General features: G+C 40.4%; 7 protein-coding genes and 1 non-coding gene across 11 annotated transcripts; 4 read left to right on the plus strand and 4 right to left on the minus strand.

Annotated features, from left to right (window-relative positions):
- The first annotated feature begins 21,502 nt into the window (after positions 1 to 21,502).
- On the plus strand, positions 21,503 to 26,508 carry fitm1l (fat storage inducing transmembrane protein 1, like). Its single transcript, XM_074689494.1, has 2 exons — positions 21,503 to 21,681; positions 25,830 to 26,508. Exons 1-2 carry the CDS (start codon positions 21,503 to 21,505, stop codon positions 26,506 to 26,508), a joined length of 858 nt encoding a protein of 285 aa, XP_074545595.1.
- Positions 26,509 to 29,453: 2,945 nt separating this feature from the next.
- trnau1apb (tRNA selenocysteine 1 associated protein 1b) lies at positions 29,454 to 41,918 on the minus strand. Of its 3 annotated transcripts, none has more exons than XM_074689428.1 (9): positions 41,723 to 41,918; positions 40,616 to 40,713; positions 38,896 to 38,995; positions 38,016 to 38,068; positions 37,767 to 37,895; positions 37,190 to 37,306; positions 33,921 to 34,224; positions 30,625 to 30,667; positions 29,454 to 30,429 (listed from the first exon to the last, which is right to left on the minus strand). In XM_074689428.1, exons 1-9 carry the CDS (start codon positions 41,756 to 41,758, stop codon positions 30,293 to 30,295), a joined length of 1,017 nt encoding a protein of 338 aa, XP_074545529.1. In that variant the 5' UTR covers positions 41,759 to 41,918; the 3' UTR covers positions 29,454 to 30,292. The 3 variants fall into 3 exon arrangements, with proteins under 3 accessions (XP_074545529.1, XP_074545528.1, XP_074545531.1); XM_074689427.1 differs by having other exon boundaries at positions 30,625 to 30,670; XM_074689430.1 differs by lacking the exon at positions 41,723 to 41,918 and adding an exon at positions 38,192 to 38,261 and having other exon boundaries at positions 30,625 to 30,670; positions 37,190 to 37,491; positions 40,616 to 40,633.
- Positions 41,919 to 43,614: 1,696 nt separating this feature from the next.
- Positions 43,615 to 43,686, minus strand: trnaq-cug (transfer RNA glutamine (anticodon CUG)). Its single transcript has one exon. It is a non-coding gene; the product is annotated as a tRNA-Gln (tRNA).
- Positions 43,687 to 43,964: 278 nt separating this feature from the next.
- ankrd45 (ankyrin repeat domain 45) lies at positions 43,965 to 48,118 on the plus strand. 2 transcript variants are annotated; one of them, XM_074689212.1, is made up of 5 exons: positions 43,965 to 44,234; positions 44,880 to 45,047; positions 45,137 to 45,222; positions 47,056 to 47,194; positions 47,375 to 48,118. In XM_074689212.1, the coding sequence occupies exons 1-5, from the start codon at positions 44,015 to 44,017 to the stop codon at positions 47,416 to 47,418; spliced, it is 657 nt and encodes a 218-aa protein (XP_074545313.1). In that variant the 5' UTR covers positions 43,965 to 44,014; the 3' UTR covers positions 47,419 to 48,118. The 2 variants fall into 2 exon arrangements, with proteins under 2 accessions (XP_074545313.1, XP_074545314.1); XM_074689213.1 differs by having other exon boundaries at positions 45,167 to 45,222.
- A 1,104-nt stretch (positions 48,119 to 49,222) lies between these two features.
- On the minus strand, positions 49,223 to 66,810 carry bpnt2 (3'(2'), 5'-bisphosphate nucleotidase 2). The gene is made up of 8 exons (XM_074689263.1): positions 66,140 to 66,810; positions 64,527 to 64,599; positions 61,665 to 61,811; positions 60,300 to 60,456; positions 57,105 to 57,200; positions 56,654 to 56,815; positions 53,501 to 53,635; positions 49,223 to 51,624 (listed from the first exon to the last, which is right to left on the minus strand). Exons 1-8 carry the CDS (start codon positions 66,280 to 66,282, stop codon positions 51,482 to 51,484), a joined length of 1,056 nt encoding a protein of 351 aa, XP_074545364.1. The 5' UTR covers positions 66,283 to 66,810; the 3' UTR covers positions 49,223 to 51,481.
- A 950-nt stretch (positions 66,811 to 67,760) lies between these two features.
- On the minus strand, positions 67,761 to 87,043 carry dars2 (aspartyl-tRNA synthetase 2, mitochondrial). Its single transcript, XM_074689619.1, has 17 exons — positions 86,932 to 87,043; positions 86,560 to 86,847; positions 86,177 to 86,276; positions 83,654 to 83,720; positions 83,428 to 83,529; positions 80,650 to 80,745; positions 78,532 to 78,655; positions 78,348 to 78,394; positions 78,037 to 78,213; positions 76,104 to 76,283; positions 75,883 to 75,990; positions 75,682 to 75,744; positions 73,119 to 73,274; positions 72,813 to 73,031; positions 72,609 to 72,719; positions 72,436 to 72,511; positions 67,761 to 68,478 (listed from the first exon to the last, which is right to left on the minus strand). Exons 2-17 carry the CDS (start codon positions 86,732 to 86,734, stop codon positions 68,282 to 68,284), a joined length of 1,998 nt encoding a protein of 665 aa, XP_074545720.1. The 5' UTR covers positions 86,735 to 86,847; positions 86,932 to 87,043; the 3' UTR covers positions 67,761 to 68,281.
- A 1,729-nt stretch (positions 87,044 to 88,772) lies between these two features.
- On the plus strand, positions 88,773 to 98,468 carry cryz (crystallin, zeta (quinone reductase)). Its single transcript, XM_074689015.1, has 8 exons — positions 88,773 to 88,930; positions 90,711 to 90,863; positions 91,144 to 91,307; positions 91,392 to 91,443; positions 91,614 to 91,763; positions 92,043 to 92,144; positions 97,738 to 97,833; positions 97,973 to 98,468. The coding sequence occupies exons 1-8, from the start codon at positions 88,823 to 88,825 to the stop codon at positions 98,132 to 98,134; spliced, it is 987 nt and encodes a 328-aa protein (XP_074545116.1). The 5' UTR covers positions 88,773 to 88,822; the 3' UTR covers positions 98,135 to 98,468.
- A 3,619-nt stretch (positions 98,469 to 102,087) lies between these two features.
- On the plus strand, positions 102,088 to 111,426 carry lrrc53 (leucine rich repeat containing 53). Its single transcript, XM_074689578.1, has 8 exons — positions 102,088 to 102,158; positions 102,272 to 102,400; positions 104,483 to 104,581; positions 104,660 to 104,835; positions 105,063 to 105,226; positions 106,870 to 107,059; positions 107,990 to 108,182; positions 109,436 to 111,426. The coding sequence occupies exons 1-8, from the start codon at positions 102,152 to 102,154 to the stop codon at positions 111,424 to 111,426; spliced, it is 2,949 nt and encodes a 982-aa protein (XP_074545679.1). The 5' UTR covers positions 102,088 to 102,151.
- The last annotated feature ends 1,667 nt before the right edge of the window (positions 111,427 to 113,093 follow it).

The raw sequence follows: 113,093 nt of genomic DNA on the forward strand, positions 1-113,093 counted from the left end.
GCTCCCATGATGTTTGGCTGCCCTCTCCGCTCACAACCAAATAATGTGATTTTTCGGGAGCAGTGCCAGCATAGCAGGCCTCTGACTCACAGGAGCACAGCCTCTCTATCTCGAATTCTTCCACACTTTTGCCTGTCATCTCTTGGACTTAATTCTTTTTCCAGATGAGGGCTGGTTGTGGACAGAAACCAGGTGCTATTTATTCCCCGTCAAGAGAGTTGGTGTGAATCATGAAAGATATGAATAGCTACCTGCCTCAAATATAAAAGTATGTGTCAATAGATCATAAATAAAGTTCACATCATCATTAATGAACCTGTTCATCTTTCTGCAGTAACAGAATAATACAAAAGAATTTAAACACCTGTATTACCTGCACATTCACCAGACCCTGAGTTATCGGTGCATGGAAGCAGGCAGGACTTGGACTTGAGTCCAGGACTCAGACCTGATTCCATTTCCAGTCCTGGTTTCAGAAATAATGACTCAAGTTGGACTGGAGCATTACTTCATTAGATTCAGAAGATGTTTATGTTCGTGTCAGCATGTGTATTAACCTTTGTATACGTTTAGCAAGCAGCAACGTCCAGTCTAAAAATATGAAGCTGATGTAGAATTGCTAAAAACTGCTGTTGAGCAATTCAGCAGCCAGCCTCAATATGCAGAAAGACCAAAACCACAGACACACCAAGCCAAAACAGCTGTTTGAGGGCATGGCAGGTTTAACTGACAGGTGGCCGTCCCGTAACCGTCTGCAGAGAGGTTGGAGACCTGCCTCTTTACCTTATCCTAACTGAACAAATCAAGGTAGTGTCAGTATTCCTGCGAATAACAGGCTTCAGAAACAAATGGGTGATATCATAAGGACTATGTTAAACTGTGTGATAAAATCTATGTTTGTTCACAGGAAGTTTCACAGTAACTACAAGCCAGAGCAGTGCAGCATGTGAGAATCTAATGTTAAATGTTATTTTAGAGTCAGGTTAACACCATAGACTGTATATAGAGTGAACAGCGTGGCTCCCCCATTTATCATTGTAGCAGTTTGGAGCCAGATTCTGCGCAGTAGAGACGATGAGGGATTCTGGGAGAATCTGAGTGGAGCTGGGTGACAAAAATAATAATAATATTTTTTCTTTCAAGAGTCTAATCTCTTCTTGACTCTACCTCCCGACATATTTTACAATCCCCGAAAAAAATACACGAGAACAGCAGCTGTCAATCATTGTTAAACGTTAAATAAAGCCTTGTTTTTAACCTCGTATAACTAATGAAAACGAAAGTTTTTCGGAAAAAAAAAACTTGGATACAAGACAGCCAAATAATATCTTCAAATCACCACAACAATTGGACATGAGAAACATTTCTACGAGGTGTATTAATTTTTTAAAGCTTGACCACAGCCCATCTGGAATGGCTGGAAAGCTGTATTTTTAAACCTATACTGCAGCCAGTCACCAGGGGGAGCAGTTTTTGTGGAGACCTCACTTCGAGCCAGGCAAGCGGACATCCATTTTTTTACAGTCTATGGGTAACACCCTAACAGAGCATTAAACTTAATGGAGGTAGACCCCACCATTACAGATGCTAACAGCAGGATTACCACACCTGTTCAGCTGTTTTAAAAGTGGCTGACATCATGCTCACACATTACTATCTAAGACAAAATATGCAAGAGAATGGATGCTTTGAGATTGAATGAATCCTTTGTAAGAAAAAGCAAAAAAAAAAAAAAGACGATGAGGAGCTATACAGCAAATTTACATGTAGGAGACACTTTTTGCTATTTAAATTTGTTGGATAGGGGTTTTGAGGAAGTTCCCTGGACTTATGACGTTCTGCACCTGCTTCACTTTTAAGGTGAATCTGCCAAATTATGACAATCATGCATGTGGCTAATGCTACAGCCAAATGGGCCGTCCCTTAGTGTTACGTTCTAAAAAAAAAAGGTCTCGTTTGTGTAACAATTGGATGTGTAGATGGCCCTGGTTCAGACAGTCAATAGTTTGGAGTCTAAAAGCTGCCTTTGTCATAATAAATATCAATATTACTTGGACTTGAGCTGAATTCTTCTTGGATGATTCTGGCTTGAACATTGAGGATTCAAGACAGGACTCAGACTCAAAGTCTGGAGACTTGGCTGCAACACTGGCTGGAAAGTTCACCTCCAGAGCTGTGAGCAGAAACACAATGGAACTACTGGATTAACCTAATTCAGCACAACACACATCATTTTAAGATCTTGAGGATAACAGCTCAACCAAAAGTCTAACCCGGAGCAACATCCATAATACAGCTCATACAATTCTTATCTATAACTGTGTGTAATTGGTTTATAAAGTACAAAATGTATTTTGATTTCAGTTTCATTTTATCTGACTTTTTTCTTCCCGTTTGTCTTATTTTCCACTTTTCTTCTTCTTGTTTATCATACTGTCATTACTATACATTTCTTTTTGCTGTGACAACTAGATTTCCTTCCAGGATGGATAAATATTCTCTGTCTTATCTTTTCTTGTTTACAGAAAGTCAAATAAACTGATAGTCTCTTTCCTTCCTCTTGTCTGCATCACAGCAGCAGCTTCAAATACACAAACATGTCTTTATTAAGAGAGTGGAGAGCAGAACAAAGGCAGGAAGAAGCTGCGTAATTTAGCTCAACTCTGCCAAACTTAATTATCATCATCATCATCATCATCATCATCATCATCATCATCATCATCATCATCATCATCGTCATGCCCACTTACAGCTGCCTGCTCTGTTAACACCTCAGCTCAGCTCAGGAGGACTCAGAAGGACTCAGCAGAGACATCGTCAGCAGGATAAACTCTGTTTTATGACTCTCACAGCTGATGTGGACACTTGTGCTCTGACAGACACCTTCGCCTGGGTCCTGATGTGTTCAGGTTTATGTGTGAAACGTGCTGATAGTTCCTGGTCAATTCTTTGTACAGTGACTCTGGAATTCAAACCTTTTTGTGGGTCTAACTTGTAACATCTAACCGATCCTGTCTTTCAGGTCTTTAACCTTAGCCTCTGGATTAAACGATGCCACATCCCACATGAATGTACAGACACATGGTCCAGTTTGGTGCCCTCCATTGTCAATCCAACAGCTGATGCCAACCATGCCTGTCATCAGAGGAAGTCTGAAAACCTGTCACTTGGAGAGCAACAATGGAAAAAGTGGTGAGGCCGGTTTTTAATACCTGGTTAGTCCACGGGGCTCAGTGTAGCTCAGCTCCCGCTGTGATACAGACGTAAACTCAGATAGGCTCACAGAGACAAACCGACTCTCTGTCAGCTGGTGGACTGAAGCTCTAAGATGAGTCCAGGTTTTAACAGGTGGATAGTGCAAAGCTGAGGTCACGCAAATGTTAAATGTCTTTTTCTTAATGAACATGGTTATTAGACTGAATACAAGCCACATTCACCTGAAAAGTCTGGAAAAATGTCTTGTATGAAGATATCAAAAGAGAAAACTGATGCCTAAAGTGTACCAAAAATTACTGTTCAGTTTTCTAATAGACGTTTTCATTTTAAGAAATACTCCATTGGAGGAATTTCTTTTAGGTGGTTTAGATACATTGGGCTCTATTTTCATAGACCAGGCGCAAGCGCAGGCCCACCTGCCCTGCGCCGGCCTTCGCCACGCGGACAGGGCGTGACCGGCGTACTTTGCAAGTTTCCTGCAGTGCCAAGAGAGGCGCAGTCAAGGTGCAGAGGAGCGCTTCCACGCCTCCCTCCGCGCAAATGGCAGAGAGGGAGGAGAAAAGCCGTGAGTGGGTTTAACACAGCCGAGCGCTGTATTCACCAATCAAATGAGCGCCTCTCCTCACCTTTAAATGCGCTGTGGCCGAGGCGCAGTGTCTGATTGGTCTGAGTGTTCCCCGACACCGCGGAAACAGTGTGCTGGAAAGACCTGGTAGCGGAGACGGTCAGAGCCGCTGTCCCTGCAGCAGGAGAATGGACAGCGGGGCGCATCGGAGGACACGAAGCGCGTCACCATGTGGGCCAGCTCCCGGGACAGATTTAATCTGTTCCTTTGTCATTACTAGGAGTACAAAATGAAGAGACAGTTACACAGCTGGCTTATCCATTCAGAATACTTTTGATCCACCTGCACTCCTGGTTTGTCATCGCCAAATAGCAGAACCTTTGGTGATATACTGTATACTCTCCCTGTGTCTCCACCTCATCCTCCTTACAATAATGTACTCCATCTTTTTAGATCACGTTAAAAATAAAGACTAAAACTGAGAAATATGGGAAATCACGGGTGAATTGTGAGTGACATACATTTATTTTGTCTCTTTTTTTCTTCGTCTTTTCTCTCCCTCTTTTCTTTGAATTAAATGAAATGAGAGAAGCCAGATATATACTCAGTATCAGATGTTAAGGCTGTTTATGGTTTAATTGTAAGATGTGCATCAAACTTCCAGCTGCCGTCAGGTTAACTTTCCATTATGACAAACGGCTTTAATCTGACATCAGATGTGACGGACAGTTAATATAGATACAAATGTATATGCTGGTTCAGACGGTTACATTAAATAGTGATTGCTGTGATTGTTTATTGCATTAAAATGTGCCTGACACTCTAGAAACCTGCCTCTGAGGCTTTTTTGACATGTGCGCACATGTGCGCCTGTCACCAAATTACAGCTGTGGAGGGTGCGCTCCGCTTTGCGCCGAGAATAGATCTAGTTTTAGCTGGCGAGATTCATGCGCACTTTTCTTGGCACGAAATTGTCACTGCGCCAACATGAATCTGCTGACACCCCCCCCCTGGTGCCCCATCAACTCCCCCTGGCGTGCAGTCACACCCATCTCTGCGCAGACGGTCTACCAAATTGTCAAACTGGCAGCGCAAGGCGGTGCGCTGCACGAAATTAACACAGCGCATGGTGCGCCAGGCTTGCGCCCCCTGCGCTGCGCAACGAAATTAGAGCCCATTGAGTTCTAATAAGATATATTTTACTAAAATCAAGGCAAACACTTTCTAAGATTTTTGCAGTGTATTTCCAGGTTGAAGACTAAAGTTAAGCCTTAATCTTTGAGTTAAGGCAAAACGTGGACAAAAGCATCTGGCATAATTTAATTTCTGTGTCAAATGTTACCTCTCATTTTTATCAAAGAGGGTTAAAATTATTCACACAATTTCAGCCCACTTCAGCTGTTACACCAATACTTAAGACTGAAAGAAGAAATCCAGAATCCCTGACAATGGTTTTACAGAATGAAAAAAAAAACACCTCCTGGAAAGTTAGCCAGTGGCTGCAACAGCTACATGAGCTATGATTAGCTAACTTTTCAGTATTCAGAAGCTACATAATATAGCTTCTGGATACCATAAAGCTAGCTTAATGTCAGCCTTCATAGCTTAGCTGTTTCATCACTTAAGTAATGCTGTACATTGAAGTGAAGTCTATTTGTTGTGAGTTTGTCACCCTAATCTGACATCAGTTTAGCATCAAATGTGTTCGGTTTGGAAGTGAATAAACAGTTGCTCTGCCTGCGACACAGCCAGCAAAAGGGATGATGTAGCAGGGATCGAGTGGCGTCTGTTTTCTAAACGTTTTTTACTCTCAAAACAGAGCATGAAATGTGAGAGAGTGACAACTGGGATCGTCCCTTAGACTTAAGACAGATGACATGAAGGGACGACTTCTTTACTTTTAATTTTTGCATTTTTTGTTGTTTTTTCCGCTTTTTATAAGTTAGATCACATTAGAAATTATGTTTTATTCTAAAACATAATCGCGGGATTTCATGGTGCAGTGCAGTGCACACTGCACGGACTAACATTGGTCAACACAGGAGCAGTCATGGCCAAGAATAATTAAATTTAGGTTCAAGGATTATGTTGTTGATAACAGTATGAAGAGAACAGCGATATGCACAGTCTGCAGCTCAGAAATCAGTGACACAGCCATCACAACTTCATCCATCACCACAAAACCCATGAAGAAAGGTAAGCTATGTGAATGTGTCTTTTAGCAAGCTGTTATGGCTGTGAGAAAGCTAATGTTTGCTAAAACTAACATAGCTTAAAGCTACCTAAAGTTAGTCTTCTCAATAAAATGTGCCATAAAAGTGTCTTTAGCTAACTTGTTGGCTTGTCAAATGGGTCAGTGTTGACTCAAAAGGTAACATTTGCTAACATGAATGCTAACATAGCTTATTGAACTAATGTTAAGTTTAAGATATGCATAGACTTAGACAGATGTGGTGACAATCCATGGAGAATTGGCGTGTGATCATCAGATTTTATATTCTGTAATTTTATATTGACTGCAGAGAATAAAGCAGTGACGTCACTGATTCCTGATCAAAATAGGAGTTTGAGCAGGAAGCGTCCATCACATCTATTTAAAGGCCCTGACTGCTGCATGCACTGAATGTTGTTTCTGTGAAAGTCAGCCCACCTTGACTTCCACCTGCTTTAGTCATGATCTGTTTGGAGTGCCAGGCTGCACCCTTTTGTTTTTTTTTCCTGTTTGCCTTCTCTCCTTTCATCACGTTGGCATTGCTTTCTGTGTGTCATTGCAGTACAAAGAAGCTCTTGGAACGATAACTAAAACCCTGTAAAATTTATCAAACATAACTGAAGCAGAAGTTTATTTTGATTTCACAAAGTACTCTTCCACTTGAATGGTCTCACTTGGCTGTGTCCTCTTCACAGCTGCCTCCATAACAGTAGGTTAAGTGGTTTGATGATGTCTTTAAATTAACACTGGTCTCAGGTGTCGTGCATGCTCAGCCGGGCTGCTGGTCGAACTCATACTTAGCGCTGCTCAAGATTCATGTGGTGTACATGTTTCAGCAGCCATTGCTGACACTTAAGAGACAGCTCATGACCTTCTTCATGTACAACAGCAGGCTGATGATATCCATCCATTAGCTTTTCCCTATCATCATGGGGCTTATGTTTATTCCAGCTGTCACTGAGCATCCTAGGTGGAGTAGCTTTCAATACTGTTGACCATGCAGTCCTCGTGTCTCGCCTAGAGCACCATGTAGGTCCTATCTGTCGAATAGAAGCTTCTCGGTGATGATTGGCGACCTCTGCTCATCAGATGTACCACTTCCCTGTGGGGTGCCACAGGGATCTATCTTGGCCCTGTTCTCTTTTCCCTATATTTGCTTCCATTGGGGTCAGTCATTGCAAAGCACAACATGTCGTTTCAGCTTTATGCGGACGATCTACAGTTATATTTGCCTCTGAACTCAAAGGAAGGCTCTGCACTCAACAAATTGCAGAGCTGCATTAGCGACATCAAGCAGTGGCTGGCATGTAACTTCCTGCACCTGAACGACAGCAAAACTGACAGTGTCCTGTGTAGCCTGTCTCTGCCGGATGCAGCCATGATGAATATCGGCTCTCTAACTAACTTTTGCCTGACACCTAAAGTTTGATAAACAGATAACCTCTGTGGTGAAAACAAACTTTTTTCAGCTGCGTCTCTTGGCCAAAGTCAAGTCCTTTCTCACTCGGCAGGATCTTGAAAAGGCCATTCATGCCTTTATTAGTTCCCGGCTAGACTACTGTAATGCCCTTTATGTCAGCCTCAGCCAGTCTTCCCTCTCTCGCCTCCAGCTCATCCAAAACGCTGTAGCGGGATTTCTTACTGGCACGCCAAGACGTGAGCACATCACCCTTGTGCTGTCCAAGGTTATTATAGTTAACTAAAACGAAACTAAAAAGGAAAACTAAAATTCAAAATACACTGCAGTTAACTCAAACTAATAAAAACTAGAAAACAAAACAAAAACGATAAGTAAACTAAAACTGTATCTTGTGTTCACAAAACTAACTGAAACTAACTAAAATGATAGGTAAAATTCCCTAAGTTATAGTTTTTGACAATATTAATAGCCTTTAGGATTAAAATTAATCCGACACATTTTCCCAACCAATTTTAGACAGTTTTAGGCAGTTGTCAGTGCTGCACAGCACCATCATGGCCACGTATAGGGACGAGCTTGTTTACTGCACTGACTGGCTGTGATCTGTGCTGCGACCAAACGTAGAGGAGCAACGAATTAGAGCATCTGTAATAGTTTAATTGTTACAGAGTCCAAGTTTTTATTTATTGAAGCTCATATTATATTGTTTTTTTATAATTTATGCTAATATTATTTTTATGTAATTTATGTCAACATTATTTTGTATAATTGATGCTTATATTTTTTATACTAAGTTTATATTATTTTTATGTGTTTAAGGCAGCAGCCAACAGTTCAGTATCAGCATTGACTGAGCAGTGAGCACTATGTTGGACTGGAAAATAAACAGTATGACAAAATATTTACTCTGACCTTTTTGAATCCTGCACCTGGTTAATAAGGTATGAAAAAACTAAAACTAAACTAAAACTAAGCCTTGTTGCAAAAATCAAAACTAAATAAAAACTAGAATGTCTGCTCTAAAACTAATTAAAACTAAACTGTAATGGAAAATAAAATGTCAAAACTAACTAAAACTAAACTATGATGACAAGTCCAAAACTATTATAACCTTGGTGCTGTCGTCTCTCCACTGGCTTCCGGTTCATTGTAGAATTGATTTTAAACTTTTGTTGTTTGTTTTTAATGCCATTCACGGCCTGGCCCCTCTCTACCTGTCAGAGGTTTTAACTTTACGCAGCCATACGAGGACCCTGCGTTCAGTTCAGCCAGTTCGTTCCAAGGTCCAGATATTAAAGTGGGGGGACCATTCTTTTGCTATCGCTGCACCTTCATTGTGGAACAGGGCCCTGTTCTACGAAGCAGGATTACTGCCTAGCGAGGTAGTTTTGAGGATAGGTTTCGGATTCCCTGTTCTACGACACGGGATCACTCCTCAGCGAGGCGAGTCTCCATGGCAACGTATGCTGAACGGCTAACCTGCTCTGGGGCAGGTTAGGTTCCAGATTGAACTCGCGGACTATAAAAACCCCGCCCACTGACCAATGAGTCCTCACGAAAAAATGGCTTGTCTGTTCTTAGAGGATCCCGTGGACATCGGGAGCTCGACCCACTCTCTTTTTGGGATGACCACCTTTATGAAAATTACTGGTTTTCCAGGGAGGGGTTGGTAGTACATGACACTTTCTACAGGTAGTTAAAGGGAATGAAGAACTCTCATTGCCTTAACAAGATCTTCAATGCCAACACTTCTGTTCCATGACAATATTTTATTGCCCGTATTAAAATTGTGACAGGAATTCATGTAGGACTCATGTGGGCTACATATCACAAAAATGGTAACACGATAGGAATGAACAAATGAATAAAATCATCTAAGAAATAAATTAGGTATGGTGCATGTTACAGTAAAAGTGCATGATGAACAAAATATTTTATTTGAACTACACCACTACACTTACGCATTTAGACTGTCAGTAATTTTCTGCCAGCACTCCTTCCGTGCTTTAGCAGCAGTGACGGTGCTGCTTTTAACGTTAATTACATGTTTCACCTCGTCAAACTTCCTCATGATCACCTCCTGCTCCTCCTGAGTGAAGTATGCGGTCCTTCTCTCTCCGGCCTGCTCTGACGCTCCAGACTGCTCCATGTTCGCGATTGGTCAGATGCAGCGGGCTCCGCCTTATATGTGTGCACGCGCTCATTGCCTAGCTGGATCAACTTATGAGGTTGATAACCAGCGTCGTAAAACCGTGTAGCGAGACCGCCGGCTACCGGGCTCAGTTCAGCGAGGTAGCTCCAAGGCTATCTCACTAGACTGAACTTGCTTCGTAGAACAGGGCCCAGGTTGCCCCCAGACATCCGCACCACCACAGACTTTGGTCTTTTTAAATCTAAACTCAAAACTCACTTCTTTAAAATGGCTTTTAACCCTGACTAAGGCTTTTAGGTATTGTGCACATATTGGTTTTTAACTTGTTTTATCTCTTCTAAATGGCTTTTATGCACCCTTATGCACACCTTCCCTTGCATTTTTATGTATCTTTCCTTTTTTATGTATCTTTCTTACAATATTGTTTTATGTTGCTTTTATCTATGGTGTTCTTATTTATCCTCTGACACTACTGTAAAGCACTTTGGGGGCCTTTTGGGTTCTGTAAAGGGCTCTCTATGTCATGGTTTGGGTTTTTGGTTTCTGTGTTTCTGAGTTTTCTTGTGTTTTTGCCCTTGTGTTTCTTTGTATTCTGTTCTTGTTCTGTGTCACCTGTGTTAGTCTTGTGGAATGTCTGTGTCTCTTGTCTTTAGTTCGTGCTTCTCGTGGTTTTGATTTGCTTCTTGTCATGTGTATGTCTTTTTGTGATTATTTCTAGTGTTTCAGTGTCTTTAGTGTCTTTGGTCGCTGTCTTGAGTTTCCCTGTGTTTGGTTTGGTTCTCCTTGTGTTTCCCTCCTGGTTGATTGCTCCTCATGTGTTTCACCTGTGTCTTGTTCTGCACCTGTGGTTAATTACACTGTGTATATAGTCTCTGTGTTCCGTGTGCTTCTTGTGGGTTCATTGTCGCTGTTTGCTGTTGTTGTCCCTGTTGCTGTGTCTTTGTGCCTCCAGTGTTTCCCAGTGGTTCTAGTGAGTTTCTTTGTGTTTTTTGGTTTTGTTTCTTTTGTTGGAGTCTTTGGTTAAGTTTGATTTTTGAGTTCAATTAAAATAAAGTTTTATTTTAATCTGCATTTGGGTCCTCCACCTTTTTGTTTTTTCCCTCCGGACTTCTCCTGACACTATAAATAAACGTTGATTGATTGATTGATTGATTGATTGATTGATTGATTGAGTACATCCTGGACACACTGTCAGCCTATCACAGCACAATGACAAAAAAAAGAAAAAAGTGACACTATTTTTGATTACTTGTGTTTTCTGAAATCTTTTTTTTTTTTTTTTTTACATTGGAACAAAAACTCAGAGCAAAAATCTGTACTCCAGTTGACACTATAAGAAACCTTCATGTGAGATAAATGAAGCCATTTATTCCGTTAACCTGCAATGTAAAGGAGTGGAAAGTCCTCCATGTTGAGTTCTTCTGAATCTTTGAGGCCCGACTGACTAAAAACTGTTTTTGACTGTTTTTAGACTATTGCTAGGTGCTGCCCAAGTAGCTGCCTGTTGCTGCAGCTCCATAATGGCTCTCCTTTTTGCAGCCCCTGTGATGCCCAGCAGAGTAAGCTTTGCACAGAGATCGACCAACAAAGCCTCTGCACCCCACTTCAATGGGCTCACAGCATGTTCTCCAGCCCCTTGCCTGACACTGCTCCACCAGCTCCTGGTACTTGGAATGCTTCCTTTCATTCGCCTCCTTGGTGCAGTCCTCCCAGGGCACTGTCAGCTCTATCAGTAGGACTTGCCTTGAAGAGACCAGGGAAAGCACAATATCCGGCCTCAAGGATGTTGTTGTTATGTGGGCCGGGAACTTGAGCTGCTTGCCCAAGTCTACCTTCAGGTCCCAGTCTGATGCTGAATGGAGGAGGCTGGTTGCTGCTTTGGGCTGTGGTTTGAGCTGCACTCCAGCCTTGACGAACGCGATGCTCCTGTCGTTGTGGTGTTGGTTGGAGTTCAAGTGGGTTACTGAGCTGAAGATGGCTCCAGCAGCTGCTTTCAACACCTGGTTGTGCCGCCAGCGATAGCGGCCCTCCACCAGTGGAGAATCAGAGAATAATAAATATTTAGTTTTAGGGAGACATAGCATCAAATAGAAACACTGCTCGATTGCAGCACAGTACCACATAAAGAACTACACACTCTTGCAAAAACTGGTTGTGGAGCTGGGGTATCTATACTGCATAAGCTTGGTTATTGGATGGGTCACAGGTGTGGAGTTGATTGGCAGCTGAACAGTGATTGAGAGCCGTGCCCTAACAGATAGGCTGAGGCCTTGTACACAGGGTCTGTGTATGTAGCCGGGTATTTTCAAGAACGATTATCCCCCCTCATTTGTTTTTAGTAGACCTAGAATAGTACGTGATTCGGCTATTCCATTTGGAGGACTGTGATTCGACTATGAACCTCATGGTCAAATGGTATGTAAACAAGATCATACCATTCTAACAACATGGGGGTACCCCAGGCTGCTAAGCATTAATTGTTACATAGAATGTCTTTGTTTTTGTTATATAGCATATTGAGAAAAAATATCAGCCTAATTTCGATTATTAAAAAGATAAAAAAAAGATGTGTGCATTTGAACAATAGGCTTCTTTCTTACTACACATGAATAAATCACCCTCTGCAGTTACAGAATCCAATGAGCCAGGGTGAGCATGCTGCAGGACCATCAGCTGGTGTATTGGCTCATGATGGCATCTAAAAGAACATTCAAATTGTGGGAGTATTTTGAAGAAGATAAAGATGACCGAAAAAAGTAAAGTGCAAGTTATGTCAGCAGATTCTTTCATATCACATGACAACAATTAACATGGTGTATCATCCAAAACAGGTAAGACGAATTAAAACTAAAAACAAAAAAAAAAGACGAACAGCAGTTCTGCCATTCATTCAGTGCGGGCATTGAATTGAACATATATTAACATTATGTATCATTTTCTGACAGTTACATCCACAAAGTTACAATCACAGCATCTGCAGCATCTAAACAACTTGATTTGAGACCATCATTTTCCCAGAGGAGAAAAACTGAGATTACCTCGCTTGACCAGTGCGCATTGTTGAAGGCGAGGGACTGAAATAAGTTTTGCGCACACTTGAGCCGGGCCACACAGTCCCTACAAGAGCAACAGTGATGGATGTTCCCGCAAAATATTTATCAACAAGGTCAGAGATATACAAGTCAATACAGAACTGTAAAGCAGACAGCAGAGTTGGAACCCAATATTGTATGTCACATTGCTGTGAATTATGGGTAATTCCCTCACGCTGGGTATGCAAATATTCCTACTTTCAGAAAGGGCTCATGAAGGGCTCAAAAGGTCAGTGTGAGAGCCATCATACACTCGACATTTGAGATTGGGACAGCCCTAAGCACCCACGGACTCAGTGTTGACGCACCTCGAAGTCAGTGAGAGTGGAAGTTTGGACATTGGGATTGGGCCATACAGTGGAGGGGGGGGGGTGCAACACAACAAAGATTGTCAGGAAGACACTGCCAATGAAACAAACCCAGTGTGATGGAGTTTTGTGTAACGGAAAGTCCACATCATGTTATTTAGGTGTAATCTTCAGGATGTGTTGATGTTGATGGAGTGTGTGGGATCAGTCTGGAAGGATTTGCTGGAGACCTGAAGGAGACCCCACTTAGCAGTCATTCATTTTCCCCGGTCACTCCTGATACAGGACTGGAGGTGTGAATTCTCTCTTTAAGACCGTTGTTTGCTGTGTCACACTCAGAAGATTGAGTCCGAGCCCACTCCTGCACTCTCTCTTTCTCTCTCTCCTCTATCTGTCTCTCTCTAACCCTAACACAGTCGAGACAGATGTCTGTCTAACATGAGTCTGGTTTTGTCTGAGGTTTCTGCCCGTTACAGGGAAGTTTTTCCTTGCCATTGTAACTTACTATATGCTGCAAAGTCCTGTACTCATGGTGGGTTGACATGAGATAAGACTCCTTATCCTGTCTTGATGTTGGGTTTCTGTTAATAAAATTTTATCAACATTTATGGGTCTAGACCTGTTCATGTTTTTGTAAAGTGTCTCGAGAAATCGTTTGTTATGATTTGGCGCTATACAGATAAAGACTGATTGATTGATTGACTGATTGATTGATTGATTGATTGCTCTGTTTTGTCATTGTGTTGGTATTAAGCATGTTTGGGCAGGTTATAAATACTTATAGTGTGATGGATATAAATAAACCTTTTGTTTGATACCTTGTCTGACCTCTCTGTCCTCTGCTGCAGCAACAGTCCACAGCACCCAAGTCTGTCTGAGTTTGTTTACTGGTCCCACCATCAGCAGGGGCTCCAGACTGATAGCAGCCGGACAAAGAGCCTGAGCCATGCACAGAAAACACAACCAGGGTTGGCAAAGAACTGATCTTTGTGTTGTTGCTTGTTCAGGTTTATGTACACATGTACATACAGAGCCAAAGCTTCAAACATTTCTCAGATTTTTATCCTTGGCAGCGACGACAAATTCTGCATGTCCATCATCGCGCACTCTGCTCTGGATCTGAGCTTTGGAACATTTTCAGCTGCCTGACTGGGCTGAGCAGAGCAGATCAGGCAGGCAGCTGTCTCAGCTGTCAGGCAGAGTTTTGTGGAAGATTAAAGGTTAGATCCTCCAGCTGACAGTCACTCTGTCTGCCTGGCTGCCTCACAGTTATCAACCCCTTTAATAGATCTGCACAGGAATGGGTGATTAAGCAGTATTATGTCCTCTTTCAATGAACTGAAATAAAAAGATAAAGAGTATAGATCACCGAAGGACAGTTAAAAATACTATTTATGATGTAACCTAAAACAGAAGCACCATATCTCACAATTCAAATGGCTAACACAACAGATAAAGTTACATAAATATAACACATTTCTTTACTAGCCATTGTCATTTCTCATCAGAATTAGAGACACTGTGTCTCTGCAGATAAGGAACCACTTTATTCAGGCATATTACAGGATTTTGACAACCATCTTACATCACCAGTAATCAACTACACTATCCTGGAGTCTGTTGTTAAACAGGAACAATCTGAATAAAAGTGATGAATGGTGAACAGATATTTGACAGATAGTGACAGGTGGATGCACCAGCTCAGTGATCTTCTAAACCAAGCAACATGTTTTCCAGTCAAAGGGTTTTACAGTGAACTAAAGCCCTGTTTCGATTAAGTGGTTCAGATCAGTTTGTCACACATTTTGTGACATTTTCTTTGACTAAAACTGCAACAGGTCCCAAAACTACCGACCTGTACTGTCTCACTTTTTGGTACCTTTCTGTTATGGTGCCAGAGATACCGATCTGACCCCAGAAGGTGGAGCTAGAAACTGCGCACACTGCAGCACTGCTTTGCTGTCACATTATTACGTAGCTGGCGTAGTTATTGGCATCTGGCTTACACACTACCTACCAAGAAGGGTGTGCAGGTTCAAGCTATACCAACCCGAGCCATACCAAACTGCACTGATCCATACTGGATTGCTAGGTGGAAACGACGCTTAAATCAATCAGTCATTTTCATTTAAGCGACAAATCACATCCAATGATATTTCAAGGCATTTTGGTGGAAAAAAGACTTTGGAAATCTATTCTAGATTTTATAGGTAGCCAGTGTAGAGACTGTAACACGGGAGAGATGTGCTTTACACCTGGTCCTAGTCAGTAGGGGAGAACGGGGTAAGTTGAGCCTTTGGGTAAATTGACCCACCCACAGTCTCTGGGAAACGGTACGAATCAGTGGTCACTTGACTCTGGATTTAGTTAGCCCGCCTCAGTTCAAGCTCTCTGTGGTAAACAGAAACACAAGTTGAAGTGATAAGTAACTTTTATTCTCCAAAAATCATTTTTTGCACGTCAAAGTAAATTTTCAACATATCACAAATAATGACTATAAACTCAAAATAATTTTAACTATATTTAAAAACATACATCAAATGTGTTGCTGAACTATCAATGTATAAAACCATGTGAATCGTGTAGCAAGGTATTAGCCTGAATTGCTAGGCTAGGCTGTTTTTAACAAAATGGTGGCTGTGGGGTAAAGTGAGCCAAACTGCTTGGGGTAAATTGACCCAGTGATTTAATTTACCCCACAATGAGGCACTAAAGTGTCAGAGGTAAAACGTGTTTAAGTGTAGTTATACATAATGATTTTTTTTTTTTTTTTTTTTGAATATGTGTAACATTGTAGACAAGCTAGGAAATACAGCAGGAAGACAAACAGGGGCTCAACACCCCTTGAGGAGATGCAGAGAGCAGCAACTGAAGTCCAGGGAGGAAAATCCACAAGAAAAGCGGCCATAGAGGGAAATCAACCTTACGCAGATTCCTAAAAAAGAAAGAGGGAGGGGGAGTGACAGTGGCAGCAAACGCAAAGAGGGTCTTCACAGAGGAGATGGAGGAAGACCCTGCAAACCATGTGAAAAAACTATCTGACCAGTTCCATGACCTCACGGTGAAGAAATCCTGTGATCTAGCCTATGAAATGGCAGAGAAAAACAATATCCCTGTCCCTGAGAGCTGTAAAGCTAACCATTCAGCAGGCAGTGTAGAAAAGATCACAATTCAACTCAGGTAAACACTTGGTTTTGTAGCTAAACAGATTCTTAATAGTGTCCCTATTCTTTTAGGTCGAGATTGGTTCATCAACTTCAAGGAACGCCACAAAGACCTTTTTTTTTTGACAGGTTATATTTCCATGACCAATCATTATGGATGTGTTCTGATTATTTCCATTGATGTGAGACATCATGAAATTAATGTACATGTGTTGATTTTACTTCAATTTCATTTCCACTTGCCTACAGGTCAAACAATGTAAACAGTGGCTCAGTTTACCCCGCTCTCCCCTACCCGAGCTGCAGCGTTTGGACTGGCTGAATATTCTCCATAGAAGTATTAACCCTATAAAGCATGACCCATCAAAAAAGCTGGAAAATTATTTTTCTGCTTTTTTTTTTTTTTTTTTTTTTTTTTTAACGGGGCATATTAATACTTTATAAACAAAATGTTTGATCACTCAGATCTGATCCATTTACCTTCAAGCTGAAGTGGATGAAATGACTGCTTCCTCCGTCTCTTAGAAAAAAAGGATGAAGAGACAGACGGAGAGACAGACTGCCCACATGTCACAACAGTTCTGTTTGAAGCATTTACTAGTTTGTTTTCAGACTGATCAGAGTTGTGTGTTGTAAATAAGAATACAGATCACCAAAACATCAACTTCAGCTGAACCCAAAAGATTTCTGCTGTTAGGAACAAATAATCCAGTGTAGCCTTTTACATTCAGTCGAGTGTTCATGAGAGAGCAACCTCTCCTGTCTATTACCAGCATGTTGTAATGTCACGCTTGTTCCACATGAGGGTGGTATTTTTATTAACTGAGTTCTGGCTGCTTAAAAAAGCTTTGTTATGCGTATGGTTTAGTAACAGTATTGTGTTTCAAACCTGCACTCCAGCACAGATGTGTAATTCATCTCTTTCTCCACTAGATGTCAGAAGCATTGCTGTGAAGGTAGCAGGAAGTCTCCTAAATAAATCAGCTGGGCTCCTGGAAGTGATGTTCCACTGTGGATTGAGTGATGAGTGTGTAACTTTAAAACAGTTTGAGTTAAACATAATCAAAACACAGCAAACAGACTGAGGAGGACAGAGGACAAAAATGAACTTTACATGATCTACATTGAACTACAACAAAAACTTGAGTTTGAGTTATTTGCTTTAACTTCTGTCCTTTTGGGGTAAGTTTCTGAGCCAAAGAAGCTCTGTCCTTTATTTTTACTTGGTATTTTCACCTGCAGCTCAGAGACATTTCTATCACTCTCAAGTTACTTAACTAAGTCGGTGGTGAGTGGAGTGACGGCTCTGAATGATGTAGAACTAGCGGCTAAGTGAAGTCTGTAACTGAACCAGGTTGACAAGTGTTTCTGCACGCTGCCGGGAAGAGGAGGGATGTTTAAACTTAGAAACCAGGTCAACCTTTGAATCTGCACAGAGTACAGACAGGTTTAAAAACAGAAACTGATCGATTAACAGCAGAATTCATTAACCTGTGAATAGAGAATAAGATTAATGAACATTAGCACAAACAGATTAGCCCATTAAACCTTAAGCGTGCGTCATATTGTCAGGAAAATTCTTCCCGTGCCTTGACTCACAGGCAGCGGCAGAAATGATCACAGAGAGCAGAGTAGTCTGTTCAAAGAACTTTTACTTGCAAGGAGTGAGCAGTTAACAACAAAGGCAACTTCCTCTCACTGAAGATCAGGATCCTCGGTGTTCATCTTTATATCCACTTGGTGTCCACCCATATGCAAATACATTTCACACTACAACAGACATGTTTACTTGTGACATCATGTGTAATAAAAGAGTCTTTGTGGCTCTTAAGAGTAAATACAAGGAGGTATGAAGGTCATCTCCTCAGACCACTCATCATCTGGGGGGAAGACTCTCCTCAGGATATAAGTTGAAGCGTTCACACAAAGTTCACATAGATTTACGCACAGCTCTTCCTGTGGGACAACACAATGAAGGGGGGACCCTTCCTCCAAGCAAAGATTGACCTCCTGAACGCAATGGGTGAACTCGTAAATTGTCATGTTAGTACGGTGCTATTCAGTGAACATAATATCTTTCTGTGCTCATAATGTGTAACAGATGACTGTGTGCTCCTCAGGAACTAAACATGTGATAATCAATACATAGGATGTTAGTCAACATAATGATAATATATAAAACATAATGGTGACATATTCATACGTTTTCCAACACATATCACTCTCCCATTTGTCTTTCTCCTGCTCTTCTGTCCTCTTTCTGTCTGACAGTTAGGCTTCAGTATCCACTATCACTACAAAATTATTCACAGAAGTCATTTTCAGCAGAGAAAAACAAAGATCTCTCCTCTCTCATATAAACTTCATCAGCTGGTGTTGTCATAGAAACCTAGATGTATCGTAAATCAATCCAGTCCTGCTTGACCCGATTGGAAAGCAACAAAGTAGCATTTTGTAGTTACCTAAATAGGCACTGATAATTTCATTTTAGAGTGTAGATTAAAGGGGACATTTAAGGCTTATGCTTGATTTAATTCTTACATATAATATAATAAACTTGAAAACAAGACCTTTCACCCCCTGAATTTTCAAAAAATGAGATATTGTATTTTTTCTGATATCCTAGAACGAGATTTGATGCCTCTGAAAATAGGTCATTGCCAGATGGCCGTGAGATTTAGACCGTCGTGACGACACAAGTATCCTTTCTTTTTATTGGAGTAATCTGATAAAGCAGCTCCTCCTCTGTGATGTCAGTTAGTCACACAACCGCCTCCGAGGGATACACCCACCAAGAGCCGAGTATCGCCCCTCAGATGCTGGATGCAGGGACTCTGCTCTGCTGAGCAGCTCGGCTTTACATGGTGAATTAGCAGTTAAAACACTGTAGTTTTAGCAGACGTCGTAATACTTGTGAGACTGTGATATTTGCATGCTTGTTCTGACATGCACTGTGAACCTGGACCACAATAATGCTGCGGTAATAACATAGTGAGGAACTGACGGTAGAGGCGATCTTTAGACTACACTTTCAGCATGATGGATAAAACAGACAGAGAAAAGTGAAGGAGCAGGATGGAGCCCTGTTATAGAAATAGTTTATTGGTGAAGTCTGCCTATATTTCCACGTATAAACTATACATGTTACAGTATCGGTTTGACTCACCACACTGAAGCGTCCTGAGATGATCTGTGTTGAGGTGGATTTTCTTCCTCCTCAGCTGCAGAACGGTCCAGGTCTGACTCAAATACTCTGGGGTCAAATGCAAAAGGACGTATCCTACACTCTGCCATTTTATTATTGCTATCTAGTTGGGTCATTTTGGAACGAAACGTGACCGCGGTGAGGGAAGGTCCGTTTCTCAATGGATTTGTCATCTTGGAGGGCTAAAAAACAAATTTAGCCGGGGTGTATTTTTTAAAATGGTGGGGAAAAATTTTTAGAGGCCGAAATCCAAAATGGCTGTCATGGAAATGATCTTTTTAAAAGCTCAACCTACAGTGATGGACAGTACATGATGTCAGACCTTATTTTTGTTGAGAAATACTGCCATGCTGCAAAAACCGCCCCCTGGCTCTACCCCCACCGCCCCTCTGATAGAACTGACCAATCAGAGCACAAAGGGCTGTGACGTTGAGAGGTTACTGGAGGTCATTCTCCAAACGGAGCGTTTCAACCAGATCTTCAGAATGGCCTAAAATGAGGATATTGAGAACGCTATTGTGGGGCAATGAAGGAACTAAATGACTTATACTGAGGGCAGAAATGCTTTACAGGCATCCTAGTCTGGCATAGTGAAAAGGAGAAACAAGCATGATATGTCCCCTTTAAGATCAGGTATATATCTAGAAGGGAGACTTTTTCAAGACCACTTTGAAACTCCTCACAGCCCCTTTAATTAAACTTCTGGTTAAAAGGGCTGGTTTGGGTTTTTTTTTCAGCACCAGGTCAGATGATGAAAAAATGTGGCCATGAATCATTAATGCATTAAAAGTTGATTTTTTTCTTGACTTACTTTAAAAAGTGTAAGTGTGAGGGACAGATGTGTGCGATAAAGAGTCTGTGAGACTGAAACTGTAAAGTAAAACACATCAATGGACACGGTTCAGGGTCAGTTCAAGCTATGAAGAGAAGCCATGATTGACAGAAACAGACTGCTGCAGCAGCTGAGTGTCAGCGAAGATGCAGTACAAAGGTTGTTGCTATTAATACACTCAAAGTTAAACTTGTTCACTTACACATACAGCAACAGTTTGTATCTACTATCACCCTTTGATCACATTTCATTCACTGCTTCTCTGTGATATTTCCTCCTCTAACCCTCAGACTCTGAATGAACCAGAAACCCAGCTGACAGCAAGAATCCAAAGTCACTGCTTCAACCTCCAGAGTCATCGCAGCACTAGCAATTTGACACCTCTCAGGCCTGGGAGGCAGACGGCAGGGTGAGAACATACACTGTATTTTGTGTGTGTGTGTGTGTGTGTGTGTGTGTGTGTGTGTGTGCGTGCGTGTGTGTGTGTGTGTGTGTGTGTGTGTGTGTGTGTGTGTGTGTGTGTGTGTGTGTGTGTGTGTGTGTGTGTGTGTGTGTGTGAGGGGTGGGGGGGTGGTGAAAGAGAAGAAGCGAGAAGCTACAGAAGCTGAGACAGGGATCACAAAGGAGGAATATTCTGCACGACGACTTTGGACTTATTGGAAGCATGCATCACTGCAGGTGTTAAAGTCCTGTAGAGCTGATCCAGAAGAAGTTAAAGACAAATTACGAGGGAGACAGGAAGGGGACTCATGGGAAACCTGCCTTGCAAGGTCAGAGAGGAATGAAACTGATCCCGTCTTCATTCAACTACACGAGGACCAGCAAAGCAATGGCAGATGCTTTGGTTTCAAAGTGAGAACTTGGAGTTAATCTGAAGGAGCCCAGAGTCAGCAGCAGATCCATGATTTAGCAGTCTGCAGTTTGACGGCTGGATTTCAGCGTGTGCATATTTACAGTCTGAGGAATGTGAGGGGGCAGCTGCTGCTTCATTCATAGGCCTGCTTTACGATAAACTCTTTTTCACACGTGGAGGCAGCATCTGAAACTCGTCGTCTTCTACTCATGTGCTGATGTGACAAACTTCAAACTCTAATACTTCAGCTTGAAGTGACAGACTGATCCAATCTGGATGTTAAGATTGCACAAACTGCTGGATTATTGTAGGAGCAGGTAATCCACAGCATCAGGCTCTGAGTACGGTGCATTCTGGACAGGATTACAGACGTGTCCCAGGAAGCAGTGCATGCTTCAGTTTTCAGTCTGAGGAGAACAAGTTTCTCAGAGTTGATCCATTTCAACTCCTCAAGTTCCAGCCAGAGGTTGGTTCTGCGTCCAGATGTTCCTCAACACGTTGCTGGTGGTCCTGACGGACCTGGCGGCCCGGTTCCTGGGTAACACGGCGGTGCGGCAGCACTTCCACCTCTGGCTGTCAGCGGTGGTGGTGTTTGGTCCTGCACTGAGCCTCTGGGTGTCACAACACAGCATCTTCGCCAAAAGGAGTCACTTCCTGTATAGGTGAGGCTGCTTCTGCTCATCCTATTCTAACCAGGGATGTTATCACACTGCTGAATTTCCCACCAAGGATATAATAGTTTTGGATTTGTTATTATAGTTTAATTTTAGTTAGTTTTGACATTTTATTTTCCATTACAGTTTAGTTTTAGTTAGTTTTGGAGTGGGCATTCTAGTTTTTATTTAGTTTTGATTTTTGCAACAAGGCTTAGTTTTAGTTTAGTTTTAGTTTTTTAGGGTTAGGGTTAGGGTTAGGGTTAGGGTTAGCATAAATAATATAAAATAATTCTGACATAAATTACATAAAAACAACATTAACATAAATTATAAAAAAAATAGTATAATAGCTTCAATAAATAAAAACTTGGACTCTGTAACAATAAAGGCAGACTCAAATACAATAAAAACTTGGACTCTGTAACAATTAAACTATTACAGATGCTCTAATTCATTGCTCCACTACGTTTTGTCCCAGCACGTCCCTATACGCCGCTATGATGGTGCTGTGCAGCACTGACAACTGCCTAAAACTGTCTAAAATTGGTTGGGAAAATGCGTCCTATTAATTTAAATCCTGAAGGCTATTAATATTGTCAAAAACTATAACTAAGGGAATTTTGTCTATCATTTTAGTTAGTTTCAGTTAGTTTTGTTAACACAAGGTACAGTTTTAGTTTACTAATCATTTTTGTTTTCTTTTCTAGTTTTTATTAGTTTGAGTGAACTGCAATGTATTTTAAATTTTAGTTTTCCTTTTTAGTTTCATTTTAGTTAACTATTATAACCTTGTTTCCCACACATGATCTTCTGTGTGACTGTTTATAAGAGGTACTCTGTTGACTGCAGCTACATGACAATATTTAATGGTTCAGTGTGATGAAGCAAGAAGAAGTGGGGCTTTGTTTGTCATTGTCTGGTATCCAGATTACTTGACCAACCTCTTCATGTGTCACCAACCGTCACATGACTTAACTACCTGTTACTCCAGGTGGGCAGTCCTACAGTCATCCTCCATGACCACAAACCAACATCAATTTTCTATAGCTCTCTGTTTGATACAGAGTCAGTGTTCAGAAGACTATTCAGAGATCCTTTAGTCCATCATGCTGCAGCTTCAAGATTACAACAGTAAGGTTGTTTCCCTGCAAAACAATCCAAAACTTAATGTAAAGTTATGTTGGACAGAGCCACTCAACTCAGGCAGGTCATATTCCTCTGCTGGTGAGATCTGTGCCAGTGCTTAGTCAGGGGCGTATTTAGTGGTTTGGGGGCCAAAGGCAAACCCAGTCAATGGGGCTCTCCATGTCCTTGTAACTCATCTTCCTCAGAGCTAGACTGGCCTTCCCTGGATCCACTGTCTCTTTCTGAGAATCAAGGCATGAGACAGTGCTAATCTTGTACATGGTAACTTAACACAACTAAATGCATTTCCTCAAGTTCTGTACTTTAGTTTGATTTAGAAAAAAGTGAATACATAATTTAGTCCACTTTGTCCTGGATTTGAAATCTTTTATGGTCAATTGACAGCTTATTTGTCCCATTTTGGGGAATTTACAGAGTAACAGTAACAAACAAGAAAGTATGAAGTGAAAAACATTACAATAGGTAAATATTGAAAAAAATAATTTAGTAAATAAAAAATATGTAAATATCAAGCACAACATAAAACTGGAAAAAACAATCTACTGAAAGAGGTGATATTTACAGTTACCATACTTTTTGGTTCTATTATTTTAATGTTAATGTATTTTTATTTGACCCTCTGTCCAGTGAGTTATGTATCCAAAAAAGAGATTTTGTACAATAATGTTAATCACCAACTCAAAAAGTTTGATTTTGAGAAAATTATCCTGTTTCCTGGGCTAGATAAAGTCCTTAAAATCCTAAAAGTCTTATATGTTTATCTCAGATCTCAGAGCAACATTGTTTTTATTTCTGACTTGGTTGAAAATAAGAAAAAAATTGAAAAAAAAAGTGTTTTTTACCACTTTCTTCCTGAATCAAATTTCCAGATGTGTTGTAACATGGAATAGCCCATTGAATAAGAAGGGAGGGGGAGTACCCAAAACCATCATTAAAGATTAAGCCTTTTGATGTCTTGAAGCATGTGAAGTAAGATTTAGAAAAAAGAAATGCTTTCAATTGAAGAGAACTTCATAAATCAGTTTTTAAGAGATGCTTTGGGGGCCCCTGGGAATCTTGGGGCCCCAGGCAACAGCCTGTGTTTGCCTAATTGTAGCTACGCCTCTATGCTTAGTTTAAAATGATCGTCACTGGAGCTCGATGACAAGCTCAGAGTAAGAGCCCAAATGTAAGACTCAGATCCAGTGTCAAAATTCACAGAGGTTTATTTGAAAAAGGAACACTTATTCTAACTTAAAAAAAAACACAGCAAAGACCGGTAACAGACTGTGGAAATCAAAATCACAGCAAAGGCTGGTATCTATCTGTTGAACTCAAAATCACAATATAGGCTGGTAACAAATTGCTCAACTCAAAATCACAGCAAAGGCTATAGCACATGACACAACTTAACATGACGAACTGGCACAGGACTACGGCAGACACAGATACTAAACACACACAAGGTAAGGAACACAGCTGAAAACAATCAGGGCGTGATGAACAATCAAGATAACACCAAGACAGGAAATCAAACTCAAAACAAAACAGACAGAACTACAAATTAAAAGCTGAAACACACCAGATGCAAGTCGAACATCAACAAATCAGACTTGAACACTAAAACAGCATGACACTTGATCCATATTTATTAAGTGGATCCAGTAGTATATGATACATATTACATGCTTAATTCAAAAACAGTTTGCAGTACATACTACTTACAAATCTAGTATAAATTGCATACTAAATCCTGGATTCAAGAGAAGTATGTGGTTTGTAGTACATACAACAGAATACATACTGCATTCAAAAGCAGTATGTAGTCCATCGTAAATACAAAGTACTTCATATTTTTTTTCAAAAGTAGTTTGCAGTACTTCTATACACTACATAGAAAAGCAGCAATACTGCATATTGCCTGGAGAATGTAGGTCATACTGCACACTACATATTGCATTCAAAGCAGTATTACATGCTATATACTTTAGTACATGCTTCTTACAACTAACTATATACTACATACTTCATTCAAAAGTAGCATGCAGTACATACTACATGCTCATTGAATAAAAATTAGTGTGTAGAATTTACTACATATTGCCTTTAAAAGCAGTATGAAGACTAGTACATACTACATACTTAATTCAAAGCAGTATTTAGTACATACTGCATTCAAAAACAGAATACATACTACATACTTAAGTTCATGATACATACTATACTAAGCATTCAAAAGCTTGGCATAGTGTGTATTCCATACTACATGCTGTAGTATCTGGTTTTGAAAACACACACAGCTACAGACAATCAGAGCAGAGGAAACTGTAAAAAAGGCTGGAAGTACATGAGGCTAGGAAGAAAAGTCTTCAAGAATCCTGAAAGTTGAATGATTTTTTTTGGTTCAATCAATTTTTTTCTCTTAATCACTCGAAAAACCTGTTTACTACCCATCAGGACTTGAATTCTGCTCACGTGCTATCACGTGTGACTTTAACCCAGTTCAGTGTTCCAGAATTTATCCTTTTTTTTTTTACTTTTTAAATAATAATTTAAACCCTGGTGATATCCCTAAGACTGATATAGTTCTTTGTACGTCATTTATAATCCTAGTCTGTTTCTTCACTTAACCTTTTTCCTTTTAAAATGATCATCACACAATGAAACACATGAGTCTCGTCTCTTTTCCAAGCAGATGAATTAATTCATTCAATTATTCATTTTCCGAGCCACTTGTCCTGTTCAGGGTCACCTATCCCAGCTGTCATTGGGTGAGAGGTGGGGTAGCAACTGGACTTAGATTTTAAAATTTCAGAAATGAGTTTCCATAAAATATCTCTTTCTTAAAAGTCAAAACTATTTTTTCTCATAACCTAAAATCCTGATCTTTTCATCTTCAGAAAAGAGCTCTAGGTGAAGGACAGAGGTTTGTTATTAGTTATGTAAAGGATGTCCTTGGTTTTAATAAGTTAACTGATAACTGATCAATTTAAATATGACAGAGGTGATCTGGTCTGCTCTTCTTTCAGGATGTTTCTGCGCTCCGGTTGGGGCTGGACCTGCGTCTTTGTCGGCTCCTTCGTCTTCCTTCTCTCTTTCTCCATCCGTCGCTCCTTCTCCCTCTCCATGCGTCACCTCTCTCGGCTAGGGATGGCTGGAGGTTTGTGGCTTGGTTTCTGTAAACTCCTGGACCTCCTGGAGAACGCCACAGGAAGCTGCTATGAGCCTCTTCTCAACGGGGCAGAGGTCACCAACGGGCAGCCTCTGCTGGTGCTCCGTGAGGGGGAAAGTAAGTCTGAGTGCCTCAAAGCAGGGATGCTGTGGAGAGGTTACGAGGTCTCAGAGGATGTCTTCCTCCTCTGTCTCTGCTGCCTCCTGCTGGCGGAGGAAACAGCTGTTTTTGGCCCTTACCTGAGCCTGGGCGGGATCTCAGATGTCCCTCTCAGGATCCTCTTCCTGTTCTGTGTGCTCCTGCTCGGCCTCTGGATCTTTCTGCTGCTCTGCCTCCTGGCTTACTTCCCTCAGTTTCCCACTCAGCTGCTAGGGGGCGCTCTGGGCTGTCTGAGCTGGAGAGGACTGTACCAGGGCTGGTACCGCCTGGCACCCAGCTGGTGCTCACCTGGAAGACCTGGACTGGGACTGCTCAACACCAAGACCAGCAGCTCTGAAGCAGAAGATGCACAAGTGAGCCAAGACCACCTGGACTAACAGAGACACAGACAGTGTCAGCTGGAGCTGGTTACAGGTGTTAGGAAAGTCTTTGTGAGCCCAAAACCCTTTACATGTGTGATGTGTGTGTACTGTTCAAACCCCTGATGAAGAAAGTCAGAAATATCCGGAAAATAAAGATTCCTTTGAAGAAATAACCAGAGTTTCTGCATGACTGAAGTTCTGACAATAGGATGGTGTTTTTCCGTCTTGGAAAGAAAATGTTTGAAGAAATCTTTCTTTTTTTTTTAATCCACCCAAAATGTTGCAAAGCCTAGATCAAAACAACTTGTTGATGATGATTCAGTTTACTTTATTGAATGCTGATAAAAACATAACTAGTGATCAAATTATAAAAGATCAACCACTGTAAGAAACTTTCTTTAAAGCTGATTTCACCCTGCTTGTGGTCAAAGTGTTTCCTCTCAGCTAATTCTGTTCTATGAATGTGTTCGAAGTGATTTCTGAATATAAACTCCATCCTGCTGTTTTTAACTGTCACGCGTTGCTTACTTTGAATATTTGCTGCGGGAGGAGTTAAAAGAAGCTGTTTGTTCACCTTCTGGTCTTACACAACCAATCCAGAATGTCTGGCTGTTTTCCAAACTGCCTACTACACTAGCAGTGCTGACTATTTTGGCCAAAATTCAGTATGTAATTGTCGGCCCTAACAATGCACGGCCCTAACCCTGTTTGTCTATGTCTATGTGGCAGGTTTTGGTGAATTACCACCATCTACTATAATGAGTCAGCACTATATCCACAACCTAACAACACAAACATGAGACAGTCTGTGAGATAGAAGTGAAATGATGCTAAAGAAACACCAGTTAAACTTGTTAATTGCAGTCTTAAAGAGGCGTTTACTTCTACAAATTCATTGAAGCCCATATATAAACCACTAAATCACTTTTTTAAACCATACATGGATTATATGGAAGAGGTTTTTCCATGAGCTGTAAAAATAAAAATCCCTTCCAGATTTATTCTCAGGAAACGAAAGAACGGGCTTCATATCACATGTAAAAGCAGTAGGTAGTATGTAGGGCCTACTACATTCACATGCAGTATGTAGCGGGCTGTTTGGAAAACAGCCTCTGTTTCGTTTCAGATGGTCTGGTTTTCTTTTTAAAGATCCTAAAGATGCCTCACTGTGTCTATCAGTGTGTTTTATTACCTGCTGAAAACTCCTTACAGCAGTTTGAATAATGTCTCTTTAAAGTGGTACTCCGGGATGGAACAAGTTGGATCCTATCACAAGGTTTAGAGCAGAAATTACCCCTACAGCAGTGTTTTTGTGCAGCAGAAGCCCAGAGCGCACGCACCAAACACCCCCTCCCTGCTCCTCTGCCGGTTTCCTCTGCACTCAGACGGGGCCATATTTTACTTGACCAAAAACACAAATAAACAGACTCTCACTGAAAAAATCTGATATCAGTCTGCATTCACGCTTTATTTAGAGAATTTTCAGCGCGTTACTTTCACACAAAAACACCGCTAAATAAGGCTCTAGTAGGGGTGGGCGTATCGATCTAAATATCGATAGTATCGATACCAAGATGAGCATTGGTATCTGATCGATACTTGCGTGATGACATCGGTACTACAGTTTCTCTTATGTTGTCCAGCAATTTACTTTTCTTTCCTCCGTCTGCTGCTTCCCTGTGCAAATGGGAGGGAACTTTTTGTTATTTTTTGTTATACTTGTGATTTTTTTTCCTTAACAATTGGGGTGGTGGAATAACTATTTTGTTACTTTTATACAGTTAAAATGGTGTTCTTTTGTTGTGGCTGGTTAAAAAAAAAAGCATTTTATTGTCCAAAATCTTTGTGCTGTGTTTTACCATAATCATAATCAACCAACTCAAGGCAAAATCACAAAATCATTCGAAGATCATTACATTTCATGCAAAAAGTATCGGTTACCGTATCGGTATCGGCGATACTAGCCTTGTATTTACTTGGTATCGGATCGATACCAAAATTCCCGGTATCGCCCACCCCTAGGCTCTAGTTCTCATCGTGTCGTATAATGGCGCTACCTCCGCTGCAGAGCCACAGCTGGCTACGAGGTGCTCGCCACTTAGTGTATCAGTCCGCGCGCGCGGCGTGCCAGATATAAACAAACGCAGGTAGTCTGCCAGAACAAAGAGACACGATGAGAACTAGAGCCTTATTTAGCAGTGTTTTTGTGTGAAAGTAACGCGCTGAAAATTCTCTAAATAAAGCGTGAATGCAGACAGATATCGGATTTTTTCAATGGGAGTCAGTTTACTTGTGTTTTTGGCCAAGTAAAATATGGCCCAGTCTGAGTGCAGAGGAAACCTGCAGAGGAGCAGGGAGCAGATGTTTGGTGTGAGCGCTCTGGGCTTCTGCTGCACAAAAACACTGCTGTAGGGGTAATTTCTGCCCTAAACCTTGTGATAGGACCCAACTTGTTTCATCCTGGAATATCACTTTGGCTCCCCTGCTCCACAAACCCCCTTCACTCTGATTGGCCAGGCCTCTGGAGACCTGTGAAAAACCAAGCTATGAGCAGACCTCAGTGTTTGAGGCCCAGCCTTTAACATGGCAGTAACATTAACATCCTTACGTTATGACCTCATTATTTCAGTACGCCTCGTAAAAACCTGGTGCTATTTTTAAGACGGAGTGTGGACAATTGTTTAGTAGCTTATGTTTAGAGAATAGCAGAATAAACATTTATGGGAAATACAAGTTGTATGTAGTATGTATTACAATAAAGACAACTGTACCTCTGCTTTCTGATTAACATTTTGGTGATAAGACAAAACCTTGATATAAATACCAACTATCAAATCTTAAGGAACAGAATATCGGTTCTTGCATCCTTTACAAAGGTCCTTAATACAGAACAAATTACTACAAGACCAACACTACAAAGTTCAATTTCAAAAATGAAAGACAACCATTTTACACCTAAATCTGTTTAATTGATAAAACGTCTCCAGAAAGAAACTATTTACAGAGCATCAGCCACCACACAGCAGAAAATAAACACTGCCCGGATCGATATCTGACTGAATGAATCAGGTATTACCTGGTGAGATTGTTGCATGCAGTCCCACAGCACTCTGCGGTACTGTGAGGTCTGTACCGTGTGCGTGGCACAGAGATGTGTGCAGCTGCTCATGATAAATTACATGTGTGGATGTTCACTGCTGGGTACTTTAAATAGCATCGTCTGTCAGTTTTTTTTACCCTTGTTCTTAATCATCAGACAAATAAAAAGCAGGGGACAAACCCTTCAATAAGATGGAACAAAACGGAAAAAAACATTCAGCACAAACAAAAGTAACTCTTCTGACCATCCCGCACTGAGAAGAAGAAAAGATGGTCGACGACATTAAGGCAAACTTTAAACACTCATCTTTAAATATCTTCCCTTTTAAAATCAGGCCATCTTTAATGAACAAAGTTTGATTTTGCTCCTTCATCATTTTCATCTGGAGTGAATGAAAGTGTGAAAAACAATCTTCATTGATATCATTACACCAGAAACAACAACAGGGTGTGATATGGACACATTCAGATTGCTACACCTTCTGTGTGTCTGCTTCAAAGTCATTTGCAGGGAGGGAAACGTCGGCACGTTCTCCACAGTTTTGTGTGTTTCAGGTTTCTGAGGAGGTCAAAGTGCATCGCATGCACTGAAGCTGGACTTTAAAGTGTCACTGTGGTGTCAGGCCACAGTAGAGCGTACTCTGGGGGAGAAGAAAGGATGGATTTAAGGGTGAAAAAAGGATCAGAAGGGGAATAATCATCAAGAGAATGAGGGGATGGGGGAGCTGACAGAATCCAGAGGCTCCCAGTGACATTCCATCATGGCGTCGTAGAGTTCTTCACTGCGCTGCATGAAATCTTTGTTCCACTGCTCAACGTCGCATTCAGGGATGGGCTCTGTAAAATAACACATTGACACATGTGAACACTATATGTGGTATTCTTCTGGTAAAGACTGTGAGCTGATCATAAAGCAAACAAACTGGACACTTCATCCGTCACAGGCAGAGAGTTCAGGAGTGAGAGGTTTTGTGACAATTGATCGTAGTTTGATGAGAAAGATGTTTTCTGGAAAGAGAAAAGAATCTCTACCTTCTGCGTTATCCTCCTCTGGTCCCTCAGTTTCCTCATGGCTCTGCTGAGGAGAGACATAACAAATGAAGAGTTATTTCAGAGACCCCGCAGTAACCCTGGTCTAACACCACAAGACTACAAAGATGAGACTTCTTTTCAGGAGAGGTAGAAATCCAATCCAATGATCTTTGCTCAAATGAAAATATTGATTTGAAAGCTCCTGTCAGGAGTTCTCAACTGTTTCTGAGCCAGACACATATTTATGAGTTCACCCATGACGGAGCTTTAAGAGTTTAACTGACCAGCAGCATCAAGAGGATGACATTTTTCTTTTAATGATCAAACTGTCGTGGGAGGGAGAGAATAAGATATACTGATTACACTTAACTGCACATCAGTTTTTTTCTTTACAGGTGTCACTATGGTTGTGTCCGAAATCATTCACTCATTCCCTACTCACTACTCACTCTATAGATGTAGTGGACTATATAGTCCACTAAATCAGCTAAATTAAAACAACATTTCGGACACTACTGATTCACTCACCAGCCGCTGACAGTGACGTAATTACCCTTGCGTCACTCTCTGACAGCTGGGAATGTAGAGTTTAGGGATGTCCCGATATTACATTTTCACTTCTGATGCGATACTGATACTGCAGCATTGAGTATTGGCCGATACTGATATTAATCCGATATGATATCAGCGTTAAACATGCATACTTTTATTACTTATTTTGTAGTATGTCTGTCATGTTAGGAAAGGCTTGATTAAGTGATATTATTCAAACAAAGAACAGTAGTCAGCAACAGTAGGTATGAGGAAAAACTGACCCATTTATTATTAACCAATGGGTAACAGAAACTGCTCATATCTGAGTGCTTATATCTGAGATTTTAGATGCATTCCGATACGACACCGATACTTGTTTTTTTGCTGATATCAGACCGTTATCTGATATCAATATCGGACTGGGACACCTCTAGTAGAGTTATCATTTTATCGTTTTGAAACACCACAAAACGGTATTTATTTGAGTGATAACAATATTATACTTAGCATATTTTCCGCAATAGCCAAATATAATAGAAACATTTATTACACATTATTTTTTAAAATAATTTGCTTTGTATAGTTACGCAGCAAATTATACTGTGTTTGATCATTACAGGCTCGTCCAAAAGTTTAACAGAGAGATAAGTGTTCTTCTCAGTTTGTAATGTTGTTTCATGTTATCAGTAATCATGTAATCAGCCATTCCTTCTGTTTGAACTGCAATGCATGATGGTAAATATGATAGTGAGCATCGCTAATACACGACTTTTCAAAATGCACTGTGCTATCCCAAAGTATCCCACAATGCATTTTGGAAAGTCACTATATAGTCCACTCAAAAGTGGACTATATAGTAAATGACCATGCTTAGTAAGATTTCAGACAGCACTACAAACTGGTGTATTCACTATATAGTGCACTATATAGTGAATAGGGAATAATTTCGGACACAGCCTGCGTCCATTAGATGTGCAACAATTTTTTTTCCTTATTTTCAGAAATCAAACTAATGGTTTTTGTTTTTAGAATGCTAACAAGAAACAAACTCATGGATTTAAGAGTTGTGTTTAAAAGAAAGATAAATGAACAAAAGGTGAAATTATGCAATAAAAAGTCAAAAATACTAGATAATAGGGATGCACAATATTATCGGCACAATATCGGTATTGGCTGATGAAAGCTTAGAAACATGTTAATCGGTATCGGCAGATGTGAAAATTTCTGCTGATTGGCACAGCAGATAACGTGCTATTCAGTTAGGATTATTATTATTTTCCATCTGAAAAATAAGCTCCTTAAATAAAATGTAGCACTTCATTTATTTGCACTGCAGAGCTCTGTGTCTGTCACCAGGTTGTTACAGTAGCTCTAAAATAATCAAATGCAACTTGTTTATGTTTAAAAATGCATTGTACATTTAAACTTCATGTTATCTAAAGGAATTATTTTTCTGTATTTTTATACCGAATGTCTTGAGTTTGAAAAAAAAAAAACATTTCTTATTTATGGTAAAATCAAATGTTTTTTTGTCTTGTTTTATGTGTGTTTCTTAAACAAATAAGACCGTCACAATAAGAATAACATATAAATTCCAGTACAGGATAGACTTAGCTTTCTGTACAGTGAATAAAACAAACAAACTTGTGATTATTGGTATCAGTATCGGTATCGGTATCGGCCAAAAGGGGTTTCGATACATCTGCGTATCGGATATCGGCAAAAATCCAATATCGTGCATCCCTACTAGATAAAGGTTAATTGTAAGATAAAATGTCAAAACTATGGGATGAAAATTTAAAATCTGTTACAATAAACAAACTAAGCAATAAAAAAGTTAAAAAAATAAAATTTAAATTAAAAAGTCTGGTTTTTGGATAAAATGCCAAAACTAGATGTGAAAAAAAGTGAGCAAAAGTTAAAATTGTTATACAAAAGTTTAAATTTTGCTTTAAAGTAAAAACTAAGTGATAAAAAGTCATATTAGTATTAAAAAGGTAAAATGTAGGGTCAAAGGCCAAGATTAAATACAAATGGTAAAATTGTGGATAAAAGGCTAAAATAATGAGGAAAAAATGTCAAACTTAAGTGAACAGTTTAAATTTGACGATAAAAGTCAAAACAAAGCAATAAAAAGTAAAACTGAGATTTAAAAAAAGATAGAATAGTGGATCAAAGTCAAAATTATGGTATAAGAAGGAAAAATTTCAACATATTATCTTTATGTATGCTTATTTTTCAGTTTATAAAGAAACTAGAATTTTTTTGTCTTTCTTTCTACATTAAAAGTGAAAAACTACACTTAAAGCTCCTTCTGAGGAACTTTTAACGTGAGAACTTTGGTGCCTTCATCATGTCTCAGTTTCTGTCCATCTTCCTTTCCTTCACAGTTTTGTGGCTTCATTATCAGAGGAACAGAAAATAATGCTCAACTTAGCTGACAGTTTGAAGTGACACAGAAACTCGGGGGCTACATTAACCAACTCTACAGCTGTGAGGGTTTTGTGTATCTACAGGAATCTGCTGGACCAGAAAGAAAACTGGCCTTAGGGAAGCCTGGCTCAGTCACTGTGAACCAACCAGAGCCACAGGAAAAACCTGTTACCCAGTTAAACCTGTACATGCAGCAAGCTGTTTTTAACCTTTAGTGCTGGAGGAGACTGATGCTCTGTGCTCCTCTCTGTATCACCCCAGACTGACCTCTTAACCTACCAACCTAAATAACCCCACCCACTCCTCTAAGAGTGAAACCATCCCCTCACCTCAACAGCAGACATGTCCGTGGTCATGGGGGGCATCCCCATGGGAGGTGGGGGCATCATGTGGCCTGGAGGGGGGTATCCATAGGGTCCGTAGTTGTAGTTGTAGCCAGTACCGTAGCCACTGTTGTAGCCAGTGCCATAGCCACTGTTGTTGTAGCCGCTGTACTGGTCATAACCCCCCCACTGGGGGTAGTAACCTCCCTGACCCCCGCTGGTGTGGCTGCCGTAGTAACTAGACTGGGACTGGCTGTAGCTGCTGTGGTAATTCTGGCCCTGGCCCCCGTGGTAGTTGCTCATCTTCTGGCTGCAACATGACAAACACATAAAGGTTACACAATTTTCGGTGGGTAGTCTGTGGATTTCAGGGTTTGAGCAGATGAAAAGTAGTCGACATGTTGGAATAAATGTCAGTTAATACCAAACCGTGAGTGGTTTCTGGCTGCAGATTCTTGTCAACTAGTTTTGTGTTTAAGCTTAAAGCTCAACTCTGTTCTGTGCTGATTAAAAGATACACACTGATCATTTTTTTCATGTTAAATATTTAGCTTGTTTTTTGACGCTGCTAAATGTTTATCTTTTTATTCTACTTCACTGTTTCGATCAGCTCTTAAATTCTGTACTTTTCTGTACTTTCTCTGTACTTGTAAGTTTCAGTTCTAAATCTTTTTCTTTTTTACTGCTTAACTCTTTTGGTATTTTCTCATCTTATTAGTTTCTTTTAATTTGGTTATTAAATTTTCTGACCTTGAGTTTGAACATCTTATTTTGCCATAACTGTTTCTTTATTAGCCTTTGTAGTATGTTGGAAAAATTACTTTGATTCTACTCTATTAAATCTACTCAAAACAGTCAAAAACAGGTAAAACCATTAACAGCTTTGCTGTAGTTTATATCAACATTTAGAGAAGAGACTAACAAAACATTTTCAATCTCCAAATTGTATTTAATAAATATTTAGTTAAAGTTCCACTTTTCAGTTCACAAACACATTGTTTTTCATTTAACTTGCCCCATTCTGGTTCCACTTTTTCAGTTTTCTCCACATGGTGGACAGAATGTACCTGTGTGCTTTCTGCAGATGTAATTCTTGCATTTAAAACAAGAGATAACTTTTTAACTGTCCTCTCTGAAAGGACAGACCTGGCAAAACACACTCTAAAGTGCTCTCTTTGGAGCCCTAACACATGCCAAAGTGTGCACATGGTTGGCAAACACACTAAGCTGCCTTCCTAGGTGGAAAAACGTGAGCTAAATTGCTCTTTTTTATTTTGGCCCTTCCTCTCAAAGAGTCAGTGTACACCACTGGTGATGATCACCATTTTATATTTTCATCTTTAGATGCTCATGTCCTTTCTGTGGATGATGATTTTCATCTGATGGAGAGACAACGGCAGACTTGTCCTCTGAATCTTCTTCATTGTAGGAAAACTGACAATCTGGATTATCAATGGCATTGTCCTCTGTCTCTGAACTCTTTCCTCTGCAACACTGTCCCCGTTCAAAACCTGTGATAAAGCTTCTTCAGCTGTAAACATACCTGGGCTTATTTTTGGTGTATACGTCAAAATAGTGTTGTCACGATACCAAAATCTTGGTGCGAAACAATACCTGCCTAAAATATCTCGATGCCGATACCTAATCGATACCGTGGCGAAACCTAAAACATCAGAAAATGAATACAATAAGCAGCGATGAACTAGTTTGCTTGTCACAAAGTCATTGACAGTCGTTTGACTTTTGTGTTTGGACACGTAGTGATTCTGTCGCACTTGCTCTTTAAAGTTCCCATATTATGCAAAAATCACTTGATTAAGTCTTTTAGTGAAATTTGTGGATCTTTGTCTTTCCTCCCAGCCCACAAAATGTGATATTTAATGACAAAACCTGCACTTAGTAGTGCTTGTGAATGTTAAAAAAACAAGCTGTTTGGATTTTGGGGATTTGCCGATGTCAGCGATTCCCTTTTTTGACCAATCAGGAGCAAGTCTGACCTGATTGGTCCGTCGGAGCAGATATCCCTGAACTCCCTCCCCGCTGCTGCTCCAGCAGCCATCACTGCTTTGTTTTTGGCTGTAAACAGCCACATAGTTCCATGCACAAGCTTCCCATCTCAGAAGAAGACAAGACTAAGTGGCTAGAGTTCATTTATGAGGGAAATGTTCCGGCTACACTCAGTAAAACTGTGCATGTGTGTGCTAGTCACTTCACGGCCGACTGCTTTTCCAACTCTGGACAGTACAACAGAGGGCTAGCGAATAGACTGGTCCTGAATCCAGGCTCATTACCAATCATCCGCCAACAAACCTTGAACCCTGGAAATGTGAGTATTTTAAATGCTGTGTGCTGTGGAGCAGATGTAAGAGCTTTTTCTCAGTGTCCCCCCTGTCTCTGTGTTAGCGTCAGGATGCTAACTGTAGCTGCGGTTAGCCTGTTGTGGTGCCATTCTCAATGACGCGGACGAGCGGGGCGGTATCAGCGGTGGCTCATTTACATATGAAGGTCACGCCCACTAAATCAGAGCGTTCTGAACAGAGGGGCTACGAGAGCCTGGAAACAATGCTGCTGTGCTTGATTTATTGGCTTTTTGGACCAGAACATGTTACTACCATTTCATGAAGACATCAATGATCCATATTAAACTGCAGAAAAGGAGCAGGATATGGGACCTTTAAGGAGGTGAGGATGCTGAACGGTGAGGTGCTTCATCATGTTCGTAGTGTTTCCTTAGTGTGTGTTAGCAGTAAGCTATATAGACAGGCTTAAATACGCCTATTGGCATATGAAGCCACCCCTACTGTTGGCTTTGTAAGTAAAGTAATGCCAAATTTTGAAACTTGAGGCTGATGTCTGTAACTCTGTCAGAAACACAAAACTAGTTGACAAACAATTTTCATGAAGAAAAAGAAAGGATGAAAACAGACAACAGGAATGGGTCAAAATTACCCGTATCATAAGAAGAGGGTTAAGTTCTCAGATAGCGTTCCAGCAGTTCCTCAGTTTATCTGCACAGATTTGAGTTATGTTGTGCTTTTCTTATGCCCTGGTAGTGTGGGCTGGTCTGTTGGGGATGGAGGGCTGTGAGTTGTGTGTGTTTATGGGGTGTTGTCAGGTCACTTTACTTGGATTTTATTAATTTTCTGCAAGTCAAGCACTTTGTGTCAACATTTTTGTGTGCCATTGTGCTATAGTATATATAGCTTTAGTAAATGCTATAGCTATGATATAGTATAAGTTCTAGAAAAAGTCTGTTTAATTGACTTGTCTCTTACCTCTTAGCCACAGCAACACTCAGCCTCAGCGGCTTCCCCCCAAGCATTGTGCCCTGGCACTCCTCAATAGCCTTCTTCTGTTCGCTCTCCTCCCCAAACTTGACGAAGCCATAACCTCTGCAGGCCAAACAAAAGTCACACCTCCACTCCAACAAACCATATGCTCTATACTTGGCATTTAAATGGCCACTTATAAATGAGAAACAGAATATAATGGGTATTATTATGGTAGAACTGAAACTTGTTGTTTTACTTTTAACATGAGGTAGCATCACTTGAATTGTGAGTTGCTCTTGCTTAGCCTATATGGGGAAAACAATAGTTTCAGCATAAGAAGGTAAGAAAACAGTTTTTGTCAGCCTTTTGTCCAAAACAGATGAAGATGTACTTGTGGTCAACGTCCAAAACACTGCAGTCTGAGTTATCATTACCAAAACAATCCAGGACACACTTTCATAGAAACATACTATTCTTGTAATAATGTGAAAAACTGAATATCAAAAGGAGACAGCAGGTCAAATGAGACAATAAAGCAGATTTAATAGCCACATCGACTGGCCTCGGTGATTCCACGTACCTGGAGTATCCATACTGGTCGGTGACCACTTTGGCTCCTTTGCATGATGGGTACTTTTTGAAAACTTGGTGCAGCTGGAAGTCGTCCACTTCAGAGGCCAAGTCGCCCACAAACACTGAGAACTCAGGCCTGACAGGGAAGAAGAAGACTTTGATTAGAAAGACGTACTTAATGCAAAGTGACGATAAATCTCTAAAGGAAAAGTTTGCATTTTTTTTAGGAGTTAAGTTAAATGATTGGAAGTCTTACCCTGCCTCTGGCCGCTTGCCGTAGGTGGCATAGTTAAGCTTAAACTTCCGGGGCTGTGCAGAAGGAGAGAAACACAAACACACTCAGCTAACATCAAACACAACAGACGTGTAGTATAGGACTGATATTGCTGAAAAAGAGTGGAGTTAATATGGTTGTTATTTGGGTTTACATACCTCCTCCACCACCCAGACCAGCCTTTAGCCCATTCCTCAGTTAGTTCCTACCAGAGTCTCTATTCACCAGCTTCAAACAAAGTACATTCATGTACAAGCAGCCTCTCAGCCACCTTCAGCAGCAAGGTCAGGCCAGTGGACAGGGGAACCCAGTAGCTTGGCCAGCTCATGGTGCCAACAGCATTTTCAGTTCAGGAGCAAGCAGCTAAAGCTCACAACTGACTTCAGACAGTCCTAAACTGAGTTTACACTGACAGTCCCTGGTTTTTATCAGCTGTCACCGCAGCACATTAACTCTACCTCAGCTTCTGCTTCTTAGAGTCAACTCAGTGAAACAGCACAATATTATTAGTGATAGCAACATGTACAACAGATCAAACATGTTTGACTATTTGTCAGTGTCCTAAAAATCTGTTTTTAAAGAGCAAATGTGTGAAATATTGATTTAGAAACAATACATTTTTGAGTTTCTGTTGTAAAAACAGGAAGACCAAGACTAGATGAGCTCCACCATCCACATTCAAATTAACAATTGAATACTGCTCGATAACGTAAGTCTAACACTGGGAAAAGAGGAAGGCAGTATTAAATTGTCAATAGTAAACACGGTATATGATAAAGTATTTGTGAAGAAACAGAATAAAATAAGTACAGAAACATTGCAGCAGAGATGGATAACTTTGCAAAAACAGCATAAAACTGACCGGGTTCGATCCAGGAACCAGTTTCCCGTTGAGTCTTTGGACACAGCGGTCAACGCTTGCTTCATCTGCCAGCTCCACAAAGCAGTATCCTGCTGAGCCACTGCACAGAAGGAGGACACAAACGGGAGGGGTTAAAATGTTAGGGAGGAGAGTGGTTAGAGTTAATCCCAGAAAAAAAAAAAAAGAAACAGCTGTTCATTTAAAAGTAACAATACTGATTGCGTAGGCACCCTGCTCTGCAGAGCAAATGCTCACATTCCCCTGAGCATGTAGAGCACACCTGCACACATTGTTTAATCATATTTCATACCTTATAATGAGTTTTTTTTTTTTATTTAACCCTTTGAAATTTTGTGTTTTTATTGTCATGCCATAACAGGGTTTATGCTGAAATCCTGAGGTTAAATTCAATACTTTTTTACAAACCTTTCAGAAAGTCTTAAGACCTTATGGCAACTTTAAGCTGTTGTTAACAACAGATCTTTGACAGTTGTAGTTTGCATTTTAACATAAATTAGGAAAGCTGGGAAGAAATAACGCTTAAAAGAATAAATGAAACTAAACTCAGGTTAATTGACATTCCCATTCCCACAAAAAGTAACAGCAGTTACTCAAGGCCAACTTGCAGAAAAAAAACCAGACTTTTATTTCATCATAGTCAAAATTTAGGACATGTGTCTGAGATTGTGTTATTTGCTTTCTATCAGCGTTACATACAGACGGCTACTAAACTCCTATACGAACTGAGTTTGTTGTCACATTAGCCTACAGATATGCTGGGCTGCTAGCGCTACGTATAGCCTGTGCCTCACAAAAATACAACTTTGCTTGTTGTCAGGTTTCAAACAACAGCACTACGTAACTGTATTAATAAACACCTTATCTCATTGTGTTGTATACAGTAAAAAGGTGATTTGAACAAAGAATATTTGTTCTAAAACAACTGAGATCCGGGAAAGCTTTCTCTAAATCGTAAGAATCCCTGATCCCAGGTCATGAAAAGTCAGAGAAATTTTCTCAGGAGGTTTGAGGAACTCTTATGATCTAGAGGGAAATATTTTGAGATGCTAGAGCTTTTTCTAGATCCTCACGCTGGTCTGTGATGAGTGTGACAAGCAGAGTTATCGTCCAATCACCAGGTGTGGTTATTTTTGAAGGTTCAGACCCTAAAAACATTTTCCAGCCAGATAGACTATTTTCATGGCGGATATATGGAGCTGTCTGTCTGGCATGTCAGGTTAGTTTGTAACAGTCGCAAGGAGGAAAATAAATATTCATGGATACGTTTGGAGTCAACGTTTGAATATGATTGAAATTTAATACCTCATAACATTAGGATTAAGACTTTTTAATACTTTTTAAGGGCCTTCATTTTCCCACAACTGATTGATCAACTTTTAATACTTTTTAAGACCCCGCAGACACCCTGCATAATCTGACAAAGAAAAAAATGATCTACTAAAGAAAAACCTAATCAGTGATCGCCCTGATGCTGTCTCGGGTAGATAAGTATGTGATCCCATTTATTAAGAGTTTGAGGTTAAATACACTAGATTTGCAGGTTAAACTTGTTATACACAAAATGTTGTTTGCTTTGGAGCACAATTAGCTGTAATAAAACCCTGTCTTCAATCCGCCATCATCTAGCTTTCATCTTTTTAAAGTCTTAAGCACAGCCAGTAATTCCCCTTAGATTCACAAGCTGCTCTGTAGTCCTCACCCTGTTATCCTGTGTGTGATGATCTTGACTCCAAAGGGTGATTCTCCCATAGCGCTGAACGCCTGCTTGACGAAGTTTTCGTCCATGTACGGGTCCAACTAAACACATTTAAGAAAGACATTTCATAAAAGCCACAATTAGATCAGATTATAGGAGTTCACAATATACAGTCACAATACAAACATTCATAGTAAATGGTTCATTAATCTAATAGTTGGCACTATATTGAAAGGTCTAAAATGGTTGAAGAGACTTGGGAAAAAATTCTGACTTTTCTTACACTGATAACAAATCAGGGGTATGTAACGTAAAGTGTAAGCAAAGCGTTATTATTAGAGATTTACTGACCACACATTTATACCATAATCCCATAAAATAATAATACAGTCACTCTACATGTATGTTTGTCCTTGATTTCTATTACGTGTAAATAATTCTCACTGTTAATACTAGTATCAGTTTCGATAAGTTCATTATCGGTCGAAACCGAATTTATGTCAGCATTGGTATAGTGACGTAGAGAGTTGGATCAGTGCATCCCTAGTTCTGAGATCTCATTTCATGGTTTTTATATTTATTCCAATTTCTCATGAATTGTTAATAAAAATAGTTGACATTAATCAGGAGCAGTTTTAATTGAAATATGAGCAAAGCTGTATCAAAGCTAACACAATGCTAGCTACAGATTTTACATCATTCAGCTGTTTGATCAGCAAACGGGTCGTTAGCATCCCAGTCATTAACTAAAATGTATTAAATACTTTAAAACTTTTTTGAGTATAATGACTTCAATTAATCACTAAGGAAGCAAGCACTGCATCCATATGGTCACCTGTGTTATGCATTAGGAAGACACTATTTCCCATATGCGAAGTAACATATGACTGTAATCCGTTAGCCCTTTATCTAAGTGTCACTGTAGTCTTTAACGTTTGGCTCTACCATCGCGATGTCTCAAATGTACTGAAGATGTTAAGTTTAGATACGTTAGTCGAACCTTTGACGACCATGATCACATTTCTGAGCTTACTTTACGTGACCGGGCTAACATACAGCACTAGCCTCGAAGCTAACGTTAAAACACAGAGAGAGGTATTTCAAACATACATCACCCATCCATAGGCTGGTCTGTCTGTTGAACATCTTTGCTGCTGTATGAGAGCTCAAACTGTAAAGAGAATGGTTGGTGTATGAAAAGATTGAGAAATAAAGAGAATCTGCTCTACACGTTCACAGCTAATGGTGAAGCTCTTTCCGCTCTCAAGGGGATGCAACGTCACTTCCGGTAGAGGTCTGCTTGGGACGGCGGCCGGCGGTCCACAAGGGAGCCGCGTAGAGACTGGTGCTTTTCAGGACACACTTTTTCACTATTGTTTTTCCCACTCTCCACTCCCCTGCTTTATTCTCTCACAGCTTTTGCAACAGAAATAAAACAGATGACTTTCAAGGAAAAAGTGGATTCATTAGTGCTAGTTCTTCAGGTTTGCCTGAGGAATGTGGAAAAAACGACGAAATAAACAAAATGTATGATCAGGTACATTTTTGTATTCCTCTCATTTCCTCTTTATTAATACACATACAATTATATATATATATATATATATATATATATATATATATAGAGAGAGAGAGAGAGAGAGAGAGAGAGAGAGAGAGAGAGAGAGAGAGAGAGAGATTGAGAGAGAGAGAGACATATATAGATACATAGATTTAGATAGATAGATACTTTTACACTTGCAACCAGTAGATGAGAAAGGGTTTATCAAAGTAGAAGACAGTTGTAACACAGGCAAATCATAACACTTGCAATTTCTCCTATCAGGAACAAGCTAGGAATCACCTAATTCACTCTAAATATACAAAGCTTAGTCCTTAATCCCTGAAGCAATCACAGCAGGGAAAACACAATTTAAAGGTCAGGAAGTTTTTGTATTATTATATTTTTTCTGTTGTTGTTGTTGTTGTTGTTGTTGTTGTTGTTGTTGTTTGTTTCTTTTTTTGCACAAATATTTTTTGTGATTACCTGGCCTTCTTTGTCATTGAACTTATCAAATGTGCATCATGTTGATTATGTGTCTGTTTAGCAATCTTTCATTTAAATTGTTTTAATTGTCGTAATAGCTGTTAGCTGCAAGCCAAGCTAGTTCATCTCTTTTGCACCCAGGGACAGTTGAAACAAAGTTGCTTGTGGTACGTTGTAACGTTTAAAAAATAATCAAGTGCATGACATGTCATCAGTGGGCCGATGGAACTTTCACTCCAAAAGTGCTGTATCAATTGCTGTATCATTTTGTTTAAGATGTGTTTTTGTGTTGAAAAATTAGGCGGTTTTTAAGGCATTTATAGTAAAGATATGTAGTAAATACGTATCTCTAAATGAATAGAATATTTGTTTTAAAGAACTAGTAACAATTTAGAATTTAATCTTGCTGCAGCTTCTTATACATTAGAATTGATTTTGTTCAAAAAAGTGTGTGGATGATTTCATGAGCACAGACATTTTGCAAGGGCCAAAATACAACTTCATTCAGCTGCCTGTAGTGAGATGTTTATCCCAGAGGGACTTTTTCCCCCAACCTTTTTGAACAAGTTTTCAAGGAAACTTTCTATCACGTTGATGAGACAGGTCTCTGAAACCACCAGTATCAAATATGACTTGTTTGGCATTTAATGGGTTAAGTCCTTTACTCTGCACAACCACCACAATTTTGTTTAAAAGTTTTTTGGGGGAAAGGCAGTATGTTGAGTCTTTGTCATGGTCCTTATTTCATAATGTTAGGTTTTACTCGAAGGTAGGCCTGTTACAACTAGGTCGGACTTCGGGGTCAACTGTAACATTTCACTCCTGAGATTGAAGCCTGAATTTTCCGTTAATTTCGCACAGGCATTTTCTTAGCAGACAGTTGAACCTGCGGTTTTAGTTGGTTGAGAATGCCCAAACCACGGCGGGCAGTCTTCCCCGGTCCTTGGATAGTCATTAGCCAAAAACTGAAAATCTCAGGTCCCACCGAGATTTGAACTCGGATCGCTGGATTCAGAGTCCAGAGTGCTAACCATTACACCATGGAACCGCTGTGTGTCACTGCGGTGCATTCAAAGACCAGACTTGCGGGTTGGTATTTGGACAATTTCGCGAATGTCTTCACGTTCCTCTAGTTATAACCTGATTTATGTAGCAGTGGAATAACTTACTATACTTTCAGAGATTACAGAGTATGCTGTTGGCTTCAACTGAGTATTTTACTACCTAATACAAGGTCAAGCAGAAAGATTATCCTATTGACTTGAAAGTGTGTAAGTTTTTTGTTCATGCTTCGCTGAAAGCAGCAGAATACGACTGTAACCAGGGATACCGCAAACTCCTCTCGGTATTGCACAGGTTGCTGAGGAAAGTTAAACATGACGTCGCTACAGCAAGAGGTCTTTAATTGTGTGTTTTCTAATGACTTAGAAACTATCAAGGAGCTTCTTGAACGTGAGGAGACGATGAAAGATATTTTGGGAGCAAAGGATGAGTTTGGGAGGAACGCACTGATGGTAGCTGGCATGATGGGGAGGAGCGCCATCGTCCGAGAGCTGCTCAGTAATGGAGCTCTGATCAACGAGCAGACTGTGGAAGGTGAGAGAAGCTAGAAGACAAAACAACAAACAAACACAGGCCATCTCGTGGACGACTAATATCAGGGTATCATTCGTTAATTCCATATCCGTTTTAGAATCCAAAATCGGAAAACGGATATGTTATTCAATTTCTCGTTTTCAAATAAAAAATCAGAAAACAAATAACGGTCTATTTTTCTCTGTTTTGATTTTGTTTTGAGATTAAAATTAGAATATGAGAGAATGGGATTATAATGGGATTTTTAATCCGTGTATGGTTCGTTCTTTCGTTATTCTGTTTCAAAACAGAGTTCACATTTAATATCAAAATATCACACAGACAATTTTGACACAATCTTTTGTAATATATATATATATATATATATATATATATATATATATATATATATATATATATATATATATATATATATATATATATATATTTAATTTTTTTCATTCTTAAAACCTGGACAGAAAACCACGTTTTTCTGTTATTCCGTTTTTTCCGTTATGGTTTAAAAAAAAAAAAAACAATTTACTTTTTTTTTTGGTTTTTTTTTATTTTGTTTTGAATGCATCCATCATCAACCACATCTGTTCAGATTAATTTTTGTTGAGGATCATGTGTGCTCCAGTTTGAGACCCTTTTTTTTGTCTTCAGGCTACTCTTCTCTGCATTTTGCTGCTTGTTGGGGCCACCTAGAGACTGTCAGAGCTCTACTTGAACTGGGAGCTGACACACACGCAAAGACCTTCAGAGGGGAGAAACCTGTAGATGTGGCTCGAAGAAACTCCAAGACTGACTGTGCTGACTATATCATTCTGACAGGTAAGGAACTGAGGCTAGCATTATATCTTAAGAATTAATCAATAGAAATACATTTATTATCAGTGCTGTTTTTTTCCCCTTACATACAGAAGCTAAACAGGACTTGGTTTCATATGTAGAATCTGTGAAGGACCTTACCACTGACCCGGAGAAGAATCTAACTAAAGAGGAGAAGGTAACACTTCTTTTTTATGGGATGAGATAAAGTGCACCGTGATGATGTTCACAGTGCTATACTCCACATTTTATGATACAGCCTCATTCCAAAATGGAATGAATTATTTGTTTTTTCATCAGAATTCTAACACCCCACAATGACAACATGAAAAAAGTGCTTTTAGAATTATTTTTGGCAAAATTTTTGCAAAATACCTGCAAAAAAATTCCACCAGGCATTCAAGAGGAAAGCATTCCAGGATAATCTTAGAAGAGTGTTTTTCCCACTTATCCATTACAAAAAGACATTTTTCCATGAAGCATATGTAAGAATATCACAAAGTCTGATCAGGTGAGCAGGTGCCAAGAGACGCGTAAAGAGACAGGATTCAAGAGAGAAACCGATCAGCCAGAAGTTTTTATTCAATCCAAGGTCGGTCATGTTCGTCCCACAGCCAATTGACCCATGAACGCATGAAATTATGTTCCGCAGACTGCATCATTTTTTGTTTTTTGATATATCACCATAGGTTATAAAGGGTGGCACTCAGTTTGAGGTGCATTACCGCCATCTATTGTATTGAGTTAGCATTACAACTACAATACAGCAACTCTTGTTTTAGACAGTCCTTTAGATTTACAGTGAGGTAATGGGACAGAGGCGCTGGTGGTTCTTGTTAAACATAGTTGTCACAGAGGAGATAGCCATCTCACAGGTTACTGTTCATGTCTCTAAAGTCATTAAATGCCTTAAAACCACATCTAAACTTCCTTGAACCGTAAACTGATGGCAGGGGAGCTGTTTTGTTTTCAACTTTATTTCTACCTTCCAAAAGTGAAAACCAGTGCAGCTACAAAACAGATCAGACAATAACATTACATTCAAAAGCAGTGGAGAAGGTAAAATAAGTTTAGCTGGTTTCCTTTCGTTGCAGTGTAGATGACGTTGTAACTTTGATGACGTCATTGCCCTTTATTCATCCATGGGTGTGGTTATTCTTTTTTCTACCTATTATGTATGGTGAAGGGATTTGGAACAAAGGGTAGAGCAGAGTTTCAAAGTCAGAAGCTCAAATATTTTTTTGTTGACCGTTATATTTTCATTGTCTCTTATTGGCTCGTTTTGGATTTTTTGCACAATAAACCCTTTAAACTGGACTTTTATTGAACTTTTTTGGACGTGTCACAAAGTAAGAGCTTCACCCAGCGGCTTAGCAATTGTTAGACAGCCGCAACAAGCAGTAAACAACTGAATCCAAACTCTGAGGACTAAACAATATTTTTTATATCAGTTTAAGAACATGGAATCAAATGTTTGCCTCAGATAAAAACAATTTCGAGGCAAATTTAAAATTAGTTAGCTGTTTCAAATTCATAATGAATTATTCAAACCCAGTTTCTGGCTGCACACATCTCAGCCCATGTCTGCACTTGAGCTGTGCTTTAATCAGTTCTCTTGGAAGGCGCTCATTTGATGCTTTCCTCATCTTAAAAGAGCTGGCATCTGCAAATAATGTATTCCTGCTCAGACAAGCATTTAACTGCAGTTAAATCTGTATAAAGATACACATACATCATCTGAGCTCCTCTTCTGTGTCGTCAAAGTGTCTCAAAGCAACATACCCTGAAGTGTTCCCTAGACCTCTGCTCTGTCAGTTAAATGTCATGTAAATCAGTCACTTTTCAAATGCTCAAAGTATTGTTTTACAATATATGAGTTTCTGACTGTGGATGCAAACAAATAGATCAAGATGTCAAATTCTTTAGATGAAAAAAATGATGATTCATCTACCATTACTGCAGACATTCCCATATCAGGTGCTGATTGTGTCCTCTTTGTCACCCTGCACAGAAAATCTGCAGGGCTGCATGCTCAGCTAAGTCTGATTGGATTCAAAGTGTCATGAACCCAACGGTGACAGACTTCTTGGCACAAAGGAAAGACATGGAGGAAACTCTTCAGCCTATCCTCAACAAGCTGTCAGCTGAAAGTAAGTACAGTTATTACATCCGTGAGACGACAGAGTTGAATTTTGATCTTATTACTAATTTCCATCAAATGTGAGAATCACAGACTCTAGACTCAGATCCTTCACTTCATTTTCCGTGTTTTAATGTGGTTAACCAAGTGTGCAGCTGGACGTTTTGATAATCTTATTTTGTATTTGCAGCTGTGGAGACTCCTGGAAAAACCCTGAAGAAAAGTTTAAAGTAGACATTTTTGGAATATCAGCGCTCAAATCAACACTGACTGAGTCTCTGTGATGAAGAATGAAACACCCACAGAGCAGCTGCACAATAACTGGACTGTCCCAGGCACAGCCAGTTCACTCAGAGTAACTCTGAAACCACACAAAAGCAGTAAAGGATACAATGACAGAGCTCTCACATTTCGCCCTCTACAGTTTAGGCTGGTTACATTTTTGGTGCTTGGCTTTAAGGTATAACCCTTTTTAGTTTGTCTTCCAGTAGAGAGGGTATGTTTGTCCCCTTGGCTTTGGTTTTCTGTCTGTTTTAGTTGTGAAAATTGTACCTCATAGACTCCCGTGTCATTTCACTCAGAGCTCCACATAAGTAAGAGACCAAACTGAGGAATGAAGACTTTCTGTGAAGTGGTTTCTGTTTTTTTTTTTTTTTGTTCAGCCCATTTGATTTGAGAAGAGGATCAGCTTCTGAATGCTAATCAGAGCTGACCCAAGCCGATATGAGGCCCGAAGCGTATTTCATTTGGGGCCCCCCTTCCACTGAAGCACAGACTACTGTTAATGAATGCTTTATTATTCACACATGGTTATCGTTTACTGACACTGAATCTCTCTTTAATTTCCTGCTCAACCGTCTGGTACAGCATTTTTTGTCTCCGTTTTTCATTGGAAATATGTTGAACTGAGTAAAATCTGATTGGGTTGTCTCTACAGCTTGAAATTAGTTTTCTGAATTTTGTGGTTTCCAAAAACATTAAAAGAAATGTATAAAAAATAATTGTATTCTTTTTTTCTTGAAGGGAATGTCAAAGGGCTTGAAATCAAATAGACTTCACATCCCTTGCCTCCAAAAAGTGAAAGTTAAAGGGTTAAAAGGAGAGGTAATTGAAGAGTTAAAATAAGTTTTTGGGTTTGTGGAGGAGAAAATAGAGCGTCACTTTTACAGCCCAACTGATTAATCGGTTGGGCCGATTAATCGGTCCAATTATGCCTTTCACTGATTATTCAACATCGGCCAAAATGTAGCCGATAATAAAAAATTTTGCTCTGCGGAGATTCTGTCACTCCTGTTCCTGTGTGTCAGTGTGTTGGGCTGTGCACTGCCCAAGTGCCCGCCCCCTCCGTCCATCATTATGTAATGTAAGACTAAAGAACGGCGTTTTCACGTCGTGTTAGTTGCTTTTTTGAAAGATAAACAGAGATAAATGCTACTGTTATTTTACATGTCCACCATTATCTAATGTAAGACTATAGTACTCGTTTTGACGTCGTGTAAGTTGCTCATTTTGTGTTTACAGTTTTAATTTTTTTTTCTACTTACTGTGTTTAAAGTTTGACTTCTTTATTTAAGGTGTTTACAGCTTGTTCTTATTTATCATTGGTTAACACTACAGTTCTTATGTTGACAGTTTTATAATTAGTTCCTTGTTTTAATTTAATAGTGTATATATAATTAGTTCCTAGTATTTAATATAATGCTACTGTCTTGAATCATCTGGGTATTATAATGATTTGTGATTATATACAGTATATATCCTGTATCAATAAATTTATTATATATATCAGCCGATATATCAGATATTGGTCGATATATCAGATATTGGTCGATATATCAGATATTGGTCGATATATCGGATATCAGCTTTTTTTTGCCCCCAGTATCGGTATTAGCATTGGCCCCAAAAATCCCATATCGGCCAGGCTCTAGTCACTTTACCTAAATTTAATGTCTTTGTACCATTCACAAAGATCGCTTCATTTCTAGATTCCCCTACAGATTTGACATCAAGCTTTCCAGAAAAATCAAGAGTTGACGCAGCTTGGTGTTGAGAAACAAAATACTTTATACGATTTTTGTCACACATGCATTAGCACTCCCCATTACCTATAAACAGACAACAATGTTTATAATTCTTACCCTTTCCCGTTATCACTCACTCCATGTAACAAAACAGCTGTGCCCAAGTCATCGTCCAAATGCATTTAAAATGCTATTCAGCAGTGGCATTGCATAGCAATCACTGTCGCCACAGCAAAGTCTGCAGAGTCCCACAGAGCGCCGTGGATCACACTACCATCCTCAGACTATGTTTCCTAGAGCAGATCAAAGGCACTCAGATCATTGAATTAGCACATGAAGGTCCAACCTCTAGCAGGTGTTGGATGCTCGGCTGTGAGACTGAAAACCTGAAGTGGCCTCTTCATGTCAGCACAACATCCAACACCTGGTACATCTCTTATATCTTACATGGTTATCAGTTATACAAAAGCTGTTGAGAGCAATCAAACATAGAACATGTTCTTCAAGACGCTGACAAGAGCTCACATTTTGCTGGTATTTTTTTTTCCATTTAACATGGTTTCACATCAACGAGAAAAAACCCAATGGTTGTCAAACACAACACAACAATCGGCTGTAGAGATGTCGTGTACAGAGAGAAGGAAAGAGAAAGTCAATGAGCCAGTGATCTTTTCAGACTGCGGGGATATGTTAGAGGAGCAAGGATGGATCAAAATTCAAAAAACATGCAAGTCCATGTACACTGAGACCCAGTCTGCTGACTGGTCTCAAACAGAATATGACTCATTACAAGGTTTCACTCCTTCACCATGAGTTTGGATAGAGCACAGCACAGTATTTAGTCACAGACATGGTTTAGAAATCGATCAGGAGAAGAGCAGGTGACATTTCTCATGATGTGGCCTTTAGGATCACACTGTATTCTCAGTGATCGGACAAATGCTGTTCCTCATAAAGCCCGCCATCAGACCACTTCATTTTCACCTCCTGAATTAGACTTCTCCTACTGAACGAACTGACTTTTTGTTTGTACATTGTTCTCAGCAGGCATCCAGTCTGCTTCCACAGAACCTACAGAGAGGATCCTCTGGTCTTTATTGAGAATGTGAAGCAGCTGGATAAAAAGTTAGAGACCGAAGGTGAATGACTTAAGCATGATCCAACTCGTACCATGTATTTACAACATGTTGAGGAAGATGAAGAACAGTTGTTTTCCATCACACAGGCACACATTTCATGTAAATCTAACTCCACTGTTACGATCCTCCCATCATGGAGTTATCACTCTGAGGAAAGTTTGTGTGTGACCTCTTAGGAAAGGAAAGTCAGAGCATTAAATCCACGTTTACCTGAGAATCTGCTTCATAGCTCAAAACGTCTCAGGAAAAAGATGTGAAACAGTTTTTGCTGCATTTAGTGACAAAGTAAAGCCAAATTACTGAGATTCAAAGGTAAATAATGAGGTCAGTTTCTACTGAATCAAATTTGTGCCAGGTTTGAGTTGGACTAACTTCAACAAGTTCGGTAAATAAGCTTTTGTTGACCTTTTATTCTAATCCTATCTGGGAGAAAAGGGGGAAATGCAGGGAGATCTTCATGAGATGAAACCTTTGTTAAATCTGACTGATCTGTCAAAGATAAAATGAATAAAAACTTCATAAAATTCTGAGTCACCTGAGATGAAAACTTGGACATAGAATTTCAGAGGGCTGTGGAGTAAACTGTGGTGTGATAATGGTGATATGACAGCATGTAAAGTCATGTGACAGTAGTTCATGAGGCCCATTAAAGCTGTTCAGTCCCACTCTGTACCCTGTCTGGATCACATGTTGAACCTCGTTCTCGTGTTTCGTTGGAAGAACGTGATGAAGTCAGGACTAAGGATGACATCCCTCACAGTCAGTCTCTTCATGACTTAGTTTGTGCTCCTCAGCTTTTTTTCACAGTGGGTGTAATCCTGGTGTCCACTCGTGAAGGGACTCTGGTAGTAGTTCTCCTTTAATAAAAGTGGACGTGTGTGCATGTGTGTGTGCATGATAATTTAGTTTCTTCTGCCTGTCTGAGGGTGTGTGTTCAGAGCCATTGTATCAGTACTTGTAGCCAAGTTAGCCCTGCAGACCTGCTCTGAAGCCCCCGACAGGAGCACTGACTCAGATCTGTCTAAAGAGTAGATGTTCGGTGTCTCTCATACAGGCCTCGTCATATGTGCGGCCCCACAGGTCGGCCATATCCTAAACCTGACCCCTCTTCCAATGGCTCTGTGATGGGGTTCCTCAGTGCTTCTCTGGGTCCCAGTTTGGTAGTTTCTCCAGAACAGCCTTATGGTCCACGCCAATGGTGGCCACCAGTCCTCCTTTGTTCAGAGGCGTGTCACTGTAGTCAATGTCTTCTCCTTTGAGGGTTGTCATTTGGCCTCCTACAGTCATGGAGACAACAAGTCACTGGAATGCAACAACGCAACAACATAGTATATTTTATTTTGCTCAAAAGCTGACATGCAGCGGATGATGTCACGTGACTGAAAATCAAAAATACAACAGCAGAATAATACTGTTTTTGAAGAAGCTTGTTTATCTAGACGTTGGTTAGTCTTGTTGGAAAATGCATGCTGTTTTATTTATGTTGCTACACAGAACACTGATGCTGTGTATGTGTTTTAAAAGCTTGTTGTGGCACAAACAGACTCCAGGACTCCTTTGTCACACGTGCCATTAAACTGTATAACTCTTCACTTGGAGGGAGGAGGAGAGCAGGAGGATAGAGAAAGGGGGTGAAGTAGGACTGAACTGAGACGAACAAATCCTTGTTATACTATTGCACTACTCTTATTCATTCTTATTTCTCACTTATATTTATTAAGACTAGTGCTGTCAGGCGATTAAAAAAATTAATCTAATTAATTACAGGATTTGTAATTAATTTATCTAATTAATCACATTTTAATCTCATATCTGCTTAAGGTCCTAAAATAAAGAATTTTAATTCCAATACATTAAAATTACATTAAAAGACATTAAAAAACATTAAAAAAAATAAGGTGGGAGTATATACAACACATTTTAGGTACCCTGAGGCATAAGGAACACAGGGAAAAAGTTTTATGGTTCTATCTTTACAAAATCTACACATTCCTGCACTTAGATAAGCTGATTTGATTTGTTGGACAGTTTTTGCTTCAGTCACATTTTTACTCAATGTGGACTCAATTTTTTACTGAAATATGAACTTCTATACTTCTGTGACATCAGGAGAACCAGAGCTAAAGGCTAAAAACTGTGAGGAACTATGTACAAAACACTTAATTCAAGTCTTGGATCAAAGAAGAGTGAGGTATTTATAGTTTTACATGCTCTGAACACACAAACTGTTGCTCATTGGTGCAGAGCAGCCCCAAGCTGAAACATGACATCAGGAAATGGAAGGAAAATTTCAAAGAATTCTTTAGATTTAAATACTGGACAAATATCGATCATTCAGAGCTTGTTAAATGCAGTAAAGAGTGAAGAATTATCTGTTTTTTTTTACACAATTGAGCTAGAGCAAACGGTTGATTATCAGCCAATTTTCAAAAATGATGTGTGAATAAACAAGATGTGGACGGCAGTCTCTCAAAAATCACTCTCCTCCCCCTGGTTTAAAGCATGTTGCTGACGTCATGTGTGATACATTCAGGGAACGTTGGAAATTTGAGAATCTGACAAGAGCACCCCTTATTTACAGCTTTTGAATAGGACAAACGGTTTGTAAATGCCAGACATTTGAAAATAAGTGTGTCTTTGAACACCCTGCGGGTTTGGGATCCAGATGAATCTGCGTTAATTTTTATACCGCGTTAATTTGCGGTGTAATTAATTAATCTAATTAACACGTTAAAATGACAGCCCTAATTAAGACATAACTACTTACCTGAGTACTTACTTACTTTTGCTGTTAACTAACTAAAAAGCAATTTTTAAAAGAATCTATACTCTCTTTTCTGAGTGCTGGATTTTCGGGGCTTCATCAAATAATCCCATGTAGTTTTGGGAAAAGATTCAGGTCAAAGCAAACTGATTATGTCTTATTATGCAGAGTATTGAATTTATTTACTTTTCTGTTAAACTTAGTTTTTCTTTGTTAGCTTGGTTAATATTTAGCCATACTATCATCTTTTCACACATTTTCTGTGGAGAATGTAACTAAAGGCTCCTCCGCTCTGTGCTCTAAACTACGGAGCATGACAATAAGCTCCTAGCACCAGAGAGAATTGGAGGAGGGAACCACACAGTGGAATGTTATGGATGTTAAATTACCCAAAGCTTTCAGCAGCGCTGCACCGGCACAGATGTCCCATTTCTTGATGAAGGTGATATGGACGTAAATATCAGCCTGGTCTGGAGAGGCTCCTTCAATGACGGGCATCTCCAAAAGGGACAGAACCTTATAACCTGAGCAGGACAAAACGAGAGCAGGCCAGTGCAAGTGACACTGAGTGTTAGAATAATTCATCACTGAGATTAAGAACAGATCACCTTACTGCACTTTGATAAAGAGGGTATTCAGCTGCTCCTGTTTTCACTGCGGTTCCTCTGGGAAAACTTTCCTCCTTCATATGGTAAATCCAGGGTGACCAATGTGTATGCTGTCTATGATAGACATGTCTACAGGTTTGATCAGTGTCTTCAGCTGCACAGGTTAAATGACTGATTGATATGAAACCTTTAACAAAGTCAGCTGGAAAAAAATGACTTTAGCAGAGCTGCAAATGTTTAACTATTTTTTTTCCAGACCGCACCATTAGCAGCACAACAGCTGATGCTTCAGGTGGTTTTGTTTTTACAGCACTGAGCTCTGAAAATGTGAACTACACAGGTTTGAATAACAAAAAAACAGGCAATGCAAGAACACAAAACACTGTCCAGATCTCTTTAAAGGGGACATATCATGCTTGTTTCTCCTTTTCACTATGCCAGACTAGGATGCCTGTAAAGCATTTCTGCCCTCAGTACAAGTCATTTAGTTCCTTCATTTCCCCACAATAGCGTTCTCAATATCCTCATTTTAGGCCATTCTGAAGATCTCGTTGAAACGCTCCGTTTGGAGAATGACCTCCAGTAACCTCGCAACGTCACAGCCCTTTGTGCTCTGATTGGCCAGTTCTATCAGAGGGGCGGAGGGGGTAGAGCCAGGGGGCGGTTTTTGCAGCATGACAGTATTTACAAAATCGCCATACTGGATGATACGTCCTTTTGTATTGGACCCCGAGTCAGACCCAGACGGTTCTGCAGCTCAGGAGGAAGAAAATCCACCTGGACACAGATCACCTCAGGACGCTTCAGTGTGGTGAGTCAAACTGGCACTGCAACATGTATAGTTTATATGTTTATACTTGGCTCTTGGTGGGTGTATCCCTCAGTGGCGGTTGTGTGACTAACTGACATCACAGAGGAGGAGCTGCTTTATCAGATTACTCCAATAAAAAGAAAGGATCCTCGTGTCGTCACGACGGTCAAAATCTCGCAGCCAACTGGCAATGACCTATTTTCAGAGGCATCAAATCTCGTGAAATTTCAGGGGGTGAAAGGTCTTGTTTTCAAATTTATCATATTATATGTAAGTATTAAATCATGCATCAGCATGATATGTTACCTTTAAAGATCACGATGTCGATCGATGTTTCGACTTTCCATCGATGTGATTGGATCATTGCTTAACCAATCGATGTATCGATCTATATCAATGGATCATTACACCCCCAGCGAGAAGAAGAGGAGCAGCTGAGTATGAAGCCTGATGCTCCGCCACAGTTTGTGGACTGTCAGTGAAACCAATAATCGCTGCAGTCTCTTATCAGTGAAAAACACAAAATGATCCGTATTCTAAACACAAAATAACTTTGATGAAATCAGACGCAAACTACTCAGGAGCAATGTTGCTTATATCACCTGTGCAGGTAAATACAACATGTGAGTTATAACAGTCAGCTGACTCAAAGATGTTGTTTAATCAGTACAGTGGTAACTTGACTTAGGAGTGTCCCAACTAACAAGTTTTTCAAGATACGAGCCATCTCTTTTGTTGCTTTAATTTGAGACCTTAAATTCAGGTCAGAGTCACACAGCCAACACCACAGTACACGCCACATAATCCACCCAGCATCCTGTGTGTCACTTTCAGTAGTTAGCTCACACTGGAAGAATTAGCGTTGTCCTCTCATTTGTGCTTGAAGTTACTTGGCAAAACTTTCTGACTTTATTGAAGAGAAACACCAGAAAAAGTTGTTGCTGGGCGTGTGGTGACGCTGTTTGAGGGCACTTGCCAAACTGGTTAAGATACATTCTTAAAGGGAGGATGAAACAGAGCTCACTGAACAGGTGTTAAATGAAAACGCCTGAAAATGAAAAAAGGGCAAAAAATCAGCCAATAGGGTTCAGTTATTCAGTCCAGCCTTTCTCCTCCACCTCATCTACAAGTCGTCTGATCTCCAAGGTAAATGCTGGAAATTATACTTCATAAAACCAGTTTACTGCAGTACATTCTAATGTATCGTGATTTTAAAACTATATTCCTTATTTAACAGTTTTCTATGCAGAAACGTAACAAAAAATGTGGTTTGTTTTTGGGAGGTGTGGAACAGATTAATGGCATTTAAGTTCATTTAATTGGAGAAAACTAATTTGACATACGAGTAATCACAGCTAAGTAATAGCTCAGTCATGGAACGAAGTAAACTCATTTGTCAAGGCACCTCATCCTTTGAATTCAGTCTACTGTCATACATTTGTTTTATGGATACTGTGTGACTCCCAACTGTTGTTTACTTTTTGGGGGGTTGTGTTAACCAAAGGAAGATGAGCAAGCGCTCAGTGGAAGTTAATGGGAATCCAGACAAAGACTAAAGAGGAGAGTGTAAAAATTGTTGAGATGATGAATGATAGATGATATATTGCTTAAAAGGTCTGATCTCACACTTTCCCATCACTAAACTTTCAACTTTGGAGAGTTAGGATAAAAAACTGTTTCTAATCTTTAAATAAAAGCAGTTAGTGGCACACACACACACACACTTAGTGCCTATATTTAAATCGACTGATGTGTCTTTGTTAAAATGGCTTTGATTGTTTCAAAACAATGAAAATAAAGATCAATTCTTTTCCATTGGATGTAGTGTAGGCGTGCACATGCACGAGCAGCTGTACTGTGCTGAAGTGCAGCTTTTTCATGGATGCCAGGCTAAAGGAAGAGCAGTAGATGTACAGCTCTGAGGACTAACATTAGTCTACCAAACCAGACTTTGGGATTAATGAGGAAGGAACATAAAAAAAATGTTGCACATCTGTTGAGCTGGCAGCATAGTTTTCTTTAAAATGATACCTCTAAAGTATTCTCACTTCCTTCAAAAACACACAACTTCTCATTGTAACACATGTAAAAGGTTTATTGAGGAACAAAGAGCAAAAACTCACCTGCTCCACCTGCTTCTACGATTGTTGTGCTGTTTCCGAAAGCATCTAGAATAAAGTTTTTCACTTTTCCAGAGTGAGAGCGTGACACGATGACCTTTGGAGGGCTGATGCTGTAGGAGGGCCGAGGATGGACATTTGACCCCTGACCTACAACCCCCCAGGCTGAGAGAGGGACACAGAGGGGAGACAGAGGTTAAGAAGGGACAATGGTTGAATGCATATTATTCTTTCAACCTCTGTCAACTTCTCAGGTCACTGACTGCAAATATCTCTCCTCCCTCTGAGTCAGTGTGGGCCAAGTCTTGTGATGATAATTTGTGTGATGAGCTCATACAAGGTCTAACTTTAACATTAGTTCAGGTGTCTTTGAAGTTTTTCATTAAGTGCAAAACTGAAATTATTTTGAGCTTGATTAACACACAAACACGGATGTGGAAACACACGCACACACCTGTAAACCCAGTGAATGGCTGGTGGATCACCCCGATGACTGGTTTTCCATCTACAGCAATACACACCATGGTGGTCACGTACTTCACCAGATTCTCTGTGGAGAGGAGGGAGAGATGAGGGTTAAGTCATGATAATCAATAAATCAATTAACCGAACGATAAATAAAAACATCCTTGTTAAGTTTGCCAGCCTCAGTAAACTGACACGTGCATGTTTGTTTTCCTCCTCTCTTTCCACCAAAGAGGCTGAATGAGAAGATGGCTCACTACGTCTATCTTTCCTAACATCGGGGTGCATAGGTTTTATAGCAGATTTAGCCGATTTATAGCGGAGTGAGCATCTGTCAAAAATGCAATCTTTGGGGTGAAGACGGGGCTGCTCGCACGTACACACAGAGAGAGCTGAAGCAAGCGTCCTGAGGGGTAAGGAGGAAACACACGCTAATATGAGTGATGGCACAAAAGATACGGTTCTTAAGCCGCCTGCCACAGTCCCAGTGTGGGAATATTTTGTTTTTTATCAGAATGAACAAAGTGTGAGCTCATGAACACCAACGAGCTGATATGTCGCATTTGTTTGAAAATAGTGGCGACGAAGAAGAAGAAGGGGAGGAGCAGCGGAGCCTTGTTCTTTGACAATCCGCTCTTACTGAGGCTTTTGGTCTGCAAAGTAAATAGAAATAAAAGCACCAAATGGTGGGCGCTCAAAGACAGCTACATTACCAAAGAAAAGCAGCCCTTCAATACGGTTGAAAGCCAGAAATGTTCAAAATGTTTGACAGACAGTACGGATTGACTGGGAAAAAGTACATGTTACAAACAATTCAGGAACTGTATAAACTCCCTTTTATTTAAGCTATAGTTTTTATTGTAGGGTTTTTTTTTTGAGTTTCGTTTTTTCTTTAGAGACAGGCTCTATGTTTTAATGTTTTTGATTAGTATTAATTTTTTTCATTGACATGTATTTTTTTTCTAAAAGAGAGTCCATTTCATTTTCATTGTATTTTTTTTCTCTTTCTTGTTTGTTAAATTTATTATATTTTTTGTTTAATTTATTTTATTTAAAAGATCCTGACCTTTTAATTACAGTTAAATACTCTTAAGAAAATTGAAGTTTCTTGCTTTTGATATGGTGTACTCACTTTATTATCCCATTTATCATAATTACATCAATGAAAAAATGGGAAAAAAAAACAAAATAATATTGACAATAATATTGTTTATCTGCAATAATATTTTGGGAAGTTATCGTCTCGCAAAATTTGTTATCCTGACAGGCCTAGTTAAGGCAATAAGAGAATAATGTTTGAGGAGACACCGCCCTGAGGATGTGGGCAGAACAGACAGAGAAGGTCATGAACACTGTTTAATTTTAACTTTGCATGTTTAGGCTTATTAACCTTTATGCTCTGAACCAGAATAAATAAACTGTTCAAACGGTTTAATGGAAGCATTAAGCTCTGGTTCCTAGATATTAGGTAGATACAGGGTGTGTCAGGAAAGCTCTGACACACCCTGACAAAACAGCTGATGTGTGTGTTGTAGAGGTAAACATTATACGAGAAGAAAATTCAAACCCTTAAGTTGTCTTGTGATAATGGGCTACAAGTTCTGCAGACGTCACAGATAACAGTCCATCATGATAAACATCTGAGATAACCAGAGTTTTAAATCCAACATCAAATTCATCTAAAAGTAACTCTCACAGTTTGAAGGTGGACTTTGTCATCGGACCAGGCGGCGCCCGAGTGGCTACCTGTTGCAGCAGCTCTCTGTTGTTGTTTTTTGTCCATTTGTTTTGAGTCTGTCATTACTTTTCATGTCTCATTTGTTGAGCACTGACACAGAACTGGTTGTGCCTGCAGTGGTGTTTTCACTTTTTTTTGCTCCTGTGTGTGTCTGGAGATCCTATGTGTAACCATGGCTGCATTGTTTACATACATTTCACCTGTTAGCAGCCTGTAGCATGTTGATGCTAACAGGTGCTGGGGCTGGTGTTCCCTGTGAGCTAAAGAGAGGATGAGGACAACATGCTGGTGTTGTGGTGTGAGCTAAGAAGAGATGACATCAACCTGTCCTTCCAACCATTGTAATGGGGAATGCAAGAACCATCTCCAGTAAGATGGACGAGCTAGCTGGGCTGACCCAGCACCAGAGGGGATACCAGAGGACAGAGTAGCATCATGCATGCATACATGGCATGCATGGCTAACAGAGCTAACACAAAACACAAATGCCAAATTGGAAGGATTTCACCTGCTGTGAGCAGACAGGATCCAGGAGACAGAGACTGAACAGACTGCTGAAGAAGCTCAGTCCTGGACCCTGTGGAGGTGGAGGCTAGCTGACTGGAGAATGATGAACAAGCTGTCGTCCCTGATGGACATTTTTTTCTAGTTGACACATATTATCATCCTATTTATATATTCTTGAATGTTTTGCATTGGGTTTTTTTTGTTTTGCTGCTGTGACTCTTTTTCCTTTGGAGATCAATAAAGTTCATTCTATTCTACTCTATTCAAAAACAGATAAGTAAGTAAGACATGAGAAAAATCAACATAAATTAACTCTACTGACATAAGCCTGTTCTTTAAATGTAGAATGTCTTTAATTCAACTGCACCAAAACCTTCCTGGATGGGTTTAAATCTGCAACAGCCCAGACAGAAAGAGATGTGTGTACAATGTCACTGGTTTGGTGTGGACTGACAGCACCAAAAGGAGCTGAACTGAGATGCTCCCAGGTGAGTGAGATGAACTGGATAATGTTTCTGAAGTCAACGGTCTGTCAACAATGGCTAAACAAACATACAGTGTAAACAGTAAAGCTCCAGGAGTTTCTAAACAAACTCCTTCAAGCGCTCAGGTGAACACTTTGTGAACCGGTTAATCTTTTGAATTAAAAATATTTTAACTTCAGACACTTCAGAACAGGGAACATAAAGGTCCTTAAAGTCATTGTTTGTCTAAAGGTTGCCCACCTAACCTTTAGGAAACTTATTCGCCTGTTTTGAATTTGATGCCAACAAAAAGTAAAAAAATGCTAAAAAAGAAATGAGTGCACTTTTGGATGACTCATTTTCTTACTCTGAGAGTTGATCAGTGATTTCACTTCAACTGTTTGCAGATCAAGAGAAGCTGCTCATCAGATTTAAGAGATTTACTGACAACACTGAACCTGAGGCCCATCCACACCTGTGTACTCCTGTGTAGCATCCAGAGGGTCGATCCACACAGTGACACTCTCAGTGGGAACTTCCTTCCCGCCCTCAATCTTCTCCTGTATGTCAGCTGGGATGTCACGGCTCCAGGTGGCTGCATCAGCCACGTTGTCATGCTCTTCACTGTTCACCTGAGGGACAGGACATGAGAGCAGAGGTTTGAGACCTTTACCTGCACTATGGGCTTACTTTGAAGTTCAGACAGGCTGTGAGTGGATGACAGTGAGTCTTAGGATCTTTACTCCAAAATAAATGAAGCAAATGCAGAAATGATGGGACAGCCAATGCTTTCTTCCAGAACATCAAAACCCTAGCTCTGAGGTTCTCAGTTCCAGAGGATCAATGTTATCATCTAATTGTTCAATATGTATGACATCAGTTATTTGCTGAGTATAATACTGTGTGACCACAGACTGAAAATAATGCAAAGTGCAACCAATACAATATCCATTAAGAAACCAAGTTACACACACATTAAGTTCTGCCTTCCTTTAGAAGACATGGATGTGTATCTGAAGAGTTTATTCAGCACCAAAGCAAGAGCAGAGAGCAGTCTGAGGGCCTGTGGAATAAAACTGGCAGAACACAGGGTGTGCCCAGATGTTCCTTATAATAACATGTTTCTTCATCAGCTCTATGGTTAATGGTAGATGAGCTGTGTTTATATAGCACTGTCTCTAGTCTTCAGACAAAAGAGGCTTTGATCGAAATATCTGAGTGAACAAGCTCACTGCAAATCTAACAGTGACGCTGTAATGTCTGCCTACCTGAATGCAGGAATCTGTAATTAAATTAACCATTGTGTAAGCTTGTAAATGTTACCACCTCTTCTCTGATTGTTTGGAGGCTGTTTGGTTTCGCCCATCAGCTGCACCGTGTGTACATTTGTATGTGTGTGAATGCACATGGCATGTTTGTGTGGCCCCATGACTTTCAAGTGCTTAAAGGCAGAGTTACCAACATGATACCAACGAGCAGGAACATTGTACACTGTCACAGGTTTAACTTCACAGATGCACCTTGATATGTTCACAGTGCGATTCAAACCTTTGATTATATAGAAGTTCACAGGAGTCTCACATTTCTGCTGTCTATGCACTTTAATGGGGTGAGGTAAATTACATTTGTTTTTCAATTGGGAACAAAATGTAATTGACTTAACAATCCTGTTTTTTCAAAGTAAGAAATGCAACAGAAACTCTGAAGAATCTCTGTGTGTATCTTGATGACTAAACAAAGAGAAACAGTAACTCTGTTCTAATATTGCAAAAGTAAATCGTCAGATTAACAAGCGGTTTGCAGCAGCTAGTTGACAGTGTCAGAGGGTGTGTGGGTTTACCGTGATCTCAGGGAAAGTGTTTTTAATGAGGTTAAACATTTTTCTGTGTGACTGCAGGTCTCCAAGCGTCAGAGGCTCACTGGCTCCCTCCCTGGTCTTTCCTTTTGACTTCTCCTTCAGGTTGTTTTCCTCTCTAACAGTCTTCACCTAAGGGAGGAAAAAAATACTGTGATCACACAGACTTTAGAGAGCCCCACATGAACCTGAATATACACTCTAGGATTCTTTCAAAGAACAGTTAAAATAACATTAAGTAAAACTTATTTTTCACAAGTTGTATTTTTTAAGTGAAAATTTCACAGTGAGAGACTCAAAAACTTAACAATGACAGGCATCATAGTTTTAAACAATCAGTGTCTGCAATCAGTTTAAATGTGGTACATTCAATTCGCAAAAACAATTTAAGAATTAAAAAGTATTTGGTCAAACTAAAGAAAAATGTATTTACTGAGTCTTTAAAAACTGTCTCATTCTGCTTTCACTGTTTGGATGATGTGCTGGGGTTTGAAGAGTTGGTTTAACTTCAGGGTAACAGAAAAAATGAGAGGATGGATATGAGAAGATGTGTTTACATGTGGGTGATTGGGACTCCTCAGCTTGGTTCTATGAATTTATTCATGTAACGCCACAGTTCACAATGTTTCTATTTGCACGCCACATCAGCTGAGGATCTATACCGGCTGAAGAAAACAACAACAAAATAAAAGAATACTAAAAGGATGACTGTTGTTAGCTGAAATGCTTTACGTGCGTGTCGTGGAGGATGGAACTACAGAGTAAAAAATAGGGGTTCAATTTTATATAAAACAATCCTAACAGAAAGTTTTTGATCTGTTTTCCACGTCTTTGGTTAAGACCCCTGAGGTGACTAAGCCAGAATAAAAACAGGTTTTGCATATAGATCAGCTAAACTAAGTATCTCAGGCCTTTTTCTGTCTGGTCTGGTTTTTGACTAGCCTATTAGTGGATTGGGGGTCACAGGTTGAGAGTTTGGGAACTTCTTATAGTCTCTCCAGTAACTTTAGTCAAACAGAGTTTTCAGGGATGGGCATTTCCAGTAAAAATATTATTTGAGAGTCACTGCCAACAATTATCCAATTCACCCTTTGTCAAGCCACGCCCTCCTGTGGCTCTGTTGCTAGGTCAGACAACTGCGCGGGTGCCCACCCGTTTTCCCATCCGCTCCCATTGTACAGACCAGTTTTTATATCAGCTCGTATCGCGGTTTTGTGTACACGTGTGCACTCCATAACAACAACATCCCGTTGAGGAAAGTCTGAGTGCAGTACAGTTAATTTGCAAAACGTTTTCCAACCTGAAAACGATGGGTTTTTTTAGCTCAGCAGCATGGCAGCTCAAACAAGGGCTGCTTGCAGCCTTCCAACAACAGACCTACCTTTAGAAACCATCCGTAACTATTTTTATGTACACATTATGTACATGACATAACATTCACAGCTACTTCCATACATGCAAAATGCTACAAATCTATGAGAAAAAGAGAGAAACCTCATTCACTTTCTGTCGATCTAACTCCCGATGGAAGGATCACTGGTCAATACTGCAAATGTACTGCAGGGTGAGTAGCCTAACTTAATCCAATCATATTACATTATACAGCTCGTAATAGTTCATTCATTATTTATTCTACATACCCCAGAAACTATATTTATTCAAGCTAAAAATAATTAATCATTGATATATAGCTACATACCAGCAACTTTATTTATTCAATATCACATGCTAAAATTCACTTATCATGTCTTCTTTACAGGGCTGCTGGTTACTGTTCCCATGTTGCTGGATTAATGTATACAATAGACCTTCAGCATGATCAGTGTTTGTCCGACCGCATAAAAAAAACAGTGGGTGGCAACAGAAAAGGATTTTTCTGATTGGTCAGTCTGGGACCAATCAGAAGGTTGACAAAGGGTGAATTACTCAAACAGTAGCCCACTCCCTAAATAGCCACACAGAGCTACAGATCCATTTTATTATTGAGTAAAGTTGATGCAGGCTGGTTTGATAAGGATATTATCTACACAAACAGTGGAGGCCAAATTTGTTAAAACGTGCAGACAGTCACTCTGGACTCCACAAATATCAGATGAAGTTAAGTTCTGTTTTTATCTACTTTGGAATTTAACAGCAGCATGGCTCTAGCATAGAATCAATGTATTTCCCGAGAGCTTCAACACTAATGTCTAAAGAGATCGCTTATCCCATGTCTTCTTCAACTCAAGCCAAAACCTATCCTTTGAATTTTCAATGAATCTGTCCAGTTCATTTTACAACTCAACCAAATCTGCTGGATTGGGTTGGAGTCTGGACTCAAGGAGGCCAGTCCATCATTTTCAGTTTTTTTATTTAATAAGGAAAATGACCTAAATTTCCTTACGACGGTTTTTCTCTTTGGTATTTGGAGCATCATGATGACTTTGTAGACATTTTATTCCTTTTATGGGTATTTAAATGGACGATTTTGATCAAAAAACAACTGAAACCTCTGGAATGTGCCAAATGTTGTAATAGTTTTGGCTACCACTGTATATTTTCTAGTTTTACATGACAAAGTTTGATCCTGAACTAACTTTTGTTTACTTTTCTGGAGAAATTTGTCCCAGAGTTCTTCAGTAAAAAAGGTCCATTTTCCACCATCTGCACCTCATGTTTTAAGTCTTTATTAATTTAATCCCAAAAAGTGAGCAGCTTTCAGATACTCTACAACCACCATATACCAGTTTTACATTCATCATTAAATGAAAATTAATTTGGAAAATCAAACTAATCTCTAGTGATTTTAAGCAGGTGGCCAAAGTGAAGAACTGTTTCAACATTGGTCTGCTGATGACTATATTTCACCTCTTTTCCACCGAGTACTGCAGCTTCCACTGAGACAGCCAGCAGCTCCCTCAGGTCCACTGATTTCCTTTGTCTGCAGAGAAAAAAAGGACAAACTAATTTACGTTTGGCATACATAGGCCTGTCACGATAATCAACAAATCAGTTGACCGAACGATAAATAAAAATGTCCTTGGTAAGTTTGCCAGCCTCCATAAACTGACACCTGCATGCATGTTTGTTTTCCTCCTCTCTTTCGTCCAAAGAGGCTGAATGAGAAGATGGCTCACTACGTCTATCTTTCCTAACATCAGGGTGCATAGGTTCTATAGTGGATTTAGCAGATTTATAGCGGAGTGAGCATCTGTCAAAAATGTGATCTTTGGGGTGAAGACGGGGCTGCTCGCGCGTACACACGGAGAGAGCTGAAGCGAGCGTCCTGAGGGGTAAGGAGGAAACACACACTAATATGAGTGATGGCACGAAAGATCTGGTTCTTAACCCGCCTGCCACAGTCCCAGTGTGGGAATATTTTGTTTTTTATCAGAATGAACAAAGTGTGAGCTCATGAACACCAACGAGCTGATATGTCGCATTTGTTTGAAAATAGTGGCGATGAAGAAGAAGAAGGAGGTGCAGCGGAGCCTTGTTCTTTGACAATCTGCTCTTACTGAGGCTTTTGGTCTGCAAAGTAAATAGAAATAAAAGCACCAAATGGTGGGCGCTCAAAGACAGCTACATTGCCAAAGAAATGCAGCCCTTCAATATGGTCGAAAGCATTTAGAGACAGGGTCTATGTTTTATGGTTTTTGATTAGTATTAATTATTTTCATTGACATGTGTTTTTTTTTTCTAAAAGAGAGTCCATTTGATTTTCATTGTATTTTTTTCTCTTTCTTGTTTGTTAAATTTATTATATTTTTTTGTTTAATTTATTTTATTTCAAAAATCCTGACCTTTTAATTACAGTTAAATACTCTTAAGAAAATTAAAGTTTCTTGCTTTTGATATGGTGTTCTCACTTTATTTTCCCATTTATCATAATTACATCAATAAAAAATGAAAATATATATATATATATATTGACAATAATATCGTTGATCGGCAATAATATTTTGGGAAGTTATCGTCTAGCAAAATGTGTTATCGTGACAGGACTAGGCATACACAAGTAGAAAAAGACAGAGGTGTTAACTACCTTCACAACTCCTCTGATGAACTATATCAGGTCCATACACTCTGAGTTAGTGTTGACATATTTCACCAGCTAGACTTCATGAATTTAACTCATTTCAGTGTGCTCGTATAACCTTTAATCAAGATACTGGCATGTTGAGAAAACTAAACAGGGTCAGGTATTCCCCATTGGCCTGTGGAAATCTGAACACTTCCCCACTGCTGAGCTACATAAGCTTGTATTTAATGAATGGTAGTGACTACATGAAAAATAGCATCATATATGTGTGGGGTTTTGATAACTACAGATGTCACTTCCTCAACAGCTTCTTTAACACTGACACAAACAGATGGTGGTGAACCAAACATAAGCAGTGAGAGCAGGACTGACATAGCTGTACAAACATGACACATATATGTCAGGTTACACAATGAATGGTTATGAGAGACAGAGTGACCTGAAAGTGGCAGAAGAGTCTGATCTGAAGGCAGCGAGCCGGCTGGAGATGACTCCGGCATACAGGTGGTAGATGACACCGGCCCCGAGGAGGCAGAACACCGCAACACCCAGTGGGGATAGCCGGATACCCATCGGAGCCATTTCGATCAAAAATTCCTTTTGAGTATTTGTTGGATGAGAGGAAAAACCGCCGAGCTATAGCTCAAAGTACATGCGTAGTGGAACGTTAGCTGACGTGGCTGTCAGCGCTCACACACAGCCCCGATAGACACGGTAACCAGCTGCTTCATAACATCAGTCGGCTCTTAGATTAATATTTCGACTGTCATCAAGACAAACGAGATAGATGCTGGAAAACTGGAGCAGCCAGAGAACGACGCAAAGCTAATTTATTTCTCTCAGCAAGCTGTCGCAGCATCAAGCGACGCCTTCAGGGCGAAATCCACCGAATAACCGACGATCGATTCTGACGGTAGAGGCATCCTGACAGCCGGATACTCTGTCTGTAGCTCTGGGTGTCGCTGTTAACTCGTTGGAGAAAGCCAAATGTTGTCTGGTGTCGAAGGAGCAGAGGAACAATCGCATCCTTGTTCAGTCATTTCTCCTCTCTAACAAACACAGCAGGGTCACAGGAGGCTCGCTTCACTGCCGGGTTAGCACTGCCTACGTCATCGCTTGTGATTGGCTGTTTCTGTGTCCCAGAGTCTTTCTACCGGAAATCTTATAGGAGCCCGTTTCCGTTAATTAAAAAAACAACGAAAAGTTTTATTAAAAAGATGATTAAAAAACGAGATACAATATAATAAAAACATAGATAACAATTGGCATGTAAACATAATGAGATACTAAGTAATTATTAATCATCTCGTAATTATAAATCAGTTTTCTTATAGTTATAACTTATTTATTTGTCATTTTAATGACCCACTAATTTTTTTTTTTTTATGTTTTTTTCGCATGGCGAAAAAGGTCCTTCCATGAAATTGAATTTTATTATTATTATTATTCATTATTTTATTATGTTATTTATTTTTCATTTCCTGCAACATTAATGTCAAATGCTGCAAAAGCTATTTGTACTAATGTGTTATGATTGTTTTTATAGTTTAGGTTGGTTTAGTTAACACTGTGCTGGCATTATGCAAAATGTATGTTACAGTCTGGTGTATTGTACAATTGATCCGTCTCGAAACACATCATTTGATGTCAGCTAAATAAAATAATGTACCCACATTTAGCAAATCGTTCCCTCCCACTATAGAAGTCCTGGAAATGTCTGAGTTCCTTTCTTTTTTTCAAGATAAAAAAAATAAAAACACAACCTGAATTGCTTGTAGAGTGAAAAATGACTATATGATTAAATAATGAATGTCTTTTTTGGTATCTTGTGAGTCTTGTGTTAAAACACTATTCTTATTTTAAGAAAGCTTGACAAGCAAATTTTTCTGAGCCCAAGAGTTTTAAGAGAAGAAGATCAGTTTGTAGGGAAAAAAACGTTTACATAGACTTTTCCTTTAGTGTTACTGCCTTTACCCGCAAATGGTTATAAATCCTGTGATTGATAAAATCTGACTTGCAGAAAAACAAAGTGTCTAATGACTGTGTTTAATAAAGAACTGAAAGGTTTAAAATATTTAAATCTCTTTTAATCTTTTCAAGAACACACTCTAGGTGTTAACACCCAGACCAAAACATAATTAATCATTTCACTAGTCAGTATGAAGTCGATCTTTGACATGTCAGTGGATTCAACTGATTGTTTATCAGTGATAAAAAAGCCTCTGTTATTATAAAGAATCATCACATCTGATATAAAGAGTGAAGTTTCTGAACACAAAGAAAGGTCTCACATGAATCCAGTGAGACTCAGTTGAAGATCTTCTTCTGAGCATACACTGGTTTTATCTCTGTATGGGTTGTACTAACTGTGGCTCTTTTTTTGTTTTATTTTTAGCCACAAAATCATCTCTTCCTCACGTTATCTCATCCTCTTCCTATCTGCAGGCAACCAGGCGGACACCTCCGCAGACTTCAGCTTTACACACTCTGCTCCTCCATGTCCACATCTCCATGATCTGCACCATCCCATCTGGGTCACATAAGTCCTGGACTGCATCATGTCTCTCCCCTCTTGGTGCCCTCACTCCCCCTCCTCTCCTACTCCTCCTTTTTTCTTTGCAGGCCAGTTGACAGAGATGTGGTATGACCTCAGCTCCTCTTCTGGTACAAAATCAGGGGCGGAGCTCATAAGGTCATGGCCTCGGAAGGACTTGGGGAAGGCAATGACGTCCCGGATACTGGAAGCCCCAACCATGATGGACACCAGCCGATCCAAACCTTTAAAACCCCCGAGAAACAAGATGTCAGAAACAAGAAGTTGAGATCAACCTGGGCTTTGTGTGGTTGCACGATCTGTCGCCATCCCAACAATAAACACCTGATCATTTAAGGCCAATTGAAAAATTTATATTTTGCACAAAGTTTAAGACCACGGCCTTTAAAAGACTAAATCTGCTTTAAAATGTGGATTCATGTGATTTCCTGTCAGGTATTCTCTCTATCATTACCTCCTGATGACAAAGGCTTATAAGCTTTCTCTCTTTGAACGTGGTCAGGTTGTTGAGCTGCATAAGCAAGGCCTCTCATAACGCGCAGTCTCTGCTGAGGTTGGACGCAGTAAGAGACAATTTGAATTTCTTTAAAGGGGACATATGCTTGTTTCTCCTTTTCACTATGCCAGACTAGGATGCCTGTAAAGCATTTCTGCCCTCAGTACAAGTCATTTAGTTCCTTCATTGCCCCACAATAGCGTTCTCAATATCCTCATTTTAGGCCATTCTGAAGATCTCGTTGAAACGCTCCGTTTCCAGAATTACCTCCAGTAACCTTGCAACGTCACAGCCCTTTATGCTCTGATTGGTCAGTTCTATCAGAGGGTGGAGGGGGTAGAGCTAGGGGGCGGTTTTTGCAGCATGGCAGTATTTACAAAATTGCCATATTGGATGGGGCAGATCGAGCGAGTTTGCTGTTTGCCAAAACTTCACCGTAAGGCATTGATAGCACTAATAAAATGGCAGAGTGTAGGATACGTCCTTTTGTATTGGACCCCGAGTCAGACCCGGACGGTTCTGCAGCTCAGGAGGAAGAAAATCCACCTCGACACAGATCATCTCAGGACGCTTCAGTGTGGTGAGTCAAACCAGTACTGTAACATGTATAGTTTATACGTGGAAATATAGGCAGACTTCACCAATAAACTATTTCTATAACAGGGCTCCATCCTGCTCCTTCACTTTTCTCTTCTGTTTTATCCATCATGCTGAAAGTGTAGTCTAAAGATGACCTCTACCGTCAGTTCCTCACTATGTTATTACCGCAGCATTATTGTGGTCCAGGTTCACAGTGCATGTCAGAACAAGCATGCAAATATCACAGTCTCATAAGTATTACCACGTCTGCCAAAACTACAGTGTTTTAACTGCTAATTCACCATGTAAAGCTGAGCTGCTCAGCAGAACAAAGTCCCTGCATCCAGCACTCAGTCGGTTGGCTCTTGGTGGGTGTATCCCTCGGTGGCGGTTGTGTGACTAACTGACATCACAGAGGAGGAGCTGCTTTATCAGACTACTCCAATAAAAAGAAAGGATCCTCGTGTCGTCACGACTGTCGAAATCTCACGGCCAAATGGCAGTGACCTATTTTCAGAGGCATCATATCTCGTTCTGGGATATCAGAAAAAATACAATATCTCTCATTGGATGAGCCTCCCAGCCTCCCATCGTTTGGAGAATGACCTCCAGTAACCTCTCAACGTCACAGCCCTTTGTGCTCTGATTGGTCAGTTCTATCAGAGGGGCAGAGGGGGTAGAGCCAGGGGGTGGTTTTTGCAGCATGGCAGTATTTACAAAATCGCCATATTGGATGGGGCAGATCGAGCGAGTTTGCTGTTTGCCAAAACTTCACCGTAAGGCATTGATAGCACTAATAAAATGGCAGAGTGTAGGATACGTCCTTTTGTATTGGACCCCGAGTCAGACCCGGACGGTTCTGCAGCTCAGGAGGAAGAAAATCCACCTGGACACAGATCATCTCAGGACGCTTCAGTGTGGTGAGTCAAACCGGTACTGTAACATGTATAGTTTATACGTTTATACTCGGCTCTTGGTGGGAGTATCCCTCGGTGGCGGTTGTGTGACTAACTGACATCACAGAGGAGGAGCTGCTTTATCAGACTACTCCAATAAAAAGAAAGGATCCTCGTGTCGTCACGAAGGTCGAAATCTCGTGGCCAAATGGCAATGACCTATTTTCAGAGGCATCAAATCTCATTCTAGGATATCAGAAAAAATACAATATCTCAATTTTTGAAATTTTTTTGAAATTCAGGCGGGTGAAAGGCCTTGTTTTCAAACTTATTATATTATATGTAAGTTTTAAATCAGGGATCAGCATGATATGTCCCCTTTAAAGATCCTGAGGGTTATGAAACAAAAAAGTCCAGAGGTAGACCCCAAAACATTTCACCAGAGCTGAGCTGGAGGATCTTATTGGCTGTCTGTCATGACACAGGACCATCCTTGACCCAGATTAAGAATGTTACTGGAGCCAACTGCAGTCAAATAACCATCAGACGCCATCTGGGAGAGAAGAGCTTTAAGAATAAAACACGTCTCCAAAAGCTTCATCTCCTTTAACGCCACAAACTCGCCCATTTGGACTTTTTCAGAGAGCAGCAAACATGGGACACTGAAAGGTGAAGAAAGTTTGATTCTCTGAGGAGAAAAAACTGAACCTTGACGTCCTGATGGCTTCAATGTTACTGACATGATGAGGAGATCACACTAGATTTGTGTTCACGGCGGCACAGTGGAGGGGGCGCCATCATGATCTGGGGCTTTTTCCTTCAGTGGAACAATGGAGCTTCAGGTTGGTCAGGGGAGTCAGACGGCGGCTGGCTCTGTGGAGATGTTGCAGGGGGCCTCCTTCATGACTGAGGGCCCTGGTCTGTGTGGTAATGACTGGGTTTTTCAACAGGACAACGCTGCAGGTCACAATGGCTGCCTGACAAAAGACTTCTTCCAGAAGAATCAGCTCACTCTTTGGGACCATCCTGCCTGTTCCCCTGATCTAAATCACTCTAAGAACATTTAGCTGGGATGGAGAGGGAAGTTTACACAAATAGACGTCAGTTCCAGACAGTGGATGATCCTCCATGAAGACATCTTTAAGACTTGGAGCAACGCCCACACAGCCTCCTTGAAACACTCACATCAAGCTTGAAGAAACAAATTTTTGAAGTTTTCAGGGATTTTTTGAGCTGTGGTCTTAAACTTTTGATCAGCCGATGAACAGCTTGTTTCACTTTAACTGTTGATTTCAATGAAGTACTTACTGATTTTTTTTTTGTCTTACTCCCATTTCTTCTTTTTGCATTTTAAAACTTTACAAAGAACCTTTTTCAGATTCAACAGAGCAAGATGTAATTTCTTGCAATTTTTCAACTGGTCTTGAAATTTTTTATAGGGTGTGTATGTTGCGGATGAACTCACTCCCTCTGAAACTAGCCATCTAAACAACATTAAATCTAGAGCTGAAACGATACCTCGAATGATTCGAGGTACTCGATTACAAAAAATACTCGAGTAATTTCCTCTGCCTCGAGGAATCGTTTAATTTTTAAAAAGATCAAAGAGTGGTATTGCAAATAGAGCTGAGGCCATATTAAGAGAGTTTTCAGACCCCTCAAGCTACCTCTTATACAAAATAGCAACTAGCAACAAATCTAGCTTCTTTTCTGGAGTTTGGAGACTAATGGGTCATTCTACGAAACGGGTACCATTTGGGTCCGCAACATTTGATGAGATGTACAAGGTACAAAAAAATGGGTCAAAGTGTGTTTACAAATTTTGGAGCTACCAAAGCAAGTGCTCTTATTGACATGCTGTATCAGAAAATTCTATTTCTTAAAGAGAAAATTTTTCATTTGAAAAATAGCTGCTGTTTAACTAAACAAAAATGTGTTTTATCCGATTACTCGATTAATCGATGGGATTTTCAGTAGAATACTCGAATACTAAAATATTCGATAGCGGCAGCCCTAATTAAATCAAATTTAAAACAGAATTAAATCTGAAAGTTCATAAAAAAACTCTGAAAGTAAAACTGACAGCTTTTACAAAAGACCCAGTTATGCACATATGGAGGTTAACTTACTCTTCAATGTAATACAAGTTTATAATAGAGACTAAAATCTGCAGCTTGTGAAAACGTGAGCCCACTGGTGTTGGACCTTACCCAGAGCGATGCCACCGTGTGGAGGAGCTCCTGAATCCAGAGCCTCCAGCAGGTGAGAGAGCAGACTGGGATCCTCCTGCAGCACAAACACGTTCACACAGAGTTATGGTCTGTTCAATCAATCAACCTGTTCCAAAGTTCATTAAAACACTGCTGAAATGTTAAAGACTGACTCTGAGGATGTTCTTCAAGACGTGCTCCTGTACGGAGGCCTTGTGGATACGAATGGAGCCACCTCCAATCTCACAGCCATTCAGCACCAGGTCATAGTGCTGACCCCGCACCTGAGAACACAGAGCACATGGTTTGATGAACTCTGTGGGAGAATCACCACCAAACAGACAAACCTGCACCTGACAGTGAGTCTGAGTGACTACCTTGAGTGGCTCGGTGTAAAGTAGCTGTGCGTCCTCTGGAAGTGGAGCTGTGAATGGATGATGGGCTGACTCCAGCTGCTCCGGGTCCTCCTCTCTGGGTAAGAAAAGAGGGAAGTCCACGACCCACAGGAAGTGAAAGGCTGAGGGGTCACGGACCGAAACGCCTCGAGACTCCAGGAGCTGTGCACACTGCAGGCGCAGATTCCCCAGCAAAGGCCGCTGAGAGAAGAAGAAGAGACACAAGAGGAGTTTAAATCCACTCATGTTTGAAACTCACCTTTGTTTTTTCATCTTCCTCTTCCTCACCACAGCCTGAAGGGGACCAGCAGCTATCAACAGCAGGTCTCCTGGTGAAGCTTCAGTCTTCTGCAGCAGCAGCTCATCAGCAGCTGAGGCAGACAAAAGCTTTTTAAGAGGGGACTTCAACGTCCCATCTGCTTTAACCTGCACCACACTGAGCTCCTTCAGACAAAAACAAAAAACAGATTAACACGAGACACCAAAAAATACTATTCCATTAAAATCCACTGAGGTGCTCTGAAAAAACAGATGGCATTAATATTTGCACACTCTTATTTCTCTGAAAGGATAAGTCCCTCTAAACTTGGTGACACCTGCTTTTTAAATCAGTGGCTTAAAACTTCAAGTTATTATTTGAAATATTTTAATAACTACACTGCATTCAAAATTATTATGCAGCCTGCATTTTAGTGTCATAAAGACTCAATATTTTTGATTTTCAAATAAACTCATGAAAGGTCTTTGTCTCAGGGCTCTTTGAATCACTGAAGTCAATCTCAAACACCTGTGATAATTAGTTTGCCAGGTGTGCCCAGTTAAAGGAAAAACTGCTACAGAGGGATGTTCCACATTATTAAGCAGACTACTATTTCCAAGCACTATGGGAAAGAAAAATGATCTCTCTGCTGCTGAAAAGTGTGAGTTAAATGCCTTGGGCAAGGTATGAAAACCTTAGATATTTCAGGAAAACTTAAGCATGACCACCGTACTGTGAAGAGATTTGTGGCTGATTCAGAGCACAAGCGAGTTTGTGCAGATAAAGGCACAATAAGGAAGGTTTCTGCCAGACTAATGAATTGGATTAAGAAAGCAGCTGCTAAAATGCCATTACAAAGCAGCAAACAGGTATTTGAAGCTGCTGGTGGTCAGCAAGGAGGTGGTGGAGTCACGTTTTGGGCCGCAATCATAGGAAGGGAGTTAGTTGGTCCCTTTAGGGTCCCTGACGGTGTTAAAATGACTTCTGAAAAGTCTGTGGAGTTCCTGTCTGACCACTTCCTTCAATGGTACAAAAGGAAGAACCGTGCATTTCTAAACAAAATCATCTTCATGTATGACAATGCACCATCTCATGCTGCGAGGAACACATCTACGCATTGGCTGCCATGAGCATAAAAGGAGAGAAACTCATGGTGTAGCCCCCATCATCTCCTGACCTCAACCCTATTGAGAACCTTTGGAGCATCCTCAAACAAAAGATCTGTGAGGGGGAAGACAGTTTACATCCAAACAGCAGCTCTGAGAGGTTATTCTGACAACCTGTAAAGAAATTCAAGCAGAAACTCTCTAAAAACTCACGTTCTATGGACTCAAGAATAGTGAAGCTGCTATCAAATAATGGGTCCTGTGTTAAAATGTAACTTGACCTGTTTAAAGATGTTTCTGATTGAAGCAGCTTTTGATTTCCGTAAATACCACCCCTTAATACTATAAAGTCAACAGATGACCATTTTGAGTTCTTTACAACGCATAAAATGCACTAAAACTCTGTTGTGCTTAATAATTTGGAACAGTGCATTCTATGTTTGTTTTTTATTTGTTTAATTCTGTTATCATTAGAGGTTTGTTTAACAACATCTGTATCAAACTCTAATGGCTAATGGCTTCAAAATTTTGCTGACTGTTATTTGAATTAACTATGTAGGAAAATTTGTGAAAAATACAATTAGCATAATAATTTGGAACGCAGTGTATAAAAGGGATTGAAAAACATTTTTATAAGGATTCATGAGGTACAGTCACTTTAATAACTTTTGGTGCTCGCTGAACTTTGTATTGAGCACTATAATAATACTTTAATCTAGGCTAAATACAGTGCCTTCAGTCTCTCCTGTACAATTTAGCATGACAGTGAGCTTCTGCTTTAAATATCTGATATAAACAAAGAAAGTAAATAAACAAATAATATATAATGAACAATGTGAGTTGATACAGTTTTTAGTTATTTATTTTCATGTATTCTTATTATCTATTTTCATTTTATTTCTTTATTTTTAATTATTTTTTATCCATTTTATTTTTATAAGACAGGGAAGTGTGACATTGAGGGGGTGTTTCTGACACTGCACTGACCAAGCTGACCAACAAGCCTCCCCTGAGGTGCAGTGAGTCTGACTTGCTCCCTTACTGCTTTTGTGAAATGTTCAGGGTGGGAATGAAACCAGAAATGTTATAAATGCAGCTGACCAATCATAGGGCTTGTGGTCCATGTTTGTTCAAGTTACATTTTGGAGGAAGTGTGTGTCAGCCACATGTGCTGGTGCCTGTATAGGGAAGGGGACTACAAGGACCTATGGCGTGAGATGTGGAGTAGAGTCAATGCACAAGTTTAAACCAGACTTTACAATGACACACTGATGCTTAATTGAACCTGTGTCCATCCATTCAACATTACTGTATTTCTATCTTGATCTTGTATGTTTTAGAAATGCTCTGTCCTGTGTCAGTTATCCCTTCTTAAGTTATTAGTAAACAAAATCAAAAAGTGACTTTGTGGGAAATGTTGACTTGTCATCTCACAGAAGAAATAAGGTTTGAGTATGGAAGGAGAAAACCGCTCACTCAACCCTACCTGTCCAAACTGGGTCTTGGCTGTTTGCTTCAGGTTTTCCAGATCTCTACCAGCCAACAGTTTCTTTTATTAAACACAAACAGAAAAAAGAAGACACACATTTTCCTGGCATGAAACATCAGTCACAAATGATAATCTCAGTGAATAGTAGTACAGAAGATTTTGGTGGATTAATTCTGCAGACAATGGTTTTGGTCTCACCGCTCCGCCGGGGACACAGATGGCCTGAACCGAGCCTGCTGGTTGGCTGAGAGCTGATCTCAGGAACTCAATCTCTGTGTTTGAGAAAACCTCACTGAGGTTGATCAGCTGGTCAGACACACAGATGAGACAAAGGCAGGATTGAGACTCTCCTGAACACAGAGATGATAAAAACTGTTCCTGTATTTGCTTTTGTTGGGACAGTGAAAGACGTGTATTACCTTCATACTGAATCTGGTATCAGGCTTATCCACACCGTAGTCCCTCATGGCCTCTTCGTAGGTCATGGTTTGGAAAGGAACGTTGATAGGACCTTTCTCTGCAGGCCAAGAGGACTGGATCAAACCCTCCACCAGGGACAGGATGCCAGCCTGGTCCACAAAAGACATTTCTATGTCCACCTGGGAGAGATGAGGAGAGGAGAAGCATTGAGGCTCTGCCATTTATCATTGTACGGTTTTGAAGCCAAAATACCCCCGTCTCAGGCGCAGCCATTGTAGCAGTTGGGAGTCTGTGCAGTAGAGACTGTGAGGGATTCTGGGAGAATCTGAGTGGAGCTGGGTGACAAAAATAATATTTTTTTTTTCTTACCAGAGTCTAATCACTTCCTGACTCTACCTCCCGACATATTTTACAATCCCCCCAAAAAAATTCATGAGAACGGCAGCTGTCAATCATCGTTAAACGTTACATAAAGCCTCGTTTTAACCTAGTATAACTAATGAAAACGAAACTTTTCAGAAGGAAGAAGAAGGACTTGAATACAAGACAGCCAAATAATATCTTCAAATCACCACAACAACAACCTCACTGCGGGCCGAGCAAGTGGACGTCCATTTTTTTTACAGTCTATGTTCGAAACGTGACAACAAACTTTGTCAGTTTGTACCATAGTCCAGTGGCCGGCTACATTTAGTGCTTCTCACAGCCCGGTGCTCTACGACATTTCTGTAATATGTAACATTAGTGAATCTTGGTTAGCTATGTCCTGCCAGTCATCTACCAATCAGAGCTAACGTAACCTCACTCTTCATTTTATTGACAGACTCTTAAGTTTGAACAGACCACTGCAGAATAACTGCTGACTGTGGGTTGGAATGAACATTAGCACAAACAGTTTAGCTCCTGTGTTAGCCTTTAGCTTGGGCTGTATCTCTCTCCTGTTTTTCTTTCTTCTGCTCTTCTGTCTGACAGTTAGGCTCCAGTGTCCACCATCACTACAAAATTAATCAAAGAAACCATTTACAGCAGAGAAAAACACAGATCTGTCTTTTCACTTCTAAACTTTGTAAGCCAACGTCATGTTGTCATAGGGACTTGGATGTGCCGCAAATCAATCTGGTCTTGTCTCTACACAACCAGGAAGCTGAGAAATAGCATTTATGAATAACCAGTGTTGGCACTGATCATCTCATTTTAAAGTGTGGATTATGATCAGGCATATATATCTAGAAGTGAGACTTTTTTAAGGAAACTCCTCACATGGACTTTAAGCTCTTCAAGGACAGAATTATTGTGACAATAATGTTGGTAACACAAAGAACTACTTGTTACAGCCAAGCATAAACAAGGAGACTTATTGTGAGGTAAATACGTGCTTACGTAAAAACCATTGTTACTTTTTTTTGCTCTGTGTTGACTTCTGATCTACCATGGCAGAAAGTGACACATAAAGACACATTTCATTTCTACATTTTCCTCTCAACATCTGAAGACTCCCACAGTGAGCTTAGGGTTTTCCTGACAAATTTTAACTTGTACTTGTTGTGTCTGAACCACAGGGTTCAAGAGGGTTTTTTTCTGTACTTCTGTGAAGGAAAAGGGTTTTCCTCAGCCTGGATGTTGTGCACACATTCCTGATCTATTTTCTGTCTGTAGATTTGTCTTGTGTATGTGTATTTATTTCCCTTCGGTCCCTTTGCTCACCAGCTCATTTTGTTTCTTACATAATGCACTGGAGTTTGTTTTGCTGTTAAATGGTCAATCCAGGGCTGACAAAAATGTCCTGTAATATTTTTTTCTGCTGATTAAAAAAAAAGCAAAACAAAACATAAAGAAACTCACTACGTTCTGAAGGACCCACAGTCACAGTAATTTTTTTTTTTTTTTTATTTAAGTGAAATTAAAAAAAAACAAGACCCAAAAAACACTTACCTGGGTGAACTCGGGCTGTCTGTCTGGTTTGGAGCCTTCATCTCTGTAACAACGGGCCATCTGGAAGTACCTGTCGATACCTGCCACCATCAGGAGCTGTTTAAACTGCTGTGGACTCTGAGGGAGAGAGTAAAACCGGCCCGGCTCTCTGGACGGAACTACAAACTCTTTGGCTCCCTGAGTGCAAAAGACAATCAACAAAGTCCAGATAAGCTCTAAGTATCTTTAAGGGGTTGATTTATGGAGCATGGACGGATTTATGGATGGATTTAGTAGAACTGGAATTATTAAGAGATGAGGAAGCTTCTTACCCCTGGTGTTCTTTTAAACAAAGTCGGAGTTTCTACATCAACAAAACCTGAAATCGATCAAACAGTTGAGTTTAGTTTTCCTTCAGCAAATAGGACTGTAAAGCCTAGGGCTCCAGTAAATCTAAAGTCAGCTGCTGTCTCTCAAAGTCTTTATCATAGATGACAATAATCTGGTTTTCTTTACCATGCACATTACAGAGATATTCCCTCATCTTCATCACCAGCTGAGACCTCATTCTGAGGTTTTGCTGCATCTGAGGGGACCTCAGGTCCAAGTAGCGAAACTGCATCCTCAAAGCTTCTGTTTTCTTTTAGGGTACAAAAAACAAAAAGAAAAGTTCTTTACACATTTATTTGTTAGGACAGGTGCGTTGGAGGTTCAGGTATCCCATGGAACAATTTCAAAGAAAGCACCCGCACACTGTCCCACATGCAAAAACTAAATATTTTTTAATTCTGCAACATTTCGGTCCTAAGGGGTGGAGGGGGCAGAGCCAGGGGGCGGTTTTTGCAGCATGGCAGTATTTACAAAATCACCATATTGGATGGGGCAGAGCGAGCGAGTTTGCTGTTTGCCAAAACTTCACTGTAAGGCATTGATAGCACTAATAAAATGGCAGAGTGTAGGATACGTCCTTTTGTATTGGACCCCGAGTCAGACCCGGACGGTTCTGCAGCTCAGGAGGAAGAAAATCCACCTGGACACGGATCATCTCAGGACGCTTCAGTGTGGTGAGTCAAAGCGGTACTGTAACATGTAGAGTTTATACGTGGAAATAAAGGCAGACTTCACCAATAAACTATTTCTATAACAGGGCTCCATCCTGCTCCTTCACTTTTCTCTGTCTGTTTTATCCATCATGCTGAAAGTGTAGTCTAAAGATTGCCTCTACCGTCAGTTCCTCACTATGTTATTACCGCAGCATTATTGTGGTCCAGGTTCACAGTGCATTTCAGAACAAGCATGCAAATATCACAGTCTCACAAGTATTACCACGTCTGCTAAAACTACAGTGTTTTAACTGCTAATTCACCATGTAAAGCCGAGCTGCTCAGCAGAGCAGAGTCCCTGCATCCAGCATCTGAGGAGGGATACTCGGCTCTTGGTGGGTGTATCCCTCGGTGGCGGTTGTGTGAATAACTGACATCACAGAGGAGGAGCTGCTTTATCAGATTACTCCAATAAAAAGAAAGGATCCTCGTGTCGTCATTAAGGTCGAAATCTCGCGGCCAAATGGCAATGACCTATTTTCAGAGGCATCAAATCTCATTCTAGGATATCAGAAAAAATACAATATCTCATTTTATGAAAATTCAGGGGGTGAAAGGTCTTGTTTTCAAATGTATTATCTTATATGTAAGTATTAAATCAGGGATCAGCATATGTCCCCTTTAAGTCCTTCTAGAGCCAGCATTTGTAGGGGGAAGATCCAATAAGCCTCAAGCTCTTGTAAAAGTTGATTGAAGTTTCCCCCCCTAGATGGGAGAGTGACTTGTTCAGAAACATAATGACATAATGTCATGAGATGTATCATTAAAATGCACAGCCACAGGATATTCTCTGTCGTTGCGTCTAATTGTGCTCTTATGCTCACTGATCCTTTGTTTAAATTTTCTCGTCATTTTCTCAACATAGGCCAGGCCACAAGGGCATCGTATTACATAGATCACGCGAGTGGATGCACAGGTGATCACACTTTTGATGGGGAATCTTTTACCTGTGTGAGGATGAGAAAAATGGTCAGTCTTATGGGTGTTCTTGCACTGAGCACAGCTGCCGCAACGGTAGTTTCCTTCAGGGAGTGGCCAGAGTCGTGTCGGTGGATCTGACATGGATGCAGTAATGGAGAACTTATTGTGACAACTCAGACCTTTTTGTGTTGTTCTGAGTTATTTGCTATTGTTATTTGTTATTTTTATCCCCTCAATATTGTTCTTTGCGTATGTGATCGTGAACTTTGTGTCTGTTTCTATTTTTGTAACTCTGCTCTTTCAGCCAGGTAATTTAATGCTCATTATCTGTTGTGATCACTTCTTAACGTCATGATAAGAAAGTGTCTGCAGTTGTGAGGCACCACCTCCTATTTTACATACTCCATCTAGTAATCCAATTGTTTGCCTGATGAAGGTGTAGGACCGAAACGTTGCAGAATTATAAAAAATACATTTTTTGCAAGTCAGACGGTGTGCGGGTGCTTTCTTTGAAATTGTTCCACAGTAACAAAAAACAGTCATTAATCACTGTGACGAGTGCTACTGTAGGACAATTATTAATCTGTGCACATAAACATGTATCACTCACTTTGACAAAGTCTTTGATTTCAAAAGGTAACTTCTGGCTCACGTTGAAAACCTCGACACTATCAGCCTGGACTTCAATTTGTCCAGTTGGCATCACCTGTTGGTTCCACACAGAGAGAAGAGAGAGAGGACGGTTAGCAGACGTTTAGGTGTCACATTTCAATACTTTGCTCCCTGGGCTCTATGCTCAGTTTAGTGGTTAAAATACTTCTATTAAATCCTATTTCTGCAGTGTCTTTAAATCTGTCTTGTGTTTATGAGGAGTCCAAAGACAGGAGGGAATCACATGAGACAGCTCACAAAGCAATAATCAAGAGCTTCCAATCTGGGGTCTGTTTCACAAAGCAGGTTAAATGAAAACCCAGAGTGTATTAACTCTGAAATAGAGGAAACTCTGGGTTTTTGGTTTCAGAAAGGGAGGTTAATCAAACCTGAGAAAGAGGGAAACTCAAGCCTGTTTCACAAAGTGGTGTAACTAAAACTCTGTGTCTGTTACCCTGGCAACTGAGTCTCTGGATCTAGTGGTTGGGAGCAGGTTTTTCTCAATGAACTTTGAGTTTCTCTCTGTCTCCGCCCTCTTTCAAAGCCACATTCATTTCCTCATTCATTCAGTCGCCAGCGAGTTTTGATGCAGATTTTTTTAGCCGTCTGTCATTAAAAAAATCATTTCAGAGTCAGTAGTTCATCAGGTACAGTGTGCTACTGACCTTTTTCACTGTCATCCTTTTTGAATGGAATATGTAATATTGATGAGAAAGCCATGTATGTTTGTGAAAATAGCATCATTTTTGGGATAAAACCACTGTACAGTCAAACAGCTACTAAATATTTACTCTACAATGTGAAGCATGTTAAAAATGAGGTACCCTCATGAGATTATGAGATTTTACCTGCTTGAACAATGATTTTAAATTTCCTTCCTAGCTGCTGCCAAGTGTACTTCAGCCCCATATGATTGCATCTAAATTAAATAAATCAAAGTAATTATTATGCACAAAGTAATACATTTAATTTATTTAATTCAAACAGCTGTAATGTTATTGAGATTGCAAAGGACTACATTTATATTTACACATCAACCCGAGCAGCAATGTTGCCCCATGCTGTCTCCCTCTCTTACAGCTGCAGCTGTGTTGCTCTTTTTTTCTAAAATCATGCTCAGGCTCTTCAAATAAGTTAAAAATTCTAGTTGAATCAGAGTAAAAAAAAAAAAAAAAAGTGTCCCTTCTCCTTTTTTTTTGCCATGGTGTATCATTGAATCTGGGCTCCATTGATGATGGCTTTTTATGGTTGGGCTGCACACACTTAACTCCAGGTGAAACTACTCCAAGTTGATTAAACTGACTTAAATCAGCTGTTCTGAAACCGAAAACTCAGGGTTTTCTATCTCAAAGTAGATCAGTAGTTCAGAATTAGACTCAGAGTTTATTGAAACTGCTTTGTGAAACAGACTCCAGGGACCTGTACTATGAAGCTGGATTAGGTCATCCAGGATAACTCTGCGACAACTCACTGAACCTCACTGGATCTCCATCATCCAGATCTGCTGTACTACGAAGCTCTTTATCAACTCGATAAGTGAATCTGGCTGGGATCTGTGAGCGCACATAAAATGGGCGTGGTTAGCAGCCCCGGAGCATTTTCCACAATGGAGAAGAGAGCAGCCTACTTTACGGTGGAGGAGCAGCAAATAATCCTGAAAAAATACGAGGAGTACCGCAGTATTATCCAGGCCAGGAGCAACACGACTGCAGCCGCAAGAAGCCGGAGAGATTGCTGGCAAAAAATCGCCGACTCTGTGAATGCGTCAATTTCCAAAATGCTGATATTAACAGACCTATCTCATCATGTGACGACACGGGCAGTTAGTTCCTTATTCATTCATGTTGTCAGTCAGTGTGTGTGATCAGCATCATATCCCACCTCATAATTAGAAAGAGTCCACTTTCCTACAAATCCCAAGGAAAACGCTCATCATAGGCAGTTTGTATTGCAGATGCAATAGCAGTGGGGAAAAAAGGACATGGGAGTAAATAAAAAATAAATATAAAAACATCCTTCAAAGTGCTCAGTATGAAAGATTCCATTTGCACACATTTCTACTTTTCCCTGACAATGTCTCAGTTATGATGATCAGTAAGATATTGTTTTTTCACAGCCCATAAGAAAAAATGTTGGGCCATAAAGACAGTCCCGCGCCGGAGGACTTCACTCCAGCTGAGCAAATTGGTGACTGTGCGGTCTTTCATGCCCGCCCAAGAGAACCGATTGGTCAGCGGGCAGTCTGTCACACCCCGTGAGCTCTAATCCTGGAACTTAACCTGCTCCGGACCAGGTTTGGCGTTCAGCATCAGTTACCGGGGCAACGTGTCTGGATAAAAAGAGATCCACATTCGTGTTGCGGAAAACCCTTAAACTTATCCAGGAAGTTATCTCTCTTAGAGCTAATCCAGCTTTGTAGTACAGGCCCCTGGTCATTATGAAAACTCTAACCAGTGTTTGTATTTGGTTTTAAATGGTCTCTGCTGCTCTCTGCTGCTCTCTGTTGGACAAGAATATAAAACACTGTTTCACCGATGTAAGGCTTCAAAGAATGTGAATCAACACCTCAGTCATCACACTGAAAATGCAATAAAATGAAGACTTAATCCATTTGTAATATAGGCTCTTAATTTAAAATCTGGCTGTTATTCAGCAGAGCAGTATGTACTGATAACAGTAGGATGGTCTGGTCTGATCAAAGCTCATTATCTTTTACTAGACACAGACAACCATAGACCTTGTTCTCCTGCCCGGCTGGTCGTTGTCTGACTGTTCCCGTCACCTTGATGACTGACTCAGTGGTGAGATCACACAGGGCTGCTTTCACATCAGCAGCAGACTGAAAACAGACATAGTAAGGATTCAGTTCACAACGTGTTTTTGTCTGAGCAGGCAGAGTTATCCAAAGCTTTATGAATTTATGATGGTAACAGGCTTGGTATCAGAGTTTCAGTCATCCTTACTTCTTCCTGAGGGATGAGAACTTGAGTCAAGCCGCTGAAATCTCGCAGGATGACAAACAGGTCTTGTCTGTGGGAGGTAGAAAAATGGTTAAAATACAGAGGCTTCGAACACTGCTCCTCAAAAAACAACAGCAGGTCATGTTGAAAATGATAATGGTTGTTTTAGTCCTACCCACAGGTTTGAATTACAGGCTACAGTACAGTTTTGGACAGTTTGGTTAGATTAGTATGGTGGCTGGTAGATGTCAGCCTATTCGTAAGAGCAAAAACATGAATGCAAAAGCCACATGCTTTACGAATAGGCTGACACCTACCAGCCACCATACTAATCTGACCAAAGTGTCCAAGACACAGCAGGACAGTTTCTTAACGGACACAGAAAAGTTGTGGAAGGTGTGAAAGTGAATAAATGATTGTTTTCTTTTTTTTACCTTCAGCTATGACAAATATAGCTTTAATGCTAACGTTAATGATTCATAAAGCTAATTATAAGACAACATATTTTTCCGGTAAATAAAGACATATAAGTACTATGAAGGATATTACAAGGTGAGACTTTTACAAAGCTTTATTTATCATAGATGAAGTTAAAAAACACCATTATTTTCTTACTTTCACATCTTTTCTGTATCCGTTGAGATAACTAACCTTTTTAACTTCTGTTGTGGCTGTACTTCCGTTGTGTTGTAGCTTTACATTCATGTAGTGGCTTTTGTAAATCACCTGACACCCACCAGCCACCATAGATGAGGTGTAGGAAGAAGAAACTGATCCTGCCTTGAGTCTACAAAACACTCTGAACAACATACAGTTGTGTGCAAAAGTCAGGGCACCCCTTTAAAAACACCATATTTCACATATTAGAAAATTAACGCTCATATTTAGAGTCTCTAGGGTATATGGCAAAAAATGACAACATTATAAGGAAACATTAATGCATAGTTACATTTTATTTATAAATTGAACAAAATTACAATAATAAAAAACATCATTTTGGTATGTGCAAAAGTTGGGGCACCCTACAGCATCAGTGTCTTCAGTACTTCGTAGGACCCCCTCTGGCAGATATCACAGCTTGCAAATGTTTTTTATAGCCAACTACAAGTCTCTGGATTCTACTACTTGGGATTTTTCCCCATTCTTCCTTGCAAAAGGCCTCCAGTTCTGCAATATTGTTGGGTCATCTTGCATGCACAGCTCTTTTAAGATCCACCCACAGATTTTCAATGATGTTTCAGTCTGGAGACTGTGAGGGCCATTCCAAAACCTTCAGTTTGAGTTTCTTGAGGTAGTCCATGGTGGATTTTGAGGTATGTTTAGGATCATTATCCTGTTGTAGAAGCCATCCTCTTTTCAGCTTCAGCTTTTTTACAGATGCTGTGATATTTGCCTCCGAAATTTTCTGGTATTTAATGGAATCCATTCTTCCCTCCACCCGAGCAATGCTTCCTGTCCCACTGGCTGCAACACAACCCCAAAGCATGATGAATCCACCCCCATATTTAACAGTTGGCAAGGTGTTCTTTTCATGAAATGCTTCTCCTCTTTTTCTCCAAACATACCTCTGCTTGTTGTGGCCAAAGAGTTCTATTTGAACTTCATCAGTCCACAGCACTTGTTTCCAACAGTCTTCAGGCTTCTGTAGATGTTCTATTGCATATTTTTGACGTTGTATTTTATGATGAGGACTCAGGTAAGGTTTTCTTCTGCAGACTCTTCCATGAAAGTCTTGTTTGTGCAAGTATCGCCGCACAGTGGAAGGATGCACGACCACTCCCGAGTCTGCTAAATCTTCCTGCAGGTCTTTTGAAGTCAAATGTGGGTTTTGATTTACCTTTCTGACCAGGCTACGAGCAGTTCTCTCCGAGAGTTTCCTTGGTCTTCCAGATCTCATCTTGACCTCCACAGTTCCCCTCACCTGCCATCTCTTTATTGTACCTCGCACTATTGAAACTGCAAGCTGAAAACGCTTTGCTATCTTCTTGTAGCCCTCCCCAGCATTGTGGGCGTCAATAACTTTAAATGTTTCTGTATTACACAGTTTCTTAGAGGAACCCATTGTTGCTGTGTGTTTGCACAAGGTTTGTGGAGTCGCCGTATTTAAAAAAAAAACTGAAATTGGCACCAACTGGTGCTAATTATGACAATTGTTGACACATGCTTCTGGATCAATGAGCTGGTGAAGGTCTGAGCTTGTAAAAAGAAGCTGACACTTTAAACTCTCAGGGTGTCCCAACTTTTGCACATGCAAAAATGATGTTTTTTATTTTTGTATTTTTGTTCAATTTATAAAATAAAGTGCAACTATGCATTAATGTTTCCTTATGATATTGTCATTTTTTCCCATATACCGGAAAGACTATAAATATGAACGTTAATTTTCTAATATATAAAATATGGTGTTTTTAAAGGGGTGCCCTGACTTTTGCACACAACTGTATATGTTGACAAAAACTGAAGGACATGTCACAGAGTTTGGTCTGTCCACCCCCCAGAGTTAACATTTATTCCAACAAATCAAACCTGAGGTACTGGACCCAGCCGCACAGAGTGACTCGCTCTCCTACATGATGTGGTCTCAGCTCTCCACAGGTGTGGCTCCTGAAAGACAGACTGCTGGGACCTGGAAAAGAAACACAGAACTGTGAACAGGAGAGCAGTCACAGAGTCATCTTTTTCATATTGGATGTTGTCTAATTGAGTAAATCAGAGAGACCTGCCAATAATAGAAGTTAGCTAAAGGCATCTCCTGCTTATTTAATTCATTTTGAAGCAGTTTAAATGTGAAGATAATACAGTAGTAGCATAAAGCAGACCTCAGAGAGAGAAAAAAAGCCAGAATGAGCTTCAGCTATTAAACAAAAGCTACATTTCACCGTCAGCTGATCAGGGAGTGGTTATGGTACCTGTGGAGGGTGAATCAGACCCGTACAGTCGCTGTGACCCGCTCACATGTCTGGTCTGAGGTCTGAACAGCCGGCGTCCTTGACAGAAGGTGAGAGCTGAACTGTGTCTGCAGACAGACTGAGCTCTGAGCGCTGTAAACACTGTCTGCAGAGCCAACCTGCTTCTAGAGGCCATTTCAAATCAGTGCTGGGTGAAGCTTCTTTAAACTCCGGAACATTGAGGAGTCTGCTCAGTGAGTCTGCCTGACTGGAGGAAGAACACGGAAGCTGACCAACACTGAAGGGTACCTGATGAAAGATACCATCACTTAGCATCAGAACACCGAGCCTCACTGAACAGCTCCGGGCTGGATGTGAAACTCCTCCTGTCACCTCATCTGGTCCCGGGTCCAGCTCCACGGCCGTCCTGTAGAGCGTCTCTCTATGTTTCAGGATGAGCTCCCGCTTAGCGTGGATACAGTCTATGGTGTGGACATGCTGCTCATGCTGTCCCGTGACGTTGTGTTCAGACCAGAGTAGTCGATCTGCAACCAGTGATGAAACGTTGCCCTCTTTTCAGAGAGCCGGTTCCTTTGGCGCGGCTCACGAAAAATGAACCGACTCTTTCGGCTTCCATACGACTCCTGATTAAGTATTGTTTGTTGCCTTATATTTTAGCCCAACCTGGTAAATGCAAATGAGTTGCAGAGTCGGCCTTGACCAATTGAGTACCCTGGGCAAGATTTTATCTGGTGCCCCTTGTATTCCAGCACCAATAACAATATTTACATACTTAAATCAAACTACCATACATTGCTATGTTAAAGTGACTTTATTTTTATGAAAAAAAAATAATGCAAATAAACACTTTAATCATATTTAAATAAATACAAAATAATAAAATATCTGGAACTGAAAGACAAAGATCTATAGATACAAATTGAAGATTGAAAATATGTATATCACAGGATTCTATAACAAAATACAATAAATAAGAAATCATTATCAGTCAAGTTAAGTGGTAGTCAATCACTGATGTTAACTGTATTAGAAGTTAGGACTTAGCCAAACGTGACTGCCAACCAATAACAAGCTATCATAACTGCGAGTAAAACTTCTGAATAACATTATGCACACTCGGTCTTGTTGGGGTTTCTCCTCCTCCTCTCTTCTTCTCTTTAACCCCTGGGCTCCTGATGGCTTTGGCTTTTTTGACATGATGCAGCATAAACTGCCTGTCCATCTCGTCCAGTAATAAAGTGCGGTCAAGCCAACTTTGGTCTCTGCGGTCAAATCAGCCACACTTAAATTTTGAGTGTGCAAGTAGTCTCAGTACAATGGTAAATGTTGAGAGAGACAGCACACTTACTTCCGGTTTTCAAAATAAAAGTCCAATATTTTACCTGAATATTGCACAAATTCTTGTGTTTAAGCCACTGTGAAAACACGATGAAAAGTTCTGGTTTATGGGTGGTATATTTGACTTCTACTCGTCAAACACTACCTGAATACCAAAGATTTTTACTGTACCACTAAATAAGAAATTTGAAAAGTCCCACATTTCTACAAGGCGTTTGTTTTTTTCCACCATGTTTGAGTTACTGTGATTGCAATTTGAAGAATAATTCCTGGCTACGGGTGGTATATTTGACTTCTACTCATTTTAGACTACACCTTTACTGAATGCTATGCTTGGTATTCAGCATTAGTGAAGTCTTAGATGAGTAAAAGTAAATTATACAACCCGTAGCCACAAGTTATTCATCAAAGTCTTTTTACAGTAGCTCAAACATAGTGAAAAAAAGCAATCTCCTGGTACAAATGTCGGACATTTATTCTGGAATTACTCTAATTTGGTTTAGTAAAAATGCTTGGTATTCAGCACAAGGGTAGTCTTTGGTGTTTAGAAGTCAAATATACCACCTGTAGCAAGGAATTATTCATCAAAGTATTTAAACAGTAGCTCAAACATGGTGAAATAAGCAATCTCCTAGAACATTCATGGGACTTTTATTTCAGATTACTCTGAATTGGTACAATAAAAATCTTTAATTTTCGGCATAGGTGACGTCTTAGATGAGTAGAAGTGAAATATACCACCTGTAGCCAGGAATTATTCATCGAACTAGTTGTACAGTAGCTGAAACAAAATGTTTTGAGTTCTGATTCCCTAGGAAGAATCGGCCCTACGAGCCGTATCTTTGGTGAATGACACATTACTATTTCCCACAGTAGGCTCTGCTTTCTCTGTGAGTGCGCGAGCAACAGTCCATGGTGTGCAGACATGTCGAGCTGCAAGCAAATGAGAGCGATCAGAGTCAGTGAGTTTGGGGGTCCGTCCGTGCTGAAACTCTGCACAGATGTGCCTGTGCCTCAGCCTGAACACGGACAGGTGAGATAACTTAAGCTACAGTCATGTTTTTATATTACAGCTGAACGGGTGGAGCTGAGCGGAACACTACACAGCTCACGGGTAAAAGTTCAGTTATTATCAAAAACTACCAAACTACTAGTTCTGTTATTCGCTTTCAAATCGCCGCAGGTACTCAGCTAAATGCACATTGACGATGTCTGTCAGTTGGATGGGAAGCTGTACATGCAGGTTTTCCTGCAGTGTCAGCCATACCTCTGAATCAATAACCTCTAACTCTGTGGAATGCCTGACATGAAAAACTGGGCCCTGGGTTACAATCGTACAGTCAATGGTTACAATGAACACTCTTTTTGGCTAACTTCATAACCAGAGTATAATTCTTCTAACCGCTAAAATTTTTGTTAATATTCTGGGACTTAAAGCTTTTTTTCTTCATTTTTTATTTACATAATTTAGTTTTTTTTGTTTTTGTTGCTGTTGTCAATTTCCCTTTATCCATCCTATAAACAAAAAAGTAATCGTTGGTGAAAAGTTATTCTAACAGTTGAAAGTTTACTTGAGAGTTGTTTTTTTTTTCTTAAAGTAAGGTTTGCTTTTCTTCTTATAAAACTCTTTACTTTTTTGTTCTTGGAAAGTTATGGAATGAAAATTAGGAATTACTAAGACCCAGATAAAACTGAATTATAAGCAACCCCTGACAGGCCTCCAGAAAGGAACCAGAAGGACAAAATAAAGACCAAAGAAAAAATTATACCCCTCTTTAAAGTTTATGGACTTAAGGCATCATTGATCTGGGCTCTTACAAATAGCTTCTGAGTAAAATCAGTGACAGTTTTGAGATTTTTTGACTGGAACAGACACTAAGGACACAGTGTAATAGTCTATTAAAGTTAAACTTAGTTAGAATAGAAACGTATTTGTCATTGCAACAAGTCCACCGAAATTGCAAGTCAAAGTTTATGTCAAAGTTAAACAAAGAGAGATGTTTTCAAACAAGTTCATGGTTTGAAGTAAAGGGTATGATTTTACCTGTATATAATAAAATACCTCAAAGAACTTAGGTATATTATAGTTTATCCTCACTGTGAGTTTCCTATTTTCCGCTCTGGTGTTGAGATCAATGAAATGATGAACACACTGATACTGTAACTCACAAAACTTGTGAGGTAAGTGCCGTAAAGATACATGTTGAAGGTTGAATTATACTGATAATGAAGGAGATTTGATGCATTCAATTTAATTTATCTAAGGATGCATTGCCCAAGGGGCGTCGGTGGCGCAGTTGGAGAATGCGCTTGGTCGGTGATCAGAAGGTTGCTGGTTCAAGCCCAGCTCTGTGCGACACATGGCGATGTGTCCTTGGGCAAGACACTTAACCCCTAGTTGCTCCCACTGCTGCGTCAGTGGTGTGTGAATGGGTATGACAGGGTGTGATTGTGTTAGATATACTGATGGATAGCTGTCATAGTAAAGATTGGATCCATCAATGTGTGAATGTGCGAGCGAATGGGTGTGGATGGGTAAGTGTGACCTGTGGTGTACAGCAGCTTTGAGTGGTCCATGACTAGAAAAGCGCTATATAAGCTCAAGTCCATTTACCATTTACCACTATACAGCAGTTAGCCTCAAAGCTATTATTTATGTAATGTGTATGAAAAGGTCTAAGGACTTCAAAGTTGCAGGAAGTTTTATTTTTTTAATTTTCCCTCTGCAAGTGTTTTGTGTAAAATCTTGATTTTATCTCATGATGGATTTCAGCTGCTCCACATCTCTTCTGTGACCTCTCTGTTTGTTGAAGGTGCTGATTCGTGTCCATGCTTGTGGAGTGAATCCTGTTGAAACCTACATCCGGACTGGGACGTTCACCCGTAAACCTGCTCTGCCTTACACTCCAGGCACGGACATGGCGGGAGTCGTGGAGATGGTTGGAGAAGGAGTCAGAACTGTAAAGGTTTGAAGTCAATCTTCACTTACCAAATGAAACTAAAGGAACACTGCGTCACTTTTTCTGCTGTGTGGGCCTGTAACATGCTGATGTTTTTGGAAAGTTTCTTGTGAAAATGTTTTTTGTGTGATTTGGCACTGTATCGATAATGAATGATGGATTGAGTTGAAGGTTAGAGCAGGGGTCAAACACGCAGCCTGGGGCCAAACAGAAATTAGAGGTTATTCTTAATGTTTTGTAAAAAGATACCTTGCTAAATGTGAACATGTGCATGTCTGTGTTCCAGGCAGGGGACCGTGTGTTCACCACCTCCTCAGAGTCTGGAGGTTATGCAGAGTACGCCGTAGCAGCTGAGGACTGTGTGTATAAACTGCCTGATGCTTTGGATTTTGCCCAGGGCGCAGCCATCGGGATCCCTTATTTCACCGCCTACAGAGCTCTGGTTCACAAGTAAGAGCGAGCTGCTGCAGAGCGTGATGTGATTTTCACTAATGTCTGAAAAACTGAAATATGTCTGAACCAATGTGTGTGTAGAGCCCACGTCAAAGCTGGAGAGACCGTCCTCATCCATGGGGCCAGTGGAGGAGTGAGAGCATTAGATTTCAATCTACTCTCTAAACAATCATATCACAAAAGAAGATGATGCTTTCATTTTTGTTCTAATCTCTGTGTGTGTGTGTGTGTGTGTGTGTGTGTGTGTGTGTGTGTGTGTGTGTGTGTGTGTGTGTGTGTGTGTGTGTGTGTGTGTGTGTTTAGGTTGGTGTCCCAGCCTGCCAGTTGTCCCGTGCTCTTGGTCTGAAGGTTTTGGGGACTGCAGGGACACCAGAGGGAATGAAGATAGTTCTCAACAACGGAGCTCACTCTGCCTTTAATCACAGAGAGGGAGGCTACATGGACAAGATCATGGTACACACACACACACACACACACACACACACACACACACACACACACACACACCTCAGGGATACATAGTAAACACAAGACAATTTTCCTGACTCAAGCATATGTTTTTCCTTAAACCATTTTTTGTGTAAACAAATATTTCTTATAAGTGGTGTTTGTTTATCTGTGTGTGTGTCTGTGTGTGTGTGTGTGTGTGTGTGTGTGTGTGTGTGTGTGTGTGTGTGTGTGTGTGTGTGTGTGTGTGTGTGTGTGTGTGTGTGTGTGTGTGTTTTGTTACAGGAGGCCACAGAGGGCAGAGGCGTAGATGTGATTGTAGAGATGCTGTCAAACGTCAACCTGAATAAAGACCTCCAGATGGTGGCTTATGGAGGACGTGTCATAGTAAGAACAGATCTTTCATCCTTCACTCCTGTCATGGTGCTGAAAGCTGATCAAATCTTTTTAAGTTTGACTTTTAAAAATCACCTTTGTTTAAAAAAGATCAAATATCATCTGCTTGTCTTGAATACTGTGCATTTGAACTGGCCCCTCCTCTGACTGCTTTCTTCCTCAAAAGAAGGTACTAAAATGTTTTAAATCAGCTTTGATTGTACCCGTACCTAAAAAAAACAGCCCAAGTTTAGGCCTGTCACGATAACAAAATTATGCTAGCGCTAATTTTCCTAAATATTATTGCAGATAAACAATATTATTGTCATTATTATTTTGATTTTTTATCAATTTTTTCATTGATGTAATTATGATAAATGGGATAATAAAGTGAGTACACCATATCAAAAGCAAGAAACTTTAATTTCTTAAGAGTATTTAACTGTAATTAAAAGGTCAGGATCTTTTCAATAAATTGAATTAAACAAGAAATATAATAAATTGAACAAACAAGAAAGAGAAAAAAACACAATGAAAATGAAATGGACTCTCTTTCAGAAAAAAATACATGTCAATGAAAATAATTTATACTAATCAAAAACAATAAAACATAGACCCTGTCTCTAAAGAAAAAATGAAACTTAAAAAAAAAACAACAACTATAAAACCTATAGCCTGAATAAAAGGGAGTTTATACAGTTCCTGAATTGTTTGTAACATGTACTTTTCCCCAGTCAATCCGTACTGTCTGTCAAACATTTTTAACATTTCTGGCTTTCAACCGTATTGAAGGGCTGCATTTCTTTGGCAATGTAGCTGTCTTTGAGCGCCCACCATTTGGCGCTTTTATTTCTATTTACTTTGCAGACCAAAAGCCTCAGTAAGAGCGGATTGTCAAAGAACAAGGCTCCGCTGCTCCTCCCCTTCTTCTTCTTCGTCGCCACTATTTTCAAAGAAATGCGACATATCAGCTCGTTGGTGTTCATGAGCTCACACTTTTTTCATTCTGATAAAAAACAAAATATTCCCACACTGGGACTGTGACAGGCGGCTTAAGAACCGTATCTTTCGTGCCATCACTCATATTAGCGTGTGTTTCCTCCTTACCCCTCAGGACGCTCGCTTCAGCTCTCTCCATGTGTACGCGCAAGCAGCCCCGTCTTCACCCCAAAGATCACGTTTTTGACAGATGCTCACTCCACTATAAATTCGCTATATCCGCTATAGAACCTATGCACCCCGATGTTAGGAAAGATAGACGTAGTGAGCCATCTTCTCATTCAGCCTCTTTGGTCGAAAGAGAGGAGGAAAACAAACATGCATGCACGTGTCAGTTTATCGAGGCTGGCAAACTTACCGAGGACGTTTTTATTCATTGTTCGGTTAATTGATTTATTGATTATCGTGATAGGCTTACCCAAGTTGTCTGAATGACCACAGGCCTTTCACTATCAGTGATAATGAAAGTTTTTGAACGGCTGGTATGTAATCAACTCAGCAGTGTTCCTCTTGAGCCATATTCGTTTGCATCTATAGGCCTAACTATGGCAAGCTGTTTAAACATTTCAAAGCTAAGTTTGACTATCCAAAATTAACATTGTAGATTGTAGATATTGCAGCTGAACTGGGTGGTGCGCATCACATCAAATATCACTGAAAGTTGGTTTCCATCACTCTCTGAGCTCTATGAGGCCAGGCTGCTAAAGAAAGGCCTGAAGATTTTACAGGACCCCTCCTATCCAGCTAACTGCCTTTTTAGCTTTCTTCTCTCACAGAAAAGACTGAGAAACATCAAAACCAGAGCAAGCAGGTTTAGGGATGGGTACGTTTCACAATTGAACCGATACGGTACCGATGCCTGGTACCTGGCAATCAGTATCGGTGCTCAACGGTACCAATTTCCGGTACTTTTTTGTGTTCATGTGGTAAAAGATGTCAATTTAATAAAAGTTAGTAGACATAAAACCTGAAATTTCTTTAATTTAACATATTTATTCCTCAATATATAACCTTGCAATGCTGTGTTCATGTCCAGCATGGAAAATTACCAACTCTTTCAGTCCCTCAAAGTCACAAGGATGCATTTAGGTTCCTAAACATGGTACCTTTTGGTTTTCCATGAATCGGTACCCGGAACTTTCAACAGAATTTGGTGGGTACCTATAAAAGTACCTAATTCGGTACCCATCCTTAAGCAGGTTCAAAAACCGCACGCATCCTAAAGCCATGTGACTCCTTAACAGTTTAAAGCACTTTTAATATCACTCCAATTCAGCAGTCAAATATATGCTATTATTTTACATTGGAAGTTTGGGACTTTTTCATATGCACAGTACTTGTTTATTTATTTATTTATTTATTTATTTATTTATTTATTTATTTATCTATCTATCTAGGGGCAATTTTATTGTATTTTGCTCCCCCTTAATCTTGCCACAAGCACCCATGTTTATTCCTGTGGTTTTATTTATCACATCTTGTTATATGATCAATTCTACAAAACTATTTTATATAAGAGCAGGAATTTATTTTATATTTAATTTTTAATTGTATTTATTGTTCATGTGTGTTTGAGTGTTGTCAGTGTGTGACGCCCACTGAAACAAATTCCAATTAACAGTGTTGACATGGCGATAAAGTATTGAACCTTGAAAGCTTTCAATCACACACACACACACACACACACACACACATCAAACTTTATCATATTGTTGATCTATTTTCTGTCTTTTTTCTGTTTATGCAAGCTAGTAGCTTATTAACCTAGGATCTATCCCAGAATGCTTTGTGAATATAACCCAAGTTCACCTTCAGAGCAGCTCCTTCTCTTTCATGATCAGTTTGTTGTCATTAGGCATCAGGTGAGATGGCTGTGGCTCAGTGTAGAGTCATCGCCTCTGAATCAGGTTCGATGACAGCTCCTGCAGTCACATTCAAGTGTCCTTGAATGGCACTGAACCCCATATTGCTCCTATTGTTGCTCAGTGGCGTGTGAATAGGTATGAATGGTTAGGTGAAACTGATGGTTCCCTTGAAATCCCTCTACCATCAAGCCCTGTTTCCACAAGCAGCCTGGGTTAGATCAGTACGGGTTGGCTCGATTCACCTTAATCCTGTTTGTGTTTTCACTGCCAACTGTGCCCCCTGGTGGTAGGTCGTGTGCAAGCCGGATGCCAATTGCTGCGTCAGTTATGTAATAAGATGATGCTTTAGCAGTGCAAGCTAGAGCTGAAGAATTTTGGAAAATAATCTAATTGCGATTTTTTTTGGTCCTATATTGCGATTGTGATTTAGCATGCGATTTTTAGGGGGATGTGTGTCTTCTACATTATTCACTTAACACAAGCAATATAACATTCTGTAGTTTGACCAACACAACAAAGGATACTGTCAACTTATAAACAAGTCTTTCCTGTTGGCCAGGCCCACATGTTATGCTGAAATAAGATGAATTGATATGAATAATGTATCTTTAACAATTACAATCACTGTAGAATATTGACTGATTGATTTAACTTCAAGCCTTGAAGACGTGTAATAAAATTATCATTAATTTCCTTAAATAAAATCAGAGAAAGGAACAAAGTCTTGCAGAACAAGAGGCCAGGTATGAACACTAATCTGAAAAATCAATATGAATCCTCTCTTCTATGAATCTCACACTAAATAAAGTGCAGAACTGTAAATAAAAACAAAGTTTTGGCACAACCACTGATATATGTATACTTGTGGATTGCACTTTTTAAATGCACTTTATAAAACTTTTCTTTTTTTTTTTTTCAAATTGCAGCCTTTGCAATTTGAAAATTGCATTGTATTTAAATTGTGATATCGATTTAAATTCGATTAATTGTTCAGCCCTAGTGCAAGCAGTGTACCCCACCAATAAATCCAACGAAGAAGAGAAATGCAACACAGTAAACAAAGAACAACGATGAGAGTTCCCATGTGGCTCTTTGTTGAAAAAGCAAAATCAAGCTTTGTATTAGAGAATGCTTTTTGATGCAAGGAGAAATACAGCAGCTGCTGTCGCACAGTGAGTGACAAATCTTTTGACCAGTCAACGGACTGCAGGGTTATAGCACCACCTTCTGGGATCAGATCGGTTCAGTCTGGCACCCTAAAGCTGGGGTGGATCCAAATAGTCCTTTCTAAGTCTTTTCCTATCCACTTTACCTTAACCCCGATAAAAAACGTCGCAGGGTCAAGGGAAGGAGGGGAAAAGATGAGAGGAAAGGAGAACTGTGGCCAAAGAGGAATTTGACTGTACTGTCACTTTGATGTCATATTTATGACGACAATTACTTGTGACGTAGGTAAGCCATGATGAACTACAATGTTCAGAAAATGAACTACAAGAAGCGCATTTGTCCTCTGCCTTATCTCACAGGGTTGTTTCGTGTCTTCACTGGTTAACATGAACAATCCATGATCAGAGGATTTACCTGTGATGGTGTTTTTTCTTTGGTCATGCAGTGTGTGTTTCCTGCTCACAGCTGTGAGCTTCGTGAGAGCATCTATAAATGTTGACAGTCTGAAGCCTGATAACACAAGAGGACTATCTTGGATAATACAGCAGACTGTCAGAAACACTGCACCCCCTGTTTCATTCACATATATCATTATGAACATTGTTTGAATTTATTATATTTGGAGTATTGTAAAAGTCTTCATTTGTCCTTCTTTTATTGATTTCAATTATTACTTCTATCACTAGTGATTCATTGTTTCAGTTTGGAATTGCAACCAAACGTTTTGGGTTATAAATCTTTTTGACATTCATACATCGTGAACACAATAAACACATTCAGGCAGACACATGATGGGAAATGTTAGAAAAGCAACAGTACTCACATCATTTCTGTCCCCCCCCCATCGTAAGTTTCTGTAAACTTTCAGCAGGAGCTGTATTTATTCACGTCAGGTGCTGCAAGGCATTATGGGGCATTTTCTTCTCCCTTCCTTTTGAAAAGGATGGTACGGTGTTTCCTAAGCTAAAGGAGATATTAAAGGAAGAAACGACCCTCCTTTCCTTAACTTTTGGAGAATTCAAAAAGCATTTATCATGGCCCACGCTTAAATGCTTCTGGGTCATTTCTTCAGTTAGGAAGGTTCTTTATCAAAAAAGGACTGTTCGGGTGCACCCAAAGTGCCCCAAAAAGTGGGACAGCTCGTCTCGGTTAGTAGAGGATTAGTCTCGGCATTAGTCAGTGGAAACTCCACAAAATAAGTACCATACAGAAAAAACCAAACTGAACCGCTTGGTGGAAACGGGGCTTTAGTGTGTGAATGTGGTGTGTTTGAGTGAATGAGACTAGCATGTGTACTACTTGATCTTCTAGTTTTTTACTACTTCTACTTCCACCTCTTCTACTTCTTGTTTTACTACTTTTACTTCTACAGATACTTCTAAGTCTATTTTTACTTCTACTTTTTTTCAGATTGTTTTTATGTCGTTGTTTTCTTAGATTTCACGTCGGCTTTGTTCGCCTGCTTAAAGCAAACTTATTATACAGTGTATGCCTTCAGCATCAGTATTTTAACACATTTGCTGTAAGGAAATGCAGTTTCCCTCTCCATATTTGAATCTTATCTTTCCTTTCAGATTGTCGGCTCCAGAGGCTCCATAGAGATCGACCCCAGACACACCATGATGAAAGAGAGCAGTATCATTGGAGTGGTTCTGTACTTCGCTACACCGGTACGAGGCGGCGCAGGCTGGAGTACATAATATTAGGATGATGAGCTCTCCAGCACAGGCGCTTCTAACAAAATGTTTCTGTAGATTGAATTTATGTTTTGTATTTCATCTCATGATATTGGACTGGCCCATTCCTCAGGAGGAGACCAAGGAGTGTGCAGCGCTGCTGTATGCAGGGATGGAAGCTGGTTGGTTGAATCCAGTCGTTGGTCCCAAATACCCGCTCGAGAAAGCCGCTGAAGCTCACCGTGACATCATCGAGTCTCCTGGGGCTTCTGGGAAGATGATTCTGACCATGTGAAGATGAGACCACACACAGGCAGGTGAAGGAGAAGACTCGTCAGGAAGCAAAGCAAACAGCTGTGGATAACTGAGAATGACCTTTAATTACTGATGCACTTGTTAGACCCCACTCCTGCCACCAGGAGACTAGAATAAACAAAATATGTGACGTGTATGCTTCACATCTTGGTTGAATATAATTCCTGAGAAGGTTTTTAAGAAATCAAAGGCTGAATCATGAGCTCGTCTGAAGCCACAGGATTGTTCTCATATTTTCTTTGATATGAAGAAAACCACGTCACTGTCAGTCTGAAGCTTATGGCAGTTTTTCATATAAGAACAAATTAACATTTCTCCAGTGCCTTCTTCAAAGTTTATGATCAAAATAAAGAATACTTTCAGAAATGACATCACAGACTGATTCTTTATACCCAAACTGAGTCATGCACAACATCTGTGCCTCTCAGGTGACACCTGGCTCTACTGAGCATGCTCCACAGGAGTCAGGTAACTCTAGCTAAGCAGAAACATACACAGTAGCTACCACAGCTCTGTGGCAACGGATACACAGTGAGGATACACCACTGACAGTGACCCAGAGCTATGGATCAATCCTGAGTTATACTACGTGATTGGAGTGTAACACGCCGTCTGCAGGAGGGACCCTGATTCTGTCCTAAAGGTGAGTAAAGAGTCCTCAGGTGATTTTGTTCCAATTCATGTTTCAGGTGTGTGGACTCTCACTCTGAGAGCAGATCACTGGCATTTCAGACAGATCGTTTACTGAGACACATGGTTGGCGGAGAGTCGTGTGAGACCGGTTCACTTGCTATGCAGCAAAAAGACCAAAACCATTAAAGAAACACTGGCAAACAAATTTTTGTGACATGTCCAAAAATTTTATAAAGGAAACAGTTCAAGATGTGAGTAGCATCTAACCAGGAATCTGCTCAGAAACTTGAACAAAGCTCGATAACCTACCAGGTAAATAGCCACTCAGCTTGTTCAAATGTTGAACGAGGTTTTGGATGAGTGGATCACACTGCTTAAGTAACAATGTTGGATGTTCAGAGTCAACGTGTTCAGATTTTTAAACTTCTCCATTTATTCATTCATAAATTGCAAAAATCCCTGAGTCCATCTGTGAACTGATCAAAACCCTCCGTTCTGAATAATAAAAGTAGCTTGAGATCTTCTCAAGATCTTCTTAAAACACCACATTTTGGACCTCTTGACTGGTTCATTTCATTATGGGGAGGGCCATGACAGGCCAATCAGAGGGAGAGGGGTTTGTGGCACAGAAATGAGATGTGCAGAGTCAGTACGAGAATGCACGTAACATATATCCTTCAAGTGAATTTTTAAGACTAAGATTTAATTTTGATAGAAATGAATATATCTTTTGTAAAAATGAAGTGGAAACCACATCATATTTTCTATGAAAGTAAATGTGTTTGAAACTTTTGGTTCCAGATCCAGCTATGGTTGGAGAGAAAAAATATACCAATTAAATTAGAATCACATGTAGATATTTTATATGGAATGATTTTGGAAAACAAATCAGACAACTTGCTGGTTAATGTAATCCTTATATTTGCAAAACATTACATACATAATTCTAAATTTTTCAACTCCCCACCTGCATTTAAAGGTTTTATTAATGAGTTTAAAATGTATTTTAAATCTATAAAACTTATGAAATCGACAAATGCAATAGAGCTTCTAAATCAAATACAAAATTATAATTTAATTGACCCTTGATCGTGAAATAAATAAATGTATTTTTTTCTCTTTAATTTATTTATTTCTTTGTTGACTATACACTGTTCTGTGTCATGTTTGTTTAATGTTACTTTTCCTACTCGACCGAATGAACATAATGTGATTGGATATGAAATGTTATGTGCCTTACAGTTTGTAACTAAAAATATATTAATAAAGAAATTGATTTAAAAAAAAAAAAAAAGACAAAAAAGAAGAACCACGTACACGTGGAACGCACACTAAAAAAAAAAGTAGGAGAACGCGTGTGGGTTTTACAGTTTTAACACTCGTTTCCAAACTGCAGGGGGCGGTGTGTCACGAACGCACGTTTTTTTTCGCTAGCTTATCTTCTCTGTTGAATTTGGCTGCAAGTTTACATCACGAATTGTTTACGGCATGGTTTATCATGGTGATCTGTGTGTGGTGAATCATATAAATGCCTGTTTGTTTTGTACCTCTGACACTGAGACCTCCTGTTTGTCTGTGCATCTCAGTGTGGAAGTTAGAAATTTTCTGTGTTTCTGTTTGAAAAGAACCATGAGAGGGGGAGATGCTGCTGAAATGATGTCATTCGTCCACACAAAGTCACACGGACCTCTCAGAAGCATAAACCAAGCTTTAAAGAGGCTGAAACAAGGGTTTTCCATAACACCAGTGAAAGAAAAATTCGGATTTTTTTCAATGTACCTGCGACTCATATAAAGCTACTACGGGGATACTGAAGGGACAAAATGCAGACCAAAAAAGGCACAACCCTCCTCTTTAGGATACGCCGTGTAACTTTAATTAAATACCAAAAAACAAATGCGCCATGACATTTACTCTAGTTATTTTTCATGTTGCTATGCATGAACATTGGTTTTGGCCAAGTGGCATACTGGAAAATTGAGAAGAGTAAGAGATGAAACTACAAAAATCACAATTAAAATAGCACAAAATCTCCACGAGTCTTGTTAAAATGATGAGATCATCACATAAGGAGCTCATAACTGGTCGAACCTCGAACACCAAGGTCTGCTCATCGCTCCACGCCTGACAGGCCAGTCAGAGAGATGCGGGTTCATGGAACACGGAGCCTTAAGGAGACAGCAGCTAAAACACAGTGATTTAGATGGAGGCTATAAGTTTTTTTTTTTTTTTTAAGTATTATCTTTTAATTAAGTAAAAGTACTGCAGGAGGATGAACAAACCTTTAACAAAAGCTGAATACTTCTACTCATAATTCATTTTGGCCACTAGGTGGTGTCAGTGCCTAGTAGTAGCTGTCAGTAAATGACACATCTACTTTCAGAGGACAGAAATGAAAACTGCCATTCATGTTTTGTTGATTTTTTTTTTCATTTATTGCTCTTATTAAGCTCTATATTTATTTTTTCTTATCCAAGGAGGTGTGAAACACTTTCACCTGAGCTTTACATCACATGCATCTGATTTTGACTAAAAAAGGTAACACAAGGCCAATCAGGACCACAGACCAAATAAAAGGAAACTTAAAACTACAAAGATAAGTTAAAGAACAACAAAATGATGCACACAACATGTATGATTTTGAGTCAGTGCAGTGTCTGTGTTGAATTTAAAGACAAAGTTAAGCAACTCGAATGTCCCTGAGTATTGTGTCAAAAAAAGATGATCACTTTTGTTCTGTGATGATCACATTCTGCTGATCCATCGGGCTTTTATTGTGGGGCATTATTGAAGTGGAGAAACTATCCTTTTCTTAAATGTAAGAGGGCAGCTCAGAGAGGAGAGTCCATTAGGGGAAGAGCTTCAGCAGAAACACGATAGGCTTCTCTCTGCTGCAGCGTTTGGCTTTCATCCATCAGTCAGCGTCCTCTGGGGAGACAACCTCCACCTCACTGTTAGTTTGCCTAGCAACTCCCCAACTTTACAAACAGTGAACAAACATGGCCACTGCTTTGTTGTTGACTGTTGTGTGCTTCGTCCATGGAGCTGTAGTCTCTGGTCGGGCTCCAGAGCCTCACATAAACTGTAGGAGTTCAATTCTCTCTGAAGATTAAAAAAAACAACAACACAAATGTGTATGTGACATTTAACTTCATGGCATCAAAACCTTCCTCTATTTTTTGTTTCTGTCCTGTAAAAGTAACAAATGAACTTTTAGGTGGTCCAGTGTCTTCTTACAGAGCAGATTTAGGTTTTTCTCCATGTGTTTATGTTTTAATAGGTCAAACAGTCAAAGGTCATGACAGTGATGCAGCTCTGGAGAAGATGTCACCTTGTCACCATGTTGCCTCTATCATAACACAACATGACCAGTGAGTACTTTACTGTTTTAAAAAAGCCATCTCTGCAGGATAAAACTTCAGTCCTTTCAGTCCATCAGGTCCTCCTAATCTGACTTCCTCCTCTCTCTGAAATGTGTCTGCAGGTGTTCTGCTGATGTTTCTGCTGTCAGTAATCAGAGCCCTGATTGCGTCTCCTGTCCCATCGTGTCCTGCTTCCTGTGTGGTTTGTTCAGACGAAGCCATTATCTGCCACAGACTGGCTCACATTATCGGTAACCCACACAAACACTCACTCTAACACTCAGGTAGTTTGGAGTTCTTGTGTTTTAGGCTTTGCAGTCCTAAAGGTCCTGTGAGGACTTCCAGTGTGCTTGAAAAAGTCTCACTTTTATATTTTAACTGTTCATAATCCAGGAATTAAACAAGATTATCAACACCAAAATTGTTCATTTTGAAAATGTCACAGTGGTGTAGTTGAGTCAAAGTTTCCCTGGAGCAAGGTTATAATAGTTTTGGATTTGTCATTAGAGTTCAGTTTTAGTTAGTTTTGACATTTTATTTTCCATTAGTTTTAATTAGTTTTAGAGCGGGCATTCTATTTTGTATTTAGTTTTGATTTTTGCAACAAGGCTTAGTTTTAGTTTAGTTTTAGTTTTTTCATACCTAATTAACTCGGTGTAGGATTGAAAAAGGTCAGAGTAAATATTTTGTCATACTGTTTATTTTCCAGTCCAACATAGTGCTCACTGCTCAGTCAATGCAGATACTGAAATGTTGGCTTCTGCCTCAAACACGTGAAAATAATATAAACTTAGTATAAAAAATATAAGCATAAATTATATAAAATAATGTTAACATGAATTGAATAAAAATAATATTAACAGAAATTATATAAAACAATATAATATGAGCTTCAATAAATAAAAACTTGGACTCTGTAACAATTAAACTATTACAGATGCTCTAATTCATTGCTCCACTACGTTTTGTCCCAGCACAGCGCACAGTAAACAAGCTCGTCCCTATACATCACTATGATGGTGCTGTGTGGCACTGACAACTGCCGAAAACTGTGGTAAAATTGGTTGGGAAAATGTGTCGGATTAATTTAAATCTTAAAGGCTATTAATGTTGTCAAAAACTATAACTAAGGACATTTTGTCTTTAATTTTGGTTAGTTTCACTTAGTTTTGTGAACACAAGATACAGTTTTAGTTTAGTATAGTTTACTATTTTAGTTTTTATTAGTTTGAGTTAACTGCAATGTATTTTAAATTTTCGTTTTCGTTTTTAGTTTCGTTAACTATTATAACCTTGCCCTGGAGAACAAGAATCCATTAACAGCACAGAGACTGAAAGAGTCTATGGCACCATGCATTTTCCCGTAATTCTCCCGTATTAAAAAAAAATCTTCTGCCTCGGCTCCTGTCACTAGCCTCGCGAAAAATGCCACCTGCAGTGGCCTAGTGGGCAGTTGTTACGAGGTTAGTGACGACAGCGGGAACAACAAACCCGGAGGAACAGAGGAGAGAGATCGATGAATGTCAGGAGGAGGGAGAAGGCATTCTTGCCAAAAAAAAACAACAAAGAAGTCCTTGAAAATCTTGAAAAATAGGACAGTGAATTTTCTTTCCTAAAGGGGAGAAGGATGGGGCACAGTCATGCGTTCTGTAAGATTTGTAACTGCGACTTGTAATGTGTTGACTTGTGAATGGACTGAAAATGTGTAAAATAAATAAATGTGCTTCATATACTCTTTTGTTTTTCATCCAGGCTTTATTTTAATGTAGGAATATTCACAGCATTTTAATGTCAACAAACGAAGGGCTTTCAGATTCTGATCACCTAACTAGTTAGTGAGCAGTTGACAAGTTGTTTTTTAGATATCTTGTACTCCTGTCTTAAAAAGTAAGGGATACTGGAGCTTGGTTGGGGTTGTGGGACAGCTCACAGCAAGCGCTGGAAAATTTCCCTTATTTTCAAATCCAAAACTTGACAGGTATGTTCCTGACTACAAGCCTTCTGGTTTCTTAACTAACAGGCCTCCTGATTATCTGATTAATGAACCCTCTGATTAATCGACCCTCTGACTTATTGGCATTCTGATTTTCTGACTGACAGGCTTCCTGACCATAATGTGGGCTCAGGATAAAATACGGGTTCATCTTATTATCATTATTGTGCTGATATTCATTCCAACCCGCATGCAGCAGTTTTTCTGCAGTGGTCTTGAGAGTTTATCGATAAGATGAAGAGTGAGGTTAACTTCCAGACGTTCAGACTCTGTATTTACCAAAATGAAAGACTTTCTCTATGTATTGTATTATTAGTTGTGTGTCTGTGTTTTTGACCAGTTGCTCCTGAGACAACCCAGGCTCTGCTGCTGACTGAGGGCTCCATCTCCACCGTGCAGTTTGTGTCTCTGTCTGACTTTAGCAACATCACCATCATAGGTCAGCCACTTCCTGAGTGTGTGTACAGAAAAGGCAGAAAGAGAAGGGAATCTCTGAGTATGTCTCTTTATCATTCAGGTCTGAGTAACAACCACATCTCAGTGCTAGGGGACCGGTCCTTTAGAAAACTGCCCGTCCTTCACACCTTACTCCTGGACCACAACCTCCTGACCAGCCAGGCCCTGCAAGAGGGAGCTCTGACCGACCTGGCCCAGCTTAAGGTTCTTGCTCTGGGTCACAACCTCATCAGCATGGTGGGTGGCTCTGCTGCAGGGAGACATGTCAGAAAGGGAATCTGAGTTTGATCTCTTTTAGCTGGCTGTTGTAATATTTTTATATGAAGAGTTTAAAGAATCCAGTAGTTAAGCTGTTAAAAGAGTGTAGAGGTTTGAACATATAGTTTGACGTGCTCCCTCTGTGCTTAGATAAATACACCTCCATGGAACAGTCTGACTGAATGATGCCTTGTCTTCATGAACAGATTGAAGGCAGCTGGTTCACAGGTAGCAAGGCCCTGAGGAGCCTGAAACTGGAGGGAAACCTGCTCACCAGTATTCAGACTAGATCCTTCCCTGTGAAGGACCTTGCAGACCTGGAGAGTCTGGATCTGTCAGATAACCTGATACATCACCTGGAGAGTAACAGGTAGTCACATATTCAAAAAAAACATTTGAAAACACTGTAGAAACTGAGCTTTAAGCTGGTGTTTACATTTCTGTTTTAAGGAGGGTGATGTCTTATTAGAATTAATGTAAGCCACATTCACCTGATAAGTCATTTAGGAGGTCTTTTTTACTGTTTATCATCAATTCAAGCATTATTTTGTCCTTTTATGTCTTGCAATAAAACATTTTCTAGACTTGTTGGCGAATGTGGCTCATATTATGTCTAATATACAATTTGCACCAAAAATAAAGCATCAACACTTGCCTAGATTTTTCTTCCATCTCCCCTTAAAACAGTCCAGCTGCAGACCTCCACTCTCAGCTGACTGTCCTACAGGCTCCACTCTGAGATCCCCTCCACCGTTAGAAGGAAGTGACATCAGGATATGAAGTAGAAAATACAGAACAAAATCTTGAGCACTGCCATCAAAGTTACATTGGGTAGACACTTCCAGTTTCTACTATTTGATAACCATGGTTAACCTGATTCATTGATCGAGTAATAAAGTATAAAACGCTCGTCATCAATAACATAACATGAGTCAGTGGACACCAGTGGACACATGAGTCAGTGGAGCCCTAAATGTCAAAATACTAACAGGCAAATGTTGAGATGAGAAAAGAAAAGTCATGTGCAGGCTCACTATTGACTTCATAACTACAGCTTGAATCATTGTGGCTCAGGCTCTGTGGTAGAGTAGTCGCCTCTCAATCGGAAGGTCGAGGGTATGATTCCAGCTCCTGCAGTCAAATGCCGAAGTGTCCTTGAGCAAGACACTGAACCCCAAATTGCTCCCACTGTTGGTCAGTGGTGTGTGGATGGTGTGAAAACTGATCCACCTTCAGTGTGTGAATGTGTTGTGTATGGGTGAATGAAGACTAGCAGTGTAAAGCACTTTGAGTGGTCTGAGAGACTAGAAAAGTGCTGTATAAGTCTATTTACCATGGTCCATTTACCATTGCTGTAACCACTTCGAGACATGAGATGGCTTACAGTCAACAACATACCACACAACAACATATCACCATATGACGTGTTTTTTAATGTTTTTTTTTTTAAATTGAAATATTCAGATCCATGGAAAAACTTCATGTTTATTTAGTTTTAAACTCAATAAAAAGCTGTTTAATATATTTTTGTTGTTTTTTTAACTTCACATTCTGATTCCTTCTTACAGTGGGGGAGATCTCTGAGTGGAGGTCTGCAGCTGGACCCCATCAGTCCGTTTTTAATTTATTTTGGGCCACTCATCAATTACACACATTACACAGACATGTTGACATGTACTTTTTCCATTGTGGGGTCCTGTGGAAACACTGCAGTGTAAGCTGATGGCCTCTGTGGCCTTCGTGTAGATCTAAAGGTCTTTTTATGGGTAACATTTAAAAAAAGAAAATTCTGAGAATGCTGCTGGCTGCTACACACTGTGCCTCCAAACTTATCTTAAAGGTTTTCCTCTTCCATCTTACATTTTTTTAGATAATGCTGCAGTTTGCATCCTCGTTGAAGTTTTTATTTATTTCCAGTATTATTGCTATAGTTTTCTATTGTAAAAGACACAGAAGAGGTTCAGCCACACCAACATGAAGCATTCACTGTGATTCTGTCTCTCTGAGTTTTAGTTTTGATGGGTTGGTGAACCTGCACACGCTGGACCTGTCCAGAAACCGCCTGAGTTCAGCTCCTGTCGAGGCCTTTTCCTACCTCAGCTGGCTGACAAACCTCAACCTGGACCTGAACTCGTGGAACTGCTCCTGTCAGCTGCTAGAGATGGCTGCCTTCCTCGCCAGTTTCATGCAACAACCTGACAAGGTAAAAAGATATACTCCAATATGTATACATTTCCACAACAACCTCACTTGTTTCAGGAATTTACACTCACCAGCCAATTTATCAGGCACACCTGTCCAACTGCTCGTTAACGCAAATTCCTAATCAGCCAATCACATTGCAGCAACGGAATACATTTATTCATGTAAATATGGTCAAGAGGATCTGCTGCTGTTCAAACTGAGCATCAGAATGGGGAAGAAGGTGATTTAAGTGACTTTGAACGTGGCATGGTTGTTGGTGCCAGATGGACTGGTCTGAGTATCTCAGAAACTGCTGATCTACTGGGATTTTAACCCACAACCATCTAGGGTTTACAGAGAATGGTTTCTTCAACATGACAATGAGTTCCCTGTACTCAAATATCCTCCACAGTCCCCAGATCTCAATCCAATAGAGAATTTGAGATGTGGGGGGACAGGAGATTCTCATCATGGATGTTCAGCCCTCAAATCTGTAGCAACTGTGTGATGCTATCACGCAATATGGACCAAACTCTCTGAGGAATGTTTCCAGTACCTTGTTGAATCTATGCCATGAAGGATTAAGGAAGTTCTGAAGGCAAAAGGGGGTCCAACCTGGTACTAGCAAGGTGTACCTAATAACATGGTCAGTGAGTGTAAGTTCTTGAGCATATCTTTGGGTATTTGTGTTGACTTAAGCTCCCTCTGACGGCCAAGCAGTATACTTCATCATTTTGCTGATCTTCTGACCGGGTCTTTTCTTCTGACCCCTGTCTGATGAGAACATTATTAAAGACTTTAAAAACAGTCCATGGTAATAACCAGAGTTGTCACTGATGGTCTCAGGTCACTGTTGATATGAGTCAGTTTTTATCACCAGTTAAAAACTTTAAAGAAGAAAGCTGTGTCTCCACTAGGTGTCTCAAACACTCCCCCCTGCTGCTTTCAGACACTATACAATGGTCGTAGGATGGTGTGTGTGAGCGCTGACAACCCGGCTGTGACCACAGTCCTGGAGCTGACTGAGGCCAACTGCGTCCCATCTAATCAGAACATCACAGTGTACATAGAGACCAGAGGAGCGGTGACCCCTCAGCTGTATGCTCGAGACCTGGCCATCACTGCGGTCATCTGTTTCATCGGTAAGAAAGATGAAGAAAACAGGGGAAGGAAACATCTTCATTCGTTCCATTTAGCTGTTTTAAAGATAAATATATGTCAGCAATGTTTTTTACATTAATTTATCTAAGGGCGTTTTTTGGTGGCTCTTCAAGCTACTGTTCCAATTTGTTAAATTGAACACGAAAAGTAATGAAATGTGTGTTTGGCAGATTATTTCTTTGTTGTAACAATGTCTCAGTCATTAAAACCACCATAAAGTCTGTTCATTTCTCTTTTAAATGAAGCCACATTTGTTAGAAACATGCATTTTGGGATGAGCAGCAGAGCCAGTGCCTGGTGGTACCAGGAGCTCAAAACAAGTGTCCACAGAATAATCTGTTGGCATTGGAAGAGATTCCCTCAGCTGTATCTTAAAGTGATACTCCAGGATGGAACAAGTTGGGTTCTATCACCAGGTTTAGGGCAGAAATTACCCCTACAGCAGTGTTTTTGTGCAGCAGAAGCCCAGAGCGCTCGCACCAAACACCCCCTCCCTGCTCCTCTGCCAGTTTCCTCTGCACCGAAAACACAAATAAACGGACTCCCACCGAAAAAATCTGATATCGGTTTGCATTCACGCTTAATTTAGGGAATTTTCATCGCATTACTTTCACACAAAAACACCGCTAAATAAGGCTCTTGTTCTCATCGTGTCTCTTCGTCCTGGCAGACTACCTGCGTTTGTTTATATCTGGCACGCCGCGCGCGGACTGATACACTAAGCGGCGAGCGCCTTGTAGCCAGCTGTGGCTCTGCAGCGGAGGTAGCGATGTTTTACGACACGACGCGCTGAAAATTCAGATATCAGATTTTTTGGGTGGGAGTCCGTTTATTTGTGTTTTTGGTCAAGTAAAATATGGCCCCGTCTGAGTGCAGAGGAAACCGGCAGAGGAGCAGGGAGGGGGTGTTTGGTGCGAGCGCTCTGGGCTTCTGCTGCACAAAAACACTGCTGTAGGGGTAATTTCTGCCCTTAACCTTGTGATAGGACCCAACTTGTTCCATCCCAGAGTATCACTTTAAACAGGTGTTTCCTCAAGTTTAAGTTCTCATATCTATATGGGATAGTACAGATGTGCTTCTTCTGTGAAAGTGTGTCTATTTTCACTGCAAAAATCCAAATCATGACACGTGGGAAACAGTACATGTTAAAATGCTGCTCAGCTGTAACATTTTATAGATGAATAGAAATATAATGAAGATCTTAGTCTGTTAAATCTGGTCTGTTGTGCTTCAGGTGGTGTTGGTCTGACCCTGCTGGGAGTCCTGATCTACTCTCAAGTCCAGTGGAGGAGAAAAGCGAGAGCAGCTAAAAAACAGAAAGAGGAAGAAGAGGGAAGAAGCGCAGTCAGAATTCACTGTGTCAATCACATTGATGTTCATAAAAAGAGGAGAGACAAGCTGTGGGAGAGAGAGGACATGGTGTTTGACACAAGGGGTGATGGTCACCTCAAGTCCAGAGATGAAGACCACAGCGGTCCCTTTAGGTGTCCAGACTGTAATGGTAAAGACCAAAGAGGAGCGGACCTGATGAGATGGAGGAACGATGGTGAGGTGGAGCCCTGTGAAGACAGAGAGAAGACGAGAATGAGGGGGATGAAAGAGGAAGAGAGACTGTTTGGAAACCAGCAGGGGGTCTTCAGGAGGGACAGAGCCTTTTCTCACAGCAACACAAACTCTTCCTCTCATCCTCGAAAAGAAACGCTCAGTCACAGAGCAGAGACAGAGGCAGGAAGGAGCTGGAGGCTGAACGAGAGTTTGCTCTGTGAGAGCTGCCACAGGACGTACCGAGGAGCAGAGCAGAGACCAGGGAGAAGTCACGGGAACACCAGAGAGTCCGCTCCCTTCACTGGGCTCTCCTCTCAGCACAGACACACCGACAGGTCCAGAAACCTGAACCACAACCCCTCTGACATCACCAAGAACCCGGACTCAGGAAGAGAAACTAGAAATGTGACCTTTGACCTGCGAAGAGGCAGTCAGGTGAAGCAGGAGGAGGGAGAGGAGAGAGGAAGGAGACATAAAGCCAAAGTCCAGTCCAGTAAGACATTGAGGGTTAAGCTAAACCTAAACCCACTTCGAAAAAGTAAAGTCCATCCTAAGAGGAAGTCTGAGCTGAACATAGAGAAGAGCTGCTCAAAGAAGACGACAGAGAAAAGAGATGAGGACGAGGACAGACAAGAGAGGAAGAAGAAGAAATCCTCTAAAGCTAAAGGATCAGTTGAGGAGGAGGAGGACGAAGAAGAAAGAGGAAAGACCAAAACGTTGAGCAAGCAGAAAAAAGATCCTTTCAAAAAAGGAGAAGGCAATAATAAAGACACAGAGACTGAACACTCTGAAGAGCAGCCAGCCTCATCTTCCTCAGCAGCTCAGGGACCGAGCTCTCAGGGTGGAGGAGTTCAGTACCAGGGAGCTGGACTGGTTCAACAGCCCTTCTCTCTTTCTGCAGCCAGCAGGAATCAAACCACTAACCTCCCTCTGCTCAGCTCTCAGCTGACAGGCAGCAGCCTCTCTCTTCAGGGAGGACACCTTCTGTTCCCCAGTGGGCCTGGGATGACTCCAGGTGGAGCTCCAGACAGCCTCACCAGGCCAATGGGAGCAAGTGTGGTGTCTCCTGCGGTCTCTCTTCAGGCTCACTCAGTGCACACCTTTCCTCCTCAGACCCCCCAGCCTGCAGCACTGGCCCCAAGCTTTGGAGCAAACCCAGCTGTCACTCCTGCACAGATGCAGGCCTTTATGCAACCCCGTGTCAACTCTGCTCTTGTAGCAGGACTGAAACCAGACCCAGGTCCTCAGATTAGTGAAGCACACCCACTGCCCCCTGAGTCCCAAGCATCTCAGAGCACCACTCCTCAGACCCAGGTCCCTCCAGGTGTTGGTGGTCCACCAGGGCTAAACCTTCAGCCTCCTGGTCCAGGGACCACAGTGGAGGATTTATCAAACAATCAAGGTCAGACAGTTTCTGTGCAGATACCTGCTGGACTCTCAGGGGAGGGTTTGTCTGTGAATGAAGGGCTTGCTGCGGGGCCGTCAGGAGATGTAGCTGTACCAGGTGTGAGTGCACCCACTGTGTCCACACAGAGTGTTTCCTCCACGGGGGACACTCTACTGCAGCAGGAGTATCTATCAGAGGAGGGAGGATCCTCCCCCAGGAGGAAACTGAGACTGGTTCTTCCTGAGAAGACGTCCGGACGACCTCCCACTGCACTGGAGCGGAAAATACGCTGATGTTGTTAATGAATCATTGTAGGGTCATACCTTAGATTTAGAAATGAGATTCACATCAGAAATACTGTACATGAGCCGTGTTATTTATACTGAAGGTTCTACAGTATCTGCAGACAGAGAGAATGAGGGTGTGAATCTGGAAAGTATTCACATTCTTTGCTCAACACTCTGTTGATTCACTTTCATCAGCAATCACAGACTCAAGTCTTTTTGAACATGAAGGCTCACCTATCTTGGGCAGTTTGACCCATTCCTCTTTGCAGCACCTCTCAAGCTCCATCAGGTTGGATGGATGATCGTTCCAAGTCTGGGCTCTGGCTGGGCGTCTCGAGGACCTTCACAGAGTCATCCTGAAGCCACTTCTTAAATATCTTGGCTGTGGTCTTAGGGTCATTGTCTTGCTGAAAGATGAACTGTCGCCCCAGTCTGGGGTCCAAAGCACTCTGGAGCAGGTTTTCATCCTGGGTGTCTCTGTACATATGATGAGTGGTACCTGGTTTCCTCCAAACATGACCTCTGACATTCATGCCAAAGATTTCAGTCTATAGAACTTTCTGGTCTGAGAGTCCCTCAGAGGCCTTTTGATTAACTCCAGGTGGGCTGCCATGTGCCTTTTGCTAAAGTGGCTTCAGTCTGACCACTCTACCACACAGGCCTGATTGGTGGATTGCTGCAGAGATGGTTTTCCTTCTGGAAGGCTCTCCTATCTCCACAGAGGGCAGCTGAAGCTCTGACAGAGTGACCGTCAGGTTCTTGGTCTCCTCTCTGGCTAAGGCCCTTCTCCCCAGATTGCTCAGTTAAGGCAGGAGTCCAGCACTAGGAAGCGTCCAGGTTGTTCTGAACTTCTTTCATTTACAGATGATGGAGTCCACTGGGCTCATTGGGACCTTCAAAGCAGCAGAAATATTTCTGGACCCTTCCTCAGATTTGTGACTGGAGACAATCCTGTCTCTGAGGTCTACAGACAGTTCTTTTGACTTCCTGCTTGGTTTGTGCTCTGACATGCACTGTCACCTGTAGGACCTTATACAGACAGGTGTGTGCCTGCATCCAATCAACTGAATTTACCACAGGTAGACTCCAGTGAAGCTGTATCTCAAGGATGATCAGTGGCAACAGGAAACCTGAGCGAATTTAGAGCATCTGGCCAAGGCTGTGAATACTTATATACATGTGATTTCTTTTTTCTTTATTTTCAATAAATGTACAAAATTTTTATGTAGTCATTACAGCGTGTTGTGTGAAGAATTTTGATCAAAAAAATGAATTTATTCCATGTTGGAATGAGGCTGTAACATAAGAAAATCTGGAAAAAGTTGAAGCTGTGAATACTTTCTGGATACACTGTAGGTAGATGGAGGGGCCTATAGTGACATCACATCAAGTGCAATGAACCTGTCTGCCAATCTTTCTTTGCACAATCTTAATTAATAAATAAAAACAATGCATTGAAGTAATACTCCAGGATGGAACAAGTTGGGTCCTTTAACAAGGTTTAGGGCAGAAATGACCCCTACAGCAGTTTTTTTGTGCAGCAGAAGCCCAGAGCGCTCACACCAAACACCCCCTCCCTGCTCCTCTGCCGGTTTCCTCTGCACTCAGACGGGGCCATATTTTTGACCAAAAACACAAATAAACAGACTCCCACTAAAAAAATCTGATATCAG

Source organism: Halichoeres trimaculatus, unplaced genomic scaffold (assembly GCF_033239565.1).
Source record: "Halichoeres trimaculatus isolate MK-OKI-2021-1 unplaced genomic scaffold, fHalTri1.1 fHalTri1_scaffold_15, whole genome shotgun sequence".
In the NCBI taxonomy this organism is placed as follows: Eukaryota; Metazoa; Chordata; class Actinopteri; order Labriformes; family Labridae; genus Halichoeres; species Halichoeres trimaculatus.

Bases quoted from the DNA above. Each gene is read 5' to 3' on its own strand.
- fitm1l (XM_074689494.1), top strand. From the start codon at position 21,503: ATGTTCCTCAACACGTTGCTGGTGGTCCTGACGGACCTGGCGGCCCGG. The intron at 21,682-25,829 runs GTGAGGCTGCTT...CTCTTCTTTCAG, and splicing joins AGGAGTCACTTCCTGTATAG to GATGTTTCTGCGCTCCGGTT.
- trnau1apb (XM_074689427.1), bottom strand. From the start codon at position 41,758: ATGTTCAACAGACAGACCAGCCTATGGATGGGTGAT. The intron at 40,714-41,722 runs GTATGTTTGAAA...AAATGTGTTTAG, and splicing joins CCAGCCTATGGATGGGTGAT to TTGGACCCGTACATGGACGA. The intron at 34,225-37,189 runs GTAAGAGACAAG...GTCATGTTGCAG, and splicing joins AGTGTTGCTGTGGCTAAGAG to CCAGAAGATGAGCAACTACC.
- ankrd45 (XM_074689212.1), top strand. From the start codon at position 44,015: ATGACGTCGCTACAGCAAGAGGTCTTTAATTGTGTGTTTTCTAATGAC. The intron at 44,235-44,879 runs GTGAGAGAAGCT...TTTTGTCTTCAG, and splicing joins CAACGAGCAGACTGTGGAAG to GCTACTCTTCTCTGCATTTT. The intron at 45,223-47,055 runs GTAACACTTCTT...CACCCTGCACAG, and splicing joins ATCTAACTAAAGAGGAGAAG to AAAATCTGCAGGGCTGCATG.
- bpnt2 (XM_074689263.1), bottom strand. From the start codon at position 66,282: ATGGCTCCGATGGGTATCCGGCTATCCCCACTGGGTGTTGCGGTGTTC. The intron at 61,812-64,526 runs GTGAAATATAGT...TTCCTCCCTTAG, and splicing joins CAGTACTCGGTGGAAAAGAG to GTGAAGACTGTTAGAGAGGA. The intron at 60,457-61,664 runs GTAAACCCACAC...CCTGTCCCTCAG, and splicing joins ACACTTTCCCTGAGATCACG to GTGAACAGTGAAGAGCATGA.
- dars2 (XM_074689619.1), bottom strand. From the start codon at position 86,734: ATGGCCTCTAGAAGCAGGTTGGCTCTGCAGACAGTGTTTACAGCGCTC. The intron at 80,746-83,427 runs GTCTATGGTTGT...TGGAACCAACAG, and splicing joins CAGCCGGGCAGGAGAACAAG to GTGATGCCAACTGGACAAAT. The intron at 75,745-75,882 runs GTGAGACCAAAA...GTTTAATAAAAG, and splicing joins TCTGTGTCCCCGGCGGAGCG to AAACTGTTGGCTGGTAGAGA.
- cryz (XM_074689015.1), top strand. From the start codon at position 88,823: ATGTCGAGCTGCAAGCAAATGAGAGCGATCAGAGTCAGTGAGTTTGGG. The intron at 91,308-91,391 runs GTAAGAGCGAGC...ATGTGTGTGTAG, and splicing joins TACAGAGCTCTGGTTCACAA to AGCCCACGTCAAAGCTGGAG. The intron at 97,834-97,972 runs GTACGAGGCGGC...CCCATTCCTCAG, and splicing joins TTCTGTACTTCGCTACACCG to GAGGAGACCAAGGAGTGTGC.
- lrrc53 (XM_074689578.1), top strand. The intron at 104,582-104,659 runs GTCAGCCACTTC...TTTATCATTCAG, and splicing joins TAGCAACATCACCATCATAG to GTCTGAGTAACAACCACATC. The intron at 107,060-107,989 runs GTAAAAAGATAT...TGCTGCTTTCAG, and splicing joins TCATGCAACAACCTGACAAG to ACACTATACAATGGTCGTAG.